The sequence below is a fragment of the Pristis pectinata genome, chromosome 29 (genome assembly GCF_009764475.1).
Source record: "Pristis pectinata isolate sPriPec2 chromosome 29, sPriPec2.1.pri, whole genome shotgun sequence".
NCBI lineage: Eukaryota > Metazoa > Chordata > Chondrichthyes > Rhinopristiformes > Pristidae > Pristis > Pristis pectinata.
This window is the reverse complement of record NC_067433.1, coordinates 3,642,063-3,786,241: the sequence shown is the minus strand read 5'-3', so window position 1 is coordinate 3,786,241 and position 144,179 is coordinate 3,642,063. Positions and strand designations below refer to the sequence as shown.

At 43.1% G+C, this 144,179-nt stretch overlaps 3 protein-coding genes across 7 annotated transcripts; 2 read left to right on the top strand and 1 right to left on the bottom strand.

The window, feature by feature from the left end:
* Positions 1-37,622: 37,622 nt before the first annotated feature.
* Positions 37,623-60,556, bottom strand: LOC127584342 (VIP36-like protein). 2 transcript variants are annotated; one of them, XM_052041055.1, is made up of 9 exons: positions 60,418-60,556; positions 54,865-54,986; positions 54,119-54,236; positions 51,653-51,735; positions 49,476-49,508; positions 47,894-48,055; positions 45,406-45,520; positions 44,469-44,588; positions 41,227-42,078 (listed from the first exon to the last, which is right to left on the bottom strand). In XM_052041055.1, the coding sequence occupies exons 1-9, from the start codon at positions 60,548-60,550 to the stop codon at positions 41,936-41,938; spliced, it is 1,029 nt and encodes a 342-aa protein (XP_051897015.1). In that variant the 5' UTR covers positions 60,551-60,556; the 3' UTR covers positions 41,227-41,935. The 2 variants fall into 2 exon arrangements, with proteins under 2 accessions (XP_051897016.1, XP_051897015.1); XM_052041056.1 differs by lacking the exon at positions 49,476-49,508 and having other exon boundaries at positions 37,623-42,078.
* A 17,391-nt stretch (positions 60,557-77,947) lies between these two features.
* LOC127584307 (metal transporter CNNM2-like) lies at positions 77,948-115,997 on the top strand. 2 transcript variants are annotated; one of them, XM_052040998.1, is made up of 8 exons: positions 77,948-79,343; positions 94,750-94,893; positions 95,245-95,382; positions 99,353-99,522; positions 102,962-103,058; positions 104,324-104,386; positions 109,911-110,077; positions 111,764-115,997. In XM_052040998.1, the coding sequence occupies exons 1-8, from the start codon at positions 77,966-77,968 to the stop codon at positions 111,965-111,967; spliced, it is 2,361 nt and encodes a 786-aa protein (XP_051896958.1). In that variant the 5' UTR covers positions 77,948-77,965; the 3' UTR covers positions 111,968-115,997. The 2 variants fall into 2 exon arrangements, with proteins under 2 accessions (XP_051896958.1, XP_051896959.1); XM_052040999.1 differs by lacking the exon at positions 104,324-104,386.
* Positions 115,998-120,216: 4,219 nt separating this feature from the next.
* Positions 120,217-140,861, top strand: LOC127584287 (metal transporter CNNM3). Of its 3 annotated transcripts, none has more exons than XM_052040956.1 (8): positions 120,217-121,531; positions 123,355-123,495; positions 125,529-125,681; positions 126,667-126,836; positions 127,911-128,007; positions 129,148-129,293; positions 134,217-134,352; positions 136,401-137,472. In XM_052040956.1, exons 1-8 carry the CDS (start codon positions 120,229-120,231, stop codon positions 136,463-136,465), a joined length of 2,211 nt encoding a protein of 736 aa, XP_051896916.1. In that variant the 5' UTR covers positions 120,217-120,228; the 3' UTR covers positions 136,466-137,472. The 3 variants fall into 3 exon arrangements, with proteins under 3 accessions (XP_051896916.1, XP_051896917.1, XP_051896918.1); XM_052040957.1 differs by lacking the exon at positions 136,401-137,472 and adding an exon at positions 140,780-140,861 and having other exon boundaries at positions 120,223-121,531; XM_052040958.1 differs by lacking the exon at positions 136,401-137,472 and adding an exon at positions 135,709-135,815 and having other exon boundaries at positions 120,223-121,531.
* The last annotated feature ends 3,318 nt before the right edge of the window (positions 140,862-144,179 follow it).

Below are 144,179 nucleotides of genomic sequence, written 5' to 3'. Positions count from 1 at the left end.
ACCTAGAATTGGAGATCACTCCGAAGCCAAATTTTTGTTTTCTCCAAAGGCACAAGTCTTTGTTTCCCAAATGACAATGGAAGTAGTCTTTGAATATTTTTAAGGCAGAGGCAGATAGATTCTTATAGGAAGGGGGTGAAAGGTTACTGTGAGTTGACAAGAATATGTAATTAAGATTACATTCAGATCAGGCATGATTTTATTAAATGGCAGAGCAGACTTGAGCAGCCCAGGTGGCCTTCTGCTCTTAACTTGTATGTCCATAATTTGTTTATGTCACAAACCAGCAACAAAAGAAACACACTGAGCATGATTTAGTGTTAAAAACTATTTTATTAATCACTACTTATGATAATACGTAAAATAAAAGTAAAAATGTTAGTATGTTAGAATTCAAAAATGTTAAACCTCGAACGTTAACCCCAAAACTAAACTCGTCGTGTGTGTGTGTGACAAAGTCCAAAACTCCCAGTTCCGGAATGGTTCTTAAAGTTCAGTTCCGCAAGCCATAAGGTGAAACATGAGCAAGGGCTTCTTCAACAACCACCGTTGTCTGAAGATAAGATGTAGATGTAGAAAAACATAGAGAGAGTACATACGAAATCCAAATGTTCCACGATGGAACCCAAACGACACTTCAGTGTTTACTCGGTAGTGACTTCCTCACCCCGAAAAGCATCCGAACCGTGGTCGTCCACACACAAATACCTGTTTCCTTCTACAGGTCAGCAACAAAGTGAACTCCACCAGATTACTTCCAACTTCCATACATGGATTTCAGTGGCAAACACAGTTATTGTTTCTCATCCATCGATAGAGAAAACAAGCAGGCTGGTGTCTCTCTCCCTTCTCTCTCTCTCCTTCTTCTTCTTCTTACTTCTTCAACAACGTCATTACGTCCTTTATCTTCTATTGACGTAAGCACGCCCCACACACACATACACACACACTCTCTATCTTAAAGGGACTTTCACTGAGTCCGTAACACCTCCCACCTAAAAAAAAAATTTTCCCAAGAAAATTTTAACCGCGCATACAGTTAGTAATGTTAATAATTATCATGCTACACAACTACAGACTATCAGATTAGTACAGATACATGTTTCCCATTTAACATCGAGAAAGACAATCAGCAATCACATTATCTTTGCCTTTAATGTGAGTTATCATGAGATCAAACTCTTGCAAAATTAAACTCCAATTTAACAGCCTTCTGTTCTTGTTTTTGACTCGGCTCAGAAACACCAATGGGTTATGATCTGTATACACAGTCAATGGTTTCTGAGCGGTGCAAACATATACACTGAAATGTTGCAAGGCTAAAACAAGCAACAGTAATTCTTTCTCTATGGTGGAATAATTCTTTTGATGCTCATTAAATTTCTTTGAAAAGTAAGCTACAGGATGGTCAATATCATCAAGGTCACCCTTCTGCAATAACACAGCTCCTGCAGCTTCATCACTGGCATCTACTGCTAATGAAAATGGCTTTTCAAAGTCAGGTGTTCTGAGCACAGGATGGTAGCATAAAATGGCTTTCAGCTTCTTAAATGCTTCTTGACAAGAATCTGTCCAAACAAACTTTACTCCCTTCTTCAGAAGATTAGTTAGGGGAAGAGCAATATCAGCAAAACTTTTACAAAATTTTCGATAATATCCAACCATTCCCAAAAATCTTCTAACAGTCCTCGTACCTGTGGGAATAGGGAACTCAGATATTGCTTGAACTTTTGCCTGAACAGGAGCTTGCTTGCCTTGACCTACAACATAACCAAGATACGTCACAGTGGCATGGCCAAATTCACTTTTAGCCAAGTTAACTGTAAGGTTAGCCTTGGAAAGTCTTTCAAACAACCTCTCTAACGCAGAGATGTGATCCTCCCATGTATCATTCCCAGTCACTAAGTCGTCAATGTAGGCATCTGTATGGTTTAACCCATGAATCACTGAATTAATCATTCTTTGAAATGTTGCCGGAGCATTTTTCATTCCAAATGGCAAAACATTGTATTCATACAATCCAGAAGGGGTTACAAAGGCTGAAATTTCCCTTCCTCTATCTGTTAATGGAACACACCAGTACCCTTTTAATAGGTCAATCTTTGTAAGAAATTTTGCCTTTCCCACTCTATCTATGCAATCATCCACCCTAGGAATAGGGTAAGCATCTGACTTTGTTACAGCATTCACTTTCCTGTAATCTGTGCAAAATCTAACAGTTCCATCAGGTTTAGGTACAATAACACAGGGCGAACTCCAATTTGAACTAGAATGTCTAATAATATCATTTTCCAACATGTATTTTATTTCCTGATCAACAAGTTTACTTTTTTCCACATTCATTCGATATGGGTGTTGTTTGATTGGTTTTGCATCCCCAATGTCAACATCATGGGTAATTATCGATGTTCTGTTTGGAACATCTGGGAACAGATTTTTAAATTTTAAAATTAATTCTCTCATCTGTTGTTTTTGTGAAACTTGTAAATGGTCTAACTTCGTTTCAAGGTTCTCCATGATATTTTGGTTTTTCAGTTTCGATGGAACAATATTTGGTCTAAATTGGCCTTCCTCAACATCAACATCAGGCATTCTAGAAACAACCTTTACACCATCCACCAAGGCCACAACTGAATCCCTCTCATAATAAGGTTTTAGCATGTTTACGTGACAGAGTTGTGTTTTCTTGCGTCTATCTGGTGTTTTGATTATATATGTTAGATCAGTCGCTCGAGATTCAATAACATAGGGTCCAGAAAAACGAGCTTGCAAGGGATTATTTTGGCTAGGGAAAAATACCAACACCTTTTGCCCCACTGCGAATGTCCTAGGCCGAGCACGTCTATCAAAATATGTCTTCATTCTTATCTGGCTTGTTTTCAGATTCACTCTCGCTAGCTGGCAGACTCTCTCCAACCGAGTTTTAAATTTTTGGACATAGTCCAACAGACTCAAGTGAACTTCCTCATTAACCCATTGCTCTCTTAACAACTCCAAAGGTCCTCTCACCCTATGTCCAAACACAAGCTCAAACGGACTAAATCCGATTGACTCCTGGATCGATTCTCTAACGGCAAACAAAAGTAAATGGATACCTTCGTCCCAATCCTTGGTGTTTTCAAAGCAATAAGTCTTCAGCATATTTTTGAGAGTAGAATGAAATCTCTCCAGAGCTCCTTGAGATTCTGGGTGATATGCAGATGATACAATCTGCTTTGCTCCCAGCTCATAGACTATTTGTTGAAAAATTTTTGACATAAAATTACTACCTTGATCAGATTGGATTTCTTTTGGCAAACCAAACAAGGTAAAAAATTTTACAAGAGCCTTTGACACCGTCTTGGCCTTAATATTTCTAAGGGGTATTGCCTCTGGAAATCTAGAAGTGGCACACATGATGGTTAACAAATACTGATTTCCAGTCTTAGACTTTGGTAAGGGGCCAACACAGTCCACAATCACCTTCGAAAAGGGTTCACCAAAAGCAGGAATTGGTTTCGAAGGAGTCACAGGGGGTTTTTGATTTGGTTTACCTACCATCTGACATGTGTGGCAGGTTCGACAAAACATCACCACATCTTTTCTCAAACCAGGCCAATAGAATTGTTTCAAGATCTTCCCTACAGTTTTATTCACCCCAAAATGACCACCCAAAGGCATACTATGGGCCAGGTTTAAAATCTCATCCCTATAAACTTTTGGAACAACAACCTGATGAATAACTTCCCATTCCTCAGTAACAGGAACATGAGGAGGTCTCCATTTCCTCATTAACACTCCATTTTTGACATAGTATCCAGTTGGCACCTTTTCAATCTCCTCACATGAGAGTGCTTTTTCTTTCAATTCTGTCAACTCAGGGTCCTTTGTCTGTTCCACCATAAAATCCTTCCTCGACAAAGACAAATCTTTAAATTCAGGCTCACTGTAAGGATGTTGATCCTCCAGTGAAGACAGAAAAGTCTCAGATAAGGCATCATAATTTTCTTCCTGTTTAGGACTGTCACAAGGAACCACATCAGACTGCACCGGACTGTCTGTCTTGGCTAATTCTCTAGCTCTAGCTCGAGTCACCGCACATGATGGGTAAACATCTGGATCATCCTCAGACTCATCAATCCTTGGTTTGGTTGTTAACCGTACCACAGGATCACTTTCTCCATTTGCAAGGTCATTTCCCAATAACAAAGAAACTCCTTCCACTGGCAAACTAGGTCTTATCCCTATCTCGACTGGTCCTTCTACGAACTTTGACTTTAAAATCACCCTGTGAAAAGGGACAGACATGGTCTCACCTGTAACGCCTCGTACTAGATTTACTTCACCAGTGTCACTTTCTTCACCAAAATTTAAAACACTGTCCAGCAAGAGAGATTGACTAGCCCCAGTATCTCTAAGAATTTTCACTGGCACCTGGGGTGACTCATCATTCAGTGAAACAAAACCCTCTGATACATACGAACGGAATTCTTTTCTCACCTCCTCCAACTTTTCCGCTTTTCCCTCTTGCAAGGACTGATCTTTAACAGCATCTCCTGAACCTTTTTGATTTTTAATTGCCTGAAAGCAAGCATTGGGCCCAGCTTCCTTCTTTTTCTTCAAAAGGGCACAATTAGATATCACGTGGCCAGGTTTCCTACAGTAATAACAAGTACGCTCAACAGGTTTCTCCAGCCCTGGCTTTTTTTCATCTTTTCCTTTTTGATTACCTCCCAATTTAATCTCTGGTTTACCTGGATTGTCTTTGTAACTCTTTTGAAAGGTTTTAGGTTGTCCCCATTTGGATTTATGGGTTAAAGCATAATCATCTGCCAACCTAGCAGTTTCTTGTAAAGTTTCCACTGCCTTTTCATTTAAATATGTTGTTAATTCAGCTGGAACACATCTTTTAAAGTCTTCCACTAGTATCAATTCTGTCAATTTATCATAATCCCCATCTACATTTTTAGCCAGGCACCATCGTTCAAAACATATTCTCTTTCCATTGGCAAATTCCATATAAGTCTGATCTGCAGATTTCCTCAAGTCTCTGAATTTTTGTCTATAAGCTTCAGGGACCAATTCATAGGCCTTCAATATAGCTTGTTTTACCTTGGTATAATCAGCTGCATCCTCAACAGACAAAGCAGAATAAGCTTTTTGAGCTTTACCTTTAATCACACTCTGTACCATAAGAGCCCATCCTTTCCTTGGCCAGTTTGAACTCACAGCAACCTTTTCAAAATGTTGGAAATACTGATCAACCTGATCTTCTTCAAACAGAGGGACTAATCGAACCTCCCTGCTGGCTGAAAAACCATCATCAGAATCAGATTCCGAACTCCTACGCTTCATTTGTAACTCATGCTGCCTCTTTTTCTCCTCGTTATCCAGCTCCATCTGCTTCATTGCTAGATCAGCCTCTATCTTCATCTGAGTTATCTTTTGTTCGGCCTCTAATTTCTTTTGTTCGGCCTCTAATTTCTCTCGCTCGGCCTCTATCTTTAACTGGGTTTGCTCTCGTTCAGCCTCTAATCTCTTTTGTTCTCGTTCAGCTTCTATCTTTGCCAGCTGCACCTGTGCCTCAGAAATTGCTATTTCACTGCCAGGAAACTGTTTTAACACTTCCTTCTCAAACACCTTCTTTTCCACATAATGGCCAGCTATCAATCTCTGAATATCTGCCTTTCTCATAGACTGCTTTACTTCTGTAAGGTTTAGCCTTGTAGCAATCTTTATCAAATCATCCTTTTTTGCCACCTCCAATCCCTTTTGGGTTGGTGACTCCAAAAATGCCTTAATATCCATTGCTGCTGGTTTCCACACACATAAGCCAATTAAAAAAGAATTTATCAGACCTCCCTTAAAAATCTTTGGATTGAATCTCGAACAAATCTCGTCAATCTGGGGTACAATCCCAGACGACACTCGTTAACCTTGGGAACTATCCCGGACGAACCCCCAATTTTGTCACAAACCAGCAACAAAAGAAACACACTGAGCATGATTCAGCGTTAAAAACTATTTTATTAATCACTACTTATGGTAATACGTAAAATAAAAGTAAAAAAAAAATGTTAGTATGTTAGAATTCAAGAATGTTAAACCTCGAACGTTAACCCCAAAACTAAACTCTTCGTGTGTGTGTGTGACAAAGTCCAAAACTCCCAGTTCCGGAATGGTTCTTAAAGTTCAGTTCCGCAAGCCATAAGGTGAAACATGAGCAAGGGCTTCTTCAACAACCACCGTTGTCTGAAGATAAGATGTAGATGTAGAAAAAACATAGAGAGAGTACATACGAAATCCAAATGTTCCACGATGGAACCCAAACGACACTTCAGTGTTTACTCGGTAGTGACTTCCTCACCCCGAAAAGCATCCGAACCGTGGTCGTCCACACACAAATACCTGTTTCCTTCTACAGGTCAGCAACAAAGTGAACTCCACCAGATTACTTCCAACTTCCATACATGGATTTCAGTGGCAAACACAGTTATTGTTTCTCATCCATCGATAGAGAAAACAAGCAGGCTGGTGTCTCTCTCCCTTCTCTCTCTCTCCTTCTTCTTCTTCTTACTTCTTCAACAACGTCATTACGTCCTTTATCTTCTATTGACGTAAGCACGCCCCACACACACATACACACACACTCTCTATCTTAAAGGGACTTTCACTGAGTCCGTAACAGTAGTTTAAGGAACTACTAAACAGTGAGATAGCTCAAAGCAAAAATAGGTCATCAGACATATTGCTAAGTCATTGACTGTAGCTGTTCTTTTGACAGTGTGACCCCTATGTTAAGATCTCACTTGGAAAAGTATTAATTGATGATCGAGAGCATTATGTTCCTAATACCCTCAACCCTGTATTTGGCAGGTAAGCTGCTTCCTAAATTTAAGATAGTAAAGTAAATTTAATTTGAATAATCAAACTGTAAAAGAGGCAATAATTTTTTCTTTGTTATTTGCTATTTCTCCTCTTGTTTTACAACCCATCTTGACAGTAGCCTTATTAGTCTTCTGGTGTCTGTAATAACTGCCACCATTTTTGAGTTCTAGCTTTGGCATGGTCACTTTTATTTTTTTCATAAGGTGTGAATGTCACTAGCAAGACCATAGTTTATTGTACATTCCTAATTGTCACTGAAGTGGACCATTTCAGAGGACAGTTAAGAGCTAACCATGTTGCTAGATCCAGAGTCACATAGAGGATAAGATTTTGAAAATCCAAAAAAGCTACAGATGTTGGAAATCTAAAATATAAACAGAAAATGCTGGAAATACTCAGCAGGTCAAGCTGCATCTGTGGGAAGAGAAACAGAGTTAAGGATCAGATTTCCCTCCTTGAAGGAGATTATTGAACCAGATAGGTTTCTAATGAAAATTTAATAGTTTTGTAGTCACCATTGAAACTATATACTTCAGATTCATCTAACTAGTTGAACTTAAATTCTTGCCTGCTGTGACGAGATTTAAACTCAAGTCTCCAGATCAATAGTCCAATCCACCGGATACCAATCCAGTAACTTTACTTTGCTGAAATCTTCTCACCTTAGTTCATTCTCTCCTTCCTCTTAGCCCATAAAGATATTCTTTTGTTCCTTTCAGTTTAATGTATCTAACTAATTTACCCTTAAGTTCACCTTTGCTATTTACCTCAAACACTTGTAGCAAGTTTCACATTCTAACCTTCTCTGGAGAAAGAATTTTTTCCTCAATCCTAGCTGGGATGTATTAATGAATCTGTTTGGAACATTTAGTGGAAAGATCTCTGTCTACCCTGTTGAATTTCATCATCACATAAAGGAAGTCTGTCAGGAAATCTTAGAACTTCTGTCCACCCAGCTAAACAGTCTTTCCTGAATTTGTGGGAATATATTTTGAAAATGTGTGATTCTTATAATAGGTAGAAACAAATTATTAACAAATACAGAAAAACCTGGAAATACACAGCAGGTGAGGCAGCATATGTGAAAAGAAATGTTTCAGATTGATAACCATTCAGTAGAACTGGGAAAAGTTAGAAATAAATAAATTAAAGAAAGTGAGGGACAGGAGAGAGAACCCAATATAAAGATCTGTGATTGGGTGGCAGGCAGGAGAGATTAGATGACAAAATCTGTGAGAGTACAAGGCAAAAAGGGGAAATAATGGGACAAATGGAAACAAAAGGTGTGTCTGGTGTAAGTGGGGAAAAATAGAATCATTGTTTGACATTATTGAACTCAATGTTGTTAGGATGTAATGCAGGTGATCAAAGATGAGATGGTTCTTTGGAGAATTGTGGAAAGTAGAGAACAGTGTGGGAATGGGATGAAGAATTAAAGAGATGGATGACTGGAAACTCAGGACCATGCTTGCAGACCGAATGGGAGAGAACTGCAAGTTAGTCAGCCAATCTACATGTGACTACTGTGGTAGAATAGCCAGCAAACAGTCATTGCCAGTGTTTGGAGATGGCTTAGTGAAGGATATAGGGAGAAACTGTCCCACAGGAAGAGAGAAAGCTTCTTGGGGAGAGGAAATTACCTTTTTCAAAATAAATATTTCTAATGGTAAAATTTGTTTCCACAGAATGTTTCAACTTTATGCCACTATTCCACTGAATAAAGATCTCAAAGTTGAGGTGTATGACTATGATATGGTCACCCAGGATGATAAAATTGGTGAGACAGTTATTGATTTGGAAAACAGATTCCTGTCACGTTTCGGAGCACACTGTGGCCTGCCCCGAACATACTGCACGTGAGTTGATTCAAACTTGGACACCTCGGGAGAAATGTGATCGTTACAGGATAACACTAACCCTGATTCTGGCTTATTGCTGAGTTCCCCCATTCCTTCTGCCCCATTCTTAGAGGCATGCCTTCAGGCATCTGGGCCTTGGGTTCTGGAGTATCTGCAAAAATGAAAATTCAAGAAATAGGATCAAGAGGAGATCATACAATCCCTCTGATATTTGTCAAATAATAGGAGGATTTTCTGTTCATTAAGGTTAGAATGGCTTCTCATAGACCAACTAGAAACATTCCCTGCTTTTTCCCGGGTTGTCCTTAAAGTTTACAATGAGTAAGATAAAATATCCAAATTTAATCTATATATTAATAGCATTGATATAAAACTTTTCTGGTGTATGTCCTCACTCCATGTCCCTGCCTAATCCCATAACTTTACTGCCTCCATTACCCTGGGTTCCCCTGCTTCTCTATTCGGGGAACCCCTACTTCTGCTCCTTTGAGACAATCCATAGAACTTTGATTCTCTCAAATTCTCTGCCCTGGCCAATGGGGGAAGCTGGATCATTAGAAGTATTTGAAGCGGAGGTCGATAAATATTTGCTAGATCAATGGATAGAGCAGTATGGAGAAACGGCACAGAAGAGGAGACCAGCATAGATTAGTCATGATCATATTAAATAGTGAGGCAGGCTTGCAGGGCTCAACTCTTTCTATTTTCTTGTGTTCTTGTCTTGATCCGCTTTTTGTGACCTTATCCAATATTTCCCTCATTTGCTTAGTGTTATTACTCTTTAATTGTAAGACATCTTTTCCTGTACAAAAGGCAAAGTAGAGTTGTGGTTGGATAGCATGGGTGGAGTATGGTGTTATTTTCCGGTTGTGATGTTCAAGCCATCACAAGTGTGGGGCAGGCTCAACTGACCAGCTGATTGTCCTGTACCCGGTGATTTATATATTTAGATCAACTTCAGTGATTCTCTCTGTCAGTATATCCTGAGTCAGTCCCTCGAGCTTGCCCCACCATTCAATATGATCATGGCTGACCTGCCGAGGCCTCATCTCCTATAGCTGTAGTTCCCCATAGCCTTCAATTTCAAAATTGTACCTACTTTTTTTTTAAAAATACCCCCCAATGACCTATCCTCCAAACCTGGGTTGAGAAGGCTATGGACACTCAGTCATTGACTTTACCAAATCTGACCTCAATAGATTTTTGGAAATGAGTTGAATCAAGAGCTACAGGGATAGGCCAGGAACATAATGTTGAGGTAGAAGATCAGGCATGATCTTGTTCAATGGCAGAGTGGGATTAAGGGGCTGGATGGCTCCTATTTGCTCAATATTCTAAGTGCGATGGGAGGAACCTCAGGATTATGCCATTGGGCCAAATGTCCTTGCATGTACAGTCAACGTTAAGAGCTGCCTTATGGTGAAGGGCCTATGTGTGAGGGTCTAAGAGGCTGCTTTGCTTTCCCTGAATGTTTGAAGAGTGGGACAGAAAATATTGGGCAGCAAAATACCGGGCAGACTTTTCTGTGCATGCTCTGAAGTTAGTTGAGAGTAAGAGAGGGTGAAGGAATGTAAATGAATTCTCAGTGAAATGGAGAATAAAAGGGATTGTATTTGGTATATTTTTCCCCCCAGAGGTGGTCCCACTCAATGGCGAGATCAGCTGAAACCAACAGAACTGCTGACCAACCTGAGCAAATTGAAGAACTATGCACTGCCTGTAATTCACGGCACAGGGCAGAAGATTAGTATTGGAAAGAGGGAATTCCTGCTGGAGGACTTTGGTAAGGTGCAGGTCCACATGGAGTGGACTGGGAGGTAGATGTGTGCGTTGTATGTGTCAGGATGGTCTGGGATGATTACGTGACAATAATTGGAGAAAATTCCAAATTGGAGCTGAACGTAAATTGAATGCCAGTTTTGAAAATAAATCTTTGGCCATGTCCTGATGTTTCTTATTTTGACTTAATTTAATGATGCAACACAGAAGCAGGTTGTTTGACCCATGAACCTTTGGACTATCCAGTTAGTCCAGTTCTCCTTCCAGTTTCCCCATTGTCCTGTAAATATTTTCTTTTCTAGTTTTTATCCAAGCCCTGTTTGAAAGTTACTATTGAATCAGTTTCCACTAACTTTTCTGACAGTGCATTTCAGATCACAACATGATGCTACATGATTATCTTTCCCGATGTTGCCTCTGGTTCTTTTGTATCATAAAATTGTCATCTCTGATTCCTGTAACTTGTCACAGAAAACAGTTTATCCCTGTTCACTCTGTCAAAAACCCTTTGTGATTTTGAGCACCTCTGTCAAATCTGTTTTAATTCAATTATCACTGCTATAGAACAGCCCCAATTTTCTTTATCTTCATGTGACTGATAATTTTCATCTATGGTATCATTCCAGTTAATCCACTGTGTAAGAATTGACCTGTACGATCAGTTTATAAGACAAGATTTTCACTGTACCTCGGTACAAGTGACAATAATAAACCAATACCAATACCATTGCAGTGCGTTATGGTTGACCTCCTCTGAGACTCTGGTGCCCAGCATTGGCCAGAGTACTCCTGCTGAGACCTAGCCATTTTTGTAACCTGATAAATTGATGTTATAGCCTGAAACTTTTTAAACAATTTTGATAGCAGTTTCATCTCCTACAGGCGAGCACCTGGACAGCAAATGATGTGCTCAGATGAAACCATTCATTTGAGAGTGTGTTTCCAGCCAGCTGCAAGGAATAAACCTGGAGGATTTCTATTGTCTAAAAGCAAAACAAAACTGCAGGTGCTGGAAATCTGAATCGAGTGAAAAATGCTGAAAATACTCAGCAGGTTAGGCAACCTGAGAGAAAAAAAAACAGGGTTAAAATTACAGATTGATGATCTTTCATCAGAACTGGCCAGTTCTTATACAAACCAGAAAGGATATTTATCTGAAGGATTGAATTCATCTGTTCAACAATCTGGTGGGGGCCGTAATGTGCCCAATCAGGAGATGACATGATGTTCCTCAAGCTAATGTTGGGCTTCATAAGAGGCCAAAGGCACACAGATCAGAGTGGGAGTGGAGAATTAAAATAACAGGGAATTGGAAGCTCATGATCACCCTTCAGGACTAAATGGAGGTGTTCTGAAAAGTGATCACTCAATCTATGTTTGGTTTCTCCAATGTAGAGGAGACCTCATTGTGACCACACAAGTAATACACTAGATTGGGAAAAAGTGCAAATGAATTGCTACTTCAGTAGGAAGGACTCTTTGGGTTCCTGGATTATGGGAAGGGAAGAAGTTAGGGGCCAGGTATTGCATCTCCTGCAATTTCATGGAAAGGTGTAGTGGAAACGGCACTCGTTCCTTGAATAACTGCCCTTGACTCCATCCCGCAGCAGCCTATTCGGGCCAACGTTATTGTTACTCCTGGTCAACAAGAAGTTGAAGGTCATACCCCAAATCAAAGCTAACCAAGGATTCAGGAGCAGATGGTTTCCCTGCTGAAATCCTAAAACTTGGTGGTAAAGAACTTCATTCACAAATCCATAACCACGTCATACGCATTCAGGAAGAGGAGGATATTCGGTGGGACCTCAGATGCTGTAATCATGACCAAAAGCTTAAAAAAAAGAGATCTTCCTGACTCTGTTACCTACAGAGGGATCATCCTGCTGTCTGCCACATGGAAAGTCATTCCCAGGGTTCTGTTCTCCTCAGCTACCTTCTCCCAGTGTCTGAAGAAGTGGTTCCTGAATCATAGTGTGGATTCCATTCATCCAGGGGAGCATTGGATACATTTTTGACCATGCATCAACTCCAATAATACTTCAGGAAGTAGCCTCAGCCACTGTACATGGCCCTTTTCAACCAAGCCAAATTTTTTTTACTCCATCAATCAGGAGGGACTGTGGAACACTCTGCTCACAGAAATTCATCTCCATGTTATTCGTGCTCCAAACAATGTGCAAACTATGTTATTAACCATTGGGTCTAAGAACCATTCATAGAGAGAGACTTGTGTCAAACTGGGCTGCAATATTGCCCACTCTTTATTGATTTTTTGTTTTTTTTGCTTCATCATTGCATCTGACCTCCAAACCTCCTGTGGGTGTGGAGCTATTCTTCAAAACTAATGGGAAGCTGTTGAGCCAAGGCTGCCCAACCTCAAAAGTCAACTTAAAGTATGCAGATGACACTTGAGTGTACCTATCCTTAGAGGCTGAACTTCAAGCAGCATCAGTCCTTGAACTGAAGCACAGGAGGGGATGAACCTTGCACTCAACACCTGCAAGATAAATATCCTCTACCAACCTGTTCCTACTGCATCACGCTGGCCCTCTGATAATATGGGTTCATAGCAAAACACTTGGAAACAGGGACCACGTCCCATATCTCAGGAGGTACCTCTCAGCATAGACTGAAATTAGCGATGAACCACCACCTTCAATGCATCAACATAACCTTTGGTTGATTAAGGAAAAGGGTATTTGAAGATCAGATCTTAGACCATGACTTTTATACCAGGTCTATTGGACAGCAGTGATCCCTGCCTTCTATCAGACTATGTCAGCAGGCATCTGAAACTTGAAAAATACAGCCATTGATGTCTCTGCAGCATCCTCCAAATTCATTGGAAGGATAAGTGAACTAATGTTGGTATCGTCCCCACTCTAAGATACCCACTTTTGAGGCCTTTGTTACGCTCAGCTACCTATGTTGGGCTGGCCACATCATTGCATACCTGACACCAGACCACTGAATTGTCTTTTCCAAGCTCTGTCATAAGAAGAGCATACTAAGAGAGACAAGGAAAATTTCAAAGAAATGCTTAAATCCTTGAAGCAATCCAATTCCCTCAAACTCATGGAAATCTCTGGCCCATGACCACTCAAATGGCGGTGGAGCACTTAGGATGGAATTGAGGAACCTGTGGCCATGGACCATGAGCACAGAGTTCCTGCATGAACGACAAAAGGAGTGGATCACCTGACAAGCTACCCACCCCACTGTCCCACCAACCACCTTCTTCCCTATCTTTGCAACTTAACGTGTTTACTTAGCCTTTTTAGTTCAAATGTTAAGACTTGAATATTAACTATTTCTCTCTCCTCAGATGCTGCCTGAACAGCTGAGCATTTTCTATTTTTGTTTAAGATGTCTCAAACCTTTATAGAAATTACACATGTTTACAATTTTCCCAGACTTTCAATTGGGGCATTCAGTGGAGACACTACCTCTGTTGCTGTTGGTAATTGCCAGAATAGTGCTCACCCATTTTGGGATTCCTACTTATTTTTTGCATTTTTGGCTCCTGGCATGCTTCTAGCAGTTGATGGTGACTTTTACCATTTATTGATTCTGTTCTTACAAATTTATTGTCAACAGGAAATATTTGGTAGAAGATGATGCACTTCCAATAAGTTGGAAAGTTCACTGATTTTTTTATTTAATACTTTTTTTGAGATTTGTTGCTCATCAAAGTGAAGAAATGTTGAGACTAGAATGGAATACTTTCCCTGTTGGGAATACTATTTTGAGCATTAAACATCCCCAGGCCAAATGTGGAAGGGGTAGATGAAGCCTGAAATTCCTACTTAGCTGTAACAACATGATTTTGTCTCCAAATGTTTAGTGTGAAATTTCCCCATTTCTCTGACTGCACATCCTGTAGATTTTTTCTGTGTTACTTAGTACTGATGAACGTTATCATTGGGATTGAGGCTACCTATGCCCACTGCTTGCAAGGCCAGCAGATGGAAGGCACTTTCAAACAGGTTTTTGTCATCAGCCACCCATGCCCTAAGTATTGGAAATTTCTCTAAACCTCCACTTTAAAACCTACCTCTGTCCAAAATGTTGGCATTTGCCCCAGTACCTCCTTGTGGAAACAGTTTTGGAGGTTTACTGTTACTGATATAAGAAATATGAGTAGAAGTACACGATACAATCTATTAAACAGCTCCACTGTTCAATAAGATGATGGCTGATCTGATTCTTGATTCAACTTTTCTTCCCTATCCCTGTAACCCTCAATTCCCAAAGGTAATTGATTTATTATTGTCACATGTATCGAGACACAGTGGATAAACTTTGTTTTGCATGCTGTCCATACAGATAATTGCAAAACATAAGTACATCAAGGTTGTGCAAAAGGAAAATCAATAACAGAATGCAGAATATAGTGTTACAGTTACAGAGAAAGTGCAGTGCAGGTGGGCAGATAAGGTGCAAGGGCCCCGATGAAGTAGCCTGAGAGATCGAGATCATTCTTATTGCTTATGATGTCCATTCAAGAGTCTAATAACAGCAGGATAGAAGCTATCCTTGAGCCTGGTGGTGCAGGTTTTCAAGCTTTTGCATCTTCTGCCTGATAAGGGGGTGGCAGAGGTAGAAGAGAAGAGAGAATGACCAGGGTGGGAGGGATCTTTTGATTATGTGGGCAGTGGGAAGTGTAGACAGAGTCACTGGAGGGGGAGTGCATTTTGTTATTTTCTGTTTCTGGGTCTATCTCTCACCTTGACTAATTGAACCGTCCTCTTTGTTCCTGTATAGAGACAAAGAAGGTTCCTTACGCCTCCCCAGGTCCCCCAGAAGAACGCCTTGCACTGCATATTCTGCGACTGCAAAATCTGGTGCCTGAACATGTGGAGACAAGGACTTTGTTCAACAGCATCAACCAGGAATTGAACGGTCAGCTCCATAATGCTTGATGTTTTAATCATTCATGTTGATTGCAGTATTATTGTTCTTGGGCCAGTTCTTCTCTCAGAATTTCAGCAAAGTACGGGGCTTTAAGAGACTTGTTGAATCCCATTGAAATACTGTATTTGTAATGTCAAGCCATAGACCACTGATGGGAAAACTGTGCACAGTTCTGGCTTTCCCATTATAGAAAATGTATGATAGCACTGGCAAAGATGTAAGAAATAGTTGCAATGCTGCTACCAGAACTTTTTTACTATCAGAAGAATTGAACAGACTACTGGCCACTTTTAGTAGTAGAAAAAGGAAGGTTGTTAGGGGTAGTTAGCTAGTAGAGATCTTTAAACTGTAAAGATTTTCTAGAGATTAGGATGAGGTGGAGGAGGATGTATTGATCTGGTTCCCAATGAAATGGGTTGGGGGGGTGCAGGATTTCCATGGAACTTAAACGCACCTTAGACTTTTTCAGCCGAATATCCTTGTGTTGTGCCGTAAACTCCTGTTTAAAAAGATTAATCTAAAGTGGAAGTAGAGAGATCTACGATTCTTAGATGATACCTTAAAATTATGAGAAGTCACATGCACTGAAAAGCACCAGCTTAACTTAATTTCTTGTGCAGGGGAAAGTACAGATGTGGATTGATATCTTTCCCAAAAATCTGGGGCCTCCAGGTCCACCCTTTAACATCACTCCACGGGCCCCCACCAGGTGAGTGCAGATGCGGCACGGGTATAATCCGGGGTATGTGACAAACTTGTTTTGTGTGTTCTCCAGCTAAATCATAACGTAATCAGAGTTAATTCCAAGACCCTGCATTCTCAGGGCAGCTTCACTTCCTGGGTACCCAGTGCGGAGAACCCATGGAACCATCATTACACCCCTGCCTCCTGTACTTCTTCACTTGGGTAATTTACTTCGCCACAGACCTAATCTCCTCTGCAAACCCTTGCCTTGCCTCCTTCTCCCAACTTTCTATCCGCCTATTGTGATGGCGCTCAAGTAGATGTTCTTGGATGTGATAATCAAAAAACTGCAGGCAGGTGCTGGAAATCTAAAATAAAACCAGAAAATGCTGGAAATACTCACCAAGTCAGGCTGCATCTATGGGAAGAGAAACAGAGTTACTTTCAGGTTGAAGACTCTTCATCAGACTGAGTTCTAATGAGAGGTCTTTGACCTGAAATGTAGTTCATTTCTCTTCCCACGGATGAGGCCTGACCTGCTCTTTCCAGCATTTTCTGGTTCTGTTTTGGATGTCCTTAGGGATTTGTGACTTATTTGTACTAACAACCAAGGAAGGCTCCAGTGATTTCATTGCTGATGGTCATACAAACCTGAGTGCAAGTTCACTTCCTCCTTCCTCAGTTTTCTCCTTTCCTCTGTTTGACTCCATCTTGCATAAGGCTCTAACTCATTACTTGGATCCCTTGTTTAGTTGGATTACTTTCGCCTTGCTGCCTGTGAGAGAAATATACAAAGCACTGGCAAGGGTTGGAACTAGAAACCCATCCCCCAAGCCCTCTTCTCCTTTCCTCACCAACTGAGACTACAATGTTAATTCAACTAAGTCATTGGCACTCCTCATTGATAGACTTGGTCATTGATTAACCTTTATACCAATGACCATATGCTGCCTGCTAACGGAAGGGAGTTGAACGCAGGTTGCTCCTGGCTTAGTCACATTGTCTGGATCTTTTCTGATGAGTTTCCTGTGGGGTTTGCAGATATGTCCTCCGCTGTATTGTCTGGAACACAAATGATGTTATTCTGCAGGAAACCAGTGTCATGGGAGAGAAGATGAGTGACATCTATGTTAAAGGGTAAGGAGTAATGTCCAGTAGATAAAGACAGAATGTGCTGGAAGTACTCAGGCAACATCTGTAGAGAGAAAAACAAAATAAACGTTGCCATCTGTTAACTCCTACCATATCATAGACCTTTCCTTTGGTTCTCCATTTTATCCCTGCATCTTAAAAACGTGGTTCACCTCTAAATTTTTCCAGTGCTGATGAATGATTGCCAACCTGAAAGTAGCTCCAGATCTCTCTCCACAGCTACTGGCTGACCTGAGTACTTCCAGCATTTTCTGCTTATAGTTTCATATTTATAAACTAATATAGAAAAGTAAAATGCTAGCATATTTACAAAGAGAATCATTGTCATTTCTCTAGAGTTGGAATATCAGTTTCTCATCCTGATAAAAGCACTGTTAATAGAATTCTGATGAAGGATAATTGATAAAGTAGTACCTCTGTTTCTGATTCTCAAGTGTTACCTGACCAGCTGAGTATTCTCAACAGTTTTTTTATTTCAGATTTTCAGTACCTGCTGTTTTTCTTACAAGCACTGTTCTCAGAGTTTTTTCTGGCATAAGTGTAGCTCATTGTTCATTTACAGATTGTGGGCAATTCAGACACTTATTGTTTATCCCTAATTGTCCAAAACCTGAGGAAGCAGTTGGTGGAGTCACAAAGACCAGACAAGGTAGGACAACATGCAGACACAAGAGACTGCAGATGCTGGAATCTGGAGCAACACAAAAAGTGCTGGAGGAGCTCAGCAGGTCCAGATGAGGGGTCCAACCCGATACATCGACTGTACATCGACTGTCTATTTCCCCCTATAGATGCTGCCTGACCCGCTGAGTTTGCCAAGACTAATGAAAGTAATCATTCATTTATTAAAGAGCCAATTATCGGTGGAATTATTAAACATGAAACTCTTATCCTTAAAAGTCATAAAAAATCTGACATTGAGATTAACCTCAATGTTGCAAATTTCTATAGATGTATTATGGTGGGGAGCATTCTAACTAGTTGCATCACAGCTTGGTATGGAGGCTCCAATGCACAGCATCACAAGAGGCTGCGGAGGGTTGTAAACTCAGCCAGCTCCATCACGGGCACATCCACAAGTTTGCAGATGATACTACCGTAGTGGGCTGTATCTCAAATAATGATGAGTTGGAGTACAGGAGGGAGATAGAGAGCTTAGTGACATGGTGTCATGACAACAACCTTTTCCTCGATGTCAGCAAAACAAAATAGCTGGTCATTGACTTCAGGAAGGGGAGCAGTGCACATGCTCCTGTCTCTACTTCCTCAGGAGGTTAAAGACATTTGGCATGTCCCTTGACCCTCACCAATTTTTATCGATGCACCATAGAAATCATCTAACACTTTATTCTGCACTCTGTTTATTGTTTTTTCTTGTACTATCTCAATGCACTGTTGTAATGAATTGATTTGTATGGATGGCATGTAAGACAAGTTTTCACTGTACCTCAGTACGTGTGACAGTAATAAACTAATTTTCAAACACTCCCCACCATCAAGGACATGTTCAAGAGGCGGCACCTCAAAAAGAACCTCACCATCCAGGACATGCTGCCTTCTCATAACTACCATCAGGGAAGCGGTAGAGGAAGCTGAAGACCCACACTCAACGATTCAGGAACAGCTTCTTCTCCTCTGCTGTCAGATTTCCTAACGGTCCATGAACACTACTTCATTATTCCTTTTTTTGTGTTCTATTTAAGATATCTTTATTAGTCACATGTACGTCAAAACACACAGTGAAATGTATCTTTTGCATAGTGTTATGGGAGCAGCCCGCAAGTGTCGCCACGTTTCTGGTGCCGACATAGCATGCCCACAACTTCCTAACCTGTATATCTTTGGAATGTGGGAAGAAACTGAAGCACTCAGAGGAAACCATGCTGACACGGGAAGAACGTACAAACTCCTTACAGACAGCGACCGGAATTGAACCCGGGGTCGCTGGCGCTGTGTAATAGCGTTACACTCACGGCTACACTACCGTGCCCGCCCTATTTATTTATTTATTATTTATTTGTGATTTTTATGTCTTTACACTGTACTGCTGCTGCAAAACAACAAATTTCACGTTAAATCGTTTAACTGGATGGCACTTTATACATTGGAGTCACCCAGGCAACCCTGGTTTTCTTTAACAGAGACGCTCTTGCTGTCCTAACCACCCTTCCCAACTTCTCAACTTAAAGCTAACTTGTTTTCTCACTTCCCCAATTCTGATGAAGGGCCTTGAACCTGAAATGTTAACTATTTCTCTCTCCACAGATTTGTGCCTGACCTGCTGAGTGTTTACAGCATTTTCTGTTCTTGTTTTTTGGTCCTGATCAAGGTCAGGATCCAACGTCTGAACAAGACATGGAGGTTACCATCACAAGAAGGGATCATCTCATGTTTTCTTCTTCCATAACTCCAGTACAGGTTACCGCCCCCCCCCCCCCCCCCCCCCCCCCCCCCCCCCCCCCCCCCCCCCCCCCCCCCCCCCCCCCCCCCCCCCCCCCCCCCCCCCCCCCCCCCCCCCCCCCCCCCCCCCAGTTACAGTAGTTCGGGTAATAAGAAATTCACCCTGACGGAATTCACAAATCACTACCAAAAAATCTGAGATACAGAATAAAAATTGCTCTCACGGAATTATGTGTCAATTTTTATTTTACTTTCAGCTCATTTTTTGGTGTGTGTGCAGATCATGTGGCCTTGCATTACAGACAACTGTGATACAGACGTTCTTCTGGAAAGGGAACAGCAACCACCCCTCCCCCATAACACAGGAGTCGCCTGTAGTTTTCACACTGGCTGTGAGGTACTTATCATTGACCACTGCCTAAAGTGAGAAGTGATTACTTAACCTATTTTTCTCTAACTAGCTGGATGGCTGGATTGGAGGATAACACACAGAAAAACTGATGTCCATTACAGATCTCTGGACGGAGAGGGTAACTTTAACTGGAGATTTATTTTCCTTTTGAATATATAAAAGTGGAACGAGTCCTTGTCATCAGCAAAAAGGTAGGGACTAAGTCATAGCAGAATAATTGTATGACCTGTAGATGTAGTGTGTTGGATTTCCAGAAGGCATTTGATAAGGTGCCACATTAAAGGTTGTTGCACAAGGTAGGATTTCATGGTATTGGGAGAAGTGTGTTAGCATGGACTGAAGATTTGTTGTTGCATAGAAACAGAGAATTAGAATAAATGGGTCTTTTTCAGGCTGGAAGGATGTAACTAGTGGAGTGCCCCAAAGATCCATTCTTGGCCTCAATTGTTCATTATTCATATTAATTGGGAAGAGTGTAAGCTATCCAAGTTTGCCAGTGACACAAAACATAAGTGGGAGGGCATGTTGCGATGAGGATATTTGAGCTCTGCTACAGGATATAAAATTTGAGTGAGCGGACAAAAACTTGGCAAATGGAGTTTAATGTGGGAAAATGTAAGATCATGCACTTGGGTTAGAGAAACCTAAAGGTAGATTGTCATCTAAATGAAGAAAACTTCATATGAACAAAGTACAGAGTGATATAGGTGTCCTTGTGCACAAATTGCAATAAGATAGCAGGCAGGTGCACTAAGTGGTTAGGAAGACAAATGGCATATTGGCCATTTTTGGAAGAGGGATGCAGTTTAGAAATAGGAAAGAATTGTTACCTTTGTACAGGGTACTGGTGAGGCCACAGCTGGAGTACTGTGCATGATTTTGTTCCCTTTACTTATAGGATATATTGACATTGGAGGCATTCCTAAAGAGATTCACTGGGTTAATTCCCGGGGATTGTCCTGTGACAAGCGACTAAAGAAATTAGATGAATGTTCTTTGGATTTGGAAAAATGAGGTGACCTACTCGCATCTGGAAAAGCATAGGCATTAGGAAAAGTCAACATGGGTTTGTGTGGAGGAGGTTCATGTCTTACAAACGTGATTGAGTTTTTTGAGGAACTGGTGAAGATAATTGATGAAGGCAGGACAGTGGATGTTGTCTACATGGACTTTAGTAAAGTTTTGACAAGATCCCATGGAAGGCTGATCCAGACAATTAAGGCACTTGCGATCCATGGTGACTTGATAGATTAGATTCAAGATTGGCTTGGCCATAAAAGACCGAGGGTACTGGTGGAGGGGTGTTATTCTGACTGGAGGTCTGTGACCAGTACTGTTCTGCAGTGCTGGGACCTCTGCTGCTTGTGATATATACAGTATAAATGACTCGATTAAAATTGTGGAGGGATTGATTAGTGAGTTTGCAGATGACACAAAAATTGGCAGAGTTGTGGATAGTGGCGAAAGGTTGTCAAAGGATTCGGCAGGATATGTACCAGTTAGATATCTGGGTACAGAAATGGCAGATGGAGTTTAATCCAGACGTGTGAGGTGTTGCACTTTGGGAGGTCAAATGCAAAAGCAAGGTATACAATAAATGGCAGGATCCTTAGAAACATTGTTGTACAGATAGAGACACAATAGACTGCAGATGTTGGAATAGGGAGAAACAAACAAAATGCTGAAGGAGCTCAGTGGGTCAGGCAGCAGCTGTGGAGGGAAATGGACAGTTGACATGTTGGGTGAAAGGTCTTGACCCAAAACGTCAACTGTCCATTTCCCAACACAGATGCAGCCTGACCTGCTGCGTTCCTCCAGCATTTTGTTTGATGTACAGAGGGATCTTGGGGTGTAAGTCCATAGCTCCCTGAAAGTGGCAACACAAGTAGATAGAGTGGTAAAGAAGGCATACAGCACGTTTGCCTTCATCGGTCGGGTGCTGAGTATAAAAGTCAGAAAGTCGTTAGAGTTGTATAAAACTTTGGGCCACATTTAGAGCACATTGGTACATTTCTAGTCACTGCATTATAGGAGGGAGGCTTTGGAGAGGGTGCAGAAGAGGTTCCTCAGGTTCTTTTTCCCAGGGTAGAAATGCCTAATATCTAATATAGGGCATAGGTTTAAGGTGAGAGCGAGAAAGTTAAAAGGACATTTACAAGACAAGTTTTATTTTGTAACACAGCATTATAGTTTCCTGAAACACTCTGCCAGGGGAAGTGGTAGAAGCAGGTATAATAGCAACATTTAAGAGGCATTTAGACAGGCACGTGAACAGGAAGGGATGGAGGGATATAGACTATGTGCAGGCAGATGGGATTAGTTTGGATTGGCATCATGGGTTGGCACAGGCATTGTGGGCTGAAGGGGCTATACCTATGCTGTACTGTTCAATCTTATTGAAACATTTATGATTATGGGGCATGTGACAGGGTAAATGTTGAGATGCTTCCACTAGTACAATTGTACCAAATCTTAAGGATCAGACATCTTCCCATCCACTGGCATTATAGTAAATTCTACTGAACTAAATTCTTCCCATTCCTATTTCCCTGTTGATTTCCATTGCACACCAGTGCTCTTTTGATCAGTCCATATTATATACAGAGGAACTGAATGGGAAGAGTTAGGTCCATTGACACTGGGTTCTTTGAAGACCCTATTTGTAAATTCAGTTTATTTTAATGCAGTTTGGAGATGGAAATTGATTAGTGTAATATTTTAATGTAATTTGAGTAAATTTCTGGTGTTAATAATGGATAAGACCATAGGTCGTATAACATAGAAAACGGCCCTTCAGCCCACCATGTCCTAGTCAACGTTTGTATAAATCAGTCAGTCATTTCGTTGAAATGCCACATGGTTAATCCAAGTAAGTCCATCACAAAAGATGCTGCACATGTACTTATTTCTAAATGTTTCAGTAAAGAATGATTTTGAGGGAGTTTTCTGCTTCTTTCAGAATTATATTGGAACTTGGATGAGGTGGAAGTGAAAATGCCTCCTAAACTAATCATCCAGCTTTGGGACAATGATAAATTCTCCTTTGATGATTATTAGGTAAAGTTTAATAAGTCTCCAGAGATTACACAATTGTTTTATTAGTCAGTTTTCTTATGAGTTGTTATCATTGATAAGTCCAGCATTATTCCCATCCTTAATCGCCTTTGAGAACGTGGTGCAGGTGAACCGTTCTTGAACACTGTAGTCTCTGTGGTGGAGGTAGTCCCACAGTGCTCTTGGTTAGAGAGTTCCAGTATCTAAACCCAGAGATGAAGGATTGGCAAATATTTCCAAGTCAAGAGAGCGTCAGGGAGCAAGAGTTTAACCGCTCCTAGAACGGTAGAAGTGTGTGGTTTGGCACCGTCAAGGATACATACGAAATGGGGGGGGCCTTGCACGTGTCGAGAGCTTATTTCTTTGTGGTGAGCTTTAGTGGAAGCATGGGAGTGATGGGAATGCTCTGAAAGCCAGCATTGACTCTATGGCCAGTTGGCTTCCTACCATTTCTTAAAACATGAGGGTATTAAAAACAACATTAGTTTGGATGGGGTAACGGAGGAAACAATAATGGAGGCAGCAGTAGACTGAGTTTCACTGTCCCTCTAAGGAGCTGATTGAATACAAGGTACTCAGCACTGTTGGGTGGTCACTTCCTCTTCATGCTTCAACAAAGTGATAAATATTCCAGTTAGGTTATCAATAAGTTCTATTCCATCTAGCAGGGTCCTGATTAGGTTTAAAGCACTGAATCATCCTATTGCATTGAGGGCAGAGGAATATTTTTCAGAACAACAGTTGAAGCTCCTGGGTGAAAGTATTAGGAATCGCGACCAGTGGGGAATTTTAGTCCCACAGGCAGTGGAACAGAAGTGAGGGGATCAGAGACCCCTGTGCCCCATTGTCATGCAGAGGGATCACAAATATAGACAGACCCAAATCCTGTTGCTGTCTGGATTTATCAAAGAGACACTCACATCCCAGCTCCATGTAGGGGAATCACAAGCCACTCCCCCTTGCTGTCTGGGAACTGCAGAAGCAGACCCAAGTACATCACCATATTGGGGGAGTCACAGACGTACAGCCCTTCACAGATTACAGATGCTGACACATCTGTTAATGTGTAGAGGAATCACAGGCACAGACTTGCATCCCAATACCATGTGAGGTAATTATCAACAAAGCCTCGCATCTCATCGTTGCTCACTGAGGTTCATTGTGGATGTTGCCACCACCACTTGCCTCAGGAACATTGTCAGAGCATCACCTAAGTATCGATCAAAGAGCTGAATTCCAGAGGAGAGTGACTGCCTTTAGCACTGAGGAAGCACATGACTGAGTATGGCTTCAAGGAGCCCTGATTAAATTGATCATCAGAAAGATGTTCATTATTGTTGGAGCAAGTCGTCTCAACCCCAGGACAATCGCTGCAGGAATCCCTCAGAACAGAGTCCTGGATTCAATCATCTTCAGCTGCTTCGTTCCCCCCCAATCATGTCCTTGTGCTATCGTGGCACCCATCCACAAGCAACACTGCAACAACTGGCCAGATATTTTTAGCAGCGGCAGACCCCCACCCCCCAAATCTCATAACCTCTGTGGCTTTCAAGGACAAAGGCAAGTGAGAAATCCACCACCTCCAAGTGAGGTCATCTGCACCAGGGAGTGATAGTCAAATATCCATAATCCACAAATCCATAATGCCAAAAGACTGTCTGACTGTGAGAGGCAGCATGTGTGCTCCCAATCCTGCCTTTACCTGAAGTCCACAAAGGGGTCAGCATGTGGTAATTGTGGTCCATTTCTCAATTCCCTAACCTAAGCAGACAAGAGCTAGCTATATTGCAGGAAACTCTGTTCTTACTGGATTCAGCAAGACCAGCATGCTTCCCCCAACTCGCCCATCCCTCAACACTTGAACAAAAGATCCTTGGTCAGCTCCTGTACCTAGCTTCCATTGGATGAAGGTCTCGATTAACCTGTTCCTGTTCCCTGTGATTGTGTGCTGTCTTTTTATTCTGGCAGGTTACCTTGAGCTTAACCTGAATGCTTTCGAAGTCCAACAAAATGGTCGGATCATTGCACCTTAAGCAGGTTCTTTAAGAAAGAAGGCTCTTCATCAGATAATTTGCAGAAGTTGGTTTCACTGTTCAAGCAAAAGCGTGTTAAGGGCTGGTGGCCGTGCATTACATACAAAGAAGGCAAACCAGTTTTAACAGTAAGATCAAATTCTTTCTTCAAGTATTTCCACATTTGTCCAGCTGGTGGCTGGTATTTAAATATTTCACTTCAATCACCCTTGGTTTTATGAGGTCAAGGGCACATAGGCTTGCATTGTACATCTCTCTCGCTCTCTTGCCATTCCCTTTGCCCAATGTCTGAGTAGAGAGAGCTGAATCCTTCATTCAAATTCAGTACTAGTGGTTTGTTCCAGAATTGACTCACTTGGTGTCAGAAGTGGATTCCTGATTGATTCTTACTTTCCTTTCCCCAGTCCAGTGAGATTGTAGTTCACTGTAATGCCTACAAACCCACTCCAACTGAGATCAGTAACTCCAGCACCAACCAGGCATCACCTTGGACAGCATGATTTGGTACCACAGCAGGTGGTGTACCCACCAAGATGCCATCCTAAAAGTGCAGCTTATTAAACTTCCAACGTTTATCAAAGATGCTTGAGAACATAGAAAACCTACAGCACAATTCAGGCCCTTCGGCCCACAAAGCTGTGCCGAACATGTCCCTACCTTAGAACTAGGCTTACCCATAGCCCTCTATTTTTCTAAGCTCCATGTACCTATCCAAAAGTCTCTTAAAAGACCTTACCATATCCGCCTCTACCACCATTGCCGGCAGCCCATTCCGTGCACTCACCACTCTCTGAGTAAAAAAAACTTACCCCTGACATCTCCTCAGTACCTACTCCCCAGCACCTTAAACCTGTGTCCTCTTGTGGCAACCATTTCAGCCCTGGGAAAAAGCCTCTGACTATCCACACGATCAATGCCTCTCATCATCTTATACACCTCTATTAGGTCACCTCTCATCCTCCGTCGCTCCAAGGAGAAAAGTCCGAGTTCACTCAACCTGTTTTCATAAGGCATGCTCCCCAATCCAGGCAACATCCTTGTAAATCTCCTCTGCACCCTTTCTATGGCTTCCACATCATTCCTGTAGTGAGGCGACCAGAACTGAGCACAGTACTCCAAGTGGGGTCTGACCAGGGTCCTATATAGCTGCAACATTACCTCTCAGCTCCTAAATTCAATTCCACAATTGATGAAAGACAATACACCGTATGCCTTCTTAACCACAGAGTCAACCTGTGCAGCTGCTTTGAGCGTCCTATGGACTCTGATCCCAAGATCCTTCTGATCCTCCACACTGCCAGGAGTCTTACCATTAATACTATATTCTGCCATCATATTTGATCTACAAAATGAACCACTTTTATCAATGCCTTCCTTGTTCTTGGATGGATGTAGGTGGTCTCTCAGCATTTGTTCAAAGAGCTGACTGGATTGGCCATAGGGTTCCGGCCAATTGTATTCCCTCGACTAACAACCACTAAAACTCATGCTTAGCACCTTGAGAGTATTGCTGATTGTGGGAAGCTCACTGTACTTACGTGCAATGTTACAATAGGGAGTGTATTTGATTGGCAACAAAGTGCTTTGGCATATTCTGAATTGTGATGGACACTTTAGAAATGCCAGTCCTTTTCCTGTTTCGAGCTTGAGAGATGGGCACACAGTGCCCCCCACATACCCCTCCAGGTGTGAGCGCACGTGATGGTTTGTGGGTGCCTGCTCCTGCCGTGTTAGACTGTCACAGAAAGCACTCAGACTCAGTGCCATTACCTGATGCCTTTTGCCTGTGTTATTTTCTTGATTCGTTCTGCTCAGGGCAAGGTCGAGCTGACCCTGGAACTGGTGACAGAATTTGAAGCTGAGGAGCGGCCTGCCGGAAAGGGGAGAGAAGAGCCCAACATGAACCCCAAATTGGAACCACCAAAGTATGTTTGCTGCAATCATTTCACCAAAAAGCTACCTTTCTGCTGTGTGATAATTTGCACTGTTGCCAAAATGTTCTTGGGCCAAAATTAAAACAAAAAATCAGGGCACAGATCTGAACAAACCAGAACAAATGGAGAGTCCATCATCTGCAACTGTCTCCTCTACCTCTCACCTCCTGGTTTCTGCCTGACCCACTGAGTTCCTCCAGCATCTTGTGTGACAAATGGGTTGTTACTATGCAGGCAGCATACTACATTTTCACATTTTGTTTGTTAGTTAATATTTTGTGCTTACAATTAGCTTTGTAAATCACACCATTTCCACGAGTTTAGCCTGTTATTTCCTTAATTGAATGAGTTTAAATAACAACTTGGGTATGTTTGAGAAGAGAGGAGACACTTGAATGATATGCACAGCACTGTAGTGTCCCAATGGAAGATGTGTGGAGGTCCGTTTAGGTATAAAAATGGGACCAGACCTGACCTAACCGAGCCTAAGTGAGTTTTTTTCCCCCAAACTGATTCAGCTGCATGCCAGCAGCCCAACCTCGCTCTATCACTTTCTTGTTCTCCTTTCCCATTCCTTTCTCGCTCCCAACACTCACTGTCAGCCAGTCTCCTCTTCCTCTCTTTCTTGCTTATGTTCTTTTCCTCTCTCACTCTATCTCGTATTCTGTGCTTACACATCAGGTTAACCTGACCCAAGTGGTTCATGAGCATATTCACTCAGCCCAAACCCAACACAAGTAAGATAAGAAAAGATTTCTTTATTAGTGACATGTACATCAAAACACACAGTGAAATCCATCTTTTGCATAGAGTGTTCTGGGGGCAGCCCGCAAGTGTTGCCACGCTTCCTTACGCCAACATAGCATGCCCACAACTTCCTAACCTGTATGTCTTTGGAATGTGGGAGGAAGCCGGAGCACTCGGAGGAAACCCATGCAGACACGGGGAGAACGTACAAACTCCTTACAGACGGTGGCAGGAATTGAACCGGGGTCGCTGGCGCTGTAATAGCGTTACGCTAAACGCTACACTGCCATGTACTACTGTGTTGGACACAGACAAGGTGATCGGGCTCAAAGGCGGGTAACCAAACAAGCATGTTGCTTCGTGCTACATGATGTTGAACTAATTGAACATTATTGGACCTGCATTAGATTAAGTAAATGTAAAATACGGCATTACATTTTTCATGTGCCTTGTAATGGGTAATGTTAAAGGAAAATTGTTAGTTACCTTCGCATTGGAGATGGTTGTTGCCTTGGAATGCTGTGAATATCACTTTCCATGTATCAGGTCGTGCCTGAATTTTGTCCAGTTTTGCTATATTTGGGTTCAGACTACCTCTTTTTCTGAGGAATTGTCGAAGAATTTAACATTGTGTGATCATTGGCCAACATTCTCCTTCTGTAATTAAAAACAAAATGCTAGAAATACTCAGCAGGTTGAACAGAGCCTGTGAAGAGAGAAATAAGAATTAATGTTTCAGCTGATGACCTTTCAGCAGAATTAGGAAAAGTACAAAGTAGTTGTGAGTAAAGTTGCAGAGAAGGTGGGGAGAAGTGGATTTTTTCTTGTGCTCATTCTCTTCTCATATTTACAGCTCTTCCAGACAGATAAGCTGCAGTTAACAAGTTGTCGCCACGCTCTCAGTTGGCGACACCACTATTTACATACCGTGGTCTCCACTTCATCACTGACATCCCCTTTGTTCTCTCTACCCTTCCCCTTGCACTGCAACCTCGTTCTGGTGAAAAATCATCAACGTGAAACATTAACTTTCTCTTTCATAAGTATTGCCTGACCTCCTGAATATCTCCAGCATTTTCTGAGTTTATTTCAGGTTGCCAGCATATGCAATTTTTTTTTGTTTTACAGTCCCTACATTGCTCACGTAAATATAAAAAGTCTCACTTTTGGAAATGAGTTAGAGCAATCTAGTAGCAGAACTGAGATAAATTATCAAGAGTTCCAATTGTGTAAGGAAAACTTTTCGGGAAATTGCAGGAATTCTTCCTCTTGGAAGCGATCATTCAAACTTTGGAGGTAATGTTGGAAGGGGAGTCATTAATGAAGTGGTAGAGGATGATTGGGTCTAGGAAATCGCCCTAAAGAACTCCTGCAGCAATGACCTGGGACTGAGATGATTGGCCTGCAACAACCACATCTTTGGTGCTAGGTATCATTCCAGATAGTGGAGTTTTTCCTCTGATAAAAAGGCTCCTTAATGTCCTTTGCAGTCGTGCCAAGAGCAACCCTTGTTTCCTATTACTAATATATTTCTATGTCTCCCATTGTTTTTTGGCCTCCCTTATTATTTGAGCAGAGCTAGCTAGTAAGTGACGCAGGTTTGTTCTACAGTGCTCTGACATTGTATGTTGATTGATGGGACCGAGAGGTTGACGTGAAGAGAGGTTGAGCGGGTTGAGTCCATACTCATTGGGGTTTAGATGAATGAGAGGTGATCCTATTAAAACTTTCTGAGGGGGATGATGAGAAGATGTATCTCTAGTGGGAATATCTAGAACCAAGGGCCATACTGTCAGAATAAGGGGTTGTCTATTTCAGATGGATATGAGGAATTTCTTCTCTCTGAGTGACTCTACCCTGAAGAGATGTAGAGGGCAGATTCATTAAATATATTCAAGGTGGAGATTGATGGATGTAAGAACTACAGTTAAGCAAGGGAGTATCGGGAGTGAGTGGAAAGTGGAGTTGAAGCCAAGATTCATGATCTTATTGAATAGCAGGAGAATAGGTTTACGGGGCTGATACTTGTCAGTAAGAAGCTTTTAACTACATATGTGCCCACATAATGTGGCATGAAGGTTAAGTAATTAAGCAAGAGTTTGCCCTTTCTCCATCTCACCAATTCACCTCCTTTCTGTTCCACAGCCGGCCAGACACTTCGTTCTTGTGGTTCCGGTCTCCCATGAAGGGATTGAAGCATATTGTCTGGCGCAAGTACAAGTGGTGGGTTGTCTGTGCATTGCTGCTGGTGGTGCCTGTTATCTTCCTCGTATCTATCCTCAATGCAATACCTGTAAGTATTCAGTAATATCTGAAATGCAAAGCAATACCATGAAGCTTGTGTAAACGGACACATGCCAATGAATCGTGAGACCCACTTAATTTGCATATAAACTATACCGGGGCACTCCAAAACCACAGACTCTCAAGTACATTTTACTGAACATCTGTGGGGTAGCAGCTTTTCAGAAGCTGGGGATAATTTACACAGTGACGATGATAATGGAGAAACTATTGGATTAAATTCCCAACTAAGCACAATCCCAAGGGTAGCTGGATTCCTTTGCTAATGCAGGAACTTCCCGTTTTAATGAAAACTTTTACAGTATGAAAATACATATTGTAAATAGTGAACTTGGTGCCAGTCCCCACAGGTCTTACTGTCCTGGGAATGCTGGAAGTGTAGGCTCTGTTGAAGTCTAATGAAAGGACCTCTCTGGAACTTTATTTCTTTCTTCCTGTCCCTTCTCCTTTCAGAAACCGAGTAACCTGTGAGTTTGCAGTGTTGAGTTCTGGCTGCACCATCCACCCCAACCATTAACTTCTCTCATTAGTGTAAGACCCTGCACTCAATCAGGAAAAAAATTCCTTCCTCATCCTCACTAATTACTAAATCTTTTCTCATTTCTAAACCTCATGAAATCTTGTGTATGGTTTTATTGATTGGACCATTGAATCTGTCCACTCTCCTTTAAGTCTCCATCATTGCTGCCTATGTGATCGGTTATTAAGAAATTATAATGCAAAACCTTTCTCCCCGGTTAAAACCCACCACCCCTCGCAGTTACATTGTACAAAGAAATAATTTTCTCAGCCCAATGCTTCCCTGCATGAGAGAGAGATTCTGAGCAGAGATTGTCATGTGCTGCTCACTTTGCACCATCAACTGCATGTATATGCAAAGGAATGTGGGCAGCAAGTCTTGGAGTTTGTTAACAAAGACACATTCCTGCAGAGCGCCTTGGAACCTCCTACTATGTCCGGGGCACTTACAAGTTGTTTTTCGACGCGTAATACAACTGAATGACTTGCTAATCCCACTTAGAGAATTTAACAGCTATCCATACTAAAACTGAATCATAAATTTGCTGCATAGCAGGTGGCTATTTTTCTCATTGTATCGATGGCAGCTGCAGATGAACCAGGTTAGTCTCGGGTCCATTTCCTTGCAGATTATGTATGGCTCTTTCAGTGTTCATCTTTGTATTGCTTAAATGCAGTAAGGTTTTCTGCCTCCACCTACGTTTCAAGTTCCAAACCCCACCACTCGAGTAAAATATATTTTTCAGTTTCAAGCAAGGCGTTCAGTTATATTACACATCAAAACAACTTTTATATATAGTGCCTTGAACATAGTAGGAGGTTCCAAGGCATTTTGCAGGACTGTTTAATCCTTCTACCAATTAACTTAAGTCTATACCCCTTCATTGCTGACTTCTGTGCAAAAGGAAATGGGTCCTTTTTCTTTATCATGTTTAGGCCTCTTACAATTTTATACATCTCAATTAAATCTCCTCAAAACCATAATTTTCCAGTAATAAAAACAGAAAACCTGAAAACTATTCAGCAGGTCAGGCAGCATCTACAGAGAGTGGAACAGACTTAGGGTTTCAGGTTGATGACCTTTCTCTCTTCCTAGATTCTGCCTGACTTGCTGAATATTTCCAGCATTGTCTTAAATTTAGATTTCCAGCAAATGCAGTTTTTTTGCTGTACATTTCTCCAGAGTTGGAAACATTGTGAATCTGTATCCTCCCTAGTACTGTCACGCCCTTCCTGTAGTGTGGTGACCAGAACTGTGCACAGTGCTCTCTCTGCTGTTAATATTTTATACTTCTGACGTGACATCCCTGATCTTATAATCTATGCCTTGGCCAGAAAAGACAAACATGCTGTGTACTGCCTTGACCACATCTGTCAATCTGCTACCTTTAGAAATTTGTGCACTAGTACTCAAGTATTTCGTTTCCTCAACATTTCTTAGTATCCTATTGTTTATTGTGTATTCTCTTGTCTTGTTTTCCCTAGTTCAAATGCATTACCTCACACTTATCCAGTTTTGTTGCTTTTTTGACCACAAATTACTCCCTTGATGTCATCCTGATGTCTGGAACTTGCTTCATCACTCTCAGCCACGCTACTAATTTTGGTGTCATCAGCAAACTTCTAATTATTGCATCTACATTTAAAAATGAGTCATTTGGATGGTGGTAGGGTGTAGAGACAAAATGGGGGTAAAAATGACAGGTTTCCTTTCCTAAGGTACACTGGCTAACTCGTTGGGTTTTTCTGTTAATTCATGGATATTTTACAATGCCAACTCATCAAGCTGCAATGAGCAGATTTGAATCTGCAGTCTCTGGAGTATTTTGTTTTGATCACTCTTCTGGAAATATGACCACCACAAGAACCTCTGTGTCTCAACCAAAAGCTTCTTTACTTTTTTGCCCTGGTCCAAGGCCATTAAAACACATTTTTGGAAAAATAAAATTTATGCTCTAGTTAATCCATTTTCTACCTGTCTTGGCAATTTTTGATGAGACTGTGTAGAAGGAGCTTTGCTCTCTATCTAACTTTTTTTGTTGAAAATAACCATTTAAATATCCAAAAAAAGCTTATATTAAAATATTGTCCTGCTTCCAGAAGGCTTTCTGTGAGCTTGCAGACACTGTGGTCTCTTATGAAGGACATCTGGGCACATAAGTAACCTTGGAAGAGAGGCAGACAGTCATCCCAATGACCCACTGCCTGATTCTGTGATCACTGGGGCTGTCACCTGGAAGTCCCCTGACCAACTGCTCCACTCTACACTGGCTGCCCAAAGATCAGGAGTGTGGGGCCATGTTGTCCCTGCTCTGGCAGTGTTTGACAGAACAGTGCAAAAGGAGCTTCACTCTGTTTCTAACCTGTGCTGTCCATACCCTGGTAATTTTGGAAAGTGCTTTAGTTCATTAACTCCTTCAAAAAAAAATGCAAGCATAAATGTGAATGGATCAGGAGGTGGCCCATGCTCTCTGTAAGCATAGGAGAACTACTCTCCTAAATATACTTTTCTTAGATAGAGAACTTTAAATTCCCTCAACCAGTTCACGGTATGTGGAGACTATCTTAATTGAAAGAATGCCCATTACTATATTTGGTGGGATGTCTTTTATCTTTTTATTCTGTCTTTTAAAGTGATGCTTTGTCTGAAAAGCTCCATTACTGATTTCCCATGCACCAATGGCTTTCTGCATGGAAAATCACGTCTCACAAATTTGATTGAGTTTTGTGAAGAGGTGACAAGAGGATTGATAAGGGCAGGGTGCTGGACGTTGTCTACGTGGACTTTAGCAAGGCCTTTGACAAGGTTCTATGTGGTAGACTGGAAGATTAGATCATATGGATCCAGGGTGGGCTGACCAATTGAATACAAAATTGGCTTGGTAGAAGGAGACAGAGGATGTAATGGAGGGTTATTTTTCAGATTTGAGGTCTGTAACCAATGGTGTGCCACAGGGATTAGTGCTGGGTCCATTGTTGTTTGTCTTCTATATTAATGATTTGGATGAGAATGTAGTTGGCATCGTTAGTAAGTTTGTGGATGACACCAAAATTGGTGGTATGGTGGACAGTGAACAGGATTATCCAAGATTACAACAGGATCTAGATGAACTGGGGAAATGGGCCAAAGAATAGCAGATAGAATTTAACTTAGACAAGAACCAGGACAGCACTTAGACAACAAATGGCAGGGCCCTGGAGAGTGTTATAGAACAGAGAGAGCATGGGGTACAGGCACATAGATCCCTTAAAGTGGAGACACAGGTAGATGGAGTGGTGAAGAAGGCATTTGGCAGGTTTGCCTTCATTGGGCAGGGCATTGAGTACAGGAGTGTTACAACTGTACAAGATGTTGGTGACATTACACTTAAGAGTATTGTGTACAGTTCTGGTCACCCAGGCAAAAGGATGGATGTCATTAAGCTGGAACTGGTGCAGGAAAGATTCACGAAAATGTTACCAGGACTGGAAGGCTTAAGTTATAAGGAGACTGGATATGCTGAGACTTTTTTCACTGAAGCATAGGAGGCTGAAGGGTAACCTTATAGAGGTGTATAAAATCATGAGAGGCACAGATAAGGTGTTCAGTTTTATTTTCAGGGTAGGGGAGTCTAAAACTAGAGTGCATAGGTTTAAGATGAGAGGGGAAAGATTTAAAGGGGATCTGAGGGGCAAGTTTTTCTCTCAGAGAGTGGTTGGTGTATGGAATGAGCTGCTAAAGGAGACTGTAGAGGCAGGTACAATTACAACATTTAAAAGATGTATGAACAGGTACATGGATCGGAAAGGTTTAGAGGGATATGGGCCAAACATAGGCAAATGAGACTACCTCAGATAGACAACTTGGTTGGCATGGTTGAGTTGGGCTGAAGGGCTTGTTTCCATTCTGTATAACTATGACTCTATGATGCTATTAACATTAGTTGGAACTGAGAGATGTGTGAAAGTAATTCTTGGACAGAAGAACTCTCACACTGGCAAGAGAAAACCAGTGGCTTGGTATCTAGTGTACAGTATGAACTTTATTACATGGTCTTAGTTTGCCTTCTCTGCACACCTATTGATGTCTCATGAGTGAAATGCCTAGTCCCTGCTTATTATCATCGGGGCACAATAAATGTGTCAGAGTGCTCCTGGGTTAGGGACAGATGAGGGAAAATATCTGGAGGCCACCCAGCTCTTAATTGCTTCCCAGTGGTTATTGCTGGAAAGTCAGATTTGGGTTCAGTGCAACTGTCTCCCTGTTCCCCTATCCCACAGATTGCACACTCCAATCAGCTGCCCACACACACCATCTGGATGTGTACAATCACACTTAATGTGGGTTTTGAAGGACAGCCCATCCTGGGGGAACTTCAGAAGCTGTGGTAGAGAGAATTCGAGGGGAACTGAAGTAAAAAAAAAATTCCGGCCATGTTTCTGATGAATACTGCAGACGATCACTTACAGCTGATCATGTCATAGTTAGCAGATCAGTCTGTTGAAATTCTTACCATACTTACTGCAGGCAGTTCACTGCACTAACTGGTGAATGAAGCCAACACTACCACCATGTAATAAACTAGGTTTTATTTTATTATTTTTTTTCCTTGAATTTGTTTTCTTAACAGAACGCTATAGCAAACTTTTTGTTGCAGTCCACTAGATTTCATAGAAAGAAAAAGTGACAAGGAGATGCTGGAGGCAGAAGCCAGCCAGTCTCAAGGTGAGCGGCTGGGCCTGGAGGGAGCAACAACCCAGAGCATGTGTCCAGCATGTTACTTTCCTTGATTACGTTTGCTGTTGGCTGTGACTGAAAAAGCAGTTGGGTGTGTGTGTGGATGACTGGACATGAGGGAGTAATGACAGTGCATAATAGAACACTCATTTGTGAAGATTTCAAAAGGAAACTTCACCCAACTGAAGCCAGGAGGCTTCACCCTCCAAAGCTGCCTCCACTGCTGTCATCAAAGTTACACTGAAGAGTTTGAAGAATAAGTGTTAAACTCACAGGAATCAATCACTTCATATTTAAAATGCAGTGTTTCCTCTTGCCAGCACTTTCCAGAATGCTCCATTTACTTACAAATTTTTTAAAAATCTTTTTAATAGAATTTTTTTCAAAGCATTTGCTGAGATAACATATAAAATATTTTGTATTGTTAAATATATATCCAGCCAATGTAAATAAAACCCAAATGGACTCTGATTTTGCTTAGTATTGGTTTTGTTTGTAATACTGAAAAAAGCAGGCCCCTGGGAAAGATTAGAGGGGAGACTGGAATCTGATTGAGGGTTTTGAAAATTCTCTCTGTACAAGAACAGCTACGGGAGTGAGTTGGAGGCTGGGTCCTAATGGAAGTGTTTATATAACGTATATAGTATCTATAATGATTAACACATGTTGTAATTTGGTGGCACCCAGCAAAGGAAGAAGGGCTTATTAAAAATGTCTTGATCTTTAAAGATTAGTTATTTGGTCTTTAATTGTCTTTCTGAGATGTCCTTTTACATGATGTGACTAATGATTTGATAGTCGTGATCCAAATTTGCCAATCATACTCGAGTCCTAAAAGGCCCAAGATTTTTTTTTTGACTTGGCTGTTGTTTAGATATATTGATGTGTATTGCCAACTTTGCTAGAAGATTGAGTTTCGTGATTAAAATTTAAAATTTTATTTACAGTGTGGTAACAGGCCCTTTCGGCCCAGTGAGTCCGCACCGCCCATTTTAAACCCAGCTTAACCTACCCATACGTCTTTGCAATGTGGGAGGAAACCAGAGCACCCGGAGGAAACCCACGCAGACAGTTTGAAGGGAGTGGGGATGTTGCTGGGGTGTTTGTAAATCCCAGTTGGGAAGGGAATGAGTTGCGGTGGGACAGTGGGACACAGCGGGGTGAGGGAAATTGTGTGACATTTAAAGCTTGGAGAATGGGGAGGGTGACAGCCAAAGCTGACATTATCAGAGGCAAGGGACAGATGATCCCTCAGGTAGCAAATGGTTTTGAGTGTGGAGAACAACGTTGGGGTGGGACGCCAGAAAATAGTCTTCAGGAGTGAGCTGCCACAGGAGAGCACAGGTGTCTATCCACTTGTGGAAAAGGGAACTGTCTGCCCAGATGTGTGCTTATTGTACAGAATATAGGATGGCACCTGAGCACAGGTGGGATATGGTCTCTGGATCCTAGATGCTGTATGGGGCTGTGGATATTGGGCACCGTGTTCAGATGCAGGATGTGCTTCATCTAGCCACTCATGGAAAGGGGTTGAGTGTGTCCAGATGTGGAAATTGGATTGTTTTTTGTGAAACAAGTAATGACTTGAAAGTTGTAATCCAAGTTTGCCATCCAGATGTTGAAGCCAAGAGAAAGAGCAAGTCCATTATCCTGCATTAACCATGATTCAGTGTCAGCACTTCTGTCAGAAGTGGCCAAATCCCTTTTCAATCTGGGCTGACACTTGGTGCAATACTGAGGGAGTGTTGTATTGCTGAAGGTGCTGTCTTTCGGAAGAGATATTAGAGAATCACCATCTGTCTACCCAGTGAGATTTAAAATATCTGTTGACGTTATTCAAAGAGGAATAGGAAGGTGTTCTCCCCAGACGCCTGGGCTAATGTTTATTCTACATAAACAAGCTCATGAAAGACATTTTACTGAATGAGAACATTGAGAGGCACTGGGTTGATTGAGCAGCTCCTGGTGGTGCCAGAGCACAACAGAGTGAGTAACATGCTGGCCTTGCCCACCCCACACCCTGCTCCATTCAGGGCCTCCAGCCCAGAGGAACATGACCTTTAGCACATCCACAATTCTCCATCATGAGCAGGCCTCTACAGCCCTCAACATCTCCCTGTATTAGCAATCGACCTATAGTTCTCCCACCAGCAAAATGCAAGACCGTGAACTCCACACCACACTGAATGATATGTGCAATTAACCAAGTGGTTTTGTTTTAAAATAATTTTATTCACAAAACTCACATTAAAGTATTATTCTCTTTGTCCAGTTTGCACTCCAGACTCTCTAGTATCCACCAGTCCTGGAAGGCTTCCAGTGAGCCAGTGGCTAGATTGTGCTCCCGCTCCATGGACACCTTAGCACAAGGTGCAACCTTGGTCAAGGTACAGGCAGTTGGCTTGGATAGACCCTTTGGACTGTTGCTAGACATACAGTTATCTTAGCCAGGCTCATGAGCACATTGATGAGGAGGTCCCTCAAATGACTTATCCCTCAGCTGCAGTTGGCCTGGTAATAGCCTTACTAATTATATAACCTTTTCTATACCAGACCTGGGTCCTTTACATTGTCTTCTCTAACAACATCCCATACCTTGATCAGTGTTGAAGGCACATGGTAAAGTATTTAAAACAACTCAAACAGATAGAACAAACTTGGGCTTTATATTGATTTCCACACATTGTTTAATTATACTTAAACAGTAGCATAAACATAGGTTCAACAGTAGTTTTAAACAGTGCTGCCTGATTAGGGCAAGAAGAATCAGTATTACAGCAGCCCCTCTATGGGTTTCTCAATCTAAAATGTTAACCATTTCTCTATCCATAGATGCTCTCTGAACTGCCAAGTGTTTCCAGCATTTTCTGTTTTTATTTCTAGGTTTCTCATGACCAGAGTATTTAAAAAAAGACTATTCTAAACAAGTTCTTGACTGTAAATTACAAAGGCAGTAAATGGGCTTTGTGCAAGTCTTTCCCAATTGCACATGCACCATTTAACTGAGGCATGCTGTTTTTGTGAACAAGGACTAACATCACAGCATTTCACATGATGCACCCACTTTTCAGAAGATACATTAACAAAATAACCTTTAAAACTTTTATGAAGTTCAGTCATATAAACAGTTTGGGAATGCCATTCTTCCCAAATCCCTGGTGTTTTATTGAATTAAGTGTTAACTTTTAACCTTAGCATTGCCACTAAAAATGAACAGGAAGGAATTTCATATTTACATACGGCCCCTCCTATATTGAATTCATTTGTAGGCACAGCTGGGGTAGGCAATAACAGGTCTTTCAATTTGTACATTCTACATCTTTGAAAATCTGAACTGTACTCAAGAGCATTTTCATTTCATTGCAGAGAAGTCAATTCGAGCAGCTTCCTTGTGGGCTTCGGAGAGTGCTGTAGTCTTACTGCAAAATACAAAACTCTTACACATATTTTGAATTAGACTGTTCTGACATCCTTCCTTGAAACTCCTGATCAAATTTGCACAGCAAAGAAAAACTTTGTTCTTCATCTCATAGCCAGTGACATCCTTGCTCTCCTTTACTCCTTGGTGCTATTTCACCCCTTTTACCCTCACAGCTTTACAATAAAATACCCAGCAATGTAGTTCTAAAGTCTCCTGTAATTTTCCACTCAATGTTAGTGTGCTGAATCCCTACTGACACTGCTCATCTCTGCCCACCATTGCCCTCCCTCCTCCACATTTACTTCTGGATTTCATTATCAACAGGTGGTAATAGGTTTTGGCTGAACATTGTTACACCTATTGCCAATGCTGCATTTTTTTTTTAAATTCAGGATTTGGTTATCAATTGCAAGGCATTTATTGCCCATTCCTAATTGCCCTTAAGCCATTCTACAACCAAGTGGCTTACTAGGTCATTTTAGAGTCAGGACATTGGTATGCCTGGATTCACATGTAGGCCAGAAAGGGCAAAGACTGCAGCTTTCCTTCCCATATGGACATTACTGGACCAGATGGGTATTTAACAATGATCCTGTAGTTTTTCCAGGTATCATTACTCATAACTAGTTAAATTCAATTAATAATCTGGAACTAAATTCTACAGTTGCCATTGTTAAGATCTGGATTACTAAATCAAGTAAATTAACCATAGATTTCCCTCACTGCCTATGATGTGGGAGACCAGGATCAAACCAAGGTGGCAGTTACCCTGCCAGTACTCACCATCTGGGCACTTGGCAACTAAGGTGCTCTCAGATACTGCTGAATGTAAGAGTGGTTTTCCTGCAGTGGCTTTGGCAAATGGGATCAGAAGACTGAGGTTCACCACATCCAGGCCATTCCCAGTCACAGAACTTGGCAAGATGACAGGAACACAAAAGGCAGTTAACTTCAACAACAATAGCCTGATTGCAATTCTTACCAAGAATTCCCCCATCTCAGGTTTGCACATTTTCTGAAATTTTCTTTTAGGGTAGAAACAGGAGAAATGACCTTTTATCTTTGATTTGCAGTTCTAAATTACAATAGGCTCCTGGAGGGAAAGAGTATCCAAACGCCAAGACCCATGCCAAGGTTCAGGAAAATTTCTGGCTGTTCCAATGATTAACTGGCTCATCTATCAGGTGGCATATTAGATTAATAGATCATGATCACATTGTTAGCTGTGGGAGCTTTCAAACACCACAACTGTCACTACATTCCAAAGTACTTCATTGTGTGAAAAGTGCTATATAAATGCAAGTATGAATTGTAAAAGGCCTCAAGGCTACAACACAGGATTGGTCAGAAGGGAGAAGATAATATGGATTGGAACTTTGCGTATTATATTGGCAAGCTCCTTTAAAATTACAGCAACACTATCTGTAATGGAGTGATGGAATACACCATAAACCAATAGGAAAAAGTCTCACTATTTTTGCAGTATCTCCAAAGTCACAATTTCTCCTCTTCTCCCTGGAGCTCAGAGACACACAATGAATTTCACAGACAATGAATCGTGCCAACACAGATTGACACAAATGCTTCACCCCATTGCCAAATTACTATTAGTCACATACAGGTAATGGTATATGAAATAATTCATATGGTGAGGGCAGTGTAATAGTCTCAACCACTGGTGTTGGAAAAGCATAAAAATCTGAAGTAAAAGGACAATAGCAGTTGGTTATGGCACCAGCTGAGCCCCTCAGATTTAATGAAGTCTCTGGCCTGAGGAAACATCCCCAGCACACCACCACAGATGCCAACTGCTATGCTCTCAATATTGTTTAACTCCTGCATGTTGTTTGTTACTGTTTACACCCTTATCCTTGCTCTCACTAGTTTATATGAGCAGCCACTTAAATGTCACTGACCCCCAGCAAACCCTTGTTCCTACTTCACCATCCCCAAACTAGAAACTCAAGGTCAACACATCAGGAAGCAGAGGCCAGCAAACCTGCAACTCCCAAGAGTAGCAAAGACTAAAACAGCACTACCTTCCTAATAGACAGCAAGTTGCATTAATGATGGAATCTCAAATGTACCAAGCATACTTAGAGACATGTCCTAAATACACTCCATCAGCAGTGCACATCTGCACTGCACCCTCACCCTTTACTGTGGAAGTGAAGTAAATATCATGGGAAGCAACCACTCAAAACAAAAGCAGTTGATCTGCAGTTCCGCCTGTCTTTAGATTCCCAGCAGGTTATGGGTATTTATTCTGATACATTATCAAAACAGAAATAAGATGCATTTTATTCTTGCTCCTATCACAGGGAAACATTTGAATCACTCACTCATACCCCACTCCCACACCATTTGTTTTTAAATCTATACTCATTTTAACACAAAATTATGAAACATTTCAAGTGCCTCTTCTCACTACCCTGGAAAATAAACACAGGTGAAAGTAACAAACTCACACTACGAGGCATGGCAGTATCAACTGCACATAGTTCAAGTGTTCTTTTGGGTTAGAATAAAAAGGGGAACAGTCACTAAACGACTTTCTTCCTCATTTTGGTTTTGTTTTGTTCAAAAACGTTCTTACTTAGCAGCTGGAAGTGGTTTTGTCAGCTTGAAAAAATATTCTTGCGAAGCACTTTCAAACTCTTCAATGCCCGCTGTGGCGATTAGAGGAATACTACAAGATTCTCCACAATATTTAGGGAGGATCTGTACTGGATGTGCAGTAGTCCTAACATCACATTCACAACACACAGCAGAATGGACGTGTTCAGGGAGGGAAGGGCGTTGTAAAACTCTTCCTTCACTTTTGTCTTCCAGTCAGGTTATTTCTGCAGTGCATTCAAATAAATGGGATGGAAGTCCTCACCATTACGACTGTTCTCTCTTCCAAACCATGGAATTCACCCGTCAATTGCTTTGGGACAGTGGGGACTCTCATTAACCTCCCCCAAGTACAACACAGGGTCAAGTAGGTGTGGATCTTCTTGATAGCAGTATGCAGAGTAACAGTGAAGAGACAACTTGGTGCTGATCCCAGTGGAATGAGGCATCGTTGACGAAGGAAAATAAACCCGTACTGTGCCTGTCCCCAGACTTGGCCCACAACCTCTTCACTGCCTGGGCCTCAGTAGAAGCGTTTACGGCTCTGCTCCTGCCACTTCTGGAAGACGATGATTCCAATTACAGCAAGCACCATGAGACCCACAAGCGAGAAGAAACTGATGAAGAACAACGTCACGCCACTCATTGGCTCAGAATCCAGATCATCTGCTCAAAACAACAACTACATTAGTAGCATTCAGCACGTCAGGCATTGGTGACACATCACACAAATAAATCTGGGTTGTTAGCAGATCCCTGCCAACCAATGCCATTTTACAATTCTCTGTTTTCAAATCCTTCTGCACATAATCACCTCTAGCCTTACAATTGGAGATATTTCCCCAGGCTAAGAAATCTAAAGCCAGGGGTCATGGTCTCACAATAAGAGCTGGGGTGAATCATTGGAATTCTCAATCCCAGAGAGCTGCGACTCAGGCATTGAGCTCATTCAAAACTGAGATGGATAGATTTCAAGAAAGGATATGGGACATTGCAGTCAAGTGGTGCTGAGGAAGATCACCCAATGGGGCAGCAGGTTAGAATCAACTGGCTGACTCATGCCCTTAATTCTCATCTCTCCTTTTCTCCTGTTTATCTCCACCTGTTTCTCCCCACCACTGGCAAGCATACCTTGGCCCTGAACTCTGGAATTTGCTCCCTGTACATTACCGCCACTCTCTAGTGTTAGGACACCCCTTGAAATGTGTGACTTCTGCGAGGCTTTTTGGTTATCTGCCCCAATATCTTCTTTCTTGACTCTGTACCATTTATTTACCCCTCCCCCACAACCACCGCCCGAGTGAAACAACTTGGAACATTTTCTGGTGCTGAAGGAACTGGCAAAACAAGTTAAAAGCTAATGCTTGCATGACCAAGCATCAATAAGCTGCTAATCATTCTGCTTTAATTCAATCCCTGCTTTTTTATGAAATGGTGGTTCACATTTATCAAGCTAATCCCAAAGTGCAGCACAGCTCTGATCTGTTTGGGTACTGCATCTGTTCCTGCACCAGAGGTGTATTTATACTTGTCCAAAGATGTCAACAACTCTTGGGAGAGTGAGTGATGGCACAGCTGTGAGAATTTCAGTCACACACTCCCCGTCACTAGGGCAAGGGCACTGCAAAGGCAGAGGGAAAATTCTTCTCAGAATCCCTGATTTAGTACAATATCAGTGGTCACATTCCAATTTAAATTACTTCCATTAAAATGAAGAACTTTCTGCACCCCTCCCCTGCATCTTCCCAGGTTCATTTGTATTTAAGCAATGATGTTATTTCACAACATAAGCTAATGAATCGTAGCTGAAGCAATGAATGTTTTAGGTTCTACTGGTAAGTTGCACTACACTCTCTGTTGATGGTCTGCAGATTGTGTTATTTAGACACGAATCGACCTTAGATAAGATTATCTGCTGAAGTCAAGTCTTGCACTGTTGAGCTCCATGTCAGGTACAGTTTCAATGTAAATTCAGCTACAAAGCTGGGCTGAAGTCTCCATTCCTTCGTCACTGGTGCTATGCCTCCAACACGCTAGACCCTAAAGCTCTCTGCTTTTGTCTTCCTTAATGGTGCACCTTAAAACCTCCCTCTTTTGACTAAGCTATTTATCAACTGATCTAATATCACTACGGCTTGCTGTTCGAAATTGTCTTTTAACAAACCTGCATTATAGAACTGAAAGACATTGCATAAATCCAGGTTGTTATAGGCTATTTGATAGAAAGTGATTGTTACGATTAATGACAAACTCCATTACTGAATCCTTGGTAAAAGGGGGAAAAAAACAGGCATTGATTTATATCATCCTAAAATTCCTATTCTGTCATAAGACAAATGCTAACCGACCCTGCAACAATGCTGAGTGGGGCGGTTTGTGTACAAACATTCATGGTTAGAGTGATCCAGAGCAGCCAGTGTAATGAAGCCTGCAGTAAGTTTCAACATCTGCTGGTCACAATCCAGCCCTGCATAGTTTAAGAGATTCTAGGTTCGGAGTGCAGAGGGTTTGAATAATTTGCATTAAATTCTAGTTTCAAAGATGCACTTTGGTCTCTCCAATTAACCCATGCAAAAAACAAATTTCTGTAAAATTCTAATCAGCAGCATATTCTCCAGAAACTTTATAGCTCACTTCGACTATTTTTAAATGAATGGTGCACATTTAGCAACCGATGCTAATTTGTGGCTTGGCTCCTCTGTACACCCTTGGGTGCTAAACTGGTTCTCAATTTAAGATAACTGTCAAAAGAACTAGGGTCTGCTTGGGCAGGGTGGAGGAGAGAGGAAAAACAGTGTCACCCGAAAGGGTGGGGAAGCAGATTCAGTAATAAACTGCAGATTCAATTCAGGAATTGGTTAAATACCCGAGTATCAACTGTTTGAAGAGCTACAGGGAAACAGCAGATTGTGACAGATCACAAACATCCTTCACAGGCACCTACATACAGTTCACCTCTTTCTTTGCTGCAAGACTATCCTCTCTCTGGGCTGGCTGTAATTCTATCTTCTAATGACTGCTCTATGTTTTTGAGAAATCGGGGTGTTTTCCCTTACCTCCTTGCGGGCTGAAGTTGTCCACACTGGGAACAAACACTTGCACATCCTCTTCCTCCTCTTCTGGTGTCCTTTCCACTGTTAGCTGATAGACTTTTATTGATATAATGTCGTGATTATCTGCACAAAAATGAAAGACTCACGTTAATGGCTGTCACTTCCAGAGGCAACTTTAACACCCAACGTCCACATTCCTACAGAATCGATCAGGATTGGGAATCTCACTTGCTTCCCTCCTTCCTAGTCTGGCCACCCTCCAAGCACTCAGATTAATTTGGGCACAGTATCTTCTGTGTCTTCCTGAATCAGTTCGACACTAAACAGTGCCTTTGCAAACTCAATACTCCAGAGGACTGAGGAAGTCTTCCCAATCGCAATATCCACTCAGTGGTTCACTGGACAGAATCAGATGAAGTGGACCCTTCTGCCCAGTGGAGCTAATCCTCCACAAGTACCAATCCTACCATCCTATTACTCTAAGAGTCACACACCTTGGTGTCAGTGGGTAGCACTCATGCTAGTCATGAGACTGTAGGATCAGGTGCCACACCATGACATCTAGGTTGTAGTACTGTGGGAACCAGGTCAGGGGTGCTGTGTTGTCATTGAAATATCAAACCAAGACCAATTCTGCTCTTGCGTGGATACGAAAGATCTCATGGCACCAAGAGCAGTGAGGAAGTTTCCCCTTGGGGTTCTGGTCAATACATGTCCTTCAACCAACATCCCCGTAACATTAGCCATTATCACTTGGGGGCTGCTGAGTTGCCACATTTCCTCCATTAGAACAATGGCGAACTACATTCAAAAAGTGCTTCATTGGCTATAAAGCACTTTGAGATGTCATAAGATCAAATTCTCCACAGAAAGTCTCCCATCCTTTCTCAAGCACTTTCCCAGAATGTGAAGATGAGGGAAAGGAAGGGGACAAGCCTACCTGTCAAGTCTCCAGTGGCAGAAGAAGCACCAAAGTAATAACCCATTGGCAGTCTGACACCTGTAATATCAATGCAGTCTTTCCATTCATTCTTGCCATCAATATCAATCATTACCTGCAAAGGAAAAACATCCATCAACTCCGTGTTCTACAAGGGTCCTTCAGTGTCTGACCACTGTCAAGATAAAACCCCCATAACAGAGCAAGCTTCCATCCAAACCTGGGGTGAATGGCAGAGAGAAATACTTAAACAGTGCTGATAGTTAGAATCATATTCATTACAATTATGGCTCAAGTCATTCCCACATTCCTGTCACTAAAATTCCCTTTCCAGCCCCTCCCTTGGGCAGCTGGCTGCTTAACTGGAAGACAGTTAATCAAGAAATCCAACAGGGAATCCAGAAGAAACTTCTTGGTGAGAAAAAGGAACTTGCTTCCACAGCAAGTCCATAAGGAAAATAGTATTGATGTATATAAGAGTAGGCAGGGCAAGCCCGTAAGAGGGAGGGGAATGGAGAGTTAAACAGATTTAGATGAAAAACTCCTGTTTGGGCCAAATGACGTGCGCCTGTATATCCTGTGTAATCACATAAGAGAGTGGCACAACTAGAGACACCAGACACTCAAGTTTAATCCCAACCTCAGATATCGTCTGTGTGGAGTTGGCACGTTTTCTGTGACCACGTGGGTTTCCCCCGGGTACTCCAGTTTCCTCCCACATCCCAAAGTCATGCCGTTGGTGGGTTAATTGGTTGCTGCATACTGCCCATAGTGTGTACGTGAGTGGGGGAATCTAGGGGGAATTGATGGGAACATCCATAGATCCCTCAAGGTTGCCGCGCAGGTCGATAGGGTTGTTAAGAAGGCGTATGGTGTATTGACCTTCATTAGTCAGGGGATTGAGTTCAAGAGCCGAGAGGTAATGTTACAGCACTATAGAACTCTGGGCAGACCACACTTGGAGTATTGTGTTCAGTTCTGGTCACCTCATTATAGGAAGGATGTGGAAGCTATTGAGACGGTGCAGAGGAGATTTACCAGGATGCTGCCTGGATTGGAGAGCATGTCTTATGAGGACAGGTTGAGCGAGCTGGGGCTTCTCTCTTTGGAGAGAAGGAGGATGAGAGGTGACTTGATAGAGGTGTACAAGATGATAAGAGGCATAGATCAAGTGGACAGTCAGAGAATTTTTCCCAGGGCGACAATGGCTAACACGAGGTGGCATAATTTTAAGGTGATTGGAGGAAGGTATAAGGGATGTTAGAGGCAAGTTTTTTTTTATTACACTGCCAGCAGAGGTTGTGGGGGCAGATACATTAGGGACATTTAAGAGACTCGTACAAAGACACACGAACGATAAAGAAATGGAGGGCTATGTGGGAGGGAAGGGTTAGATAGATATTAGAGCAGGATAAAATGTCGGCACAACATGATGGGCCGTATGGCCTGTATGGTGCTGTAATGTTCTATGTTCTCATACAGGATTGGTGTAAAAGGCTGGTTCGTGGTTGGTGTGGACTCTTGTGGGCCAAAGGACCTGCTTCCCTGCTGTATGACTATGACTCAGATGACTTATTGGGCAACCACTGGTTGAAGATGGACTGTAACAGAATACTCAGTCACAGTAAGCATCATGACAGCAGGATACAAGGTCAAAGTCTGAGCAGGAAATCACAATAACTTGAAGTTGGTCTGCAATGCCATGACTCAGACAGAGCAGAACCAGCAAGAACACACACTAAAACTTCCTGATATATTACAGCATGTGAAAGACATTTTGGTAACACTACACAAGAGAGCAGCAAGAATAGGGCTCAGCTCTCTTAACTTACAAGATTTAGAAGAATGTAGATCTTGATGTGTCACACTCACCCATACAAAGAGTTGTTTTGTTAAAATGGGTAAACAGGCACACCAGACAAGTGGTGCACCAATGACTCGGTGTCACTGGTGCTCCGAGGCAGGACTAAGAATTGTGCAGCAATGCAAAGCATCTGCAGGCCATTTGGTCCAAATGTGGTCAGCATGGTGGTGCTGGATAGTATAGCAGCCAGCTCACAACTCCAGCAACCCAGGTTCAATCCTGACCTCCGTCTGTACAGAGTCTGCACATTCTCCCAGTGACTGCACTGGTTCCTCCTCGGGTGCTCCGTCTTCTCCCATGGACGTGCTGATTGGGAAGTTAATTGCCCGCTGTAAATTACTGCTAGTGTAGGTGGCTGGTGGGCAGTGGGGGTGTGGGTTGGAGTTGGTCAGGTTAATTGGTACCTCTGAGAGAATAGGTTACAGGGGAAAAAAGTGGGGGGGTGTAGAATGGGGTTGAGAAGATTGCTCAAAGTTGGCATACACTCAATGGACCATTTCTACATCAATAGAGGAGGGGTAATAAGGGATTGCTGGGGAAGACCACAACTACTACTTTCCAGAAGACAAGGCCCCTTGGTCAGTTCTAAAAAGCTGTAGTCTGGGTTTCCTCACAGACACTCACCGTGAGCCTCCTCTTCAAGTAACGAATCACAACAAAGGTGTCGTGGTTGAGATTTCTCACAAGGGCAGTGCATCCTCCAATAGTTGTAGGTCTACCATCTCGTGAGTGATCGTAGGACATGCTCCCGTTGTTCACCATTGCAGAAATGTATGGGAAAATTCGCTACGAAGCCAAAATCAGAATGTTAAAGGACTGCAACCTCAATTATATCCAATGAACACACACTCAAAAGAAGCAAAAGAACAATCCTACAGCACAGGTTTCCAATTTTATTTAAGAGATACTTAAACAAGTTGATGCTTGAGCACAATGTATTTTAATATAATGTCCTTTCTTTCCAGACCCCACCGCAACAGTGCACCCTGCCCTCAAACAATCTGCTCCCACTGGGTAAATCTCTGGCCCAGTACTAGTAATTTCAATCATTTAGTTACAGACCCTACTCTGATCCATAGCTTAAACATTGTTGTGTCCACAACCCAGCCAAAACCAGCAAACCAAACCCATCTCTGGTAGAGGTGCTGAAAGAGCAGCTCTTTCCAATGATTCTCAGTGTGGTGTGGAACTAAGTCAGTTGGATTTGGGAGGTCCCAGGTTCTTTGTTTGGTTTCTCCTGAAGTTAACTAGGTTGGTGAGAAGGTGTCACTAGTGGACAAAAATATCCAGTGATGGACAGTCTTCAACACCGGCCAGAACATCTGATGGGAAGAGCTCAATGAAATTTGGAGGATTACGTTAACCCACCAACACCCCACTCCCCCAGTCTTTGCCAACTCACAAGCAAAGCCCCATTCTCTCCAGCAGAGCATTTTGCGAAATGCATCAACAGAAATATTGTCTTGTCACTTCGGAAAGTTTGGAGAGCCATCACTGTCTGCAGACTCAGTCCCATCAGCTCCATCAAGGGGCGGTGGGCTTGGCAATGAGACATACAAGAAAGAGAAATGACACACTGGGACAGCACATCAGTGCAGCTAATTAGAGCTGCTGCCTCACAGCACCAGAGACCTGGAAACAGTGTGGAGTTCGCAAGTTCTCCCTATGACCATGCAGATTTCCTCCAGATGCTCCAATTTCCTCCCACATCCCAAAAGGTAGGGAAGTTAATTGGCTGCTGTAAATTACCCCTAGTGTGCAGGCAAGTAGCAGAATCTGGGGGAGTTGATGAGAATGTGGGGAGAATAAAGTGTGGGATTAGTGTAAATGGGTGGTTGATGGTCAGCACAGACTCAATGGGCCAAAGGGCCCATTTCCCTGCGTTCTCTCTATGACACCTCCAGGGCCATTTAATGCCCCAATATCTGTCCCGAACATTTAACTTCTAGTAGTGCAGCACACCTGCACTCTTGATTTCTTAAAATTAATTTCTTAAAACTTGAGGGTCAAATCCTCTAGAATTTCTTCTCCAAAGACACTGGATGACAGCAGGATGTTGTGCAACAAACTCAAATTTTTTAAGAAATTAACTATAAATATAACTAAATAAAACACACAGACAGGCAAAGACACACATTCACTCTTTGGAAAAGAAATTAACACATGCCATGGAGCATGAAGATTCAGAACTGTAACACAAGACTACCTGAGTAGAAGGTGTATATCTCCTCTTCTTAGACTGCACATCCCGGAAATAATGCCAAACAGTTGTAACATGAGATAAAACAGGTATTTCAATAACTCATCATTGCTTTCAAATGGCATGCATTTCCTGCAAACAGCAATCTGCCTCTTTGGGACTAACTGTACATTTACAGACAGTGAATACCCAGACATACTTCTCAGATCAATCCCTGAAGGACTACATATTTACAAGGATTCCATTTTCTGGCAAGGATTTACAGCAATTGAGTACAGATGTGACTTCAGGCAGCAAAAATTACTATGTAAATCACAGAAATTTCCTTTTTCTCTGGCATTGAGCACAAGACATTCAACAAATTGTTCATTTCTAATTTTACTCCATAACCACTTGCAAAGGTGAATCCTCGTCACGCCAAGAAATGGAACGGGATTAATCAAACAATATAGTTTTGGTCTGACCCACCGTGAGCACGGTGCCCAGTTCCAGTCTGACCCACCGCGAGCACGGTGCCCAGTTCCGGTCATCAAGGAACAAATGTGACAGTCAAGTACTGGAAGTACAGCAGAGGAGAATCATAGAACCAATCCCTCTGCTCGACAGTCATAGCTGGGATTTTTTATCCGGAAAGGAAGTGTCAGAGAAGTGACCTTATAAACCCATGGAATGGAAAAGGTGTCCATAAAGCTCATATGCACAACTTCAACTTAGCTTTAACTGGCTGTCATCCACACTTTAACCTATATCCACTGCATGCAACATGTAATGCACAATAGGTGCATTACCCACTGCCAACCCCAATGCACAAGTCCCATCCACCTGCATTGTAGGTTTCTCAATCAACAGATATGAAGGGGACCAGGATATCAGATTTTCCAGTGAGTAACAAGTCATAATTACAAACCGATAAAAATAATCACTCATTATCTGAGGTAGAATTACATTCTCTTCATCTTCAAGCACAAGTGACATTGATGGGCTCAGTCTTTTAATTCACTAAATGGAGTGATTTGCTGTTTCCTCTGTCATTCTCCCTTCTCCCCAGTTTATTCTTACTACAAAGGTCATTGTTCCACCCATCTACATCCTTTGAAATCAAACCTATTATTTTTCAACTTATTCCTTCTTAGCTTCTCAAAGCCACAAAGTCCCATCTTACTTGGTTCCCCTGTTCACTCGTCCACCTTTGAATGCAAAGCAAATGGTCTCAAGTCCAACTCAGGACTGGAGTTCAGAATCTGCACTAATTGTTTGGTGAGGGGATATTGCATTATTGGAGGCTCCAGGAAATTATTTATATTGGTAGAAGGCTATCCCCTCCATCAGCCAACATCAGAAAACCCTGATTAAATAGCATAACTTGTATCTCATTGTGGCCTCTTAATGTGTGTAAACTACCTGTTCTGCCTGTAACTAGTAAACACACTTCCAAGTTTCACCAATCATGCAGCAGTTCGTGATGATCTCAGAGATGGGATGAGGTACAATACCAATGGAAGTTTACATTTCTTCAGGGTTTTTAAATCCAACCTTTTGCTATTTAATGGGCCTTGCAGACTAATCCATGTTCATTTACAATTGCATTCGTTTTATTCAATTATGCACCTGTTTCTCTAATAGAAGCAATTTAGAAATCTAAATTGCTCAGTTGTGCATCAGAGAACCTTTACTCAATGCACAGTGATGTTACTTTACTGACTACATTAGCACAACTGAGAAGCAACTGATCACATCATACAAGTTGTGTGTGAATTACAGAGGGAAGCCATTCAGCTTAGTGTCTGCCAAAGCCCTAAATGAGTTATTTAGGCTGCAGCACTGCACATTCTCATTCAAGTACTTATTAACAAGAAAAGCAAAGGTTTATATTTCCACCACCCGTGTGTGTGAGCAAACTTGTTCATGTTCTGAATTTCTAAATTCATGACACATTCAGGTCAAAAGGAACAAATGACTCTCATCATTGCTGCCATATTTAAAGTCTGATTAAACGGGAAAAACATGTGTTATTTTCCAGCAAGGCAATTATTACTTCAATATATTACAACGACAAAAGTCTCAGGGAGTTTAAAAGGAGCTAATAAATGCATGGGCAGAAAAGCAACTGTTGGCATATTTGGGAAATCATCTGTCCAGTAGTACACAAGTTATTTGAACGTGAACTCTAACCCTGTACTCACCTCGTGCTGTTTCTCTTCATTTGGGTAAGTATCCAGGAATATTCCGAGTCCAGTAAAGAGATCCTTACTTCCGAATACTGAACCTGAAGGAAGTGTTAACAGTGAAATCTAGTCTGCCATCCGTTACATCACTTCTCCAAAAATGCACCACACCTTTCCACAACCAATCTCCTTACCTCGATGGCACTGAATGCTGCAGGAGTACTGGCAGTTAGCCTGCCCAAGTCCTGGGGAGGAGGGGACCATTATAGACAAAGGAGACACTGAGAACTCTCCTACTCTCCTCACAAGACCCTAGGAGCAGAATTAGGCCATTCAGCCCTTTGGGTCTGCTCTGCCATTCAATCATAGCCGATTTATTTTTCCTTCTCAACCCCATTATCCTACCTTCTCCCCGTGACCTTTAACGTCCTTACTAATCAAGGACCTATCAACCTCCGCTTTAAATATACCCAGTGACTCGGCCTCCGCAGCCATCTGTGGCAATGATATAGGGCTTGATGGAACATGAAAACCACTGATCAACTCATCCACCCAAAATGAACAAAGCCAGGTGTGGCGTCGAACCAGGGACCTTGGGGTCCACCAGAATGATTCCTGGGATAAGGTGGGAGGAAGCTGTCCTGCAAGCAGAGATTGAGCAGACTGGGCCAATACTCTCTAGAGTTTGGAAGAATAAGTGGTGACCTATTTAAGAGAGGAGGGAGATAGAAAACAGGGAACAATGGACCTGTTAGCCCAACATCAATAACAGGGAAACCAACAGAATCTATAATGACGTCTATAACAGAACACCTAGAACAGAATAATAGGAATGAGCAGGGTTATAATGGACTTATGGAAAGGAAGTTATGTTTGATTAAGCTCATGGAGCCCTTTGAGGGTGTGAGCAGTAGAATATACTAGGAAGTACCAGTGCATATGGTGTATTTAGATTTTTAGAAGGCTTATAAGGTTTAACACAAGAGATTGGTCACCAAGGTTAGAGCGCATGGAATTGGCAGTATTGTAGTTGCACATGGATTGAAAAGTTGTTAACAGACAAAACACACACAGTGGGAGTGAACAGGTTTTCCTCAGGCTGCCACGGCACTGACTACTGGGTGAGCAGAGAGTTGGTGCTTGGGCTCCAGCCATTCACAATCTACAGCAAGACAGTTTGATTGATGGGACCAAGCATCATATTTCCAAGTTTATGTGCCAGAAAGTGGCAGATGGAAGTTAATGCGGAGAAACACGAGGTCATCCACTTTGATGCAGAAAACGGGAAGAGTGGAGTTTTTTTTTAAATGTGCGTCAGATCGGGAAAGGTCAATGTTCAAAGGGACATACTGAAAGCTAACAAACTGGTGCAGCATGAAGTTAGGAAGGCAAACGGCATTTATTTTATCGTGATTTGATATCAGGAGTTAATTACACAGGGTCTTGGTGAGGCCACGCCTGGAGTATTGTGTACAGTTTTGGTCTCTATCTATAAAAGGATACACTTGCCATAGAGGAGTGCAGCGAAGAGTCACTAGACTGCTCCCTGGGATAGCAGGTTTGCCATTTGCAGAGATTGAATAGATTAGGCGTCTATTCTCTAGACTGTAGAAGAATGAGAGATGATCTCTTTGAAATTTACAAAATTCTTACCGGGTTCAATGGGCTGAATGTGGGAAGGATGCTTCCCCTGACCAAGGAGTCCAGAAGACAGGGTTCAGAGTTTTAGAATAAGCAGTGGGTGAATCTTTGTGACATTCTCCATCCAGTACAGCTGTGGAGATTCAGTCATCTAGTTCATTCAAAACAGAACTTGATAGACTTCTGTATGTTTATGGAAAGGGGGGACATTAGGATACTGCGGAAAGTGGCAAAAAGGTAGATGAGCCATGATCTTGGTGAATGGTAGAGCAAGTTCCTAATTCCTATGTCAAAATTCTTACCGGCCTTGAGAGAGCAGATGATTACCCCCTAGTTGTTGTGTCCGTAACCAGTGGTGAGAATCTCAATGTAAGGGGTTGGCCATTGAGGGCAGACTTGAGGAGAAATTTCTTCACTAGACAGCAGTGAATCTTTGGAATTCTCTAGCTAAGATGGTTCTACAGGCTCAATCACTGAGTATATTGAAGGCAGAGAGTGATATATTTTTGGATACTGCACTAAGGGAACCAAGGAAGACGTGGTTACAGCAGCTAATTGCAATTACAGTAATGGCATGGAGGTAAAAGTACTCCCATGATCGCACCTAAAGGCAGAGCAGACACAAGACCCTGAAAAGCCTATTCTTGCTTTTATTTCTTATCTTATGAGTATGAATGGCTCAGTGCGACAATTATCAATTAATCATTGGCTGGGGGAGTGTGGAAGGAAGAGTGGGATTTGGGGAGGTTCTAGTGCCACCTTTTCCCTCCTGCTATTGGGTTCCAGCTAACAAATGCAGTACAAGATTTCCATCTGAAGGAATATCCGGTTCAGACACTGTACCTGGTTGCATGCGATCTTTGGTGTACCACACTGCTAACCCATCGCCATTCAGATTCTTCTTCCCTTGTCCATGGATTTTGAAATGTACCTGCACCTCCCAGTCTCGCATTAAGCAAGCCTGCAGACAGATAGAGGATCACATGCAATCTTTGGAGATATTAAACTATCACTTGGAAGAAAAGTACACTGACTTTCAAGTACTAAGCACTACAGACATTCTTTCCCAAGTTTCATACCCTAACCTAAGCCATGGATATCTTGATAAGACAGCACAGAGGAACCATTAGTCCATATCAAACCCCTTCTATCCTGGGAGTCTTTGATGGGACAGTGCAGACAGAGCTAAACTGTTTGTTTGAGCTATATTGTACTGGTCCTGAGAGCTTTTGATGAGACAGTGTGGAGGGAGCTTTACTCAGCTCCTAACCTCATGCCCTAGAATAATTTGATGGGACTGTGTAAATCGGGCTTCGCTCTGCATTTATTCATACAGATCTGAACTGGGAGTGTTTGATGGGACAGCGCAGAGGGAGGTTTATTCTGTTTCTAACCCCAGTCCTGAGAGTGTTTGATAGGACAACATAGGGGGGAGGTTTACTCTGCTCCATGTCTTGGGACAGTAGAAGGAGCTTTACTCTACACCTAGCCCATGCTATAGCTGAACTGGAGCATTTGTTACCATCACAAGTATTCATGCATTTCACTTTTTGGCACTATTTCAAAAATTAATCAAAATCAACTCTTACGACACGGTTCCAAATGGCTCCCTGTTTACTCTGTAGATCAGGAGTGAGCCGTACAAAGTGAGCTGTCACCATCGTGTTTCCAGTAATATCCCAGAAAGTACCGGAACTTGAAGCTCCCAAACCTAAAGGAAAATACAACCACTTAAGAGTGAAGGAAACCACACAAAAGCTCTCTTCAAGTCAGCTTCTCAACACATCCCGCTGGAGCCTCAAGCTGACAAAAGAAGAGTCTTTAAAAGCCTTTTTAGATACAAGGAAGTAATGAATAGATTAGATGTCTCAATTACGTCAGGGAGGAGATGTGTAGAGACACACACTTGGCTTTTAGCAAATGTAAAAGTTTGGAGTGGCACTGACTACCTTTTAGGCAATGAAGGAGACCTGGGTGAACAGAGGAGTTGTTGAACAAGAACTTCAGCTGGACTTTTTAAATACATCCAGTCAAGGAGAAAAGTCCACTTCCACACCAGCATGCAAGTAACATTTAAAACCTACACAGATTAACCTTTATACAGAGTAACTGTTAACAGGATAAGGAACTTTAATCACAAGAGAGAAACCAGGTCTCCTGGAATAAGTTAATGCAGAGGCTGAGGGCAATCACACGGAACAGGACTGTATCTGGGATCTTCACTTGACACTGTTTTTTGTGACTTGTATTCATTCATGCAAATCCTTTTAACAAAACATTGCTGCACAATAAGTGAAAGAACAGAAATCATTTTCAAGCCAAAAGGTGCCCAGTCTATGAGACCCACTTTAACAGGTAACTTTAGTACAAAAGATGTTAGCATTCCTATGAGAGAGACCGGCTAGTCCAATCGTCAAATATTCTCCAATCAACTCTCATCTCACTCCACCCGACATAAACCTGTTTCCTAAACCCTCATGTGCCCAACCAGCTTTTCCTCAAATGCACCTGTGTCAACCACAGCCAAACTCATGGTATTTTTGATTCTGTTATAAGGTAATGGATTCAAGCCTCACCCAGAAACTTTAACATAAAATCTAGCAATAGAACTCCAAGGCAGCAGTTGAGACCTCCCACCGAGGCACTATCTACTGTCACCGATGTAAATGATCCTATAGCATTGCTTTGAAGAGCAAATATTTATTCCTCGGTCATCTTCATTAAAATGGATTGCTGGTCATTATTCAAAAAGGTCCTGGCTTCTTCCTCCTTCTTAGGTGGTTCTGTCATTCGTCAAACCCAACACTCTAACAATCCTGTGCAACCCCTCAGATACAACAACATGAGGTGTCAACACTGCATGACTGAATGGGAGATGCAGCACAGACCTGTTACTCCTCCATCTTAGTCAGTGCCCCAAGGTTGAGGACGACTTACTTTCATTCTGGTTCTGGGGCGGCCAATGAGGACCCACAGACTCTTCCACAGATGGAGCAGAAGATGCCTGAAGGGACAGACGGGGTGGATTATGAGGTGGTACGCTCCTTCCCCGATCTATGCCAGACTCCTATATGCTCCTGAAGCATGGACCTCATGCTCTCAGTAGCACCTTGAGCATTAATGGGCCAAGATTCGCAGGAGTCAATGGGGATTTTGCACTTTTCCCCCTTTCTTCAAAGGTGATTTTGAGGAAACCTTCCAGCTTTTCCTCTGTCCACCTGGTAATCTCATGACAGAATGCAGAAGTGTGTTTGTTTCAGGAGAATGGTATCAGACTGCCAACAGAGCTGATTGAGTGTAACTTGGGCATCAGTGCTGTGGATGTTGGCCTTGGAGAGGATGACAACTTATCCTTCCAGTGGACTTGGATGATTCAGCAGATACAGACTTAGTTGTCTAGCTCCAGTGCCTTGAGATGCCTACTATTGACTTCTGCAACAGAGCTGTTTTTTTTAAAAATTTCTTTTAACAATCAACACCACAGATAATAAAGATACTAATATTACTACTAAGATAGCCTTTCCCAGCTCGGTACCTATGGCGGATGGATTTCCATTTTGGTGTTCTTCTGATTTCTCTCTCCATTTCTGGCTTAACGTCATTTCAGAACCCTATAGAATGGCAGGGATCACTGCTGCCCAAGATCTAGATCTTCCAACACCCTTCCTCACCACCCAGACAATCAAAGACTTCACAGAAGTTGCTGCTGAATCTCATCATCAATGTTAAATTCACTGAGAGATGGCTCCCAAGATATGGGAAGTGGTCTACATTATCCATGGTATCATTGTGGACTTTTAATGTCGGAGGTTGATTTGGTACAGCAGGGGACCTTTGTTTTGTGGACGTTGAGAAGTCCTACTGGCTTGTATGCTACATTAAACAAGTTGACGATGGAGTTGCAACTCCATCTCCAAACATTCACAAATGCAAGTTTACGTACTGCTGTTCAACTACTGAGGTTGGGGTCACCTCGGTTATAAAATGGAGGCAATGCAAGTTTAACAGCTTCCCATTAGCTGTGTAGATTAGTTCCACTCCAATGAGTGCATGCTGAAGGCGAGGTGCTACATAGCAGCAAGAAAGTTTGCAAAGTGTTGGGACTACAACACAGCCTCGTTCGACACCAGTCTGCACTGAGATTTCCTCTGATGTGAACCCATTGGCTAGCATCATGGCTTGCGAGGCAACACAAATCAAATAAAAAGTGGAGACTAATTTCTAAAGGCAGCCAAATTCGAGGAGGGGCACCAGTCTCTTCCAATTAAAGGAATCAGTGAGATTGTAAAATGCCACATTTAATGATGGTACTGCTCCTTGTATTTATCTTCATCATGCAACAGCTCGAAGAGAACTTCTACTGTGCCATTAGATGGTCAGAATCCACACATAATTTAGGGATCAACTCTTCAGCTACTGAGATGAGAGTGTCGAGGACAACCCTGGTGATGACTTTCACTTGGTAGACCGCAGGAAGGTCCCTCAGTTACTGCAGTCAGATTTCTCTCCTTTCTTGAAGATGGTCACAATTACATCATCTCCAAGGTCTCCAAAATATCCTGCTGTTCCCAGATATGGACAATGAGGTTGTGGATTTTGCGACCAAGTTCTTCACAACTGAATTTTCAAACTTCAACAGGGATATTGTTTGTTCCCAGAGTCTTGTTGTTTTTCAGACGGCATCTGGCCTTTTTGACTACTTCTCAGTCAGGAGTAGCAGCAAGGCTGAACTAAAGAGATTGCTATTGGACGGAGCCAAGTATAGAGTCACGATTGAGGATGTCTTCAAAGTGTTCCTTCCAGTGGGTGCCGACCACCTCTCGGTCCTTGATGAAATCACCTCCATACTTGGCTCTCGGTGGGCTGGGGCATTGGGTGAATGGTCTATAAACAGCTGTAACATTGCTGAGGAACCCACACGCATCATGGCCATCAGCAAGTTGCTGGACAGCCTATGCTTTATCTACCCACCATTTGTCTTTTAGATTAGGGGTTTTCTGCTGGTCCTCAGCCTTCAGGTGCCTGAAGAGGTTTCCTGTTCCTTGATTTATAGCGACGCTTCCAATCCAAATTGGCATGGATTGAAAGAAATAGAAATAAACAGGTTCTTCTCAAGTTGACTGTCCAAGACCAGTGGGGTACCGCAGGGATCAGGCTCCACACAGTGTACATCAACAAGAGGGGAGCAAACGTAACAGCTTCATGTCATCTGTGAATTTGGAAGTAAGAGGGAATGTGAGTCTCAAAGAAGATGGGAAGAGACTTCAAGGGGATACAGAGAAGCTGAGTGAGTGGGCAACTACGTGGCAGACGGAGTACAGCATGGAAAAATGCAAGGTTGTTTTAGTAGGAAACAAAAAATTGGTAACTTGATTTATTGGTAATTGGTTTATTATTGTCATATGTACCAACACACAGTGAAAAAACTTGTTTTCCATGCTGTCCATACAGATCATTTCATTACAACAGTGCAATGAGGTAGTACAAGGAAAAGTAATAACAGAATGCAGAATAAAGTGTTACAGTTACAGAGAAGGTGCAGTGCAGGCAGACAATAAGGTGCAAGGCCATAACGTGAGGTCAAGATGCTGAGTACTTAAGTAGTGAGAGACTGGGAAAAGTCCATGTTCAAAGTGATCCGGGCAGACTTGTACACAAGTCACTGGAAGCTATCCTGAAGGTGCAGCAAGCAAGATAAATGGTAGGTTCATGGAAAGATACAGCACCTAAACAGGGCCTTTGGCCCACTGAGTCAACACTAACTATCTAGCACCCACTTACACCAATCCTTTCCTAACCCATCTTATTCTTCCTCCCCCCCCACCACCTCCCCCCCCCCTCTTCCCCCCAGATTCTACCACTCACCGACACACAAGGGCCAACTTACAGTCAATAACCTGCACATTTTTAGGATCTGGAAATAAACCTGTGCAGACACAGGGAGAACATGCAAACTCCACCCAGGTGGCACTGGGAGTCAGGACTGAACCAGGTCAGCAACTCTACCAGTTGTGCTTCTCCGCTGTTCCTTGTTGGCCTTTATTGCAGAAGAATTTGAGTACAAGATGTCTTAGTACAACAATAGAGGACCTTGGTGAGACCACACCTAGCGTAAGTATACAGTCTTGGTCTCCTCACCAATATCTGCTGCAGAGGGAGTGCAGCAAGGATTAATCAGACTTGTTCTAGTGATGGGTCATAGGAGGAGAGATTGAGTCAGATGGACCTCTGTTCTCTACCATACAAAAGAATGAAAGGTGAACTCATTGAAGCATACAAAATGATTAGAGAGCTCAACAGAATGGGTTTCCTCAAGCTGAGAAGTTTGGAATCAGGGGGTCAGAGTCTCAGAATATTGTCATTTGGGACTGAGGTGAGAAGAAACAGAGTGGTGAGTGTCCATAATTGTCTAACCAAGAGGGGGAATGGAGGCTCAGTCAGTAACTTTGTTAAAAACTGATTGATAGAATTCTTAATGTTAAAGGAATTGTGGGATACGAGGATAGATCAGGAAAATAGCATTTGCAGCGGAAGATCAGCTTTAATCTTGTTAAAGATGGAGCAAGCTGAAGGCACCAACTGGCCTACTCCACCTCCTATTTATGTTATTATGACATCTGAGACTTACTCCGTGCAAATTAACTGCCAAGTTTCCCAATGATAGAGCTTCAGAAAAGACCACTGGTTGAAAGCACTTTGAGTGCTATATAAACACATCTTTTGAAATCAGACAATTGAATTCCACATTCTCATCACTTTCTTGGTGAGCAGGGTTCTCGCTGTCAAATCTTGTATGGTTAACCTCCATAATTCTGCAGTGGACTGCCTACTCTCAGGGAGAAAAAAAAGAACAATTTTAAAGATAAATTTCCTCACAGCCCCCTGACATGTATAAACCTCAGAGCTCTTGCTGTAATTGTATTTTTTTACATTTCCAGTGCTTTTGCATATCAGAAGCACACTCACACACCCTCGAGGTGTAATCTCACCAAGTTTCCATGCAACAGGCAACACAAACCTGTTGACTACAACTCCCCAGGCGTTTTGCCAATTTGCCTCCAGAGCCCCTGGTTGCGCCAACACGCAATTGGCATGCAATTTATTAGACTGTTTACAATGAGGTGCCTGAAAGAAGTTCTTACCCTGGTAGGGCTTCGTCAAGCTGTGCTCCCGCTTCAGATACTCCTCTGTCCCTGAGTCACCCTGGCCCCTACTGCAGAAAACCAGCCAGAGCACAGCCATCACCACAGCACACCACCCCCATGTCGGCGCCATGTTGCTTCTTTGGAGCGGGGGCAGGGCGCCGCGGGAGGAAATCCCACATCGCGCCACCGCTCATTGGCTGCGAGCGGACCAGCGCCGCCGTCCCCGCAGGGGATTGGTCCCTCGCGCTGTCCATCACTCGGAACCACGGCAACCTGGTTCCGCCCACTCGTTCGGCGGCCTTTGGCCGTTCGCTCCTCGCGTCACGTTTTTTTAAACCGCAGCAGCAGGCGATTGGCTGCGAGCGACGTCCATCAGATGCTACAGGTCGCCCGGTGTGAGAGTTGGGGGTTCGAATCCCGGGCTGGAAGAGTTGGAGGTGGCGCCTGAACCTGGAAGGTAGTTTATTATTCTGACCTTTTGTACTTCCTCCAGAAAATTAAAAAAAATTCCTTCCCCTCCCTCATTAATTCAAGTTTATTGTTGTCATAAGCATACATACAGAGGGTATAAACAAAACAGAATAGTACAGCACAGGACAGGCCATTCGGCCCACGCTGTTGTGCCGATTTTGATGCCAATTTATGCTAAATACCCCCCTCCTGTGTATTATCCATATCCCTCCATTCCCTTCATAGTCCTGTGTTTATCTAACAGCCTCTTAAACTCCACCGCACCGCCTGCTTCCACTGTCATCCCTGGTAACCCATTCCAGGCACCTCCCACTCTCTGCGTAAAAAAAAACTTGCCCCTCATGTCGCCTTTAAACTCCACCCCCCCCCCCCCCCCCAACCTTAAAACCATGTCCTCTGGGGTTTGACATTTTACCCTGGGGAAAAAATTCTGACTGTCTACCCTATCTAAACCTGCCTTCATTTTAAAAACCTCTATCAGGTCTTCCCTCACCCTCCAATGCTCAAGGGAGAACAACTCAAGTTTGTCCAACCTTTCCTCATAGCTCATACCCTCTAATCCAGGCGGCATCCTGGTAAATCTCCTCTGCACCCTTTCCACAGTCTTCACATCCTTCTTATAATGGGCGACCAGAACTGCACACAATACTCCAAGTGCAGTCTGACTAAAGTTTTATACAGCTGCAGCATGACTTCCTTACTCGTATGCTCAACACCCCTACCAATGAAGGCAAGCATGCCACACACCTTCTTTACCACTTTATCAACTTGCGCAGCCACTTTCAGTGAACTATGGACCTGGACCCCAAGATCCCTCTGTACCTCAATGCTATTAAGGGGCCTACCATTAACTGTATACTTTTTCCTTTCATCTGACCTCCGAAAGTGCAACACCTCACAAGTGCCATGCAAATTAGTGTTTTGCAGCAGCAGCACAAAACATCACAAGACTAGGACAAACATAAATTAACATAAATTATACAAAACTTGCATGGGTGCAAAAATAAATAACAAAATAAACATAATGAAAAGAATGCAACGTTGAGAGAGAGAAAAATATACAGTCCAAGGTAGTGTTAACATTTTACATAATGTTACAAACTCAAAAGGTTATGGCCCTTACTGGTTGACACAAGCTGCTGTCAGGTTGCCACTGGAATCTGACAGAGAAGCCAGTTCTTAATGTACTAAGAATAACGGATAATTGGGAATGCTTTACTAGTTGGAACCAAATTACATCACTTCATGGGCAAATCTCCCCTAGTCATGGGAAACAAGAGGCCAAAAGCAATACCGCAGCTACCACCATATCTGAAGACTGATTTAAAGGAGAAAAGCTCCCAGAAGTTTGCAAGATTAAGGAGGTTACAGAGAGTCAAGGATGTAGAAGATCTGGACACGTTCTGGCCCAATCAACGTAAAAAATGGCCTGTGAGACTCAGTCCCATGTATTCACTTAGAAGTATGATAGCAACTTTGCTTCAGGTACCACAGGAGGAATGAATCATCACAGTTCAATTCAATCAGAGCATCAATGAAAGTTATCAGTTTCATAGGTGCCTTATGTCTTCAGATGGTCCCCTGGGGAATCCCTGAGGGGAGAATGGTCAAATCAGGCATCAAACCAATTTGGTTAACTGTCGCCGGTTGGTCTTTAAGTTAGAACCATAACATATTACACTACAGAAAGAGGAAAATAAAAACAATCTGCTGCAGGAACTCAGCAGGTCGAGCGGCATCTGTGGGGCAAAGGGATAGCCGATGTTTTGGGTTGTGACCCTGTATCAGTCTCTTGTGCCTATAATACAAAAAGAGCCCATTTTACACATTGTACTATGAATTGCCCTTGTATACAGGGGAGTCACCGGGGAGAGATTGATGACAACATGCTGAATAAACATTAAAAGAAGTTACTAATGAGAGTTTTTAAATAATTCATTGTGCATTCCTAGTTACTATGTGGTGATCTTTTAAAAAAGAGCTGGTTGGTTTGTTCAGAGAACATTAAGAGTCAACAATATTAATAAATGAGCATGTATTGCCCATCCCTAATTCTCCTGAGAAGGTGGTGATGAGCTTCTCAAATCCTTGCTGAAAGTGTTTTCAGTGGTAATGGATAGGAAGTTCTAGGATTTGGATCTAACCACATTAAATGAACAGCAATCTACTTCTATCAAATTGGTGTGTGTTGTGCAAGGGAATCTTTTTTTAATTCCTGTTTCAGGATATGGGTAATGCCAGCATTTATTGAGAAGGTGGCAGTGAACCAACTTCACAACCCTCTGCAGTTCTTCTGATATCAAAGTCAAAGTTGAGTTTATTGTATTATGCACAAGTACATGTATGCAATGAAAAACTTATTTGCAGCAGCATCACAGGCACATAGCATTAGAGACACAACATTCACAAGAAAAACATAAATTATACAAAATTATACAAGAAAGGACACAATTAGAAAAAAAAACAAAGTCCATTGTGGTGCAAAGTGGTCATACTGAGGTAGTGATTAGGGTTGTGCAGCTTGGTTCAAGAACCAAATGGTTGAAGGGAAGTCGCTATTCTAGGGAAGTGATGTTGTTCAGTATGTGATGCATCTCATGCCAGCTTGCAACAAGCAGCAACCCGCAGATGTGTGCTGATAAGAAGTAAGATATAAACCATACAAGTGCCAAGCCATTGAAAAGTAATGAACTGCAACTGCTCTTCTAACATCTGAAATAAAAGCAGAAAATGCTGAAAATATTCAATGGGTCAAGCAGCATCAATGGAAAGAGAAAACAGTTTCATTAAATGAAAAGGCATCAAATGAAAAGTAAACTCTGTTTCACTCTCCACTCCTGTCAGGTAATGACCATCTCCAACGAGAGAGAACCTAACCTACACTTGATATTTAATGACATTACCATGCTGGGTTCTCCAGTATCAATGTACTGCCCTTCATGGTAGGTTTGAGAAGTGTGTCTAATTAACCGTGATGAATAACCACAGTTTATTTTGAAGATAGGACACAATGCAGCTACAATACAGTGGTGGTGGAGGGATTGAATGTTTAGGATGGTCTGTATCATTTTTCAAGGAGTTGCAAATGGAATCAAATACACAGTCGACAGCAAGTGTCCCTATTTTGTATCATTTGCTGAATGGAAGTTGATTTATGAAGCAGTAGAAGATGTTTGGACCTTGGACACTGCCCTGAAGATCTTCTGCAGCAACATCCTGAGGTTGAGATGATTACCTCCATTAAGCACAAAGATCTTCCTTTAGGCCAGGCTTGCTTCCAGAAATTTCTTCCTGATTTGCATTGACTTTGGTTTTACCAGGGCTGTTTGATGCCACACTCAGGTAAATTGTCTTTGATGCAAATAGCAGAAACTCTCACCACACCAGAAGAACTTAGCTCTCTGGCCCATGTTTGGACCAAACATGTAATGAAGTCTGGAAATGAGAGGTCTTGGTGAAAACCAAACTGACCATTAGTAAGCAGGTTATTGTAGAGAAAACCCTTCTCATGATTAGGGTTAGAATTTTGACATGGACAATTTGGACCTAAATCACAATGCAGCCTTGCTACATGTTGTTCAAGATCACAGGAAGATTGACCCAGGGAGAATAAAGTCATAGAAATGGTGCACTTGCACACAGTTGTAAAAACAGATCAATTTTCATTTTGTATATGCAGTTGAAATCACTGATCCTGCACTTCCTTAGCAAGCCTTACTTAGAAGAAGCAGATCAGAGAGTCAGCTTTATAAACTGGCCAGGCTGGTTAAAAGTATTTTAAAAAACACATTTTCCTCCAAAGTCACAGTAATCATGAAAAATAAAGCACATTGACTAAAATCACAAGGTTTGTGACACCCATGAATTTGGTGTCTAAATCTCAGCCTTAAAAATGATTAAGAGTAGACTGCAGGGGCAATAATTGGCCAGTTTAGATTTCTCCCACATTTTTAGTCCAGTCCAGGTAGAGGAGCCACATCCATTTTCATGCTTCCTCCAGTTTTTTCTCCTTTCTTATATGAAGAAGCCAGCTCATGCTGGATATAATTCATTGGGTATCATTCAGGCAACAGTACCTCATCTAAGTGATCACCTTTAATAGATTACCCTAACAATGCTTGTCACCTGGCTATTCCTGACATTAGTCCTGGCATCAATCAGGGCATTGAGTACAGGAGTTGGGACATTATGTTGCAGTTGTATAAGTTGTTGGTGAGGCCGCACTTGGAGAACTGTGTACAGTTTCGGTCACCCTGTTGTAGAAAAGATGTGGTTAAACTGGAAAGAGTGCAGAGAAGGTTAACAAGGGTGTTGCCAGGACTGGAGGGCCTGAGTTACAGGGAGAGGTTGGCCAGACTAGGTTTTTATTCCTTGGAATGTAGGAGAATGAAGGGCGACCTTGTAGAAGTGTTTAAAATTATGAGAAACAGAGATAAGGTAGATGGTAACAGTCTCTTCCCCAGGGTAGGGGGAGTCCAAAACTCAGGGGCATAGGTTTAGGGTGAGAAGAGAAAGATTTAAAAGGGACTGGAGGGGCAACTTTTTCACACAGACGGTGGTGAGTGTATGGAACGAGCTGCCAGAGGAAGTGGGTGAGGCAGGTACAATAGTGTCGGTTAAGAAGCACTTGGATAGGTAGCTGGAGGGGCGGGGCTTGGAGGGATATGGGCTGAATGCTGAAAATTGGGACTAGCTGGGTGGCCACCATGGTCGGCTTGGACTCGTTGGGCCAAAGGGCCTGTATCTGTGCTGTATTGCTCTATGACTCTATGACTATTTGACCACATTGGGCATCACTGTTAAAAGCAGTCCTTTTGTCTTCCATTGTACACAGACAGGAATCATTGAATATTGAATCATTTCTTCCATTTCTGTTGTTAACACAGAGGTCAATAAGGTTGTCTTGGCTGAGATCAGCTAAACAGCAGAGTGGGGATTTAATCATTGACTTACTTAGTCCCATTCTACATTGGGAAGTGAAGTTAAAATGAACTTTACCAAAGTCATATTATGTGAAAGATACTTCAAAATTAAATAGTGATTTTATACTCCTCCGCAACTTCTATTCTTATTACACAAAGTCTGAAGCAGTGGGTCAAATTAAAACAATAAATTCTAGTGTTGATGAACATGCTCTCTTTAATTTTTTCTAATAACTATGAGAACACACCATTTTGCTTCAAATAAGTACTTGGCTTCTGCAGTTAAATGATGCTTACCCAGAGGTTTTCAGGATGCAGCACTGTAATAAGTTTGTTTGTCCAGATACTTTCAACTGGAACTACAAAGAGAGCAATAGCAGGCTCTCTGTGAGTCAGAAGCACTAATTCGGTTGGAGAGCTTTGAAGATGGTGTAAGAGTTATTTTCCGAGTGGCTAGTTAGAGATTAATTTTTGCTGTGGGCATTGAGTCTATTTTAAATGTAAGGTATCTTAAAATGGTTCTTTGAAAATCTTTTCTCTAGTAATGAAATGTAAAAAAAAAATCCATAACCCCAACTACCCTTTCTTTTCCAAAGTCCTTGAAAGTACTGTCACCTCTACAATCCCTGCCCATTATTTCTGGAAATCCATGTGTCAGTCCTGATGCAGCGTCTTGACCCGAAACATCAACTATCCCTTTGCCGCCACAGATGCTGCTCAACCTGTTGAGTTTGCTGTGAAGCACTCCAATCAGGTATACGATCTTGTCACAGACGGAATCAGAATCAGGCTTATTATATCTGACTTTTATGTCGTGAAGTTTGTTGTTTTGCGGCAGCAGTACAGTGCAAAGACATAAAATTACCATCAATTATAAAATAAATAATGCAAAAAAAGGAATAACGAAGTAGTGTTCATGGGTTCATGGATCATTCAGAAACCTGATGGCAAAGAGGAAGAAGCTTTTCCTAAATCGAAGGAGCAATTAATTATTAGTTACAATTACAACTTGTGTGATTATGACCATATTAAACTATTCCTTTCCACTGGTCACTGTGGACATGATGGGCCAAATGGCCTGCTTCCATGCTGCATGGCTCCACAAAATTCCTAAAGGGCTAGATGCAGGGAGGATATTTTCCCTAATGAGGAGACTAGGGCCAGGGAGCACAGCTTGAGAATGTGTAGGTTATTTAAGATTGAGATGAGGGGAAATTTCTTTACACAGAGGGTAGTGAACCTTTGGAATCCTTTACCCCTGGAAGACTGTGGAAGCTCAGTCATTATAGATTCGTAGAGTTATACAGCACGGGAACAGGCCCATCAGCCCAACTCTTCATGCTATCCAAGATGTCCATCTGAGCTAGTTCCTATTTGCCTGCATTTGGCCCATATCCTGCTACACCTTTCCTTATCCCTCTACCTGTCCCAATATCTTTTAAACATTGTAATTGTCCCTGCTTCTACCACTTCCTCTGGCAGCTTGTTCCATATACCCACCACCCTCTGTGTGAAGAAGTTGCCCATCAAGTCTTTCCCTTCTGACTTTAAACCTATGCCCTCTATTTTCAGACTCCCTTATCCTGGGAAAAAGACTGAAACCATTCACCCTCATGCCCCTCATGATTTTATAAACCTCTGTAAAGTTACCTTTCAGTGTCCTGCGCACCAGGGAAAAAAGTCCAGCTTATCTAGTCTCTCCTTATAACTCAAGCCCTCCAGTCCCTGTAACATCCTCATAAATCTTTTATGCACCCTTTCCAGCTTAATGACATTCTTCCTATAGCTGGGCAACCAGACCTGTACACAATACTCTAAAAGTGGTCTCACCGACATCCCAACTTCTGTACCCAATGCCCTGACCGATGAAGGCAAGCGTGCCAAACCACCTTCACCACCCTGCCTACCCATGTCAGCACCTTCAGAAAACTATGTACCTGGAGCCCTGGGTCTCCCTGTTTCATGATCATTCAAAATGGAACTGATAGATTTCTCGGCATTATGGAATCAAGGGATATACAGAGACAGTGTAGGGCATGGCCATTGGAAGATCTGAAAACAAAGATGACTTGTAGAGTCGTATAGCTGAAGACTTTGGCTTTGGTTTTCCCCAAATAAGTTGGAAAAAAATTCTGCTCAGCCAGTATTTGATTTGAAAAGAATTCTAACAAACCAGAGACGTTGGAGAGGTTTGGAGAGGTGCCAGCGGGGTAGAGCTGGGTGTTATCATCATGCATGTGTGAAGATCAGCCATGATCTTTATGAATGGTGGAGCAAGGGGTGTACGGCATAATCCTGTTCCTACTTCTAATGTTTTTAAACCTCTTCATCTGGCTGGGAATTTAAGCATCTGGTTTTATTTTTATCTATTCGGTCATCCTCAGAAAATCATGTATAATAGACTCTTTTCCTGCTCCCACACTGTTATCTCTGTAATTTCCCAGGGATCTATTCTTGGCTTCCTCCAGTTTTTCCATCATCACACTGCCCCTGGTGATTAGAATGAGAGGTGGACCATTTTGGACTGAAAACTTTCTTCCCTCAGAGGATGGTGAATCTTTGGAGTTCTATGTTCCGGAGGGCTTTGGTGGCACAGTTCAAATTCATTCAACACAGAGACAGATAGACTTCTGCATGTTAAGGAAATTGAGGAATATGGGTATAGTGCAGGAAAATGGTTCACATAGAGGATCAGCCATCATCTTATTGACTGGAGGAACATGGTCAAAGGGCCAGATGTCTTTGTCCTATTCCTAATTTTTATGTTCTTATTGGAAATACAATGTCTGGTTCTGCACCACACCCAGCTCTACCCCGCTGGCACATCTCCAAACCTCTCCAATGTCTCTGGTTTGTTATAATTCTTTTCAAATCAAATACTGGCTGAGCAGAATTTTTTTTCCAACTTATTTGGGGAAAACCAAAGCCAAAGTCTTCAGCTGTATGACCCTGAGTCATCCTTATTTTCAGATCTCCCCTGGCCATGCCCTACACTATCTCTGTAATCTCTTCGATCTCTTCTGCCTACCAGATCTTAATTCTAATCTCTGAAGATAGTGATTTCAATTTCCTCGGCTCTGAGGTCTAGAATTCTTTTCCAAATCCTCTCTACCTCCCTCTCCTCTGTTTTTCTGAGGCTTTCACTCTGCTTCTGTAGGTTCTGAGGTGATTGATGTGGCCAATATTGGACCTACCAGATGTGGTATGAATTGTCTGATGGGCAGGTAGACGTATATGAAGTGGAGCAATTATTCTGCCATTTACACTGGGCTTCTGTGTGCTGTGTAAGGTTCTTAGTGCCATTCCGAATGCTCCATCTAAAGTCGAAGTGGTCTGAGCCAGGGATTCCTGGGACTTGGTGAGGATGTTGAAATTTTATCGAAAGACTTTTTGAGAGCATCATTGAATTATCTCCTCTGTCCATTTCTTCGCATGACAGAGCTTAAAATAGAGCATGTTGAGCACTTGAATGACTTGGGCTGCCCGGTGAAGCTGAGTGTAGTCGGGTCATGAGGGATCTTCGCCTGGGAGAGGACACTGACATTAATCTGCTTATCCTTCCAGTCAAATGGGAGGATTTTGCAGAGGCAGCTTTGATGGTATCTTTCTAGTGCCTTGGGTGCTTCTTATAGATAGTCCGTGTCTCGGCAGCGTACAGGAGGTCAGGGATCACTGCTGCCCAGTAGACCATGAGCTTCGTGCTAGCTTTGAGGTGTTGATCTTCAGAGAACCTTTTCCACAGTCAGCCTCTTTTAAGATGTTTCTTAAAGCTATCTCTTTGATCAAGATTTTTTTAAAATTTCAAAAATAGGCTTTATTTATAATAAAAAATATATACAAAGAAAGAAACAGTGCAAAACTTTTACATTCATGGTCATTACATTCAGTAGTGTAAATTTTTTTCAAAGTAATGAAACATAGCACCATAACCACTTATGTGGCCCCTGGGGTGATACACCCTTTCATTGTTTGAGGGGTTTCCCCACCCAATTCAGCCCCTCCGTGTGTGGTAGCGGAAAGAGCCCAGACTGTGGTCCTTCCCCACAGAGCCTCAGCATTGGTCATCCTTGCTAATATCCCCTACGTAGTTCCACATCAAATGTTACTTGATCGCTCTCCTTTAGTTAAAGGCATCAGTTTGAGGCTGTGGTTACAAAACCAAAACCATTTTTATAACCAGCAAGTAAGTAAGGAAACTAACTGACAAGCTGGTTTCAAGCAAGTTTTGAGGTTTTAGGCAATTAAAAAAGATTATCTAGTATCTCATTGTTATTTTTAGAATGCACGTTGCTGCCCTGCTTCTATATTAGAGCAGAGACCAGAAAGTAATTAATAGGGTGGAACAACACTGTATAATTTTTCTTCATAAGGAAAATAAATTATATAACAACATTATATGTCATATTTATCAGAATGAGATGGAATGCTCAGTTTTGATCATTAATCTAACCAGTCTTTAATCTTGTAAAAGAGAAAGCTTCATACATCAAATACACACATAAACACCTTCTTCCAGTGTTGAGCTGCAGTTCTTTCTTCATTTCATATGTTCAAGGTACCTTTCCTCTTCAGTAAACTGAATTTGCATTCCAAAGGAACTGGTTTATTCAATGACACAATACACAGAAAATGCTGGAGGAACTCAGCAAGTCAGGCAGCATCTATTGGAGAGAAATAAACAGTCAACGTTTCCGATCGAGATCCTTCATCAGGACTGGAAAGAAAGAGGGCAGAAGAAGAAGTAAGAAGGTCGGGGGGAAAGAGTACATACAGGCAGGTGACAGGTGAGTTCAGGCGATAGGTGAGCCCAGGTGAGAGGGGGAAGGTAGGAGAGTGGGGGAAGGGGGAGATGCAAGAAGCTGAGAGGTGATGGGTAGAAGAAGCAAAGGGCTGAAGAAGAAGGAATCCGGTAGGAGCAGGCAGTGGACCATGGAATAAGGGAAAGGAGGTGGGGAATAGATGGGCAGTTCATGTGGGCAGTGGGAGAGATGGACAGGTCAATGAGAGTGGGGGAAGGGGAAAGAGAAGGGGGAGAGGGCCACATGAACGAGGGAAGACAAAGGAGGAGGGGGAAAAATAAAATAATAAAAATAAAAAGGAGAGAGAAGAGTTGAGGGGTTACCGGAAGTTAGAGAAATGGATGTTGAGGCCGTCAGGCTGGAGACTACCAAGGATATTCAATGATAAATCTCAATGATGTCATCATTCACCAATGACAATGCACCTTTGAAGTGACATCACTGGGCAGGAACCATCCAATTGAATATCGGTTAGATTCATTTGCAAAACATTTTGCCTCAAGGCATGGTTGAGTCATTCACTCAGTTTGGGTGCAGTGGAAATAGGTCACTAATTGAGTCAAGTTTGTTCTGGAGTTGGTGAACCACCCAGAACTACTGGGAAGGTTCTGACAGCTTTGTGCTACTTACGGATATGATTGTGTATGTGTGGGATAGTCGGGTAGATATTTGCTTTATCAGCTTAGATCAGATGAAGACATTTGATGGAACATCACATGTTTATGATGGATGTGCTTTCCAATATGAATTTTAGGGAGAGACCTGAAATTGGATACGACATTAATTGCTCGGTCCTAACCAAAGGTTACTACACCAAGACAAGAAAGAACCTGGTCTTTCTTCTGACTTCTAATCTAACTTCTGGCACTCCTCAGCCAGGGGAAACATCCTCCTTGCATTCACCCTGTTGAGCCCTGTAAGATTTTAAAAGGCTTCAATAAGATCTCCTCTGATTTTTATAGGCTTCAGACAATACAGGCCAAATCTGCTCACTTTATCCTCATATGGTAACCCTGCCGTCTCTGGAACCAAAGTAGTGAATCTTTGCTGCATTCGTGCTGCAGAATGTTTTAGGTAAGGACACTAGAACTGTATCCAGTACTCCAGGGGTGGTCTCACCAAGGTCCCATCACCTGAAGACCAGGTTCTTTCTTGTCTTGGTGTAGCAGCCAGCATAATCAAAGACCCCACCCATCCGGGACATTCTGTCTTCTCTCCTCTTCCATCGGGTAGAAGATACGGGTGCCTGACGGCATGTACCACCAGACTTAAGGACAGCTTCTACCCCACTGTGATAAGACTATTGAATGGTTCCCTTATACAATGAGATGGACTCTGACCTCACGTTCTACCTTGTTGTGACCTTGCACCTTATTGCAGTGCACTTTCTCTGTAGCTGTGACACTTTACTCTGTACTGTTATTGTTTTTACCTGTACTACATCAATGCACTCTGTACTAACTCAATGTAACTGCACTGTGTAATGAATTGACCTGTACGATCAAGCTTTTCACTGTACCTTGGTATAAGTGACAATAATACCCCAATATCAATACAAATACCGATAGAAAGAACCCAGTCATCGGATAAAAGGTGTTCAGATTCTGTGTTCTACAGACTGTGCTGAGGGATGGGACAAACATCAACTACTGCTGGAGGACCATCATGATCGCAGGGAGGACCTGGTTAGACCATAAGTCATAGGAGCAGAATTAGGCCATTCAGCCCATCGAGTCTGGTCCACCATTCAATCATGGCTGATTTATTTTCCCTCTCAACCCCACTCTCCTGCCTTCTCCCCGTAATCTTTGACATCCTTACTAATCAAGAACCAATCAACCTAGTTTTAAATTTACCCAATGACTTGGCCTCCACAGCCTTCTGTGGCAATGAATTCCACAGATTCACCACCCTCTGGCTGAAGAAATTCCTCCTTATCTCTGTTCTAAAGGGACGTCCTTTTATTCTGAGGCAGTGCCCTCTGGTCCTAGACTCTCCCACTATGGAAACATCCTCTCCACGTCCATTCTATCCAGGCCTTTCAACGAGATTTCAATGAGAGGAGGTTTCAATGAGATTTCCCCTCATCCTTCTAAACTCCAGCGAGTACAGGCCCAGAGCCATCAAACGCTTCTCATACATGAACCCTTTCATCCTCGGGATCATTCTTGTGAACCTCCTCTAGACCCTCTCCAATGCCAGTACATCCTCCCTTAGATATGGACCTAAAACTGCTCACAATATTCCAAATGTGGTCTGACCAACACCTTATAAAGCCTCAGCATTAAATCCTTGGTTTTATATTCTAGTCCTCTTGAAGTGAATGCTAACATTGCATTTGCCTTCCTTACTACTGACTCAACCTGTAAGTTAACCTTTAGGAAATACTGCAATAGGACTCCCAAGTCACTTTGCACCTCCGATTTCTGAATCCATTTAGAAGATAGTCTACGCCTTTATTCCTTCTACCAAAGTGCATGACCGTACACTTCCCGACGCTGTATTCCATCTGCCACTTCTTTGCCCATTCTCCCAACCTGTCCAAGTCCTTCTGCAGACTCCCTGCTTCCTCAACACTACCTGCCCCTCCACCTATCTTTGTATCATCCGCAAACTTGGCCATAAAGCCATCAATTCCGTTATCCAGATCATTCACATATAATGTGAAAAGGAGCGGACCCAACACCGACCCCTGCAGAACACCACTAGTCACCATCGGGTTCTTGGGTGCAAGGTGCTGCTGTCTGTGACATAGGTATGGCACATACCCTGCAACAATCAAATCACCTATTTAATTTGGAATTACGGAATGGATTGTTAATGCATTAATATGATGTCCCAAACTCCAAAGAAATGGGGAAAAATTGTACCCAATGTAGTCTTTTTGTAGTACCTACCTTTGTGTGTGGCTACATGAAGCTGTGCATAGGCTCTGGGTACACAAACACCAAGTGTAAGGGTCCATCTGCAAAGGATGCCTCTGGACAGGTTGCTCTGTACGTGTCATTGTACCATACCAATTGCTCCTTGTACTATATGGAGAAGAGTACCTTTGACCACAAGTCAATCAAGCAAAATTCCACATGGAATGTGCCCAGGGTCTAGTGGGAAAAGACGATGGTGGATCTTGTTGGATGGTTCCCTGAGCAGACTGTCCAAATCAGTTGCAAGAGTGCCAAATTGCCAGAACTTATAAACAAGAATGGAGACCTTGCTTAGCTGGTGGCGAGAAAGAGTCCTCCCTGTTAGATCCTTCAAGCTTAGTCTCAAGACCACTGCTCTCTGCACTTGAGGCAGCTGTGTTGGAAGTGAGACTATCGTCTATCTGCTTCTGGAAGGTGCATTTGCCAAAGTCGGGAAAGGGATGCAGTGATCTTGGGAATAATCCTGGGAATTATAGACCAGTGAGTCTTACGTCAGTGGTGGGCAATGTATTGGAGAGGATTCTTACGGATGGGATTTATGAGCATTTGGAGAAGCATAAGGGCAGGTCAAGCCTAATAGAGTTTTTTGAGGAAGTGACAAAACAAATTGATGTGGATTTGACAAGGTTCCCCATGATAGGCTCATCCAGAAAGTCATGAGGTATGGGATCCATGGAAAATTGGCTGTGTGGATTCAGAATTGGCTTGCTCACAGAAGGCAGAGGGTGGCTGTAGAACGGGAGTATTCGACCTGGAGGTCGGTAACCAGTGGTGTTCCACGGGGAGCTGTTCTGGGGCCCCTGCTCCTTGTGATTTTTATAAATGACTTGGATGAAGAAGTGGAAGGGTGGGTTTGTAAGTTTGCAAATGACACGAAGGTTGGTGGTGTAGTAGATAGGTTGTTTTAGGTTGTAACAGGATATAGACAGGATGCAGAGCAGGGCAGAGAAGTGGCAGATGGAATTCAATCTGGAGAAGTGTGAAGTGAAACACTTTGGAAGATCAAACTTCAAGGCAGAGTACATGGTTAATGGCAGGATTCTCAGCAGTGTGGAGGAACAGAGGGATCTTGGGGTCCAAGTACATAGATCCCTCAAAGTTGCTGCACGTTGATAGGGTGGTTAAGAAGGCATACGGTGTGCTGGCCTTCATTAGCTGGGGGATTGAGTTCAAGAGCCGAGAGGTAACATTGCAGCTCTATAAGACTCTGGTTAGGCCACACTTGGAATATTGTGTTCAGTTCTGGTTGGCATATTATAGGAAGGATGTGGAAGCTTTGGAGAGGGTGCAGAGGAGATTTACATGGACGCTGCCTGGAATGGAGAGCATGTCCTATAAGAAAAGGTTGAGCGAGTTAGGGCTTTACTCTTTGGAGCGACAGAGGATGAGAGGCGACTTGATAGAGGTGTACAAGAATATGAGATGCATCGACAGACTGGACAGCCAGCATCTTATGCCCATGGTGGTAGTGGCCAACACTAGAGGTCACCCGTTTAAGGTACGTGGAGGAAAGTTCAGGGGAGATGTCAGAGGTAGGTTTTTTGACACAGAGAGTGGTGAGTGCCTGGAATGCAATGCCAGGGGTGGTGGTGGTATATGACAGGGTCATTTAAGAGACTCTTAATAGGCACATGGATGAAAGAAAAATAGAGGGTTATGAGAGGTGGAGAGGGGGGTAGATTGAATGTGGACGAGGTTTATATAGGTCAGCACAGCATCATCAGCTGAAGAGCCCATACTGTGCTCTATGTTCATCCTGAATAGCTGCGTAACACAGGACTCTGCGATCTAAGGGCTGTGCCCAAGGAGGCACACTGAACCTAACATCAGCTGCTGCTGAAGGACCATCGATGTGGTGAAAGACATCCTTCGATCTGCCTGTAGCCTGCTGGTTTTGCAGTGCAAGGAGATATCCACAACTAAATGTTCTAGGCCAGGTGAGTCCAGGACAAGAGGGCACAGTTTTAGAATTAGAGGGTATCCATTTAAAACAGAGAAGAAATTTCTTTAGCCAGAGGGTCGTGGATTTATGGAATTCTTTGCCACATACAGCTGTGGAGGCCTGATCATTGGGGGTGTTTAAGGAAGAGATTGATAAGTATCTAATTAGTCAGGGTATCAAAGGATATGGGGAAAAGGCAGGGAATTGGGGCTAGATGGGAGACTAGTTTAGCTCATGGTGAAGTGGCGGAGCAGACTCGATGGGACTCCTTCGTCTTGTGACCTTGTGAGGAATGTGCACTAAGGGACACACTGAGGTTTAGTGCAGTCGAACTAAAAGATGCATGGAGCATGGCCACTGTTTAAGTCCCTTCTCCCATTGCAGAGTGCGGGCTGGAACCCAAATAAAGAACCCTCATATGGCTCGGTCATGGAATATATGTAAATGAAGAATTGACATTGTGCTGATATAATGTTAGTCTTCTAAGTGGAATGGTATGTCTTGTACTGTGAATGATTATATACAGTATGAACACACTGTGTTATATGTTTGTAATTTTTTTGAATTAAGTATATTTTTAGGAAGAAGTTTAGCTACTTGAATGGGAAATTGTTCAGCTTTCATCATCTCTAATGTAGAAGCAAAATCACCCCAGCTTTAGTCATTGAATTACAGTAGTCAGACAATGCTTGCATTTGTGCACATTCAGAGGCCAAACTCCAAGTTCCCCAAATGAAAGTAAGGGCATTGCATCAAAACATCAGGAAAACACAGGTCCTTTAGCAATCTATTCCCACTGCACAACAGGGGCCCTTCACAGTCAAGATACTTTTGATGAGAACTTGTAAAATGGTGGATTCATTTCCATGTCCTGGGAACCAACTTTCAGACACTGATGACGAAATTCACCACCAGCTGCAGCGTGACAGCAAAGCATTCAACCAATTTCCACTCTTCCCTCGTCCACCTGCCGAAAGCCCCCTCCTCACCTGGATCCACCTATCACTTGCCAGCTCTTGCTCCACCCCTTCTCCTCACTTCCTTATACTTGCTATTTTCCCTCTTTCAGTCCACATGAACGGTCTCGACCTCAAACATCGACTGTCCATTTCCCTCCACAGATGCTGCCTGACCCCCTCCAATAGTTTGTTTTTTTGCTGAGGAAATTAGTGATCAAAACCTAAAATCCAGCACTTTGACAGGAATGGCAATCCAATATCAACGTCCAGTTCCTCACCAACATCCTCAACATTGAGGCTCTGATGCCATATCGTCCTGTCTCCACCAATTCAAGCCCCTATCATCACAGCAAAAGGTTTCCAGGAAAACAGAGGAAACGCTTCGAGGACATCCTGGAAGATGTGTGGCACTCAAAACAGAGGAGCATCCGGGACAGCGTCAAGCAACACAGGGGCATAGGGATTCCAAATGGAAATTGTGCAAACACTGCCCAATATCCCTGACAACTAAAGACACAAGAGACAGATGCTGGAATTCAGAGCAGAAAACAAACTGGAGGAACTCAGTGGGTCGGGCAGCACCTGTGGAAGGAAATGGACAGTCGGTCTTCTGGGTTGAGACCCTTCATCTGGAATGAGAGATGGAGAGGAGATAGGCAGTGTAAAGAGGTGAGGGGAAGGAGTGGAGCAAGATAGGTGGATCCAGGTGAGGAGGGGTGATGGGCAGGTGGAGGAGGGAAGATTGGAAATAGCAACAGAGGCTGGGAGGTGGAGGCAACAAAGATGGAATCTGATGGGAAAGGAAGGCGGAGCATTGGAACCAAATAAAAGGGAGGTGGGATGGGCAGATGAGAACAAGACCCCCTATCTAACCCCTCTGTGGCTGCTGAATGGGACTCTTCTGCCACCTTACAGCCCAGAATGGGAGTGCAAGCGAGTCTACCTTAGCCCCTCGGGGACTGCCTAAACCTGCGACTTTTTAAGAGGTCTCCACGCACTCCTGCACAGAGACGGTGGGCCGAATGGCCTGTTCCCGTGATGAGTCTGACTCAGCGACCTCTCCGTTGTCATTGACAGGGATCCGGGTGGGGGGGGGGGGAAGATTCCCAGTGTTAATTCCTGCGCAATTGACCAATAAGGGTGGGAGGAAAGTGAATGCTGATTGGCTGGAGCATGAACGGAGGGGCGTGTCATCGGGAAAGCCGGGCGGTAATTTGTTACAGTCTTATTTACCGCCAGCGCCCCGCCTTACGACGGACGGCGACTTGGACCAATGAACGGAAGAGTTGGCAGAGGCGCGGCCTTGAATTGGTGGAGACAGACGGAGGGCGGGGACACGGGTTGGGGGCGGGAGGACGTCGAGTGACGGAGGAGGAAGCCAATGGACAGGCGGAGGATATGATTGACGTGGGAGATGTCCAATGGAATGAGGGCGTGGGCGGAGGTGGCGGGGGGATTGGGCGAGGAGCGGGAGAGGGGCGGGCGGCTGGCCATTGGGTGGCGGCGCGATGTTGCCGAATGTTACAACATGGCGAGGCTGAGGCGCGGCTGCTGCTACATCCTGATGGCGCTGCTGCACTCGGCGGTGCGCCGGGCCGCCGCTGGCATCGGTTCCAGCATCTCGGGGCTGCGGCTGGAGAACGCGGCGGAGATGCTCCTGGCGTCTCCGTCCCTGGTGGCGGCCGTGACCGCCTCGGAGCCCGAGGCGCTGCAGGTGACCGAAGACAGCACGGTGAAGCTGCGGGTGTTCGGCACCAACATGGATGGCAACGCGTGGAGCCTGCTGGCGTTCGCCGAGGCGGAGGGTAACGCCAGCCAGGCCGGCGACGAGCTGTGCCTGCACCGCTCCAAGGACATCGAGGTGCTGCAGCCGGTGGAGGTGAGCCGCGACACCTCGGCCGTGCTCCGCCTGAGGGTCAGGCCGCTGCGCAAGAACGAGAGGTCCAAGCTGTTCGTGCTGTGCACTTGGAACGGCTCGGCGTGGATGCTGCACCCGGGCAGCGACACCCGCATCGTAGTGCTGGAGCTGAAGGAGCCACTGATGCCGCTCTGGCTGCAGGTCATCCTCACCGTGCTCCTGCTGGTCCTGTCGGGCATCTTCAGCGGCCTCAACCTGGGTCTCATGGCCCTGGACCCCATGGAGCTGAGGATCGTGCAGAACTGTGGCACCGACTCGGAGCGCCGCCACGCCAAGTGCATCGAGCCGGTCCGCCGCCAGGGCAATTATCTGCTGTGTTCCTTGCTGCTGGGGAATGTTCTGGTCAACACTACCCTCACCGTGCTCCTGGACGACCTGGTGGGCTCCGGCTGGGTCACCGTGGTGACTTCCACCATCGGCATCGTCATCTTGGGCGAGATTGTGCCCCAGGCGCTGTGCTCCAGGCACGGCCTGGCAGTGGGAGCCAAGACCATAATCTTGACCAAATTCTTCATGATCCTCACCTTTCCCCTGTCCTTCCCCATCAGCAAGTTGCTGGACCTTATCCTCGGCCAGGAGATCGGCAAGGTGTACAGCCGCGAGAAGATCCTGGAGATGTTGAAGGTGACGGGGCCCTATAATGGGCTGGATAAGGAAGAGCTGAACATGATCCAGGGGGCTCTGGAGCTGAGGAGCAAAACCGTGGAGGATGTCATGACTCCCATTCACGATTGTTTCATGGTGAGCAAGGATGCCATCCTGGATTTTAGTACAATGTCTGAGATCATGGAAACGGGTTACACTAGGATTCCCGTGTACGAGCAGGAAAAATCCAACATTGTTGACATACTGTACGTGAAGGATTTGGCTTTTGTCGACCCTGATGACTGCGTCCCTCTTAAGACGATCACTAAGTTCTACAACCACTCTTTACATTTTGTTTTCTATGATACCAGATTGGATACAATGTTGGAAGAGTTCAAACAAGGTGAGAGTTTTGATGCTGCTTCTGACTGTAGCTTAATCACTAAGCATTGTGCTGCAACTTTATACTCGTATGCCATTATTATTCTTTTGTGGGTTGTGGAGAACTTCCTCCTTACTCTCTGATCCTGTGTTTGATGAGTGTGTTGGCTTGGGTTGTACTTGGTCACCAAACAATGACGGCATCACTGGCTGTAAACTGAGAATTAGATCGTGCCACTGCAAGCAAATAACCTGCACGTACTGACTAGTGCTAACCGCCAATGTCAGATACAGTGGTCTTGGTGCTGGTGCAGTGTGTTAGACTGAGTTCATCAACACCTTTTGGACAGGAGTGAAATTGGGCTAGTATTGTAATCTATAACTGATGATTGCGTCTTGCATCTCAATAGAAACGGAGCTTTTGTTTATTGGTTATATTTTTTCTGAACTTTCAGACTTCTGCACATTTTCCATTCGGATTGTTCTTGCCCATCCAGTCATAGCCAGGGAATGTGTGCTGGCTTCTCCTTGTCCCAGAGCAAACTGAAGGAGCCAAATAGCATCCTCTTGTTCCATGATACCAGCAGCATTACCTGAAGTGCCCTCGAGATTCTCCTTGATCCCAAGCTTTTCTTTCTGTGAATGTTCCCCCTTGGTGAATGCATCAGGTTTCTCATTGATTTATGTGGCCAGGAGGCCATTTGTCCTATTGTGTCCATGCCAGCTCTTTTGAGAACTAACTTCTAGTCTTTTCCCATAGCTCAGCTGATCTTTTCTCTTAAACTGTTTATCTAATTTCTTTTTGGAAGTTATTTTTGATATTGCTTACATCGTCCTTCCAGGCAGCAGATTCCAATACATCATAAGTCATCCCTTGCCCTAGAGAGAGACACTTCATTAGTTGTCTGTGTCGTCTAGTCACTGGACATCCAATAAATTTCTCCCTATTTCCTCTATCAAAACAATCACTCTTGCCCTCTTAGTCTAAGGGCAACAATCCCAGGTTCTCTGGTCTCTTGACAGAACTGAAGTGCCTCATTTGTGCTTTAATTCTAGTTCTTCTCTGCGGGATCTTTCCAAGGTCTTGTTAATAAGTGAAGCCCAAGACTCTGTTAACCTTTTTGATCTCATCTATGCTGATTTGCGTGGTGACACATCTAGCCCTGGACATGCTGCTGTTTTCTCCGGTATGACAGAAGTTGTGATCTCTGGAGCCCATCACCTCCTCCCGTATTGTTATCCTGTGCAACCTCAACTTCCTATTTTGGGCCTTTGAGTTTCCTCACCAAGTCTGGCCACCTTCTGTCTCCGCAACGTTGCGTGACGACCCTTTCCTCTGCTCAGTTGATGCAAACACATTCAATCCATCCTCTCCCGCTGATCTTTCATTCTCCATAAATTTGAGCAGCAGAGTTTGGATGTGCTCATATAAGACGTCAAGACCCATTCACTTGTGTTTCCTGTATTTGTTGACCAATCTTGCTTTCGATCCAGCAGCTTTTTTAAAAACAAGATTTCATATCTCTCGGTTGTACACGCCCCATTTTCTCTGTCACCTCCTTCAAAGGTCAAGCTTTCTGAAATCTACGTGTTCCTCCAACTGTGGTCTCTTGAGCGTTCCTGATCTTAATCACACCACCATTGGAAGCCGTGCATTTGGCGAGCTTGGCTGTAAGCCAAGGATGCATCCAACCCACCAGATCTGTCTCTTTGTCTGGCCCTGGATGCTCTGAAACTGGGTAATAAGTAGTTGATTCTTCTGGTCTACAACAGGAACTTTACTGTTGCTCAACTTTTTGGTTTTAGTGGGTAAATCTGCAGTCTCTAACTCTAGTAACCTGCTTGTTAACTTGGAAACGCACAAGAAACTGCAGATACTGGAATCTAGAGCAAAAAAGCAGATTGCTGGAGCAACTCAGCGGGTCAAGCAGCAATGAGAGCTGCTTGATCCGCTGAGTTCCTCCAGCAGATTGTTCCTTGCTGCTTGTTAACTTGTCGAACCTGCCTGAAGTTGGTAGAACTAAGGCTTGTGCTGAGTATAGGCATACAGAAATTTTGCAAAATTAGAGTTTTCTTTTTGCACTAACTTGAACTGGAAGCCTATAAGCATGATTTTTTTTTGAATGGTCAGATAGCAGACTTGCCTAGAACAGAATAAATTAACATGGAGTACTGGGGGAGTCTGGCAGCTGAAATATTCTTTCATTGATCACTTTCCTTGAGAGCCTTAATGCACATTTACTTTGCTACAAAATCTGAAGTATATTTCTCATTGAAACAAAGTTGGTAAGTTAATTAAAAACTAGTTATTGTACCCGTAATTCACTCCATGCAAATTCCATACTGGTTCTGACAGAAATAAAATTGAAGAGATGTTTGTCACTGGGTTTATAAAATTCCCCTGGTACTGGGGGATGCAAAGATTTTTTTAAAAAAGAATTTCTATCATAGTAAATATATTAATTACATTCTTTGAAAGGAAGTTGATCCTATCTCATGTAAAACTAGGTGATTATTTGGGCGTACAGCTGGCTAAATACATCTTGGCGGTAAGGAGAGAAAACTTGGGTAAGCCATAAATAATGGCGTTAAACAAAGCTAACAATGGATATATTTTTAAAAAGATTGTTGCGTTTTAAAACAGAATACTCTAAAATCTATGATGAGGTACCGGTAGGATCAAAAATCCAGACTGTTATTGATTCTGCAAGGGTTTAAATATGACTTCAGACAAATTATGCTGTCAAGCTCTGAAAGGGAGTGTATTTGTAAAGCAACCCATGACTGATTGGTAGAAATTTGAACATGGTTATTAATACATTTTACCATTTGTGTCTTTGTGTATGTGACTAGAAATATCAGCATTCATTTATGCAAAGTTAAAACAAAGCCCAACTTGGCAGGTCAGGCAGGATCGGTGGAAAGAGAGTGACCATCAGAAGTGATTCGAACTGTTGTCAGCTGAGGAATTCCTTCCATAAATCTCCCTGCAATCATACTATCCTTTAAAACCTGTTTCTTTAATGGAGCTTTAACTCACCTGACATGGAGCTTCCCAGATTGGTTCAGTGCCAGTTTCTTACTTACTGCATCCCTGTGCTGCACCTTAGGGTGTTTCCCTTATTTAAATGCAGTTTGTAAATGCAGCTTGCTCAAGTCGCAACACAGTTTGTCCACACAGGTTATGTGGCACAAGTACAGCCACAATTTCAATTCCTTTATGTTGCTTTTTTCCATAAAGTTAATTTTTGTTACAGTTGCTGGTTTGAATTGAGGTTGTGACGTGCTCCACCTTGTGTCTTGCTGTTTCTCGGGTATGTTCCATGCTGAATGTCCTGTTGATCTGGATGCCCAGCAGAAGCATTTGACTACCTGTTGTCATCAGGGAAAAAAGTAAAACTCTGATAATCCAGCATTTCAGTGGTGCTGGACTATTGGATGTTATTTCTAGTAATACCCCAACACAGCTTTAATTCTTTCTTTTAGATGTTGCAAAGTGGTATATTTTTCTTCAGATGGGGTTTATTGGTTCTGCTAAGCTAACCTTGCCAAGTTCTGAAGATCAAGCTAAGTCTACTGTTGAGGTTAGGGGGCATGCCTTCCTGCTCCCCCAGGGACAGGGAGAAGGGGTACTTTTGCTGTAGTTTCTTGTGCCTGTCCCCAGATGCATATTCTAACCAGGTGAGGAGCCTGCACTTGTTCTGGTAGTACAGTGGAAGTCAAATAACTTATTGATGATTGCTATTGACATCATTCTCCTATAATCTTTTTAACTTAATCAGGCTTTGGTGGGAGGGAAGTGTTTGCGGGATTTTCATGTTCAGGAGGACATCAATGTATCCCTTCCTCGATTTACAAAACACTTTTTTTCTGGAAAATATTCTGTTAAGCAAACTTTTATAAATGGAAAAGGCTGAGCAGAATGCATAATAAGTGCCTTGTTGCAGTGTGTTTCTGTAGGCAGTGAGTGCTCCCCATTAGTGTGGAAAATAGGTTTGTAAACTGTAGATGCACCCCAGAGAGTCGATAGTGTTGTGGCAAATGTTCGTGAATCAAATTGAGGAACACCAGTACAAGTGACAGCGGTGTTATGGGGGATTGCATTCCAAGAAAATGAGCCATATCGCGATTTTTTTCCATGAGTGTCATCTGCACATCCATCAAGAAACGTATTGGAAAAAGTAAATTTTGTTGATTTCATTTACTTTTTTTTCCCCCACATAAATTCAGTGAGAACATATTTTCTGCATCTCAAATTTTTGGGTAGTGATTTGTGAGATCAGTAAGGGCAAATTTCCATAACCCAAATGGCTGTACCAGCGGGGTCACCTGTAGTTCTTCCTCCTTGGGTATGGGTCCAGTTTCTTTAACTATGCTGTTGCTCAGATTCTTGCCGTTTCTCTGATTTAATCATAAATGCAGGTCCTCGTTCAAATCGCAAGTTACTTCATCCCGTAATGGAGACAGAAAGCTTCTCTGCTCAGTGAACAGAATATGTTGGTGAAAAGCAGTGCTTCTGCCAGGGAGCTGCATAATTCATGCAGCGGTGGAGGTGAGGCCGTGTGCTGTAAGTGTTCTCGGATTTCTCCTGGTCTTTTTCCAGTCTGCAACCGAGACATCAGCAAGGATGTTACCCACAGGGTTTCTGTGCACTTGGCTTCTTCCGTGGGTGCTTGGCTTAAACAGTCACTCTTGTTATTTTCCCCACACCATCCACTGGCTCCAAGTGGCTTTCCTGAGATGAGGAGTGCTCAGTCTGCAATTTCAAACCTTCCCAAAGTCTCTAATGCACCTTGAATGTTGCAGCCACTGGCTTTTTATGGAGGGGTTAAATTGAACAAGAGTAGTTGTGCATTTGCTGTACAGATCCTCACACCCAAAAGAAGATTATTGTTCTCCAACCTATGCTGTGAATGGTGGAAGGATTCTGGGATGTTGAAACAGAGCTGAGGAAGGGATATTCACCCAAGTTCTTGACTCTGCTTTTCCACAGATGCTGCCTAACCTGCTGAGTATTTCCAGCACTTTATTTTTTTCTAGGTTTATACAATCTGCAGTTTTTTAAAAAAAATTCAATTGTCTCAGATTTCTGTTTGCTTTGTATTGCCTGTGGGAAATGCCATTGATAGTCACTTTAGAATGGGAGGGGAGGTCCAAGGGTTCATCGTTGTTCAAGGGAGAGCCAATCACACAATGGTGTTTGATACACACAAGCCTATTGCTAGGGTGTCCTAGATGTTGTAAAAACAAACTGCTGATGCTGGCTGTCCCTGCAGGTTGAGAAAACTGTAAATCTCTCAGCCTGATGCACTTGTGCAAATGAACTGCCTGGAGTTCACATCCCACCTCTTGGTCTGTTTTTATTCCCTAGTTCTGAGCTGACAGCAGCTAGAAAAAGCCAGCCCTCGTTTGCACCTGCAGAGAGTCTTGTGGCGACACTTATTGGTTCTTAAGTTAACTGTAAAGGTATTTGTTGAGAGTTTGTCATAAACTGGGAGAATGGAATATTCCTTGATGGCCTGAGCTTGCATTCCATAGGAACTTTCCTCACCTCAGGACATCATAAGGTGCTGCACAACCAGCTGAGTACTCTTAAAGTGTAGACACTGTTGTAGGAAATGCAGATCAAAGCAAGCTTCCACATCAGCAGTTTGATAATCAGCTAATCTGTTCTACGTGTGATGGTTTTCCAGAATAGCAGGGGGAGCTCCTCTGTCCTTAAGAGTAGCAACAGGAGATTTTTATTGGGGTTGTTTTGATGGAATTCTGTGTTAGACGTGCAAGGAATGTTGTGCTTAAAATATAAAGGGTTAAAATGTACATTTGTAAGAGACAGTGTTAGTAGAGCAGATTCCTAAATCCTTCTCCATAGCCAGGGTCACAGAGTTCAGCGGGTGAATGCAGCAGTAAGAGGTGCGGCTCCCAGGGGAGGCGACAGCAGGGAAATGATTTGGGAGACAGCCGCACAAAGGAAGCAGGGACCCCAGAGGAGGGGAGGGCGGAGAATGGAGGAGACGGAGATGTGGGGTTCTGGAGAAGGCTGCAGTAAGGGTAGTGGGATCCTGGGCTAGGGAGATGAAGTGGGAGCAGCAGGACAACTGGGCTGCAGAGAAGTCAGCACAAAATGGAAGAGAGTCCCAGAGGAGGAGAAGACAGCAGAGGGTGGGATCTTGGTTGAGGAAACATTCCCATAATATTGTGTTGCACTGTCTGTCAACATTATATTCTTAAAATACTGGTGTGGAGCAGTTTTTATTGAATTGGGTGCAGCTGCTACCCACCAAGCCAGGATTAAGGCAGGGCAGACAGGAGGTAATATGTGGTCCCCTGAGCAGTTTAAACCCCGGGTGGGTGACATCTCCTTTTCTGAAGGAATTCAGTGGCATTCTGCTATCATTATGACGGCCTGATCCTAACACTGCCCCCCGTGTTTGCTCTCAAATCAGTGAGTTACTCTGGTGTTGTCACAGAGCGAGAGAGTACAGAAACGGGTCCTTTGTCCCACAGAGTCTGCACTGATCATCAACCACCCATTTACACTAATCTTCATTAATCCCACATTCCCATCAACTTCCCCCAGATTCTACCACTCACCTACACACTAGGGGCAATTTACAGCAGCCAATTAACCTACATTCCTGCACGTCATTGGAAACCAGAGCACCCAGAGGAAACCCACGCAGTCACGGGGAGAACGTGCAAACTCCACACAGACAGCACTTGGGGTCGGGATTGAACCTGGGTCTCTGGTGCTGTGCGGCACAGTTCTACCAGCTGCAACTTTGTTCAAATTGAGACCTAAATCTTTTTCTTTAATCACAGAAACTTTGATTAAAATTTATGATGGAAGAGAGGCAAAGCTTGAGAAAAAAGGGGATTCAGGAATTCTCAATGTTTGGAACGGTTGTTAGAAATTGGGAAGGATTGAAGTCTCGTGTCTCACTCAAGTACAAGTTTTGATTACTATTCAGCATTTTGGGCGGTGGGAGACTTGGTCCACCTGACGTGACTCCATGTGATGCTTTTGTGAGCGGCTGTGAATTAGGAAGACCCTGACCTGCTTCCAGGGCTTGGTTTACTGATGACTGCAATTCCTCCTGGATGTTGTCAGTGATGGTGGGGAAACGGGACTATCAATTTAGGACTCTAGTGGAACTGTGGCTGAATTGGATCCTTCCCCTAAAAGTCTCCAGTGGGAGCAATTTCCTAGAGGACATGCACTTAAGGTGAGAGAGGGAAAGTTTGAAGGAAATGTGCAGGGGCAAGTTTTGTAGGTGCTTGGAACAGGTACCTGGAACTGACCAATCTGTAAAAACAAAACCTGCCCTGCACATCTCTAAACTTTCCTCCTCTCACCTTAAATGCATTTCCTCTAGAAAATTGTTCCCACTGGAGTGTTTAGGGGAAGGATTGAATTCAGCCACGATTCCACTAAAGTCCTAAATTGATAGTCCCGTTTCCCCACCATCATTGACAACATCCAGGAGGAATTACAGTCATCAGTAAACCAAGCCCTGGAAACAGGTCAGGTTCTTCCTAATTCACAAAATCATCACGTTGAGCCGTGCCAGGTGGACCAAGTCTCCCACCTCCAAAAATGCTGAATAATAATCAAAACTTGTACTTGAAAGAGACACGACACTTCAATTTGTACCCAATTTCTAACAACTGTTCCAAATATTGCAAATTCCTGAATCCCCCTTTTTCTTAAACCTTGCCTCTCTTCCATCATAAATTTTAATCTTATTAAAGTGATTTAAAAAAATTAGATCTCAATCTGAACAAAGTTGCAGCTGGTAGAGCCACAGCCTCACAGCACTAGAGACCCGGGTTCAATCCTGACCCCAGGTGCTGTCTGTGTCGAGTTTACACATTCTTCCTGTGGGTTTCCTCCCACATCCCAAAGACATGCAGGTTGATAGGTTAATTGGTCGCTGTAAATTGCCCCTAGTGTGTAAGTAACAAGAGCAACAGCAATGTAGTGACTGGTTCTGTTATAGGATGCTGTATTGACAATTAAGTGTGGGGCAGATGTGACCTGCTGCAGAGTAGCACAGCAGGTAAGTTATTGGACTGACATCCACAGGTGAGACCTGCTGTTCAGGTCACTTACATTTAAATTCAAGCAATTAACTAAAATTGGAAATGAAATGCTAGTACTAGGACTTGTGATCATGAGGAAGCTGGATTGTGGTAAATAGCCGTCTGGTTTACTGATTACCTAATGGCTTCACAAACACCTCCAAATTCATGGGAAGGACAAGCCAACTGACGTCAGTGTCCTCTGCCAGGACAGCATTCCCAGTATTGAGACTTAATTGGATGTGCAATTGACGTTAACAATTACGGGCTTCTGAACCCGATGGTCTTTTCTGAACTCTGCCAAGCAGACAGAGGAAAAGATTCAAGGGCCAAAAGCACTAACTGCTGGAAGAGCTCATCAGGTTAGACCTGCTGAATTCCTCCAGCAGTTTGTTTTTTATCCAAATTCCAGCATCTGCAGTTTCTTGTGTCTCCAAAGGATTCAGGGTTGTGCTCAAAGTTTCCTTGAAATGCAACGTGTCCACGGACTCCTGGGAATCCCTGCCCCATCTCCGTTCAGGTTGGAGAAGGAACATTTGGGGATGGTGTTGAGAACCTCGAGGCTGTGCTTCGGGAGTACACAGCAGCCATGAGTCGGTGGTAGAAGGAGCAAACCACCTCACAAACTAACCACTCGCTCGCCTTGTCTGCCAACACCTACCTCGTCTGCGGTTCACACATCGATCTCATTGGCCACCTCAGAACCCACAAGACTGGTGGAAGCAAATCGGCCTCCTGAATGTGAAGAAATCTTGGAGCTGAAAACGTGTTTGTATGTGGCAGCAGAACCACACCAATGTGGTTGACCCTTGACAGGGCTGTCACTGGAGGCGGGAGCTGGTTCAAGGACAGAAGCAAGCATGTTACATGACCTTTAAAAGGTTGTTGAGTTAAGTACGTATTTATATTTTCCCCCTCCCACATGTATTTGTACCCTGTGGATAAACAAGCCCAATTATCCATAATATCGATGCCTCAAGAGCAATGAGCTGTGACTGCAAGCTGCTACCTGGGTCGTGGACGTGAATGCTCGTAAGGTAATTAGGTTTCTCTACAGCATTTTTCATGACTCCAGGATATCCCTGAGCCAGTGAAGTATTGCAGTGTGGGAAACTCCCCTCTCCTGCCCCATCTGTGGCAGAATCTGCAGGTCCCACATCAGCCTCGTCAGTCACCTCTGAGCCCACAGAACGGGAGTGGAAGCAGGTCTCCCGCAATCCCCAGGAAATACCTAAGCCACAACAAGCTCCCACAAACGTAATGTGATGCTTTGTGATGATTTTGGCGATTAGAAGTTAGCTGAGCCACTCAAGGGAACGTCACTGCTGATCTTTGAAATAATGGCTTGTCTTTTTTTTTAATCTGTGTTAAAGAGCCAACCAGGTCTTGGTTCAACATTCCGATCAGGGCACATTTGACAGCATGGAACTCATTGTCCTGTGCCTGGTTCTGGTTGTGTCCCTAGTTGGTGGGACAGGATTTGACCTGGGTTTATTGTAACTTCCTGCACAAATAAACCTCCGGTTTCAGCTGCAAGAAAATTACACTGAGTAAGACCTTGCGTCGTCAGGAAGAGGCCATTCAGAGCCCATAGTGTCTGTGCCAGCCCATAGGGCAATTCCATTCCCCCTCTAGTTATCCCTGTAACCAGCTTCCCCCCCCCCCCCCCACATTCCCATCAACTTTCCCCAGATTCTACCACTCACGGGCACATTAGGGGCAGTTTACAAGGGCCAATTAACCTACCAGTCTTTGGGGAAGTGGGAGGAAACTGGAGTACCTGGGGAAACCCAACAGTGAAGGGGAGAATGTGCAAACTCCACACTGATAGTGTCAGAGGTCAGCATCAAACCTGGGTGTCTGGTGCTGTGATGCTGCAGCAGTATGGGGGTGTGCCGCCCAAGTGGACAAGTTATTTATTGGGAGGCTTCAAAGACATAACTGGGTTGGACAGAGGGGGCAGGCTGTTTGAGATCTCTGAAAACTGCTGCTAGCTGCTTTGTACCTCCAGATGCCTTGCTGAATTTGGATTCCTGTAGATTTATTGAGTTTGGGTTTGGATGAGGCTGAGGTTCAGTGACTGGAAGGCCCACTGCAATGTCTAAGGAATCTGTGTGACCAGATTTCCATAGCTGATTGCAGGTTCTAGATCAGTTTTGAAATGTTCTTTTGTTCTGTACAATGAATGATGTAATAATATTAATAAAAGGTTTGAATATAGAATAAAGCTCCCTCTAAATAGTCCTGTCAAACTGCACCAGGAAGAACATAGCACAGATTAGATACAACATGAAGCTCCCTCTGTCCTGTCTATCAAACATCCCTGATCCAGACTACGCGAGTTAGATCCATATTAGAGTTCCCTCAACTGCCCTGGGGCAGGGACGGGATAAACTGGATGCAGACTAAAGCTCCCTCTGCACCTTCTCATCAGACACTCTGGGTTGGGTATATGGTATGAGTAATAATGTACTCTGCATAAGCTTCAGCTTGGCAGCAGAAAGGAATGATGTTCTATTATAGCCCAGGCATTTATCAATGGGTGTTTCTAAACTCTGGATGGGGGAGGAGTTGATTTGAACAAGATTCTTTCCTCTAAGATCTCCTTCCTGGAAGGAAACAAGAACCCCAATTCATTTGCTAGGAATCTAACTGCATTTTCAATCTCGAGACGGGTTTTTAGACAGTACTGAGACGGCAGCCAAGACAGTGGTAATTAGCAATGACACACTGGAATAGACCCCCCCCTGCACAAAGTAGCTTTTGTTGTTCATCCTGCTGTACGTGCTCCTGACTCCAGCTCTGTGCCTAAAGAAACACAGCACGTCTTTGTTATAGGGAGATCAATGTGGGACTAAACAGAGATGCTGATACTCTTCTCACTGCCTGAAACTGGTCCAACTTTCCCAAGTGTTGTGGGGAGAGGGGTTGGGTGAACAGTAAAGGAACAGGAATGATCATTCAGTTCCTGGTGTCTTTTCACCATGCAGTGAGGTTACGACTAATCTGTGAAGAAGCCAGCTTGTGTATTTAAATTAAAACCCAACCCAAGTCTGAGTGCTTGCAATTTATCCAGACCAGACCTGAAGAACAACTTAAATACAGTGATCTCAAATCTGCCATTGATATGCTGTAACATTAAATAAATATTCTGACCTGGGTAAAGTATTGAGCTAGGCTGTGGATTGGAACCCAAATGTTTCATCGGAACATGCACCCGCTGGACACACGAGTCGGGTCCCACTGAACTTGGGTTGGGTAGCTCAATGATCCACCTCCATGTACCTGTCTTTGGCCTGTATACCTGAGGCTAACAGAAACTACCCTGTACGTTTCCTCACTTGATTCCGGCAACACCACTGCTTCCTCCTCTCCTTTTCTCAACCCAAGAACCGTCATGTTTCACTGGCGTCACCATCTTGTTCTGTTAGTTGCTTTGGATGAACTTGGGCAAATGATAACTGTTACCAAAGGAAAGGTCCCATATGCAATTAATGTAGAGTTGGTCAATTCAATGAGCAACTGCCTTCAATTATTTATGATTCGTGTTAATGACCCGGAGGAGGACGCAGAGTGTAAGGTATCCAAGTTTGCCAGTGATACGAAGATAGGTGGGAAGGTACGTTATGAAGAGGATATTGGGACTCTGCAACTGGATATTGGATAGGTTGGATGATCAGGCAGGTGAAAACTTGGCAAGTTGTGTTTAGTGTGGGAAAGTGTGAGGTTATGCACTTCAGTGAGAGAAATCTAAAGCCAAAATATTATCTAAATGGTGAGACCTTGCAGCAAAGTATTGAGCAAATCTTTTTCCCAGGGTAGAAACCAGAGCACATGCATTTAAGATGAGAGGCAGAATATTTAAAGGAGATATGTGGGGCAATTTTGTTTTACACAGGGAATGGTAGGTGCCTGAAATGGGCTGCCAGTGGTGGTGGAAGCAGACACTATAGTGGTGTTTAAAAGGCTGTTAAGTAGACACATGAATATACAGGGAATTGAGAGATATGGATCATGTACAGGCAGGAGAGAATTAGTTTAATTTGGCATAGTGTTTGGTGCAGACAATGTGGGCCGAAGGGCCTGTTTCTGTGCTGTGCTGTTCTATGCTCTACTGAGGAAATTAGGTGTTCTTGTGCATGAATCATGTTAGCAGGCAGATTGAGCAAGTGATTATGAAGGCGTATAGTATATTGGCCTTCATTGCAAGAGTTGGAGTTTAGAAATATGGAATTATTGTTATAATTGTATGGGGGTACTGGTGAGGCCACACAAGGAGTACCTTGCACAGTTTTGGTCCTTTTATTTGAGAAAGGATATATAGCCATTGGAGACTAATCAGGCTGAGTTAATTCCTGCAATTAACCTGGGAATTCCTGCGATCCAGGGTTGTCCTATTATGAGTAACTAATGAAATTGTATCTATATTCATTAGAGTAGTCCTTGTAACTTGTCCACAGGTTGCTGCTATCAGATAGGAGCTGAGCCATTTTGTGAGAAATTGTGAACAAATGTGAATACTGTACAAAAATAACTCCTGACACCACGAAGAGATCATTAGTAAAGCACCTAAAAACAGTTGGGCATAGGACACTGCCCTGAATAACTCCTACTGCAATACCCTGAGGCTGAAATAATTGAATTCCAGCAACCACAACCATCTTCCTTTGAGTTAGGTAGGAATTCATCCAGTAGAGTGTTTCCTCTTCAATATTCATTGACTTCAGTTTTACCACTTGGTCAGATGCAGACATTCATCTTTGCTGTCAATGATATCCAGGGCAATCATTCTCACTTCCCCTGTAGTATTCACTTATGTTTGGGTGAATGTAGTTACAACTACAGGATGTAGTTACAAGATTTTGCAGTTAATCTCTGAGGGCGATAAGAATCAGTTTGGTGGCTTGGGTTTAAATGCCTTGTAGCCCAGAATATGTGGGAGTGGCAAGTTCCCTTAACTGAAGAAAATGGTTGGAATTTTACCACAGTCTGGAAGGTTCTTTGTGGTTATTTTCTGGTCAGCCTGCAGATTTTTTTAGTTCAGTTTTACAGATTATCTGTGGTAAGGTTTGAAGTTTCATCCTTTGGGGTCAAAAGTACAACCATAACTAGAATGCAGACTGTTGAAGCTCTTGGGGAGGTGGGACCTGGGGAATGGTTGGTGTTTGGCAGATGGGGCACCTGGTGCTGCAATGCAGAGTGGTGAGTGGACTTGGCTGGTTGCATGGGTCGGGATGGACACCACCTGAGAAGAATTGGGAAAATTTAATTCTTCGGAGTTCAGAGAATTTAATGGAACTCAGCACTTTGAGTGATTTGAGAAATGTGGGCATTAGGGTTTTGGTGTTCAATGGAGGTTTGTAGTTGAAAGGGAATAAAGGGACATCCCTTTAGAACTGAGATGAGGAGGAATTTCTTCAGCTAGAGGGCAGTGAATCTGTGGAATTTGTTGCCACAGAGGGTAGTGGAAGCCAAGTCATGGGTGTATTTAAGGCAGAGATTGATAGGTTCTCGATTGGTTAAGGGTTATGGGGAGAAGGCAGGAGAATGGTGTTGGGGGGGAAATAATCAGTCACGATTGGATGGCAGAGCAGACTCGATGGGCCAAATGGCCTAATCCTGCTCCAATATCTTATGGTCTTATGGAAAACTATTTGCTTTCCCCAGTTTGGAAAATTGATTAAAGTTGTAGCCCAATGTCCAGTAGAGGACCCATGGTGGAGCTTTGGACCAAGTCATTTGCTGTGTTCTCTCTGGACAAAATACACTGGAGACATTGCACCTAACATTGTGAGATGTGCATCTGCTATTATATTCTGAAATCATCCCCCTCGAGCAACACCACTCCAGAGACAGTTCCATCCCTGTCAGTTGTTCACCTTAGTGTTATCCAACTAGTGCTCTCCAAAATGCAGCCTAAATTCAGCAGGGCACCTATTAGAATGGTGTTGCGTGATCTTCCTCAGTTGATGGGCTTGATGCATGAAGCTTTCATCTGATTCTGAATGAAATCCCAATCCTTTGGGAGTGTGGATTTGAGGCAGTGTGTGTCTATACAGATGTGAGCAGGTCAGATGAAGTATAATGCCAGTTGAAGGGGGCTCTGTTTTTGTGCGTGGTTGTCTATTAAGATGGAGAGGCGGTTGGTATATGTTGCATGTGAACACTGTTATTTGAGGTTTAAATTTAGTGCTGAGGTCCTATATCAGGCTGGCTTGCAGCAACAGCACAAGTCACACTTGTATTTTGTGGTCAGTGAACCAATCCAGTTTTTCTCTCGCGGTCCGTGAGGTCATCAATTTCTTCAATTAATTGCAGCCTTTTGCCCTTCAGACGCATATCCCCTTGCAAGAAGTCGGTATTTTGATGCGGGTGAAGCAGCAATGTGTAATTGCATGTTTAAAAAGAAGTTATGTGGGAATGAAATCATCGTGATTGGAAACTAGAAAACTGCTGTCACTGTAGAATATGAAACCGGGGCTAGGGGATGATTTGGGCTATTTTAACCATTTGGTGGGAGATTAGAGGCCAGAGACATGGGTTGTTTTCCTTGGAGCCAGGGGTAGTTTAAAAAGAGACTTAATATAAATAGTTATGATAATAATGAGAAACTGTTTCCCTCTGGTAAGAGAGTCAGTAACCAGAGGACGCCAATTTAAGATAATTGGCCTAAGAAGTCGAGGGTAGATGAGATATTTTTACTTGGCAAGCTGTTGTGATCTGGACTGCATAGCCTGAAAGGGTGGAGGAAGCAGATTCAGTGGTGACTTTAATTAAAAGTATTTGAGCACAGTAGGAAAGGAACAGAGGGATAGAATGAAATGGGTAGCTGTTTTTTGACAGAAGTAGACAGCAGTCCCATCCCTTTGTGGGGGATGTGCTGACACAGACTAGCATTACATCAATTTGTGCAGGGAATCACAAACGGACCCCTGTTCCATCACCGTGTGGGGGAACCACAATTAAAACGGAGCTTTACTCTAGTATCTAGAGTCGTATAGTATGGGAACAGGTGGTCCTTCAGCCCATTGAGTCTGTGCCGACTATCACCCTATTTATATTAATCCCAAATATAAACTCCAGATTCTACCACTCACCTACACATTAGGGGGAGGTTGCTGGGGCTGTGAGGCACCAGCTCTATTAGCTATGCCACAATGCTGCCCACTAACCCATGCATTGTTCATGAAGGGAGTGTTTGACGGAAAGAGGTAGTGGAAGCTTTTCCTCTGCATTGAACCTGTTGTTACAAATGATGGAGCTGAGTTTGACATTATTTGTTGGTATGCTCCTTTTCCATTTTTGAATGATGAAGTGTACTTATTTCTAATACTCTCTGTTATCAGGTAAATCACACCTGGCGATTGTACAGAAAGTGAACAGTGAGGGCGAGGGAGATCCCTTCTACGAGGTGCTGGGACTTGTCACTCTGGAGGATGTTATCGAAGAGATCATCAAGTCAGAGATTCTTGATGAATCAGATTTATACAGTGAGTTACTTTGACACTAGGGGATATAAGACTGTAACAACAGGAGGAGATGGACAGCTCTTCACGCATATTCTGACATTAAGTTAGATTCTTACGGTTTCTTAACTCTACCACTTGATTCTATTAACCCTTATTACCCACATTCAACAAAAACTGTTCAATCTCCTAGTTTTAAGATAAGTTTTCACTAGGCGCCCAGTCTCAAATAGCTTTATGGAGTGGTGAGGTGGGGGCCAGTAGGTGATTGGTGGACCAAGGAGGGGTGAAGGATGATGGATGAAGAGTGTGGAATAATTGGGAACAAGTATGTTTGTTGAAGTAATTTTTAAGCATCTTCTGTATCTTTCTCAGCTGACAATCGAAGCAAAAAGAAAGTTGTTCACTATGGCAAGAAAAGGGACTTCTCTGCCTTCAAGCCAACCGTTAATGAGGTGCAAGTTAAGGTGTCCCCTCAGCTGCTGCTCGCTGCTCACCGCTTCCTATCCACAGGTGAGAGGTTGCTTCTTTGTGCCAAGTTTCTGCTCTCCAGTTATTGTGCAGTGAGGTGTGAATAAAGCCTTGCCTTTCTTTTTCCCTGCAACCCTCTTGTTCTCTGGATGGCAGTTTCCAATGAAGCCCACTGGTGTCAGTTTCTGGGATCTGGGCATTGCCGCCAAGCCCAGAATTTATTACCCATTCCTAACTGAGAAGATTAGGGTGAGCTGCCACCTTAAATCACTGCAGTCCTGATAGAAGTACTTCCACCGTGCTGTTGGGGAGGGAGTTGCAGGATTTAGATTCAGCAATGATGAAGGGCTGGTGATGTATTTCCAAGTCAGAATTATGTGCAACTTGCAGGTGCTGGTGTTTCCATGTGTCTGTTACCCTTGTACTTCTGGCTAGTAGAGGCTATGGGTTTGAGAGGTACTGAAGCTTTAGCCTAAGTGAGTAACTGCATGCATAGTGCAGATGGCATGCCCCGCATTAGAGGTATGCTGGTGGTTTAGTTAGGATGGTGTGTGAGCTGCTGTGATATGTCTTTCCATTCTTCTGATTCCTCCATCTTCATCGTATCTGCTCTGATGATGGGAATTTCCATACAAGTGTTACTGAGATGTATTCCTTTTTCCTTAATGGTGGCTTCCCCTCTACCATAGTTGACCGAGCACCTAACTATATCTCATCTGCTTCCCACACCTCTGCTCGTGCCCCCTCTCCTCCTGGCCAGTGTAAGAATGTGATTCCCCAAGTTCTCGCCTTCCACAACTCCAACCTCTTCATTCAGTGGGTCATCCTTCATAATTTCTGCCACAATCATATTCATAGAGAGATACATCATGGAAACAGGCCCTTCAGGACACTGTGTCTGCACCAACTATCATCTACCCACTTGCACTAATTCTACATTAATTGCTATTTTTTTCTTCTCCCTATATTCTCATGAAATCCACCCCCAAGATTCTGCTACTCACCTACACACTAAGGGCGCAGTTAACCTTCTGACCCACATGTCTCTGGAATGTGGGAGGAAACTGGAGAACCTGGAGGAAACCCATGTGGTCACAGGGAGAACGTGCAAACTCCGCACAGACAGCACCTGAGGTCAATGGCACTGTGAGGCAGTGGCTCCACTAGCTGCACCATTTTGCCACCATTAATGAGATTCCACTAACATGGGTTTCCTCCGGTTTCTCTTCCGTTTCAGCATTCCAAAGCAACTGTTTGTGACGACACTTCTTGCTGCACTGCCTACTCTTTCACTTCCTCCCTTCCCACCACCCAGGGACCCAAATAGTCTCCTCCTACGTGGTCTTCTCTACACTGGAGCAACCAGACATGGGTTGGGGACTGCTTTGCGGAGCACCTCCATTCAGTCATTCAGTTGCCTGTCACTTTAATTCCCTCTCCCACCCTGACCTGTCTACCTGTAGCTGCTTGGATTGTTCAACATTGAGGTCCTAAACCAGCCCAGTAGCAGCAATATGTGTGCTGAGAGAGGCTGAGCTGTGAAATGGTAAACTGATACACTCAAGTAAATTCGAAAGACCTTCCCCTTTTTATGGCTATCTTTATTGGCATTATTGTGTGGGGTAGGCTGCTGGTTATGGTAAAACTGCTTTACATTGGGAGTTGTTGAGTTATTATGTGGTGTGCACCCAAATCCTGTAACTCCCCCCAACACCACCAGCCCCCCCCCCCCCCCCCCCAAAACCTGCTTGATATTCTCTGTTTTCTAGCTATACCATGCAGTACCATTGCCCCAAGGGCTACTTGATGGACCTTGAGGTGACTGCCCTGTGAGACAGGAGCCCAGAGACACGAGACAAAGCCAATCATTTGTAAGATCGTGTCAACTTGTCAGCTGCAGTAGAGGTGATCCTTGGAGTCCACCCCACACTTAATAAAAAAAATCCCAGCAGTTTTCTCTTTATATAGCATTTTCAATGGAGTAGAATGTCCAAAGTTGGCGAGTATCAAGCTCGGGCTATGTAGGGAGGGTAGGTTTTGGCATCTTAGAGAGGATAAAGGAAAGTCCATAGCCTTGTGTCTTTGCAGCTGAAGGCACAGCTGATTAAAATCCAGTGCAAGCACTATTGGGAAAGCACAGAGTTGTTGATGCTTGTAGGGCTGGAGGAGATGGGAGAGATAAGACCAAAGGTAGGTGAACACAAGGATGGGAATCTTAAATCTGAGGCATTGTTAGACTGACCAGTATATGTCAGAGAGATGGCAACGAAACTCCTGCTATGAATGACTTCATTTCAAATGTCAACCATTCAGCCCCTGGCTCTAAAAAGCACATTGTCTTGAGTGGTGCTGCACTGGTTAGACAGATGGGTTCAGTGAACTCAGTCAGCCACAAGTCAAGACTTAATTACAGGGATCCAGGTAATTACCCATGTTGTCTGTCTCGAAGTGTGGGAAAAGAAATAGCACAATTGCTGCCTAAAGATTTAGCTTGTAGCTTGCATGAGTTGAAGATTTTGTTTAAAAAGAAGTTGGCTTTTTTTTTTGCTGTCACTTTTTCCCTGGGCTGTGCATTTGCTGACATCAGAGATTTTTAGAATGGCACATTATGGTGAAATATAAGCCCCGTGTTACCCTTGGGCCAAAGGGGTACAGTGCATGTTAGGTGACCTCAGAGCTAATAGGAAGACTGGAGAAGCTGGGGCCTGATGCAAAGGATGCCTGTTCCATTTCCCCATCATTCTCAGTCCCTGCCTCAGCTGTTGAAATCCTCATCTGCGCCTTTGCTAATCATTCTGATCCATTCCCACTTGGACTCCCAGATCTTTTCCGCTGCAGAATCCATCCTACCCAGAACCCAGGAAGGTGTGTGGGGATCAGACTTCATTGCCACTCCCACTAAGTTGCCATGCAGGGAAGTTTGGCTACTTGCCATAATTACCGCTGTACCAGCCAGTCATGGCCAGGCATCCTACAAATGGTCAACCTCAGTGATCCTCGGTGGAAAATTATGGGTGTAGATCTCGTGTTGGAAGGGGATCTCAGAAATGGTGCTGCTCACAGCTGAATAATCTTCTGGCACCCAGTGGAAAATAGGGACTCGGATGAGGTACCGGGCAAACACAGAGATAATCAAACATGATGGGGTGGTGGAGCTGTGCTAAGCACTGAAAGGAGTGTTGAGAAACTATTGGTTTTCTGTTGGCAACGATAGTTAAATTGGTGAATTGGTTCATTATTGTCACATGTACCGAGATACAGTGAAAAACTTTGTTTTGCATGCCATCCATACAGACCATTTCATTACATCAGAACATCGAGGTAGTACAAGGGAAAATCAATAACAGAATGCAGAATGTAGTGTTATAGAAGGAGTTGAATAAGAATAGATGGTTATCCTGTTGGGCTTGTGTAGTCCAGTCTTGTGGCAACAATGACTCAGCACCAAGTTTGCTTATGATGGGCTTGTTTACAGACAAGATCACGAACTGAAACAACACTGGTCAAAAGAGCAGTCGAAATAAATGCAATAGAAGGGTTGCATTGAAAATGTGGGAAGGAAATCACATAAACTGAGTAATGGTGTTAGACTTGGTTCATTCTGTATAGTGACTGTTACCCCCTTGAACCCACCTTAATGCAGTGTGTGGGGAAGGGGTGAGCCCCTCTAGTCCACTCCCCAGTGGGAGAGGTGGGGTGAACACTTCCCCTGTCCATCCCTGAGGGGAGGTGAACCACAGCCAGTCCATCCCCCTATGAGAAAGGCTACAAACCCATTCTAGTGACTCGGGTGCATGAGTTCCATTGTACCACATGCCCTGAGAGGGGTGAACCCCAGCTCCTGGGGGGGGGAAGTTGGGGGCGATCCCATTCTATCCCATCCACCTGTAGTGCAACACACTGAAGACCATGCAGGCAGGATGCAGAGGTGTCTGCACTGCGGCTGTGCTTGTGACCTGGCTGTATGTTCAGATGGTTTACTCCAGCTGATCTCTCCTGTTCTCCTCCGCAGAGGTCAGTCACTTTAGTACTGCACATTTTTCAGAGAAGATCCTGCTCCGTCTCCTTAAACATCCCGATGTCATCAATGAAATCAAATTTGATGAGGACAACAAGCATAGTCCTGACCACTATCTCTACGTCCGAGGTAGACCAGTTGACTACTTTGTACTGATTTTGCAGGTAAGGCTTCCTTTCCAAAAATGCCTCTCCATTCTCAATCTGCAGTGGCCAGCTGCTTTACTTGTGTGGCCACTTATACCAGAAAAATGTCTTGCAGTATTACTGTTTGTTCTTAGTACATAAATTCTATTCCCTGGCTGCTTGCTCTATGTCTCTCATGACTGATCACAAGAGGCTGCAGAGGGTTGTAGACTCAGCCAACTCCATCACAGATACAACCCTCCCCACCATCGAGGACATCTTCAAGAGGTGGTGCCTCAAGAAGGCGGCATCTATCATTAAGGACCCTCACCATCCGGGACATGTCTTCTTCTCGTTACTACCATCAGGTAGAAGGTACAGGAGCCTGAAGACCGAAAATGAATGATTCAGAAACAGCTTCTTCCCCTTTGCCATCTGATCTCTGAACAATCCATCAACCCATGAACACTTCTGTTATTTTTTTAATGCACTATTTATTTATTTTTGTAATTTGTAGATTTTTATATCTTTGCACTGTACTGCTGCCTCAAAACAACAAATCTCACATCATATGTTAGTGATAATAAATCCGATTCTGATAGATTAGTGTTTCTGACTGCATCCCATCTGTCACCAAGACCTACCACTAATATTGCTCCCACCTCATTAGTGTTAGACGGACTCTTCCACAGCTTTTGGACATACTTCCCATCTTTCAGTTTTGGTGGAGTTGAGCTCACCCAAAGCCTTTTTCAGCAACCTCTTTTATTTCACATTTCCAACCTCTGCTGTGTCCTGCATCTCTCAGTTCCACTACTTTTTCTCTCTCTGCTGCCTTTGTCTCCTCCTTCCACTTCACCAGGTAGATCAGCTACAATCTACAAATATTCATTTTCCTCTTCTCAGTAACCACCAAAAACAATTGTCTTCAGGACAACCTTGGTTTCTATCCTATCACAGACATTCCCCTTATCCTGTTCATTCTTCTCCTCTCTGCAACTTAAGACATTCTTCTTTTCTCTTTCCCAGTTCTGCTGAAAGGTCATTGCCCTGAGATGTTAACTCTTTCTCTCTACAGATGCTGCCTGACCTGCTGAGTATCCCCAACTTTTTCTGCTCTTACTTTCTCCTAAGCTATCTGAATTTGCACCTTTCAGTCTGCCTCCCCTGTGCTTGGTAACCTAGACTGGCTCCTGGTCTAAGATTTTAAAATTCTCATCCCGATGTTCAAATCCCTCAACACCCTTGCTCTTCCTTTCTCTGTGGCTACGTCCAGCCATGCACACTCTGAGATACCTGTAAGTTTCCAGTCCTGTGGCCTTTTGACCATATCCCATTGGCACCTTCAGCTACTGGGCTCTGGAAAAAGTTGCAGATGCTAGAAATCTGAAACGAGAACCAAGGAGAGTTGATCTTTCAGCATAATGGCTTTCATCTGAAAGTCATCAACCAGAAATGGTAACTTGGCTTCTCTCTCCACAGATGATGCTCAACTTGCTCTGTGTTCTCTGTTGTCACAGACACAGAAATACAGTACAGAAACAGGCCTTTCAGCCCACCCACTCCATGCTAACCATCAACCACCCATTTGCACTAATCCTACATTAGTCCATTTTTTTTTATTCACCTTAGTTTATCATCAATTCCCTCCGAGCTCCCTAGATTTTACCACTCACCTACATGGGCAAATTACAATGACTAATTAACCTATCAACTCCACATCTTTTGGATATGTGGGGAGACTGGAGGAAACCCACGAGGTCACGGGAAGAACATGCAAACTCCACGTGGGCAGTACCTGAGATCAGGATTGAACCTGTGCAGTGTAAGCTCTGGATGGGTCCACCAACTAAAGGCGACCTGCATCTCCCCATTGCCAGTTACTTCAACTCCCCCTCCCACACTATCACTGATATGTCAGTCCTCGGCCTCCTCCACTGCCGGGAGAATTCCAAGCGCAAACTGGAGGAACAGCACCTCGTTTTCAGTCTTGGAACCTTGCAGCCTAACGGCATGAACATTGAATTCTCCCACTTTAGGTGATCCCCACAAAATATCCACCCACCACACTTCTTCTCTTCTTCCCTTTCCTAGCCCTTTTTTTTTAACCTCTCTCCTTACCTTTGACCCATCCACCAGTGGATCTGCTCTCCCCTCCCCCACACCTACCTATCAGTATCTCTTACCTGCATCTTCCTGTCACCTCCCTGTGCCCAGCCCGCCTCCCCTCTTTTGTCCACCTATCACTGCTCTGCTTTTCCCTTCAGTCCTGAAGAAGGGTCCTGACCCAAAACATTGACCGTCTGCTTTTCTCCACGGATGCTGCCTGACCTGCTGAGTTCCTCCAGCATCATCGTGTTTTTCATCTAGATTCCAGCATCTGCATTCCTTTTGTTCCTCAACTAAAGGCACTTTAAACCTAACTCTCTGGCCAAGTATTTGGTTACCTGAGTTCCTCCTGTGCCTTGGTGTTGGTATTGCTGCTGTGAAGCATCTTAGGATATCTTACAAAGTTGAAGGTGCAGTGGGAAGAAAGTGTTTGTTGTGGTTGATGTTCAGTGGGCCGAATGGAGCTGGATTCACCCTTTTTTGTTCCCCCTGCTGGCAATTACTGGCGTTGGATGCGTCTGTTGAATAAGCTGATCACTGGGAGACACGAGACTGCAGATGCTGGGATTTAGAGTGAAGAACAAGCTGCTGGATGAACTCAGCAGGTCAGGCAGCATCTGTGGAGGCAAGGGGATGGTCAACGTTTCACGTTGGGAGGCAAGTTTAAATGAGGCCACTGAGGGCATACTGGAGTTTCTGTCGATTAAACTGCTAAAACATTTTAAAAAAGTGACTAAAGACACATGTACAAGTAGATGGATAGGAAAGGTTTAGAGGGATATGGGTCATATGTAGGCAAATGGGACTGGCTTAGATGGGCATCTTGGTTGGCATGGACTATTTGGGCCTGCTTCTGTGCTGTATCATTCTATGGTTCTATAACACTAAATGGTACTAAAATTAGCTTCACTAAGCGGAAAAAAAAAAGTAATATTTTCTTCCTTGTCTTTCGGTGGTGAATCCCCATTCGAAGCAACACAAAGTATGGCCGGCATAGGAATGCAGAGCAGGGAGGAGACTCTCTCCCACTATTCCCTCTTGCATCCCAACCTCTGGAGAAGTGGGGAACCGGCAGCTTCCATTGGAAAGGGAAACACCCCAGCAACCATTAGCACTGACAGGCAACATGCCAGACTCGTCTTCCACACTTGCTGGGTACATGTTGTTCCACTGGCAAGGCAGACTGAACAACAGAGGGGTTGGCACAGTGGTATACAAGTAGGATGGAGTCATCTTGGGAACCTCCTGTGTTGTCTCTAGACCCCATGATGTCCAATGGCATTAGGTCAAATGTGGATGAGGATTCCAGTAGTGTAGTGTGAATCATCCAGTCAGTGTCTTGTTTAAACTGCTCATTCTTGCTCCACAGGGCAAAGTGGAGGCAGAGGCTGGGAAGGAAGATATGAAGTTTGAGACTGGACCTTTCTCCTACTATGGCACCATGGCTCTCGGCAGTTCGCTCGTGGGTAAGAACAATCCCTTTTCAATATGTTAATATTTTACAGAAAGTTGACTGTCTGTTCAAGAGAACTTAGGAATGCGTGGAGCATTAAGGGTTCCCTAAGCTCACTCCACTATTCTGCGAGAAGCAGCCTGTTGATGAGTAACATCTTCCTGTCTTGGTTCTCCAACCTGCCAATACCTTACGATCTGAGTGTTGAATTTTTCAGTTGGCCCCAACTTTTTTTTTGGGGGGTGGGGTGGGGAAGAAAGTTCCAAATTTCCTGACGTGGCCTCATGGGATGAATTTTGAATCTTCTGCTTGTTCCAAGACTCCGTCAGTTGCATTAGAGGGATCTCAGCCCTGCACTGCCTCCTCCAAGGCCATGGGGAGTGGTGCATCCTAGACATTAAACTCGGGTCTCACCAGATCTCTTGACTGGACATAAAATGTCCCACGTGGGGTACTGACCAATAAGTATCTTTCAATCAACATTAATAAAACAAGTTATCTGTCATTAATTCCATTACTGATGGAATCTTGCTGTGTGCAAATTGGAAGCTGTGTTTCATACAACCATGACTACACTTCAGAAGTTCTGTATTCTGTGCGAAGTATTTTAGTTCAAGTTTATTGTTGTCATAGCATATATACACAAGGTATAAATACCATGACAATTAGCCCTTTGCAGCAGCAGCACAGTACATTACAAGACTAGGACAAACATAGTTAACATAAATTACACATAACTTGCACATATGCAAAATAAACATAACGACATTAGTGCAAAGTTGAGAGACAGAGGAAAAAATATAGTCTGAGGTATTGTTAAGGTTTTTCAGGGCATTATAAAGTTGCTTTAGAAATGCCTTTTTTCTTGAGTATCAGTACAATGAACAAAAACAAAATACAGAAGATATTGGAAATGTGGGTGGGGGAAAGAAAAGGCAAAAAATGCTCGAAGAACTGGCCAGGTCAGGCAGCATCTGTGAGGAGAAATGTTTCGGGTAGACAACCTTTCATCAGAATGTTTAAAAACGAGCATATTTTAAATTGGAGAGAAGGGGAAGGGATGGAAGGAACGAAGGGAATGAATGTCTATGGTGGGATGCAGAGTGAGAGATTGAATGTGACAATCGATGGCAGTGCTGGCTGAGGGTGTAGAAGGCTTGTTAATCTCAGCTGATCTGTCTGGAGAAGGTGTAACCACAGGACATTGAATGCTTGCCCTCTCTTGTTCTGTGCAATTTAATCTTGTTCTCTCTCTATTGCTTCATCTCCATCTCCCAGCTCCTCTCTCCAGGCTCCGCACATGCAGCCTCAAAACAGCTTCCCTAATTCCTTGGTTCCAAGGTAAATCATGCATGGTCGGCACGGTTTTTATTTTCCATTCCCTTTACAACCTTTTCGTGCAGCTGTGAGATGAGCAGGGGTTTTGGTTTGAAGGGAATTTGAGGCTCCCAGACCACCTCTAACAAGCATGTGACTCCTGTCCCTACCTTTGAAGCTGCTGGCTCTGGGGAGAGTAATATGGACTGTGGAATTTGGGGTCAACTTAAATTCTTTGGTCGCTCACCATTCTGTCAGATTGGGACGTTTGAACTGCAGTTCAAGAAGCAAATGTTCAGTGGTGGTCGTGCAGGTAGATATTGTAATTTGCATTCACTCTTAGAGTCATAGTCATACAGTACGGAAACAGGCCCTTCAGCCCAACTGGTCCATGCCAACCAAGGTGCCCATCCAAGTTAGTCCCATTTGCCAGCATTTGGCCCATATCCCTCTAAACCCTTCCTATCCATGTACCAGTTCAATTATCTTTTTAAAAGTTGTTACTGAACCTGCCTCAACCACTTTCTTCAGCAGCTCATTCCATATACTGACCACCCTCTGCGTGTAAAACAAAAATTGCTCCTCAATTTACTATTAAAACTCCCCCCCCCTCACCTTAAACCTATGCCCTCTAGTTCTTGATTTCTCCAACTCTGGGGGGGAAAAAGACTGAATGTATTCACTCTATCCATACCTCTAATGATTTTATACTCTTCTATACGTCTGCTGAAACAAACCTACTCCCAGTTTAAAGTAGGCAAACGTAAAAGAGGCGGACAACAGAAGAGATTCAAAGACGTCTTAAAAGCCAACATGAAGAAATGTAACATCAACATCAACAATTTGGAAATCAATGCCAAGGACAGGAAACTCTGGCAAACCATCATCCGAGAAGGAACAGCAACTTTCAAAGCCAACGGATGTGCAGAATTGGAGGAAAAGAGGAGAAAATGGAAAGAGAGGCAGCAACAATCAAAGCCTGATCTGCCATCTGGAACTACCTGTCCTTAATGCAGAAGAACTTTCAGAGCCAAGATTGGACTCATAAGCCACTTGAGAGCCCATAAATAGATCAACGGAACAAAGACCATCATCCTCGACCTCGAGGGATAGCCACAACGACTCATCTATAAGATAACCTCTCAAGTCTCGTATGCTCCAAGGAAAAAAAGCCTGTCCAACCTCTGCCAATAACTCAGTCCCTCAAGTTCCGGCAGCATCTTTTCGGCACTCTTTGCAGTTTCGTAACATCTTTCCAATACCTCATGACCCCACTTCTAACCAGTAGAGAACAGCAGTGGTGTCTTGCAGGTTGAGTTAGGCTCTCCACGCCCCCCCATTTTTAAGAGTTTCTGAGTTTAATCAGTTACCAGCTGCAGGTCCCCATGCTGTGCAGCCTTTGAGAATGTAGGAGACCATTCAGCCCATCACATATGCTTTCCCTTTCATTTAGACCATTGCTCCCAGCACCTGCCCTTAAGATGCCATTAAGCTGGAAAGAGTGCAGAAAAGATTTATAAGGATGGTGCCAGGACTTGAGAGATTGAGTTATAGAGAGGTTGAGCAGGCTAGGACTTTATTCATTGGAGTGTAGGAGAATGAGGGGTGATATTATAGAGGTGTATAAAATCATGAGGGGCATAGATAGGGTGAATGCACAGTCTTTTCCCCAGGGTTGGGGGAATCGAGAACGAGAAGGCATAGGCTTAAGGTGAGAGGGGAAAGAAAAAATCCCCAAATCTATAAGAAAAATTATAAACAATGTATCAAACCAAACTAACAAAAAATTTCAAAAGAAAAAAATCAACAAAAAGGGGGGGAGAAAAGACTGGACTGAAATTTCTAAGTAGAAACAGCAATATTACGTCATCAACTCTGTTCCTCTAAATTGGAAAGTTATTGAAGAGGGATCTTTATCATGTGAAAATATTGAATAAATGGATTCCAAATATCTTCAAATTTAAGCGAAGGATCAACAGTACCACTCCTAATTTTTTCCAAGTTTAAACATGAGGGAAAGATTTAATAGGAACCTGAGGGGCAACTTTTCATGCAGAGGGTGGTACCTATGTGGAACAAGCTGCCAGAGGAAGTGGTTGAGGCAGGTCCATTAACCACATTTAAGAAGCACTTGGACAGGTACATGAGCAGGAGAGGTTTAGAGGGATGTGGATCAAATGGGACTAGCTTAGATGGGCACCTTGGTTGGAAGGTCCTGTTTCTGTTCTCTATGACTCTAACGTAAAACAGAAGCAGAAGAAGGCCCTTCATGCTTGTTCTGTCATTCAAGATCATGGTTCATCTTTTACCTCAGTGTCACTTTTTGGCACTGGACCCATATCCCTTGATCCTCCATATCTAAAGATCTATTCTTTTTGGTTTTGTATCTCGTTTACACTTTAATACTCTTGCTAAACCAAAATCCATCATGATCAGTTTTGAAGTAAAAACAGAAATGCTGGAAATATGACCAGGCAGCATCTGTGGAAAGAGAAATGGCTGAGACCTGCCGAGTAGTTCCTGAGTTTTATGTTATTTCAGATCAGCAGAATCTGCAGTTTTATTCCTTCTAGATTTTGACATGTTCATCTGTTACCCCTTTCCCCCATCCTGACGGTTTCTGAGTGTGGGGAAGGGGTCCAGATTTTGCTGTGAAGAGATACTTCCTTCCACCTCCCCAGCCCAGCAATATTCCTGGACTCGCCTTGTACCCTGCAATCATTTAATCGCTACAGAAACCTCCATTAGATTACCACCTTCATCTTTTAGACATAATTTAATCTTTCTCTCTTGGTTTCATTCAGAATGCTGCGTCTTCTCCAAAGTCCTTCCTTTGTGAATGTGAATGCAGTAGGGGTCTGACAGTGGTTCCATGCACCAGTACCCTGACTTCATACCTTTGCATTTCAACCACAATAAGGCCAAGATCAGGGTTCCATTACATTGTTTTGATGAGAGGGGAATAGAGTTCCAGGCAGTGGAGCAGAGAACTCCCAGCCTTGATGTGGGAGACCTCACCTCTTCGCAGCTCGCTGCAGTGATAATTGGTTAGTGCAGTTGCAAATCAAGAGGATCTAGAGCTCCCGTCTGTCCACCTCACTTTATTTCCTTTGGTCTTCCTTAACATTGGCAACTCTGACAAAGTGCTTCAGGCCGACTGTAACTCTTGCAATTTACAGGGCCACTTGGAAACTTCTAATGATCTTGAACAGTGAGAGAGAAATATCGGTCAGGTAACAATGAGCTCGTCCACTGGTCTATAGATTCTGTGCAAACATAGGATCTCCAAAACTCTTGGGCATTGTTTCGTCAGCTGCCAATGCCCCAAGTTCTGGAAGTCCTCCTTCCTCCTAAAGATTCATCTAGAAACCAAACTTCTGGTTGTTGGCCCTAATGTCTTGTACTGTGGCTCTGTATCAGTGTTTTTTTTTGTAGACCTCTGGGGAAGTGTCCTTGTGATATTGTTCATTGTTAAAGATGCTATAAAACTTTGACCAGAAATCCTAGTGAGCAGAGAATTGGTTAGGCTTTGTCATTTCTAAACCACTGGTCTTGGTGATGATCCTGAGTGAATGTTGGACCAGGTTATTCATTTCGCTGCCTATTTACAAAGAGTAAGTTGCTATTATTTTACTCGGTAATAAGATCTACTTGTCTCTAGTGCACCAAATATTTTTAAGTTTTTACATCAATTTTTGTCTTTGCGTTTTTAATTCTTACGCAAAATCTGTAGTGCAGGGAGATGCCCGGGTGAAGAGGTGGGGAGGAACCTTGACCTGGTACACAACATCACAACTCCAGTAACCCAGGCTCGATTCTGACCTTTGGTGCTGTTTATGTGGAGTTTGCATGTTATCTTGTGACCACGTGGGTTTCCTGCACGTGCTCATTTTCCTCCTACCATCCCACAGACGTGCTGGCTGGTAGATCATTCGGTTCTTTCCCAGGGCACCCATGCTTAATACAAGAGGGCATGGCTTTAAGGTAATGGGGGGGAAATTCAAGGGAGATGTCAGAGGGAGGTTTTTCACCCAGGGAGTGGTTGGTGCATGGAATGCGCTGCCTGGGGTGGTGGTGGAGGCTGATATGTTGGTCAAGTTCAAGAGATTGTTAGATAAACATATGGAGGAATTTAAGATAGAGGGATATGTGGGAGGAAGGGGCTAGATAGTCTTAGGTGAGGTTTGAAGGTCGGCACAACATGGTGGGCCGAAGGGCCTGTATTGTGCTGTATTGTTCTATGGTTACTGTAAATTATCCCCTGAATGGTAGGAAAATGCGAGGTAATGATGCAGCTCTACAAAACTCTGGTTAGATTACACTTAAAGTACTGTGTCCAGTTCTGGTCGCCTCATTATAGGAAGGATGTGGAAGCGTTGGAAAGGGTGCAGAGGAGATTTACCAGGATGCTGCCTGGATTGGAGAGTATGGATTATGAGGAGAGACTAAGGGAGCTAGGGCTTTACTCTTTGGAGAGGAGGATGAAAGGAGACATGATAGAGGTGTACAAAATATTAAGAGGAATAGATAGAGTGGACAGCCAGTGCCTCTTTCCCAGGGCACCGATGCTCAATACAAGAGGGCACGGCTTTAAAGTAATGAGTGGGAAGTTCAAGGGAGATATCAGAGGGAGGTTTTTTACCCAGAGAGTGGCTGGTGCATGGAATGCGCTGCCTGGGGTGGTGGTGGAGGCAGGTACATTGGTCAAATTCAAGAAATTGTTAGATAAGCATATGGAGGAATTTAAAATAGAGGGATATATGGGAGGAAGGGGTTAGATAGTCTTAGGCTAGGTTTAAAAGTCGGCACAGCATTGTGGGCCAAAGGGCCTGTATTGTGCTGTACTGTTCTATGTTCTATATGCCCATAACTGGTAATTCCCTAGGAGGCTGTGATGCAGCTTTATGTTGAACCAGACAGTGGTGCCAGGGCAGCATTTGGACTGGGGAACCAGTAGCTGTCCATGCACCAGGTTCACCCAGTACAGTAGGGCCAGTGAAATGAGTGGGAGAAAATGGCTGCTGGGAGAAAGGTAAATAAAGCTTGTTATTTGATTCATTAGTAGGTACTTAAATATTTTTATTGTTATGCGATTATAGGTTTTTTTAATAACTAACTTTTTATCATGTTCTGAGTAATTTCTGAATTTTTGTGAATGTCGTCCACAATTTAAACTGCAGGCTTGAATCTGAGTGGTGCCTCACCAGCTGGCAAAGCTGCTCTGTCAGTGCACATGGCCATTTGTGCTGGGAGACAGTCAATGGGCTTAGAGCTGATCTCCTGGCAGAAGACAGCCCCTCTGACCAGGAATGGTGGGGTCCATGGAGCTGGTCTCCATGCAGGAGAGATCTGTGCTGGTAGGAAGACATGAACCTCAGTAGAGACTTCACTGAACGCTGCCACTGTTCCTGCAGACTCTTGAGTTCAAACTCCCGACCAGCGATTCCCAGCCTGACCATCCCCTCAGTGTCTGCATTCACGAAGACCTTGTCCTATTGTAGTGAGAGTTGCTGGGATTACTGATGCATTCGATCTCTTTCCCATTTAGAGACCCGTTCATCCTCTCGCAACAGTGAGTTAAATCGTTCCATGTCGCTGCATCAAACTGAGCGCTCGGAGTCTACGGGGTCCATTGTACCGACTGTTATGGGTGGTTCAACACATTACGTTCCCGATTTCTCTGTCAGGGCAGTGACAGACCTACAGTTTATGAAGGTGAGCAAACGCAAGGTGCATTTGGCCCACTGCCTGAACCCATCCTTTCGTGGGAGCATCCCGTTTATCATACCCCCCTCTCCTTTCCCCATCCCCCATGATTGTTTTGATGTAAAGTAAATGTTCCTTATAAAAACTGTTATCAATTCTACTTCTATCAGGACAGTGTTCCACACCACCATGATTCCCTGGTGAGCATAGTCGTACTATGGCTCTGCTACCCCATCCTTACAAAAGGGAGGCCAGCATTTCATTAAACGGTGCAAGAAACTGCTGATGCTGGAAGTCGGAAACAAAACCCAAAAATGCCGGTGATGCTCGGCAGGTCAGACAGCATCTTGAAACCTTTACTATTTTTCTTACCATGGAGGCTGCCTGACCGTCTGAGGATCCCCAGCATGTTCTGTTTTTATTGTACAAATTGATGGTGGGCTCACCAGTTCCTGCTTTCTTTGTTTTCTGGGGAAAAATAGAAGCGCACAACATTCATTCCTGCTTTTGCATGATTTCAATCTGTTTTCCTTTACTCTCCACAAGTCCATGTGTGCACAGATGCAATGAGAAACTTCCTTGCAGCAGCATCACAGGCACATAGCATCAGATACACCACATTCACAAGAAAAACATAAATTAAACATAAATTATACCAATTTTTTTTACAAGAAAGAACACAATTAGAACAAAAAAAAGTCCATTCTAGTGCAAAGTGGTCATAGTGTTGTGGTGAGTTAGGTTGTGCTGGTTGGTTCAAGAACTGTGTGCTTGCATTTGGTTTCATGCAGTCGTTTGGAAATTTGTGACAAAAGTAGTTTCCTCCTAATTAAATCTTGTCCAGAAGCATTATTACTTGTGAAGTTCTGTGATAACAATTAGATTAATAGGTTGAGGTTGGAACTGCAGTACTGTTTGGCACCAGCATGTGGTGCCGTTACCTGCACCATGTTGGCCTCTAAGTTCAGGTCTCCCAGCGAGCATCTTCAACACTGTCTGCTGGCACAGGCCATTACTGGGTTATGAGCACCTGACTTATGAACACCCCTTACGTACAAACGAGCTCCCATTATATCATTAAATCAAAGACCCCACCCACCTGGGTCATTCTTTCTTCTCTCCTCTCTCCTCTTTGGGTAGAAGATACAGGAGCCTGAGGGCACGTACCACCAGACTTAGACAGCTTCTATCCTACTGTGATAAGACTATTGAATGGTTCCCTTATACGATGAGATGGACTCTGACCTCACGATTTACCGTGTTGTGACCTTGCACCTTATTGCACTGCACTTTCTCTGTAGCTGTGACACTTTACTCTGTACTGTTATTGTTTTTACCTGTACTACATCAATGCACTCTGTACTAACCCAATGAACTCTGTACTAACCCAATGTAACTGCACTGTGTAATGAATTGACCTGTATGATCGGTATGCAAGACAAGTTTTTCACTGTACCTCGGTACAAGTGACAATAATAAACCAATACCAATACACACATATATTCATTTCTGTGAGTAATTGGTTGTTGTATCATCTTATAGAATCAGATTGGGCATAGATCATACTTATTGGCTATAAAGCCCTTTAGGATATTCAGTGGTTTAAAAGACTATACGAATTCCATTGTTACTTCCCTATTTTTATTCCATTCTTTTCATCTTTCCCCTGACCTCTTTTTTTTTATATATTAACAGATCACATGGCAGCAATATCAGAATGGATTACTGGCTTCAAAACTGGACAGCACCCCACAGTCTCCAGAGAACCCCCACACAAAGATCGACATGCCTGCATCGGAGAAGTCCCAGAGTATAGCAGACGAAACCACAAGCCTGCTGAATGAGCAGAACTCTTCGAACCGTAAACCCAAACACACTTCCATAGAAAACAATATATGACCTCTCTCCGAGGTCTGGTACTTAAAGTTGGGCATTAAAAACAGGTCACAGTGCAACTTCAATATTGTCTGAGGACAAAGAAACAACCCAGAACTACGTGGAACCAGATAAGAGGATCGTACCTTACACTGTAGTCCTGAGAGTGTGGAATGGGAGGAGTGCTGTTTTGTGTTTTACTAACTAGCTGCAATGGGTGGGTGATGGGGACACTTGGCTTTGGAAACCATACAGAAGGAAGATGAGATAACGGATGATCTCCATTGCCAAAGGTGTGATCCTCCAATGACTTTTTCTTCCTCTTTTTGCTAATGACAAAGCTTCGATGTTGGAGGTGGATGCTGAGGCCTTGCACTGGCCATTGTCCGTGGTGAGCACCGTCCAGTAGTCCAGGGTCCTGTGTTGCTGGCCAGCACTTTTAACTGATACCTGGCGTTAAAGCCCAGGACACTTCCAGCTGATGGACTCCCAGCTCATTGCCAACTGTTTGTTCCTCTGTTCAGTCGTGATGTCACTCGTGGGAAGTTTGTTCTCACCCCAGACCTCCTTCCCACTTCCCCCACAAGCTCTTCCCCCCAACCCCATCACCCACACCCTCTTCCTTTCCCTGCCCCCCATGCTCTCTGCCTTCCCTGCTTTGCTTCAACCCTCACCTCCTTCCTCACACCCTCTCTCTCCTTCCTGCCCCCTTACCACCACCCCTCCATTTTCATTTTATCCTGGGGCAAAGCCCTACATGGTCCAATATGCCAACTTCCCTCCTTAGTTTGATCAGCCTCTCACCAGGGTTTTGGACGACCAGATCCATCTGTACTTGTTCTATACAGCAAAGTATTAATGTAGCTTGACGGGGGCTTCTCGCCGTTTCCCACCAGAGCCCCAGGTAGCAGATCACAAAAGTCCCATGGAAGCAGTATTCAGGCCATTGTTCCAGATCTTCTGCACCCATACCCCACTCTCCCCCTCATGAAATTCAAACCCCCCCCGCCACCTTTTCCCTGGTCATTGGTGTTGCCTGCCTTAGAAGATCTTTATTTCTTTAATAAGGTCACTGGGCTAGGAGGTTAGAGGTGAGGATGGGCATGGAAATGGTGGTCAAATGTTAGTGGAATTGAAAGGTTGAGGGTAAAAAGTAGCAATCTGTGTGTGACACTGGTCCTGTTCACGTTTTGGATTTGTTTTTTTTTTTGTGGATTGTGAAGTATTGACCAGATGTGTGCACTCAGCAGCTATCGAAATGAAGCCATAGATTTTGTCTCTTTTTAAATGGCTTGTTTCAGGGAGCACAAACAAGCCTGTGATTTCATCTGTTCCCTGTACATCCAGGTTTATGCCAGGTACGACCTTGTTCAGGAAAAAACTCTTGTGTACCACTGCCTGTGGATCTGGCTCAGGCCAAACAACAAAGGTGGCGTCTGCAGATTTAGAGTTGGTCGCTACAGATAGGAACATGAATGAAGCACTTTTCTGAGAAAGTCTGACATGGAACAGAGAATGCTTGGAATGTGCATCCTGAATAACGGCGTCTGAGAAGAGACTGCCTCTTGTTTTGGGCGGAACCAATTCAGGAGAAGCGAATGTTTTTAGTAATATTTTAATCGGAGGTGAAGAATATTTGTTCAATAACAATGCCTGGCGGTCTGAAGAAAATCTTGAGGCTATGTTGTTTTGCGCATTTTTGTTATTACCGAACCCTAGGTACATTGGAGTTAATTTCTAAGCCAGTCTCACAGTTAATGAGAATTCTGCTCGTCTAAAGCAACACTTCCAACTTCAAGTCGTATGATGAGTTAACTTACTGGTCTCTCTCTGTCTCTCTCTCTCTGTACCTGTGTGTGTGTGTGTGTGTGTCTCTGTCTCCCTCTCTCCCTCTCTGTACCTGTGTGTCTCTCTGTCTCCCTCCCTCTGTGCCTGTGTGTGTGTGTCTCTCTCTCTCTGTGCCTCTCTCTCTCCCCCCGTGTGTGTGTGTCTGTCTCTGCCTCTGTCTGTCTGTGTCTCTCTCTCTCTCTCTCTCTCTCTCTGTCTGCCTCTCTCTGAGCTGTGGTTCGGTATGCAATGCCATCCACACTGCCAATAGCAGGATGGCTTTTTATTTCCAGGCATAGGTGGGGTATTAATGAACACAAATACACGGGTCAATTTTGCAATGCCAAGTTATGACTTCTCATACTAATGTAAAAGTTGGCATATTCTCAGGAGTGTCTTGCAATGTAATCCTTTACCATTGATTTATTTATATTATGCTTTTCAGGTTGGCTCATGTCTTCCAGTTTGCACTCCAGGCTGACTTTTTGATGAAACATTCATATTGTTGGGGATGAACTTTTCATTGTTTAGCATTTGGTTGCAGGTTATTGGCTAACACACAGCCCACTTGAGAAATAGTGTTAGTATTTTATGGTGAGTCTGTCCTGTGAGCCTTTCCCTTTAACCATTGAAAATTATGAATGGGTGGGGTTGCCCCTCAGTTGTGCAGATTGTCATTGCACTTGCTGATTTAAGGGTGGGACCTCTCTTCATTGCTTGGGTATGGCTGTAATTCTGAATGAAATGTAATCTTGCAGGTCCCTGGGAGACTATAATTTTTTTAACTTTCTGAAAAAGTTTCATTTGAGACCCCCTGGAATATCTTTATTGTGATTATATGAGGTTCTGGACTTAAAACTTTTTCTTGTATGGTGTTGGCTAATACCAAGTCAGGTTTGCTACCGTTGACCTGGTGGTTCTGTTTTACCAGCTCATGAGTGGGATTCCTTCTACTGGTTTGCCTGCTCAGTCTTGTTGCAGAGTGTTATATACAACATTAGGAGGGGAGAGGATTGGGTTTGAGTCTGGCTTTGATGCCCACTGTGGTGGAAAATTGCCTAACCTGAGCTGACATATTTGCCCTCTAGCAGTCTAGCAGCCCTCTACATGACAGTCGACCTTGTGTATGAGTCAGACCTACAGGAGAAATGGGAGCATTTTGTTTTAAACTCAGTTGCTTATAAATATAATGTCTCCCTGAACCACATGCCATGATGTCCAGTTTTATTATTTCCATTGAATCCCATCAAATCTTACACCACTTTTGGTCCTCGCCTTGCTTAACATCCTGTTGATGTTACAAAGCTTTAAAATTTGTTCTAGTCAGGAAGGAGGGGTGAGGCAAAGATTGGAAAGTGTGCACTAAGAAAGGGCAATCATTTTTCTGAGAATAGTTTTTAGAATTCCTTTTATATGTAAAGCTATATATTAAAGTAAGTGTTTTGGACATTTGCAATAAACAAACTTTGATAACTATGTTGGGCAGTGGAGGGCGAGGGAGGCAAGCAAGGAGGGGAAATGGGAGCTTTCATCTCTTGGCTACTTTAAGAATCCAGAAAAGTTCTACGTCTGTGCAAAACACTAGCAATCTGGAGTCTGATCCAGGTAATGCTGCATTCCCAATCCAGCTTCCTGACTTGGTGGGTAACATTCCTCTGGTTCTACATGTGCAGGAGACAAGTGAATTAAGAAACATGGTTGAGCCCCCAATGGGTAGCACTCAGCATAATATTTATTTTGTAATGAGGTTTTAATTTGTATATTTTTGTGATTTGTCTCCTTCCATGAACTGTTTGCATTAATGTATTCTGTCTTTTAAGTGTTTTTTACACAAAATGCTGAACCATTATTATGTACAATTCCATTGCTCTGTTTAGAATAATTCCCTGTTTTTGGGTTGTGCACTTTCTGCCATTTTTAGGAGAACTATTAGATGTTAAGTGTATTCCTCTCTGTGACTGGTTTATTGCACACTTTGCCAATGGAAACTCAATTTGTTTCTGAGACCAGCAAGTTTTCTTTTGTCTACTTCTAAACAGATGTGTCAAAATTTTTGATCGGAAGTGTGTTTAAAGAGTTTTTGTAAGCAGGGAATGTTAATCTAGTTTCCTTTATTCTCGTGGTGTATGCATGCTATGAGAATTTGTGGGTAATGCGATTTCTTCTAAATTAAGTAAAATTTGTTTTGGGAGTGTATTATATATTTCTTAATTAAAAATGATTTTAATCTTTGGAATTTTTAATGTTTTCTGTGTGCAGAAGCTTTTGGAATATGAAAGGCTTGTTATTTCAGAATATTCCGGTCTCCATTCCTACTGCCATACTTTTTGGATCCCTCAATCCCTTTTTAGAAAACTGAATCTATTGAACTCCTTGTGATGTGCTCTGCTGTTGAACGGACGAGTCTCAATTATTGGGTCCACTGAATGCAGTGTTCATGATAAACACTGAAAACCATTCAAGTTGTGGAAGGAATGAATTGTTTTTATCATTTGTGTGATTGTCATGGGTCTCCACCACAAATTCATGCTCGGGTTGCCTCCAAAAACAAACAAGAATGCAAGGAAAAGACCATTGAACTAGCCCCCATATGTCTGATGGCAATAGCATCGTTAATAGAAGCTGCCTACACTTTCAGCCTTTCATTATAACTTTGCACCCATTTTCAAAGCCATGGAGCAGCAGAGAAAAGACATGGGGTCAATAACAAGGTGGGTGGGAGGTGGGAAATCCCTCAGATAATTGAAACCATTCCATAGGTCACATGGCTCAAGTCTCATCAATTCTTTGCCATGAACAGAATGTAGGTAAGTAGTCCAGTTCATTTACAGGGTTGGAGTGAGTCAGCACCTGACAGTCCAGAGGCTCACTACCTTGTGGGGTTGGGGTGGGGGAACTGCAATCCTCCATCCAGATTTTTCTTTTTCTGCAGTGTTCCACACAGTTTGCTACTGCACTGACTAATGCTGGTATCAGTGGATGACAACAACCTTGTAATGACTTGCGTTATCACAATTCTGCTGTCTAAAAATAATAAAATTACATGTTTCTGCATATAGCTCAGAACATGTGGACACAGCTCAGCATATCACAGAAACCAGCCTCCCCTCCATGGACTCTTGCTGCCTCAGTAAAGCAGGCAGCATAATCAAAGGCCCCACCTACCCGGGACATTCTCTCTTCTCCCCTCTCCCATCAGCAGAAGATACAAAAGCCTGAAAGTATGTACTATCAGGCTCATGGACAGCTTCTATCCCGCTGTTCTTTATTAAATACAGCAGTCATTTTGCATACAAAAATGCTAAACAGCAGTGATGTAAGGAGCAGGTAACCTATTCAGTCCTAGAACATTTACAACACAATTCCAAGCTCTGTTACTAAATTCTTTTTGCTGGTTTCCTATTGGTCAGAGGTGCAGATACCTGCTGACTGATAGGAAACCAGCTACTGAACTGTAATGACAGTTATGGCAACCACTTGGTTTAAGGAAGAAACAGAGTGGGAATCTTGGTGAGGTGAAGTTGGAGGCACAATATGCAATTTTCCAATACATACACTGGAAGGGGAGGGAGGATGTTATTTCCAACTAAACTGTTCTTATTGTACTTGTGGGTAGTTCTTTATCTACGTGAGATAGCTCTGGCAGATAAGGTAATAAAAGAATCTGAAGACATTCTACGAGTATATTAAGAGCAAAAGGGTAACTAGGGAAAGAATTGGTCCCCTTAAGGATCAACGTAGTTGAATATGTGTGGAGCTACAGGAGATGGGCAAAGTACTAAATGGATATTTCTCATTTGTACTTACCATGAAAAAGGTCATGGAAGCTAAGGATTTAAGGGAAATGTTAGTGATGTATTGAAACATATCCACATTACAACAGAGAAAGTGCTGGCAGTCTTCAGGCACATTTAAGGTGGATAAGTCTCTAGGGCCTGAATGTGTATCCTAGGACATTGTGGAAGAAATTGCAGGGGCCCTGGCAGAGATATTAGAATCATCTTTAGCCAGAGGTGAAGTACCGGAAAACTGATGTTGTACCCTGAAGCAGGGCTGCAAGGACAAGCTAGGGAACTACAGGCCGGTGAGCCGAACATCTGTGGTGGAATAGATATTGGATGGGATTCTGTGGGACAGGATCTAATAGCATTTGGAAGGGCAAGGACTGATGAGGGATAGTTGGCATAGCTTTGTGTGTGGGGAATTGTGTCTCACAAACTTGAGTTGGTAACGAAGGAGACTGCTGAGGGCAGTGCGGTGGATAATTTCTACATGGCCTTTGACGAGGTCCCACATGGTAGGCTAAACTGGAATGTTAGATTGGATGGGATCCAGGGTGAGTTAGCCAACTGTATATAAAATTGGCATGGTGGAAGGACTCAGAGGGCGGTAGTGGAAAGCTGTTATTCAGATTGGAGGCCTGTGACCAGTGGTGTGCCACAGGGATCAGTGCTGGGTCCACTGTTGTTTGTCATCTATATAAACGATTTGGTTGACAATGTTAACGTGGTTAGTAAGTTTGCGGTTGACGCTAAAATTGGTGGTGTAGTTGACATTGAAGAAATTTATCTTAGATCCAGATGGACTGGGAAAGCAGGCCAAGGAATGAAGATGGAATTTAACTCGGACAAGGGTGAGCTGATACATTTTGGTAAGTTTAAACCAGGGCAGGACTTGTACAGTAAATGGTAGGGTCCTGGAGAGTGTTGTAGAACAGAGAGGCCTCTGGGTACAGGTACACAGTTCCCTGAAAGTGGCAACGCAGGTAGACAGGGTGGTGGAGAAGGCATCTGGTAGGCTTACCTTCATCAGTCAGGGTATTGAATACAGGAGTTGGGATGTCATGTAGCAACTGTACAAGTCATGGGTGAGACCAATATTTGGAGTATTGTGTGCAATTCTGGTCACCCATCTATAATAAGGATATTGCTGAGCTGGAAAGGGAGCAGAAAAGATTTATGAGGATGTTACTGGGACTGGAGAGCTTGAATTATATAGAGAGGCTGGATAGGCTAGGACTTTTTTCCCTGGAGTGTAGGAGGCCGAGGTGTGACCTCACAGAGGTATATAAAATCATGAAAGGTGTAGATAGGGTGGTCACAATCCCAGGGTAGGGGAGTCTAAAACTCGAGGGCATAGATTTAAGGTGAGAGGGGAAAGATTTAAAAGGGACCTGAGGGGCAATTTTTTTCCCCTCTCTTTTTGGTGGGTATATGGAACAACGAAGCACAGAGGTGGGTACAATTACACTGTTTAAAAAACATTTGGACAGGTACATGAAAAGAAAAGATTTAGAAGGATATGGTGGTGGTGCTGTTTCCCCGGTAAAGTGGTGAGGTAAATTGTAAGAAGATTTGAGAAGCACAGGAGGGAGAACCGATGTGCTGATGGGTCAGAATTAGGGAAACTAAGGACTGCAGATGCTGGAATCTAGATGAAAAACGCGATGATGCTGGAGGAACTCAGCAGGCCAGGCAGCATCCATGGAGAAAAGCAGGCGGTCAACATTTTGGGTCAGGACCCTTCTTCAGGACTGAAGATAGGAAAAGGGGAAGCCTAATATATAGGAGGGAAAAGCAGAGCAGCGATAGGTGGACAAAAGAGGGGAGGTGGGGTGGGCATAGGGTGGTGATAGGTAGATGCAGGTAAGAGATAGTGATGGGCAGGAGCAGGGGAGGAGGGGAGAGCAGATCCACTGGGGGATGGGTCAAAGGTATGGAGAAAAAGGTAGAAAAAAAGAGGCTAGGAAAGGGAGGGAAGTGGGGAGGGGGCTGTTGTGGGGAAGTGGGTGGGGATTATTTAAAGTGGGAGAATGGAAGATGAGGTGGAAAATGAGGGGCTGTTCCTCCAGTTTGCGCTTGGAGTTTTCTGGTAGTGGAGGAGGCCAAGGACTGACATATCGTGCGCTTGGAATGGGAGGACGCTATTGAGGAGCATAAACCTCAGCGTGGAACACCCAAGTCAGTTGCCCTATTTCTGTGCTATTACTTTCACATCCCCGAGGTGCAAATGCTTCCTTTAAACCAGGCCGACTTGTGTTGCACAACAGAATATGTTTGGTATGTAGCTTCAGTGGATAAATGCAACGCCCTGGGGCTAATGGGGATTGTCGTGTTAAATTGTACTGAAACGTGGCTGCGACTGTTAGAACCCTCATGCATTAATGCACCATTTTTCTTTCATGGAACCCTTACAAAACAAACAAACGGTGCATTGTATTTTTCAGCTGAACGACCTGCTGCACAAATTTTCCCCTTTAAGAGCGGCAGCATTGTACGATGTTTACGGCGCGCTCTCAACCGCACTTGGTTACCGCTGATTGGCTTGTCGCGGCGATCGCGGTTTCCAATTGGATGGTTGCTCTGTCAATCGGGTGTGTGGGGTGGGGCGCAATCAACGAGCAGGTTTGGTCGTGACAGGCGGGATCACGTGACCTGGAAGGGGGGGGCAGCCTCAAGATGGCGCTGGGAGCGCGGAGCCTGTTGGTGCTGGGCGCCCTGTGGGGCTCGGCGGTGGGGCAGGCGAGCCCGGGGGAGCCCGAGGTCCGCGGCGCCAGGCTGGAGAGCGGCGCGGGACACGTGTACATGGAAGCTGGGGTGATCAAAGCCAGTCCCGGGGCCCGCTTCCACCTGAGGGTCTTCGGCTCGGACCTGCGGCGGGCCGTGTGGCCTTGGCTGGGCTTCAGCCGCCGCCTGACCTGCGACAACGGCAGCCTGGAGAGCGGCTGGCTGCGGCTGGTGGTGGAGGAGAAGCCGGCCAACGGCTCGGCCCTGGTCAGTGTGCAGGCCGGCCAGGCCAGCGCCGCCGGTGTGTACTACCTGTGTGCCCAGGGCTCAGGAGGACTGTGGACGGCCCTCGGGGACTGGAAGACGCCGCTGGAGATTCAGCCCCAGGCCGGCGCTGGCATTCTGGCCGTGTGGGGCCAGATCCTGCTGCTGGTCCTACTGCTGTTCTCCTCGGCCCTTTTTAACCTACTTCACCTCAGCGTCCTGTGGCTGGACCCTCTGGAGCTGCACATCATCCGCCACTGCGGCTCTGAGAGGGAGAAGAGAAGTGCGAAGTCCCTGGAGCCCATCAGGAAAAGGGGCAATTTGGTTCTCTCTTCTCTGGTCCTGGGCAGTGTCTTGGCCAACTCGGCCCTGGGTGTCTTATTCTACCAGGCATTTGATGCCATCCTGCCTGCTATATTTGTCTGTGCAGCTCTGATGTTCCTGATCTGTGAGATCCTTCCCTATACCATTTGCTCGCGATATGGTTTTGCCATTGCTTCCAGGACCACCTGGCTGACTTGCCTCTTCATAATCATCACCTTCCCCATTTCCTTGCCAGTGGCCCTGGTGCTTGACTTAGCTTTGCGCCAGGATATCAGCACCTGCTATGTCCGAGAAAAGATCCTGGATATGCTGAGATCCAGTGACCCATACAGGGAGTTTGTTAAGGAAGAGTTCAGTAGAGGAGCATTAAGGACTAAAGTGGTGGAGGACATCATGACCAACCTGAAAGATTGTTTCATGCTCAGTGCTGGAGCTGTACTAGATTTCAATACCATGTCTGAAATCATGCAGTGTGGTTATACTCGAATCCCAGTGTATGAAGAGGAGAGATCCAACATTGTAGACATTGTATATGTGAAGGATCTGGCAATGGTGGACCCTGAGGACTGCACACCTTTGAACACTATCACCAAATTCTACAACCACCCTTTGCATTTTGTATTTAATGACACCAAGTTGGATGCAGTCCTGGAAGAGTTTAAGAAAGGTGAATACTTGTGATGATGGGGAGAAATTTTTCTGTTAAGGAAGAGTTTCCCACACTAAAATGAGTAGCAATATCCTGGTTTACTATTAAAAACCAGTGTCAGCACAGAACTAATGACTGATTAAATGCTGAAAGACCTTAAAGATGATCTGGGGACTGAATTCTGTTCCATATCACTTGGTAGCTTGCATTTGTGTAGGGTCCTCAACGTAATAAATGCACTTGTCACAGGCATTATAAATTGTGTGTATAGATGGAGTGGTTCTAAAATGTTGGTATCTAATTTTGTGTGTTTGATTATTATTGAACACTTCTGTCTGAAGTGTGGAGTTGCCTCGACTTCCCCTTTCAAAAGACCTGTATCTCTTTTGCTCAATGTCACAGTAACCAAGGGCTTAATTGTGGTCTGCACCTTTGTGAGTCCACCACTTTTAAGAAGCTACTTTATTGAGCATTCACAGCATGTTCTAACTTTTTTAAAAAAAATCATTAATTCTTCATAGGATGGCCAGGTCTCCAGCAGCTATTGAGAACTTGAACATGTTTGGCAATGAATTTGCTTCAAATCTTTTAATAATTACTTGCAACACCATGTGATGAATTCCATCTGCGGATTAAACTCAAACACCCTTTCCTAGCTTAGTTCAATCAAAAATAAGAAATCCTGTGAATCTCAGTGAGCAAATGAAACTGAAACCAGAGAGGACCAGGCATTTCAGCAAGGTTAGAAAATTGTGGTGACAGAGTGGGAAAGAAGCTGTAGGTACTCTGGTCATGGTGCTGAATTCTTTGTACAAAACTTTTAATGAGTTAAAAGCATTTGTGAGGTGAATCATTGCTTTGGCTTCAGTTGGAATATTGTGTCTTGTGCTTTAGCTGAGGTCCACAAGGCCTTGGCATGATACAGAGGCTATTTACCAGAATAATGCCAGCAATGAGGGAGGTGAACTTTGTGAAGAGTCAGGAGGAGCTGAGCTTGTATGCTGAAGAACAAAGTTTTTAAGGCCTTAATGTAAAAATCAATGGTCAAAATGATATTTTAATAAATAAGGAGTGGCTGAGGTTTGATGTGTCTTGGATAGATAATTAACAATAAAACCAAGGAGATGAAAACTTTTTATTTTGTACTGTGAGTTGTAATCTGGAAATCAATCCTGCAATATTGTAGAAGCAGATTCAAGAGAACTTTCATTAAATGAATTGGATAAATACTTACAATGTCTTTATAAATATATGGTGAAAGTGTAAGGGATTAGAACCAATCCAGTTGTTCCAGCGCTTGTTCAAGTGACCAAATAGCTTTATTGTTCAGTGATTTCTATAAAGCTGTTTAGATTTTTAAAAATTATTTAAAATATTGAAGAGGTTGAATTGATGTGTAGACACGAGGCTGCAGATGCTGGGATATGGTACAAAAAACAAACTGCTGGAGGAGCTCAGTGGGTCAGGCAGCACCAGTGGATGCAGGATCTTGACTCGAAATATTGACTATGCCTTTGCTGCCCCAGGTGATGCCTGACCTGCTGAGTTCCTCCAGCAGTTTTATTCAAAATGCAATGTGTAGCTGGTTCCCAGCTCAAGTGAGAGGCTTTGCAATATGCTTCCATCAAGGTTCGCACTTTATGGATATATTTTGAGTAAATGTGTACTTGTGGCCAACCTCTGTTTACTGGGAGACCTTCTCATTAGCAAAATATCAGGGAGAGAGAAAGTTAACCTTTTCTCAGTGCTGACTGATCCCAGCTCCACTTCATTATTTTACTGTTTGGTTTTACCTTTGCAGTGTTTTATAACAGTTTTCCATCCCTGTTTTATGTTCTGAGGCAAATCACACATGGCTATGGTCCAGAAAGTGAACAATGAGGGGGACGGTGATCCTTTCTACGAGGTGATGGGTTTAGTGACGCTTGGAGATGTTATCGAAGAAATCATCAAATCGGAAATCCTTGACGAGTCAGATGATAGTAAGTTTTAAAAGTTGTTTGGGGCATTTCAGGAAATCCACATTAGACGTGCAAGCATTTGCAACCTAAATGTTTCCAGCATTTACATTTTTATTACAGAAACTAGTTGTTTAGCTGGGTGGATCTGTGCTAATATTTATGCTGTCCTCCTTTACCTCAGCCCATCAATATATTATTCAATTCATTTCTTGCTCATCTTTCTAATTTGCTTTTAAATGCATTCATGCTCTGTCTCAGTTACTCCTTCATGGTAAGAGCACCAATTTCTAATGATTCTGAGTCTGAGTTTCTTCCTAATTCCCCTTGGATTTACCAGCAACTGTTCTGTATTTTTGACCCTTGTGCTTCTGTCTGCATAGGAAAACATTTTCTCCACACTTGTGGAATTAAAATTTAGACCTCCATCTAGCTGGTTCCTTGAGAACTTTTTTCTAGAGAGAAAAGTGCTCGAGAACTTTTTTCTAGAGAGAAAAATGCTCAAACGTATTTTTTTTTCTACATCTCTTTTGCCTTTTTTTTCTTGTACAGTAATGAAGTCAGTGAACCCATGGGCACCCAGAACAGTTCACAGTACTCCAGTTTAATGTGCCCTGGGTAAGGGATGCTTTATTATACATTGATATGACTAAATAAACTCATCACTAATAATTGGTGAGATTTCCTAACTGATGCCTACAAATTTGGCTAAATGCAAGGTGTTACATTTTGGGAAGACAAATCAGGGTAGGACATTCACAGTGAATGGTAGGACCCTGGGGAGTGCTGTAGAACAGCAGGACCTAGAAGTACATGTACATGGTTCCCTGAAAGTGGTGTCACAGGTAGATAGAGTGGTGAAGAAGGCTTTTGATACACAGGCCTTTTATCAGGACATTGAGTATATAAGTTGGGGTGTTATGTTGCTGTTGGACAAGACGTTGGTGAGGTTGCATTTGGAGTATTATGTTCAGTTTTGGGCACCCTGCTATAGGAAAGATACCATTAAGCTGGAAAGGGTGCAGAGGAGGTTTACAAAGATATTGCTAGGACTCGAGGGACTGAGTTATAGAGAGGGGTTGAGCAGGTTGGGACTCTTCTCATTGGAGCGTAGGAGAATGAGGGGTGATCTTGGAGGTGTATAAAATCATGAGGGACGTAGATCGGATGAACGCACACAGTCTGTTTTCCAGGGTTGGGGAAACAAGAATTAGAGGGCGTAGGTTTAAGGTGAGAGGGGAGAGATTTAAGAGGAACCCGAACATTTTCACCCAGAGGTTGGTCAGTATATAGAATGAAGTGTGGAGGAAATGGTTGAGGCAGATGCATTAACAACTTGGACAGATACGTGGGTTGGGAAGGTTTAGAGGAATGTGGGCCATATGTAGGCAAATGGGACTAGCTTGGATGGGAATCTTGGTTGGCATGGACCGGTTGGACCGAAGGGCCTGTTTCTGTGCTGTATGACTCTATAATTCCTAATTGCACTTGAGAAGGTGGAGGTATGCAATGGTGGTTTGTGTGGTGAAGGTGCAGTGCTAATAGATTGGAATCTGAAAGATTTTTAACTCGGGGATAATGCTTCTACTGTTAATACATATATATATCTCCAAATTGGGATCAGTGGGATGCAGAGAAAAGGCGATTCCATGCATCCAATGTCTACGTAATGGAAATCACTGATTTTGTAAATGCTGTGGAAGCACCCCTGGTATTCTGCTCGTTAAATATTGATGAATGCTTGTGGCACTGATGGTCACAAAAACCTGCTCCAGATTGGTTCCCAATTTGAGTCGTTTGCTGCTTTCCATTCTGTGGTGGTGCAGAGGTCTTTCTCCCATCTGGCCCCGTTTCTTTGTCTGAGGGACAGAAATCAGCCTTGGCTATCGTTCCTGTTGTCTTTGCTATAAAGTAGAAGAATAGCTTCCAGAAGAAGAGTGAGTGAAATATTGCTTGATGCTTGTGCAGATCTTCTGGTACGTGTGGGAGGACAGAAAAGTTGTAAGAGTTTGAAGAGAACCATAATTGGTTAAATCACCTTTTTTCTCCTTCTGCAGCAGAAATCAAAGTGAAGAAAAAACCTGCTCCAGCCGGCTTTCCTATTGAGCGCAAGAAAGAAGACTTTTCTTTTTTTAAGGTGCCTGATATCGACCTAAAGGTCAAGATTTCACCTCAGCTTTTATTAGCAACTCAACGCTTCTTATCCAGAGGTAGGGAGGCAGTTATCTCTTGGGCTTCCAAAAATTTAAACAATAATATACAGTATTTATTGCAAAATGAATTGCATGAGCGTGAAGAGCGGATACTGAGGAGCAAGTAAGCTGTCAGATAGTCAGGCTTTTGCTCTGCTCTGGTTTGGGAAAAAGTTCTGTGCAGAGGGTGAGGGGACTGCCCAGATGTAAAATTAAGACCTCATCACGATTAACCTAAGTCTAAGTACTTGTAGTAATTTCCATGCCCACACTGATCATCGCCATAAATGTAGCAATCTTAAACGTGCTATTGATCTGTTGGATGAAATACCAAATATTGACAAGAACAGAGGAACACATTAATCAAATCATCCTGTCCTGAACTTGGAATGTAAACCTAACCCAACTTGCCCCTGAGATATAGTTGGATCCTGTTTGGCTTGGATTGGTTAGACACTAATGAATACCTGAGCAGAATTTAACACGAGCTGCAATATTTAACATTGATAGAAACCCAGCAATATTTTTTGGGCAAGAACTGTCAAAACTTGCTGTGTGTGAAGAGGGCACTATGAATTGAGGTGGGGTACCAATGAGGACAAGCTTGAGGGTGGAAGCTGTTGGAGGGGATAAATTAAAGTTGTCTCACAAGAAGTGAACCACACTGTATTAAAAGACAGATCTTGGTATAAGTGCACTAAGTGTACTGACTCTGGCTTAGTTACTGATGGTCAATGAACATCCATGTAGGTTTGATATTACAAGTATGAATGAAGAGTCACTTGACGCCACAGCAAGCAACTCTTGGTCAGAAGTAGTCCAAAGTCTGCTGTTGTCTATGTGCAATTAAAATCACAGGAAAAAGTTCCCCCTTTCCAAGAATCCCTGCTGCTTCATGTATTAATTCATTAGCCACTCCAACTTGTGGTGCTAATTAGAATATTGCAAATAAAGCCCTTAATTTGGAAATTGCCGCTATAATGACTGCAGGTTGTCTTTACAGAGGTGGAGCTGTTCAGCCCCTCGAGGGTCTCTGAGCGAGTTCTTCTTCATCTACTCAAGCATCCCAGTGTCAACCAGGAGGTGAAATTTGATGAAAATGATAAACTGGCTCCAGAACACTACCTGTACCAACGAAATCAGCCAGTTGACTATTTCATTCTTGTGTTGCAGGTGAGTTTAGTTCCTGCTTTCTGTTCTTGAAGCCACAGAATCAAGATCCTCACCAAATTGCTTCCATGTGGATAACCCTGATCTGGATCCTTCCCTATTCCCTTTCTAGGCTATAAATTATACCTGTTATCTAACTTGAAGGCAATTGGAATTTTTTACTGTAGGTGTCCCTGTCCCCAAAACAGAAAAGGCAGAATTAGAATAAAAAAGAAAAGGTTTTCATTTTAGATAATTTTTCACTGATTCTGAATGAAAATACACGTGGCTGCTCAATTTGTACAGTACCGTATAGAAGAAGCTACCCTCCATTCCCAATGTTTATATAGTCACAGAGCTTGTATTTATATTGTGTTAGGCATGTGCTTCGCAATGTTGAGGATGGACAGGAGGTGGGCATGGGATGAAAGAATTGAAGGCAGAGCTTCAGTTAATGTTCAGATAACTGGAAATGATTTTCAGAGGGAAATCTGATTGAACAAAGAGAGTGAGGGGGCTAGGCGAAGCTGTTATACCGAAGAACAGCTTGTAAAAAGCGATGAAACTTGCAAGATTTGAACTGAGGGTGTAAAGAATATAGGGAGGGCTGGTGTTAAAGGAGCAGAAAGTGTGCTTGAGAATGCAAGCAAGATCAATGTGATATGTTGGTTTGTGCTTATGAAATGAATTTTAAATATGAAATCGCCATCCTCAATCAAGAGACAAGGGGAGCTTGGAAAGACATGGGTTATTGTTCTGTGGCCCAGAGGGCCTAAAATCATGAACTGTGACATGCTTGTATGTGGCAGGTTGTGGTGAATGTGTGCAGTGCATGTAATGTGCCACTTGTTTTCTGCAGCAAGATGCATTCATCCACTGTATTCCTCTTCAGAGACTTGAGTACTAAATTCCAGACTGACTGCCCAGTGCAGCATTAATTTTGCAGTGGTCTTGGCAATCTGCAAAATTGACCATTTGCCTGAGTTTTATTATATTTTTGGCATTTAAGTGTGTCCTATATGTGTAACTTAATTTTTACATCCAATTACATTGGTATTTATTGCAGTAATACAGTGGATCACCTTGCTTTATTAACAGGGGCGAGTGGAGGTGGAAATTGGCAAGGAGGGTCTGAAGTTTGAAAACGGAGCCTTCACTTATTATGGTGTCTCTGCACTAACTGTCCCTTCATCTGGTAAGATTTCAATATGTGCTTCTATTTTGAAGAAAAGATGGCAGGTAACAATGTTCAGATACTGGGAGTAAGTTCCAGAGAAGAATCTGAGCAATTACTTAGAGGGAGTGTTTTCTGTTGCTATTTTACTGACTTGCGCACTCCTTTGCGTATCTTTTGAAGTTTAATTTCAAGGGAAGGGGATGGATTGTAGTACAGAAGCATGTTTATTAAAACTTCTGTGTAATGTCATTAAAATCTTTCCATTAAAGTTAGGTAGCCTTTGGTTCAGTACTGAAAAGGTACAGGCCACTATGCCACATGGCTTTGATGCGAAAGCATCTCTCGCTTGAAGGTTGGTATTACGATTAGGATTTCACACTGCAGTATGTTCTGAAGCCAAGCTGTAGACATAAATTCCAGTTTGATGTAGCAAAGCTTCCTCTGTGAAATGAGTATGTGGCACTCAGTAAGTAAACAGGAAGCTTGTAATTCTTCATTGATGCTAAATTAATAAAGTTTCAAAATCACTCTGATGTTTGGAAGAGCAGATTCATGCACTAGAGGTTAGACCTGGAGCACTTTATAAGAGCAAGATTTTGTATGTAGCTCTGAGTGTTTGATGCGACTGTAGGGGGAGCTTTACTCTGCATTTAACCCATGCTGTAGCTTCCCTATGAATATTTGATTGCACTGTAGAGGGGATTAGAATGTTGAATATGCTCAGTGATATGAATGATCATCTCCTGTTCCTGTGTGTTTAGAGCACATTCTTCTTGCAAATTATAATTGTGCTTTATTCTGCAAGTTGCATGGCATCTAAGCATTCATTTTCATAAAGAGGAAATGTCATCACTAGACAATCTCATTCTTCACTTAATCTAATACTACAGAATATCCCAAAAGTACAGTTCCAAACAGTGTCCTTGGACCAAGCAAGAGAAAGGACTGCAACCTGACTAATGCTAACATTAAATACTATGGGGACAGGGCTATCTTTCGTTGTGGAAGTGGTCAAATAATTTAAGGGGCTAAGTTAAGGGCATCACATATGAGGCAAAATATTACAAGTGGTTAATTGATGTATTTATAACAGTCTCTCGGATTTCTGTGCGCTGTACAATTAATAGCACTTGAGTCATTTAGCTCTGATTTCCCTAGTTCACCAATCACCAGCCACTAACGTTAAGTGGAGTCAACGAGACCCATTCTCCAGGGACCTTTTGGAAGCTGGGGAGAATGCAAGCCTATCCATGTACTGCCCTGACTACACTGTAAGAGCACTTAATGACCTACAGGTTCTAAAGGTAAGACATCGTAAGGATAAGAATAACAACAAAATGAAAGGAGGCAAAAACTGTTGGAATTGCATAATGGGGTCCGTCATTACATGAAAGGCGAAATGCAGAGTTGGATTTTGAGGAAGCTTTCATTATCCTCCTTCATATACTATCCAATTCCAGCATTGTTTGTTGTCCTTGCACATTTGATAAAGCTCTGTGGGATAGAGTCATAGAGTACTACAGCACGGAAACAGGCCCTTTGGTCCATTTAGTCCATGCTGACCTGATCTGCCTAGTCCCATTTACCTGCACCCGGACCATATCTCTTCAAACCCCTCCTATCCTATCTAAACCTCTCTTAAATGTTACAATTGAACCCACATCTACCACTCCCGCTGGCAGCTCGTTCCACACTTGCACCACCCTCCGAGTGAAGAAGTTCCCCCTCAGATTCCCCTTTAATATTTCACCTTTCACCCTAAACCTATGTCCTCTAGTTCTAGTCTCACCCAACCTTAGCGGAAAAAGCCTGCATGCATTCACCCTATCTATACCCTTCATAATATTGTATACCTCTATAAGATCTTCCCTCATTCTCCTGCGCTCCATGAAATAAAGTCCTAATCTATTCAACCTTTTCCTATAACTCAGGTCCTCAAGTCCCAGCAACATCTTTGTAAATTTTCTCTGCACCCTTTCAAGCTTATTGATATCTTTCCTGTAGATAGGTGACCAGAACTGCACACAATACTCCAAATTTGGCCTCACCAGCGTCTTGTACAACTTCAATATAACATCCCAACTCGTGTACTCAATGCCCTAATTTATGAAGGCCAATTTGCCAAAAGCTGTCTTTACGACCCTATTTACCTGTGGTGTCACTTTCAAGGAATTATGGATCTGTATTCCTGGGTCCCTTTGTTCTACTGCACACCTCCAGAACCGTACCATTCACTGTGTAAGCCTTGCCCTGGTTTGTCCTCTCAAAATGCAACACCTCACACTTGACTGCATTAAATTCCACCTGCCATTTTTCAGCCCATTTTCCTAGCTGGTCAAGATCACGCTGCAAGCTTTGATAGCCTTCCTCGCTGTCCACTATGCTCCCAATTTTGGTGTCATCTGCAAATTTACTGATCCATTTTACCACATTATCATCTAAATCATTAATATAGATGATAAACAACAATGGACCCAGCACCAATCCCTGTGGCACACCACTAGTCACTGGCCTCCAGTCAGGGAGACAACCATCTACTACCACTTTCTGGCTTCTCCTGCTAAGCCAATGTTGAATCCTGAATGCCAAGTGACTTAACCTACTGGAGCAGCCTCCCATGTGGGACTTTGTCAAAGGCCTTGCTAAAGTCCATGTAGATGACATCCACCACCTTTCCCTCATCGACCTTCTTGGTAACCTCCTTGAAGATCTCTCTAGGACTGGTTAGACATGACCTACCATGCACAAAGCCGAGTTGACTATCCCTAATCAGGCCCTGTCTATCCAAATACTTTATATATCCTGTCCCTTAGAATACCTTCCAATAATTTACCCATGATGGACGTCAGGCTCACCGACCTACAATTTCCCAGCTTATTCTTAGAGACTTTTTTGAACGACGAAACAATATTAGCTATCCTCCAGTCCTCAGGCACCTCATCCGTGGCTAAGGACGTTTTAAATATCTCTGCCAAGGCCCCTACAATTTCTGCACTAGTCTCCCATAAGGTCCAAGGGGACACCTTGTCTGGGCTGGGGATTTATCCATCTACATTCGCCTCACGACAGCTAGCACCTCCTCTTCCGTTATCTGGATATGGTCCATGACCTCACTACTTTTTTGCCTCAGTTCTATGGACTCTGTCTGTCTCCAGAGTAAATACGGATGCAAAAAATTAATTGGTAAGATCTTCCCTATCTCTTTTGGCTCCATGCATAGATGACTGTGCTGATCTTCAAGACGACCAATTTTGTCCCTTGCTACCCTTTTGTTCTTTCTATAGTTATAGAAACCCTTGGCATTCTCTTTCACCTTGTCTGCCAGAGCAGCCTCATGTCCTCTTTTTGCCCTCCTTATTTCTCTCTGGTGTTCCTTTGCATTCTTGTACACCTCAACTGCCTCATTTGATCCTAACTACTTGTACTTGATATGTGCCTCCTTTTTCTTTACTGGGGCCTCAATATCCCCTGATAACCAAGGTTCCCTAAACCTGTTAGCCCTGCCTTTTATTCTAACAGGAACATACAGATTCTGAAAGCCTTTCAGTTTTGAAAGCCTCCCACTTACCAAGCATCTCTTTGCCAGAAAACAGCCTATCTCATTCCACGCCTGCCAGATACCTTCTGATGCCATCAAAATTGGCCTTGCTTCAATTTAGAATCTCAACGTGAAGACCAGTCCTATCCTTCATAATTATCTAAAAACTAATGGAATTATGATCACTAGATCCAAAGTGTTCCCTTACACACACTTCTGTCACCTACCCTGTCTCATTCCCTAAGAGGAGATCCAGTGTCGCACTCTCTCTAGTTGGGACCTCTGCATATTGATTGAGGAAACTGTCCTGAACACTTTTGACAAACTCTATCCCATCCAATCCCTTTACAGTATGGGAGTCCCAGTCAATATGTGGAAAGTTAAAATCACCTACTATCACAACCTTGTTGTTCTTGCAACTGCTTGCTATCTCTCTACAAGTTTGTTCCTCTAAATCCAGCTGACTATTGGGAAGTGTATAATATAGTCCCATTAATGTGGTCATCCCTTATTCCTCAGTTCCATTCATATTGCCTCAGTAGACGAGCCCTCCAGTACGTCCTCTCTGAGCACTGCCGTGACATTTTCCCTGATGAGTAATGCCACCCTTCCTCCTTTAATACCTCTCTATCATGTCTAAAACATCGGAACCCCGGAACATTGAACTGCCAGTCCTGCCCCACTTGCAACCTAATCTCACTGATGGTTGCAACATCATAATTCCATGTGCCGATCCATGTTCTCAGTTCATCTGCCTTGCCTACAATACTCCTCGCATTGAAATAGGCGCATCTCAGAACATTAGTCCCACCATGCTCATCAACCAGTTGATTTCTGTCTCTGCTTGTAAGCTTAACATCTACTTTCCCACAGCCATTCCACTTGCTGACCTGCCACCCTGGTTCCCGCCCCCCCTGCAACTCTGGTTTAAACCCCTCCAAGCAGCACTATCAAATCTTCCTCCAAGGGTATTGCTCCCCCTCCAGTTCGGGTGCAAATCGTCTTGTTTGTACAGGTCCCAACTGCCCTGGAAGAGATCCCAATGATCCAAAAATCTGAAGCCCTCCCTGCTGTACCATCTCCTTAGCCACATGTTAAACTGGAATATCTTCCTATTTCTTGCCTCACTAGCACGTAGCACAGGTATCAATCCTGAGATCAACACTCTGGAGCTCCTGTCTTTTAACTTGGCACCAAACTCCCTGAGCTTGCTTTGCAGGACCTTGTCAGCCTTCCTGCCTATGTCATTGGTACTGATGTGGACCATGACTTCTGGATGCTCGCCCTCCCCCTTAAGAATGCCGTGGACTCAATCCGAGACGTTTCTGACCTTGGCACCTTGGTGGTAACATACCATCCGGAAGTCTCGTTCTTGTCCACAGAATCTCCTATCTGTTCCCCTAACCAATGAATCCCCTATCACTACTGCACTCTTTTTCACCCCTCTTCCCTTCTGAGTCACAGAACCAGACTCAGTGCCAGAGACCTGGCCACTGTGGCTTTCCTCTGGTTGGTCAGTGTTTTCTACCACCCCCCAACAGTATCTAAAGTGTTATACTTGTTATTGATGGGAATGGTCACAGGGGTGTCCTGCACTGACTGTCTATCCCTTTTCTGGTGTAGAGGAGAGGAAGTGAACTCCACTACACCATTTGTGTAAATAGGTTTAAGATCATCGTGCAATATTCCTGTGAATGGCACTGACAATTCCCTGCCACGTCTCAACTATAACACTGGCCTTCTGAATTAGTGCAGGTTCAAGTCCTGTTCTAGAGATTTGAGCACACTGTCTCAGCTGACACTTCAGGGCACTGCTGAAGTATTGCTGCACAGTGTGAGGTGCTATAATTTTGATGTTAAACCAAGGCTTTGTCTGCTAGCCCTTTTGAAATGGATGTAAAAATTCCCACTCTACTATAGAGAACAGCAGAGTTCTCATCAGTGACTTGGAGGCTAATACCTAAAACTAAACTAACACCACTAGATTATCCGGTAACTTATCTCAATTCTGTTGATGGTATCTTGCTGCATGTAAATTAGCTGCCTATTTTTCTACATCAGTGATTACATTACAAAATAAAAGTTAATTACCTATAAAGCACAATGGTCCTGAAAATAAGAATGTAGTGAAATAAGTGCGTCCTTTTTAATCCCTTTAACACTATGGAGTGCCTCACTCGCTGTGATTCATAACAAGGAAATGTACAGAGAAGTGTGCTAATAGATCAGGAAAGTCCAGTTGCCACCTCTGGTGTTTACTCTGTGGACACTTGGATGATAGTAGAGGGGATAAGGTCGATCACCGGATTGAGAATGGCGTATTAAGCCACTGTGATCCTGACGATTGTTACCGCAAGTACCTGAATGTTGAATGGGGATGGGATAAGACAAAAAGTTTGGCTCAACCTCAATGTCTCCAATCCTTCTGAAGGAAGACCACTTGGGCAATATCCAAAATGGGACAGGTTTTCTTTACAACAGTATGCCAGAGAGATTTAGTACTTTTGGGGTGATATTGAGCTGTGGGATGGCTAGTGGTTGGGATGCTCAAGGTCTCCAATGATCTCTTATAAACATTAATACCTTGCTAATATTCCAGCTGGTGCCACTTTATTATCACACACTGCTGTTCAGAGGGGAATTGCAGCTATTGCTGCTTCAGACTCATTGTGTGTACTTTTTTCCTTAGGTTACCCGACTGCAGTATTTAAATGCACTTATGGCCTCAAAAATACAGAATTCTTCGCCATCACCGGAGACCTTTGAATTGAAGGTGATGCCCACCAGCCAGGCGAAGTTGCTCAATAAGCAGAATTCTTCCACATGTGAGTTTTGTTTTGTTTATGCACAGGTTTTGTGAATTAATTAATTGCAATTGATGGTGATATTTTGATAATTCTGATCTGCCTGGATTAAAACTAGATGAAGTCAGAATACCTAATCAGGATTGAAACCGAAGATGGCCACAAAGGTGTTTTGGTGTATTACATCCTCCAGGTAGTCCTGAAGCAGGGTACAATTGGAAATATTTTCCCAAGCATAGAATTCCAAGGTAAAATTCATGACTGAGATCAGAGCTGTAAATCGTGTACTGGCTAAAGATCAACCTAGGTGTATTGAGAGTGACGAGAGGAAATTTGTTAGACTTTGACAATCAAGGTGGAGTCCTTGGAAAAGAAGGCGATACCAAATGAACCATCTAATATGCTCGTATTCAAAATGGTCACCACCACTTAGATATTTTTGTCTTCCATTATCTTATGAAAAATATTGATTAATTATGAAGTTTATGCATGCAATAACTTGGGAAACAGCTGTTGACTTGGATTCAGTAGAGGAGGTGTACTGCCTCATCAGTTTCCATGACAACTGAAGGAATAATAATCCAACTGGGCTGTGGATCAATGGCATGGATCCAGTTTTCCTAAAGTCTTCTTGATAAAGTTCCATGCAACAGCCCATTGCTTCGACTCGAGAGTTATAGAAATTCACGGTCAAACCTGGGTGACTGGAAGGGAGTAAACTGGTCATCAGTAGTGTGACTGTATTGGGCTAAAGGGACCAATTGAGGGAATACACTGCCCAAGCTCACTATTGGGAGCAGAAATGTTTTTGGTTGGGAACTGTGACAGAATTAAATCCAGTGCAGACTGGTCAAGATGCAGATAATGGGAAATGAGCTGCATTGGAATCTGTGGAGGCATTTAAAAAAACATGTGAAATAAGTTGAACAAAATCCATGAGTGTACAGCCAAGTATAAAGAAGCAAACAAAAATAAGTATACATAATACATAAGCCACAGAAGCTGCCGAGATGCTACTGAAAATGATGTAGAGATGTGAGCAAACTTGTTCACTGTTTTGCAGCTTCAAGCAGAAATTGGTAAAGGTTTAAAGTTGTTAGTTGAGAGTTGAAAACAAAATAAAGTAGAATACAAGTCAGGATATTTTGTAGGAACTCCAAGACGCTTGGGGGCTGAAGGTGCAGCAGAGAAGAATTGCATTGTTGAACAATGCTCTTGAGAATCCGAGTTATGAGGAAAGATTGGAGACCTAGGCCTTTAGACAAGAGCTGTAGTGTCTGAGAGGTGATTTTATAGTGATGTACAGATTTTGACAAGAATGGAAATGCCAAGTAAAAATAGATCTCCATTTATATGGGTCCTTCCATGTTCTTTCAGGATGGCCCAAACTTACAGCCAGTGAAGTCATTTTGCAATATAGTCACTGTTGTAATGTGGAAATTTTATATTGAATTAACTGCAAGAACAAGACAAAGGAGCACAAGGTAGGTGGTGGCAGATTTTGGACTGATACCAGGAAACTTCTGGATGGATGTGTGGAGTATACTTCCAGTAGATATGCGAGATACATCCAAGAAACAATTGTTCCTTTAATTGAGAAGCTTTGGGTCTTCCTTTTGAATGAATTAGTGTAGGCTGTCTGGCCATTTTATTTGATTCATGTGATTCTTTTTGTTTACTGTTGTTAATCCTGCGCTTTTGAGCAGTCAATACAAACTTGAATGGTAGACAGGCTGACCAACCACCTCAAAGACTTGTGTTCCTGGTAAAACCCTGCTTCCATAATTGTCTTCTAATTTTTCTTCACAAAAACCCTTTCAAATTTCCATTGCCAGATTGATTCTGAAGACTAAGAAACGAAAAGAAAGTGAGAGGAGAGAAAAACAGTGTTGTTCAACATTTTCTCTGGTCAGTCTACCTAATGGAGGCTGTTGCTTACTTTTGTCAAGTTTAAACCTTTTGGTTTTGAGTGGATGTATTGCATTCTACCTGGTATTGCACCTGGAGTTTCTCCGATGACAAAAGGTTAACTTTAATGCGCTTTTTTTCCTCTTCAATGTCATCATCAGGCACTAGCAGAAGTAAATCGCAAACTAGCGAGGAAGACAGCCCAGAGAGGAATGCTGGCGTCTAGTGAAGGAAAGCAACTGAGGGTGCTTGTGTTCTCTGTGCCCAAAGCCACACCACTTCAGTAAGCTGCGAACGTACTGTGTTAGCGCTGGCTGGAGCTAGTGCCATCCATTTTGTTGGAAAGACTGTGTGCATTTGCTCTTGCAATGCAGGGTTGGGGAGAAAGAAGAGGACTTATTTTTGTAGATATTGTGCACAGTGAAAAGACAGTGGAGTGTGTTATGCTTAAAAAAAAAAACTAACAGTGACTTATTCCTCAAATAGAACTGGTATCTGTGATTTTTAGACTTCAAGATTATAATTGTTATTAATCTATTGCATATAATGGATAAAAAGTTTCGTCTTGACTTTTGTACCCATGGTCTACGGGTTCTTATGCAGTTACTTGAAGACTACAGAATGAAGATCTGTTCCAGCAATAACAAAATTAAATACATCACTTTTTTTTTTAATGTTACAATGGTCATATCATGGTAAAACCTAGATTTGTAAATGACTCGAGTTCCTTGTCATTAGTTTGCAAGCCTTTCAACTCCCACAGTGGGTCTGCTTAAGAAGAGAGAAGCACCATTAACAGCCTTGGTTCCAAAGTGCTTCATAGTCAGTTAAGTACTTTTGAAGTGAAATTACTGGTGTAGAGTGGGGAAAATGCAGTAGCATTGTGACTTTGCTTAGGAAGCTTGTAGATTGAGGGGTAACTAATGGTATGGATGCTAGGAAGAAGTACTGTGATCTTATTCTGGTCCCATAGGATCTTTTTAAAAAGATAAAGCCTCGAGTTAACTCCTCATCTGAAAGGGGATCCGCTCATTCTGCGACACTGTTCTGGGAGTGCTAGCGTAGATTGTGTGCAAAATGGGTGGTAGCTGATGTAATTTCATTGGTGTGAAACCAAATAATACAAGAAGGATCAGCTTCGGCAATAATGATGTATAATTGATTTAAGAATACATGAATTAAAAGTGGGAGTAAGCTATGTCGTCCTCTTCAGCTTTCCCCACCATCCAATAAGATGATTGTTGATCATTTGTCTTGAAAACCTACTTTGCTGCTTAATCCACATATTCCATGTTGCTCTCCGAGCTGAGAGGGAAGAATAAATTGGTAAGGGTTTCTAGTTTCAAAAAGTTTCCTGCTGTTGTTTTGAATGAGAACAGAATAGCATTTGGTTGTGATAACCTTTTGCAGTAAGATGTGCACTATCTAGGCTCGCACAAGTATAGTCACTTGGGCGAGATAAGGCATGGACCTATGCCATCCAGAAGGAGCCCAGTGGCTGCAGGAAACCAGAAGAAGAATTTACTAAAACACTTTCACCTACTGAGCTGTTTACATATTTATGACACCCGGAAGAGTAAATTCACAATCAACCAGGCAAAACACACATTCCAGTGGTTTTATTTGGTAATTTAACAGTCTTTGGCCTCGCGTAATTCCCGTGAAATTTGATGTGAAGTTCTAAATGGTAGCTGTTGAGCTCTTAAGGTGTAAAAACATTATAGAAATATCAAGGATATGATGCACTGTTCTCCCCTTATCCTGTGAAACCTAGTATCCAGTCCATCTTGTACAGTTCACCATAACAAAACAAGGGTCTGATTTAACAGCTCATCCGAAAGACCATCTGTGACCATGCAGCACTTTGAGCACTGACAGTCCAGATAATTGGGCTCATCTGGTTTGTGATTTGAATCCATAACCTGTTACTCACATACACTATTTTTAGTTTACATAGATAGCGTTTGAAAGGACTTGGTGCTTTTCAACAAGTATTCTCATTGACCTATCTATCCTGTAACTTGCCTTTTAATGGTGGAGAAAGTCAAAGAACCATTCAGCTCACAGTATTAGGACATACCTGGGTTTTTACATTGCAGTGTGATGCTAAAGAAATGCCATACAACTGGTCAGCACTAGAAGTGATGTATGCACAGGCAAAATATCTTAATAGGCTGTGTGCTTAGATCACTTAAGGGCAAGTTGTGAAATTGAATTCAATAAATCTGCCTATGTTTGCATCAGTACCAACAAGGTTGACTTTGGAATCTACTAGGTTATCACTAACTGCCCAAGTGGAAAATGTCTGCAATTGCTTGGAATTGGCCATATTTCAAACAAAAATAAAGCAATGGAGAGATTAATTGGAAATTGTAACAAAGAAATTGCTGACTTGGATAATTGCATCTTAGTTTTCTGATAAGCTTTTGTTGACTTTCCTGTTGACAAGTTTAAAATCAAATCCTGGGAATTTTTTCCAAAAATGAAAGTTCTGGTTAGATTGAAATAGATTGGGTCTCACTGTTTGGATGAAAGAAACGGGTAGCTGAGGAGGATAGTGAGAATAGGGCCATTTGGCATTTCTGCAGCAGCACGAGGGATTCGGCACTGATCCTCTGATTTGGGCTGTGGTTCAGTGAGGTCCACACCCTGTTTTCCCTCTTGTAGATTTATCCAGAGCGAGATGTTTAGTTGTCCTGCATCCCTTGCTGAGTTCATTCAGAAAGAGTGAATAAAAGGTATTATTTTTAATTGCCAAATTAAACAAAAAACTTAAAACCTCCAGTTTTGCTGGAAAGGCAGCACTTTAGGAATGATGAGACAGCCTGCCCACTTATCTGGTTTTCTCAGAGGCCTGAGTGTTTCCTCTTTGCACACTCTTGAGAATGCTGATAAGACCACTATATCTTCAGAGAAAGTTGAGGCTACCTCTTACATGATGAGAATGGTTACTGCTTATGACTATTTATATTTCACAGCTGGTATTCTATGTTTTTTGGGCATGTTTTCTTGCAAAGCTATAATTTTCTGCAAAATAAATTTTATCTATTAGCTGCAGGTGATTATGAAAAACTACGTGACTGAATACGGCAATTGTATTTGTAAATACTGAAACTGTGTGGTAATCACTAACCTTTGTAGCCTTTTATTGAGACTTCCTGCAGGTTATGGAGGGCATAAACAATATGATTGAAATTTTGATAGATCTTGCCTTGAACGGTTTGCGTAGCTCTTTGTGGTCAACTGACCCACGTGACAAGAAGGTCCCAGCTTTTCATCCTCCCTTTATACTAAGGCAGATTGATCTTGGGGAAGAGGTGATGGAAAGTGGTTGATGCAAATGACCTTGGTTCTCTGAGATGGAGAGTGGGGAATTCATCCAGGGTTTGCTTCTCTTGACTGCTTTCTAGTGAATCCTACTGGAAAGCATGAATGCCTGGAAATGGACTGAGGATAGGATCTGACTCTGGTAATGTCCTTGCCAAAGAATAAGAACCTGGAACAGGGTCAACAAGCTTCTTCCTGCAAGCATCAGTTTAATTGATGGTAATCAAATTGTGCAAAAGGCCACAGTGCAGCTAATTAAATTGCAGGGTGAAGAAAGGGTTCATGGCTGTCTCAGCTTAAAGCAAATTCTGAATGAGGAGGTACCTGCACCCAGTTTCACTTGCTTACACCGAGAAGCACAACTATTCAGTTGACTGATTTTGTTTTTAACATAACAAAAAATAATTTTAAAATATTACTGATAATTCTGTAGTTTTACCAAAGAGTTTAGAACAAAATGTAAGTGCCACTAATTCAGGCCAAAGTCAAATTTTGTTGTCATTTTAAACTTTGTTGTATTATTCCAATATTTCTAGGAGCTTCTGAATTGAGAAGTAATCGTCAGGTTTCATTTATTGATTTACTGGGTTATTTTGCCCTTTACATTTTATATGCAAACAAATGTATTAAGATCATGTAATTTCCGGTACATATTTTAAATCACATTCCAGGTAAATATTTTTAATCATTACAATTAATATGTTATTTGTATGTACATTTTTATTTGTGACATTGGAGATATATTATTTAAAGAGAAATGGGTCTGTATTGTCTTATATTGTACTGATGAGTTGAAGTCTGTTGCATTAGATTGCAGGTCAGTTTAATAAATTGGAACACAAATGCTCCTTTAAAATTACTTTAAGTGACAATTGCAATATATTCTGTGGAGTGATCAGCTTGGAGTCTGAACCTCTCCCTCAAAGTATACAAGTCCTTGAGTTTGGCATCTCAAAGAACTAGGTGCTAAAAGCCTTGCCTGTCTAATGGAGTGTCAAATTTTCTCCTGTTCTCTTTAGATAGCTACAAGTAGGAATGCCATGTACACAAATACGTGCATATACTTACGTTGTTTTACCCAATTTTTCCTCTTCTAGAATGAATGCTGTTGATTAATCGTATGAGATTAGAACAGTGTGTTGGGATGGTAATTTACCACAATGGACATGCATTTCTATTACCACTAAGTCCAATTATGTCCTCTGTTTTCCAGTTGCAGGTGAGGGAAGAGTGTTAGAATCATGATAACATGGAATGGTTACTTTAGATAAAGTGGTGGGAAGCTACAGTACCCTTCACTACATTAGTACAGACCAAGCATTGGATCCTATAGGTATGGCTCAAATAGTAACTATAGAAACAGTGAGCTTTCTTCTCTTGACTTGTTGGGACTCTGAATTATTGTTGCTGGTGTCTCTAACTCATCCCACCTTTCACCGAGTAAGACTGCAGTTCATTTATTATATGGAGCATTTTCAAACAACTACTACAAGTTTTGCATGCCCGAAGTTTGATATTAATTAATAGCCTCTTTTTTTTTTCAGCTTTCTCAATTTCTGTGAACCATACTCTTAATTGGGTTTAAAAATGTGATGTACAAAAGCAAGTTTGTGTTCCCTTAACCCTATCTATCATATCATGTACTGATCACATCTTCTAAAGAATTGTCACTATAATTAACTGCTTGCAGTGAAATCAGAGCATATATTTTAAATACTGAATGATTTCAGTCCAGAATTTCAAATTCTTAAGAGTTCAGACCCTGAACCTGACTACCTTTTCTTTACAGTGGTTGTAATGTGATCTGGTATTCAGGATTTCACAAAGCACTAGTTGTTATTTTTGAGAGCTTTTTTCTTTTCAAACAGCCTTTTGCTCTTAGCTGCACCTGTTGTATCCATGTTCTCTCCAGGCTATGATATCCAGGCTTGATATGTCAAATCTATTTTATTTAGTGGCTAATAGGTGTTGCTGATTGGGCGAGTGCTTACTGCTCTTCTCAGATTGCCACCTGAATTGACTGGAGACACATTAGACCTCAGATCCTGGAATCTGGAGCAACAATCAATCAGCCCAAGGTGACTGGTGGACTGAGGAGGGGTGAAGGATGACGGGCAGGTCGAGCCAGGTAGAGGAGGGGATTATGTAGCTGGCCCTCGACCTATCTACCCTTCCCCTACCTGGTGTGACCTGTCTGTCATCCTCTGTCCACCAATCACCTTGGGCTCCTGTCTCACCACTTCCCTTCTCCTCTTTATGCCGTCTATCTCCCCTCTCCACTCTCAGTCCTGATGCAGGGTTTCAACAGGAAATGTTGGCAATTCCTTACCCCTCCCACCCCCCCTGAGATGTTGTTTGAGCTGCTTCCTCTAGCAGATTGTTTGTCGCACTGAAATGAGTGGATTGCTAAACCATTTTGGAGAGTCGGCCACACTTGTGGATCAAAGGTTTCATATGGGTCTTGCCAAATGAGGGCAGCACATCCTTTTTCCCTAAAGAATATTCATGAACCAGGCAGGTTTTTATGACTATGCATTCGTTTCATGCTCATCATTACTGTTAGTAGTTCTTTTATTCCAGATTTAACTGATTTAAATTCCCCTGCTGTTGTGGGATCACTTGAAAGGCCTTTGAACACCCAAAGCAATTACTTAACAACTATGTCATCAAACCTAATCTTTATCACTTGCAGCTCCCTCCAGCCCCCCACCCCACACACCCCAGATACAGCTTTATGGAAGAAAGTTTGATTTCCACTATATTAAAAAATTGCTTCCTGTTTCACACATGAGTGACCTAGCTCTAAAGTTAGTTCACTTTTCCTGGATTCCCCACAGTGGTTTCCCTGTATCTAACCCATCAAATGTCTTTACCATTTTAATGATTCATGATTAATCTTCAACTGTTTAAATGATTTGGCACAGGAAGCCTACCCAGTATTGTTCATGTGAATAATTATTAAACAAAGTTTAATGCATTAACAGAGATATGTGTGAGCAATAGCTTGTTTGAAGTGCTTTGTTTTAAGGAGAGGAGGCTGGAGGGTCTGCAGGGAAGAAGGGGTTGGTGGAGGAGAAAGAGTAAGATGCCCTCTTCAGACATGCAAGAGGGCAGAATTGGAGTGCAGAGATTTAAGAGGGTTGCAGAGATGGAAGAGATTTAAAAAGAAATACATTTTTAAAAATGAGCATGTTTTTCTGGATTGATTAGTGTGGGTTAATGGGATGATGAGAGGGTACAGAAGTTCGTGGTTGATGCAAGAGAACATTAGGAATAACTTTTAAGAAGTTATAAAAGTATGGATGAGGGGTTTTGGCCTGAAGTAAGATGAGGCAGATGGATGAAAGCAAGGTGGAAGTGAGAAAGGTCTTGGTGTTTATGATGGGTTGGCTAGTCAGCTGTGGATTAAATATGGCTCAAGGTTGAGATTGATCTAGCCAGGTCTCTGTGGCTAGAATCTTTGCTGGGGGTGGAAGGTGTTCCCAACATTTCTTCTGCTCCAAGACTGGAGGGCAGAGGAGCAGAGTGACAAATCAGGTGGTAGAAAATGAGCCAGGTCTTTCAGAGAGCATAAGGAATCCAATGTAAAAGGATAGGGTCTATGAGAAATAGGGGGCTAAGGATGTATCTATGAGGGATTACAGAGCTGACAATCCCACAGAAAGTTGTTTTTCAGGATGGCTGTGTAGATGGTAAGGGCAGGAATGTAACTTTTGGGAGCACAGCACCTTTATGCATCCTTTGCTTGTAATTTAAACCTCTCATCTTTAACATATTAAAATAGAATTAGTTTTGGGTATCGCCCTTCACTTTCATTAGTTGGACAGAGAAGATTAAGAAGTCATGTCAACTCCAAACTACCAGGATGGTACTTAATACCCGTGAAAATGTTTTTTGTGGGTTTTGCGCTAATTAAGGTGTGGGTTTTGTGCTAATTAAGGTGCTGGGGCATAGATTTTCCACATTAAGCAACCAGTGTTAAAATCAAACTTTTCCTGGACAGTACAATAGGAGAGTGAGTGGGGAATGTGGAGGTTGACACAAACCAAACTTCTCTCTATAGAGTCATCCTCAACTCCCAAGTTGCTGCAAATTCCCTCTGTTGTCCAATCAAGTGCTTCCAGAGCAGGTACTACATGGGTTAGATACAGGTTAAAGCTTGTTCTGTACTGTCCCATCAGAAACTCCCAAGACTGTTCTTAACTCTAGCCATGTTTTTTCCGCAATGTTTTCAGCGTAGAAGAATAGATGTTGGAGAGCATTCCTTTCTTGAACTTATGAAGTCTATGGAGAGTTGAGGTTTACTTCACAGAAGTCACTTGCCATTGAAGAGAATGGACTTTGGTAATGAATGGAAATAGTGAAAATCTTGTTTTGAGGAGAGGGCTTGACTGAAAATAACCACGGATGAATGACAAAAGGAGTTATCAAAACCTAATGCATAATGTGATTGATAGGCCTAAGATTAATACCAACCATATGATTTCAGTTTGAGCTTTGTCCCTCACCGTGCACTCATTAGTTGAGATTGTAACACTTTTGCAGGAATTACGGCATTTCAGGGAGTAGATTCAGAGAATGCAAAACAAATTCCTATAAAAGAATTGTGCTTG

Excerpts from the sequence above, each read along its gene's own strand:
- LOC127584342 (XM_052041055.1), bottom strand. The coding sequence starts at position 60,550 with ATGGCGCCGACATGGGGGTGGTGTGCTGTGGTGATGGCTGTGCTCTGG. Across the intron at positions 45,521-47,893 it reads ACTTGAAGAGGAGGCTCACG|GTAATGATTGATATTGATGG; the intron begins GTGAGTGTCTGT and ends TTTCCTTTGCAG. Across the intron at positions 44,589-45,405 it reads TGCCACTGGAGACTTGACAG|ATAATCACGACATTATATCA; the intron begins GTAGGCTTGTCC and ends ATTTTTGTGCAG.
- LOC127584307 (XM_052040998.1), top strand. The coding sequence starts at position 77,966 with ATGGCGAGGCTGAGGCGCGGCTGCTGCTACATCCTGATGGCGCTGCTG. Across the intron at positions 94,894-95,244 it reads TGATGAATCAGATTTATACA|CTGACAATCGAAGCAAAAAG; the intron begins GTGAGTTACTTT and ends TATCTTTCTCAG. Across the intron at positions 103,059-104,323 it reads TCTCGGCAGTTCGCTCGTGG|CTCCTCTCTCCAGGCTCCGC; the intron begins GTAAGAACAATC and ends TCCATCTCCCAG.
- LOC127584287 (XM_052040956.1), top strand. The coding sequence starts at position 120,229 with ATGGCGCTGGGAGCGCGGAGCCTGTTGGTGCTGGGCGCCCTGTGGGGC. Across the intron at positions 128,008-129,147 it reads ACTAACTGTCCCTTCATCTG|TTCACCAATCACCAGCCACT; the intron begins GTAAGATTTCAA and ends TGATTTCCCTAG. Across the intron at positions 129,294-134,216 it reads ATGACCTACAGGTTCTAAAG|GTTACCCGACTGCAGTATTT; the intron begins GTAAGACATCGT and ends TTTTTTCCTTAG.